This window comes from Sminthopsis crassicaudata, chromosome 5 (genome assembly GCF_048593235.1).
Source record: "Sminthopsis crassicaudata isolate SCR6 chromosome 5, ASM4859323v1, whole genome shotgun sequence".
Lineage (NCBI taxonomy): Eukaryota > Metazoa > Chordata > Mammalia > Dasyuromorphia > Dasyuridae > Sminthopsis > Sminthopsis crassicaudata.
In genome coordinates this window covers 311,083,898-311,214,960 of record NC_133621.1, presented here as the reverse complement: position 1 = coordinate 311,214,960, position 131,063 = coordinate 311,083,898, and the positions used below count along the sequence as shown (strand labels likewise).

Sequence of the window (131,063 nt, the reverse complement as noted above, 5' to 3'; positions counted from 1 at the left end):
AGGTAACCCTAGAGAACTTCTAAATTTAGTTCTCTATACCATTCATTTTTAAATTTTTGACAAAAATGCACTGGCTCCGGCAGACAGGTTTTATCACCCACCAGAAGGGCAGCTCCACTGTCCTTAGATAATTGGCAGGTGATGTGGAGAGACCCAGAAAATGGTGAATGGAAGGGACCAGATAAATTAACTGCCTGGGGGAGAGGGTTTGCTTATATTTCTTCAGATGGAGAAGGAATCAGATGGGTGCCAACGAGTTGTATTCGCCTTGTCCATCAGAGAGAGACAGAAAAAGAAAAAGACCTCAAAACAAAGGAGAAAATCTAAGAAACATCTGACACTGAAAAAGCATGGCTGATAAGAGGACTGTTAAAGAACTTTAAAACCAGCAGGAATCATTGGACTTCCTAACACAAGATGAGACTAATGGACAATGGACTTATGTTTATAAATTCTCAATTTATGATTATTTGATCATGTTATTTGTTATATACTTCTAGCATGTATTATGTTACTATGTTACTATGGGTTTATGTAATCTATATAATTATGTGTAATACCTCCCATATTGATGGATTTATGTTTCAAGGTCATGACCTTGAACAAGACATTACAATTGTAGATGGTAAGGATTTCAAAGAATTCATTACCATTGATGCCCACTGAAAAATGTCATTCAAACAGAAGCAAACATTATCCTAGAAAGGTGTGTGTGATAAGGGAATTGAAGGGGGGAGTAATAAGCTCCATCTGGAAATGTCTTTTGGAAAACCTTTATGATTGAAAAGTTTTTTGGTTTTTTTTTTTTTTTTTTTTTTTTTTGGTTTTTGTTTTTAAATCATGGGTACAATTTAGCAACCGGTATAAAGTTCCTACTGTGTTCAAGGAACTATATTTAGTGTTAGTGATACAGCGCTACACATGGCACAGGAAGTTCCTATTGTGTGTTAGGAATTGTGGTTAATGTTGGTGACATAGTATTGAGCATGGCCTAGATCCCACCCTCAAGGAAAGTACAATCTGAAAAATCAATATGTCATAGAAAAACACTCATGCTATGAACATGGGAATGGCCATAAAAAGGAATGATGCAGGGAAAAGGTCGAGGGAGAATTTGAGGTGCATAAAATCGCATTAAGCTCCTTTAACGAGGACTTCACAGAGGGAACAGCAAGCAGTTAAGCCTTGAAGGAAAGGAGGGATGAAAACAGAGTCTACTCCATGCACAGAGGAGGATATGTGCAAAGGCCCCAAATGGGAAGATGACAGAATAATCAGTAGTCTAGTCTGTCCAAAGAAGCAAGCATGAGAAATACAAATGCAGGGGACAAAACTGCAAAGGTATATTGGAAAACAAATCATGGTGGACCTTGGAAGTCAGGGTCAAGGGGTTAGATTGTCTTGGGTAAATAATGGAGACCAATGAGGCTTTCCATAGGAAAGGAATACCATTAAAATCATTGAATGTCAGAGTGGGAAGGGATTGTAGAAAACCCACTCTTGGCTTCCAAGCAAGAAAACCAAGCAGAGACTGGTTGTAGAAAGATGCAGCAGGACATAGAATAATAGAAAGAGCATTGGACATAGATAATCAGGAAAGCCTACAGCCTAATCTTACTTTGGATACTGCTCAGCTGTGGGATCCTAGGGAGACCATGACTTCTGAATCTCTAAGCAAAACTCTTTGACCTCCTGGGCCTATGTTCCTTAAGATGAAAAATTAGAATGTTGGGCTAGAAAATATCTAATATTCTTTTTATCTTCTTGCCTATCTTTGTTCTTCCCTCAGAGGTGAAGAACAATATTTCAAATTTCTTTGACATGTCCTGTCAAAGGTCCCTATTCCTAGGGAGATCATGACTTCTGAATCTTAGTTTCCTGACCTAAGGAAGGAGGTCAGCCTTCATAGCCTAAAGATAATTTCCAGCTCTAAATGTCTGATCTCAGTAAAACATGTTCCTAACTGGGCGGAGAGTAGACCAAGAAATAAATAGATAAGAGATTTGGGGATGAGTGATCTCTTCAGTAATGCCACTGATGATGTCAAAAACTAGTGAAACACTTGTTGTTGTAGATCAAGTAAGGTGTGGGGGAAGCCCTTATTAGAGGCAGTGGGTCCAGCAGAAAGAGCAGGGCCCTAAGGGTGACGAGCAGGATCCTAAGGGTGACAAGCAGGGTCCTAAGGATGATGAGCCTTGGGGTTGAATCCTGGCTCTGCTTTTGAGAAGAGACAAAACATATGATCAGAGCAGAGTAATACATAACAGCCATCATCACCCTCTTCTCTGAGGAACACTCAGTTTGTTGAGGGAGTGAGATTTCCTTGCTTTGGTATTAGTTGTGAATTAGATCCATTACTTTCCCGATAAAAACATCACATTTAGGGGCAGAGTCTCTTTAGACAGCCATTGATACAGGGATTTCCCTAATGGTCACTTTTGTTGGGGCTTCAGAGGAAAAGCAAAGGAAAGGGAATTAATGGAACATGCAATCATCAAAGTAAAAACGAAAATGGCCGGGAAAAAGTAGTGTTTGGTGATGAATCAAGTTGGTCTAGAACCATCAGGATACTTCATGAACAGTGGTAGGTACCTAGGTAGAAGCCGCCTGGACTGGGTTCTGTCTCCCATAATATTAATTATATCATTAACTGTGCCATCCATTTCCATTCCCCATGAGCATTTTATGTACATACATTAATTCTGCTCATTTCTAGGACCTGCCTTCAGGCTTAGCATGTGCAGAATGTCCATTACTTATATTGCCAAAAAAAGGGACACGGGTCCATCTAAAATAAACTTGACAAAGATATCCTAAAGTCACTCAGATAGACCCTGGCTAAAAGTGAATTCCAAGAGATGAATGGGTCCCCTCAAGCCCATCTTGGCCCAAGTTTTTATAGGCAGCACCCTACAACAGAAACTACAGAGAGCCAGAAGCCAATTGCCTAGGTTCTAAAGCCATTCTCCTAGGCAGAATGTGTTTCTCTGGGCCAGAAAACACAAAGGCTAATAGTTCAAAGAGGTGAATCATAGACCTTTAGAGCACAAAGGAGATAAGAGAAGTCACTCAGTCCAGTCTTTTATTTTGCAGAAGAAGAATCTAATGCTCACAAAAGGGAAGCAATTTGATCCAGATCATCTAGCTAAGTCATCACAGTAGTAGTAGTGGCTTCCAATCCAGGGTACTTACTGATATTCTATTTAGGAGAAAATCTTTAAGGTTCCTTCTAGGCTCAGGTCCTGAAGATAACCTTTCCTTATATCCCTAGGGGTTCATTATCAGCCCCCCCACTTTCCACCAATATATATGCACACACAATCTTGCTCCTAGACTCACTCACACCTGTGCCCTGCACATGCAAACACATACACACAGCGCATTATAACAGAATTTAGAATTTTAAAAAAATCCAAGTTTAACTATGCTACTTACTGGGTGAACATAACATTTCCTCATTTAGACAAAGAAGGGATTGACCTAGCTATGGGCTTATTTTCTCCCTTCCCTCCACCTCACCTGAACTCATTTGTGCAATATAAGCTCCTTGTGAAGCAGTTTAATTTTACCTTTATAGTCCCAGTACCTAAGACAGTATCTGGCATACAGTAGGTGCTCAATAATGCATGTATGCATATATTATCAAATGAACAGATGAAGGAGGGAGGTTGGGAATGAAAGAACCAAGCTAGGAAGAAGTCAGATGTTTTTCAATATTTATAGCTTTTAATAAGTATTTTTTTTTTTTTTGTTAATAGTTTTAATCACTGGTAAGAATTTGCCATGACCAACAGATATCTTTTTTACAATGATTTACAGGGTTAGAAAAAGTATTGAAAACCAGCCCCAGAGACAAAGAAGATTCTATAATAGTTTATGGGGTTAGGGAAAGTGTAAAAGATATAAGAAAATGTGAAATTAGACCAAACATTGGGGCATCATTTTCTGAGTTGCTGCTTGTTTTTCTTGGAGGACAGTTGCCCATATGTCTCCATATTGTGACTTGCAAGGTTCCTTTCCAGCCCCACACTTTGCTTAGACAAGACCCATGGGAGAATTTCATAAAAGTTGACACTGAAATGTCCTACGAGATTTAGCTCTGGTGGCAATATCCCCTCTCATTTTTAATCTAGACTTATGAGTCATTAAGAACGTGCATCTATCCCTGCAAAAAAGACTAAGTGATTTTGTCTTTCTTATTAAAATATTTTTCTTTCCTCTTTTTTTTTCCTCCCCTGAAAATGAAGAATTAGGGGCAGCTAGGTGGTGCAGCAGATAGAGCACCAGCCCTGAAGTCAGGAGGACCTGAGTTCAAATCTAGTCTCAGACACTTAACACTTCCTAGCTGTGTAACCTTGGGCAAGTCACTTACTTAACCCCAATTGCCTCAGGAAAAAAAAAATGAAGAATTAAAATCCTAATATTTTGGCATTTGAAAGGGAGGAGGGAGGGAAACGTGGCCTGAAAGGAGAAAATAACATCTCACAATTCCATTTCTGTGCCAATGATTGCAACATTAATATGAGGTGATACAAATTGAATTTATTCTCATTCTCATTACAACTATAGGATTACAACTTACTGTTCCTCCAGGCAGCACATCATGGGGATAAAAGCCATCAGAATATAAAGCCCAGTCTTGTGTGGATGTGTATTTTTTTCTTCTTCCCAGTGACACATCTATTTGCAAGTGTTACAGAAAAACAGCAGGGGTGGAGGATGAGGTGGGGCAAGTCTAGAAGTGAAACAAAATTAACATGGATTAGGAAATGGCATCCCAAACAGGGCTTTGAAGGATGAAGCCAAGAGGAAGAGAACATTTTAATAGGCATTTTAAACAGAAGTCTTATTAGAAATTACGTAAAAAATCATTAAATAGGCTCACCATGTCCTATGTACCCAGCGCAGGACAGAACTTTCACATCTACAGCATGGAATATTTCTAAATTCAATCACTCTTTACAGACTAAACGTTTGCTAAAGAGAATACAATTAATTTTAATAAAGAGAAATGTGAACTCAAATCACTAAAAATAATTTCATAAATATCATGTGACTTTGATTAGGCCATATAGTTATTTATGAGGACCTAAATAGCCAGATCTTTCTCTAGGTCATCATATGCTTGCTTACTGCATGATGGATCAATCAATATCTCCTCCCTCCCAAGACCTCAGCTTCCTTCTTTATAAAATGAGAGGCTTGAACTAGATACATCCTGACTCTCTTTCTGCAGTAAATATACAGAAAGAAAAGAAAAGAGAAAAACCTTTAGATAAAGTAATCATGTCTACATATTATTTTAAAGATCTTTAGGTCTTAATAAATCACATGGTTGTGAGCATATCAGAAACATACAACTAAAAACTCAATGAAATAATGTGTATTAGTGGACAGAGCAACGGGTATGGCATCTGGAAAAGAAGAGTTCTCAGGCTCTCACTAGCTGCTTTAAAATTTTAAAAAGCTTTTTATTTTTCAAAATATGCAAAAATAGTTTTCAACCTTCACCCTTGCAAAAGTCGTGTTCCAAATGTTTTTTCTTCTATCTCCATCTCCCACATCTACTAGATAGCAAGCAATACAATACAGGCTAAACATGTACAATTCTTCCAAACATATTTCCACATTTATCATGCTGCACAAGAAAAAAAAAAAGATCAAAAAGAAAACAATTAGAAAAGAAAGATGCAAGCAAACAACAACAAAAAAGGTGAAAATACTATGTTGTGATCCACATTTAGTCCCCATAGTCCTCTCTCTGGGTGTAGATGGCTCTCTCCATCACAAGTCTATTGGAATTGGCCTGAATCATTTTATTGTTGAAAAACGCCAATGCATCACAGCTGATCATCACATACTCTTGTTGCTGTGTACTACGTTTCTTGGTTCTATTAACTTCATTTAGCATCAATTCATATAAATCTCTTCAGGCCTCTCTGAAATCATCCTGCTGATCATTTTTTATAGAACAATAATATTCCTTAACATTCACATAACATAACTTATTCAGTCATTCCCCAACTGATGGGCATCCACTCATTTTCCAATTTCTAATCACTACAAAAAGGGCTGCCACAAATATTTTTGCACATGTGCATCTCTTTCCCTCTCAGATCTCTTTGGGACACAGACCCAGTAAAGACAGCTGGATCAAAGGGTATGCACAGTTTGATAGCCCTTTGGTCAAGTATCTGAAATAAGATTTGAAGTTGAATGACAAATATGAAAACTTGTTTAGAAGAATTACACATGTTTAACCTATATCAGATTACTTACCATGGTGGGGAGGTAAGGGAGGGAGAGAAAAATTTGGAATACAAAGTCTTCCAAAAGTGAATGTTGAAAACATAGTGAATGTTTTTGAAAAAATAAAATACTATTGAATGTTAAAGATTAGAATTGCCTTTCAGACTCTAGGTCCAGGGCTCTCTCCATTTTATTTGTTGTTGTTTGCTGTCATTGTTTGTCCTTGGTTCTCCAAGAGGACTAAGACATTAGGGCAGTGATACCATGACATTCAAGTGAAGTGGATTTAAGTGAGGGAGATTTGTGCAAGGTCACCTGCCTCTCTTTCCCTTCCAGAGCCATCTGGGTCCAGTGGTCAGATCTAGATGAGGATGACTGGAAATGGCCCTCGTCACAAGGGGAGACCTTGGTTTTCTAAGGCCAAGATCTTTAATATCTCACTTTGAAGCTGCACCTATCAGCAATTGAGGCTAGATATCAATGAGGAAAAGAATCTCCTCTTTCACCAAGTTAAAAAAAAAAAATCTAAATAAATGAATTTGAGAGTGGAAGACCCTCAGAATTTCTGGCCAAAGCAGAAATGATTGCTATTTACATTCGATCTGAGGCCCAAACAATGATCAAATGGGGCTTGGCCTGGGACCTATTGATGGCTAATCAATGAGAATCAGAGTGGTTTTGGTTTAAGGCATGGTCCTTAAGAAAGAAATCTAACTAGTAAACTCTTAAATATCTTGTGGATTTTCAGAGATCTAAAAGAGAGAAAGAAAGGGGGAAAGCAAAGCTTTTAAGAGCATTTGTAGGTGAGGTTTGATATGCAATATGAACAGAAGAGGAGGGAAAGAGAGAAAATCAGTTTCAGTTCAGTGGCTCTTTTGTACAACTAATTTGGTCAGCTGACATAACTTTCCTCTGTCTTTGTCCCCATAGGGAAATAAATTTCTATAGCTCGCTCATAGATCTTCCACCTGCAAAAATATTATGATTTGCTAAAGACTTCTATGATGGTTAGTATTTGCTAAAGACTTCTAGAAGACTAGACCAGATGCCTCCCAACCAGAACTTTTCTTCTCCTTTCTCTGAATCCAGGAATATCTGATCATGAGACTGCCATTTAAAAATCAGAATTGTTATTTCTAGTTTCCCTCTCAGTCTCCTCAGCCTGTTAATTGTAGTTAGACTCCCGGGCTCTGTCCTGGTCATCTCTCTTTGCTCCCTATTCTGTCTTCCTTAGTATTTTTATTGGCTCTACGCTTCAGTAATTTCTAGGCACTTGCTTCCCAGATCTTCATTTACAACTCAGTCTCTCCATAGCCATACTCTCGTCACCAACTATGTGATACATCTCGACCTGGATATCCTGTAGACATCTCAGAAGCAATATGTCCAAAAGGGAACACATTGTTTCTTTATAAACCCTCCTTCTTTCCAGATTTCTCTTGCAATTAAAAGCATCATAATTGTTGTCACCCAGTTTTCCACCCTCAGTATTCTCTTTTACTGCAAATCCTCATTCTGTTGGTAAATCTTGCCCTTTCTCTCACTATCTCTCTCATATTCCCCAGCTCTAGATTTATACTGACACCAATCAAGTTCAGGCACTTATCACCTCATATCTACACTATTACACTTCCCCTCTGGGTAGTCTGCTCATTCCAGATTATTCTTAACTCAGCTACCAAAGTGATTTTCGTAAAACTCATCTGAACACATCATCTCTTGCCCTGGTCAAACTCTAGCACCATTTTTTCTATTACCTTCAGTGCCAAAGTCCTATCTTTGGTGTTTAAGTTTTTCATAACCTTGTCCTTCCTTACCTTTCCAGTTTTCTTATACTTTGCTCCTTTCTACATGAATTCAGTCATCCTAGCCAGCTTTCCATCAAAGCCTCTCTCCCCTAAGTCTTTATACAGACAATTCCTCTGGGTTGAAATGTTCACTCACACAATCACATACTCACACACAATTTCACTTCCTTTCAGACTCAACTCACATCCCCTTTTAGTAGGGAGTCTTTCCCCAAATCTCCAATTACCTGATTCTTCCTCTTCAAGGCAGCCCCCACTGACTATATGCATAATCTACATACTAATTTACATTAATGTTGTCTCCCCTACCCACTTTTCTTAGACTGGGGGTCCCTGAGGGGCAGGGACTAATCCCACCTTTGTTTGTATCCCTCCAGTTTAAAAAAAAAATAAGATCTGTGGTAAGAAATGGGTGGGTAAGAAATGTTTCACTAATGTTGTCAGTGGTCAAAATATCTGTGAGGGAACAAGCAAGGTTGCTAGATGTTTGGCATCTTGATGTTTCTTTTAGACCTGATACCTCTTTAAAATTGCAAATGGCAACTGAGAAATAATAAAAGCCTTCTATAATGCTTTACCCTATTGCCCCAAGCACAGGGCTGACCATTTTACAATCCTTCTCTAGAATCTTAAGTGTCTCCCTATTGTAGCTCTAGGATACACATATTTAAAAAAAAAATTCCTCATGTTGACATTTAAAACCCACAACCATCTAGTTCCTCTCCATCATTCCAGACATTTTTCCATCACATTCTCTTCATCTATTCTTCATTTGAGCCAAATTGATATACTTGTCATTCCCTAAATTCTACACACTCCCCCCCCCCCAAAAAAAAAAAAACAATCAGACACCATTATATAGACTTTCCTTGATGATGGTCCCTTCTCAGTTGGATCTCCTTAATTCTTCCATGTATCATTTTCTGGGACACAAACCTAAATATCTTTGTTGATAAGGAAGAACATAGACTGAGAGTGAAATAGCCTATGATGATCCTGGGATAGGAAAAAGTAACACATTCATACCAGATTCACAGTTTCAGAGAATATGCTATAAACATAACAGAGCCTCTGTGTTACTCACCTGAGGATAGCCGAGTATACAGCAAGGATTCAAAGTCCTTATCTCTACATTTGTGAGAACTCGTCAGCCACCCCCTGCTTGAAGAACACCTCTGGAAGGGAATCTATTCCTCTTGAAGGGACTCATTTCATATTAGCAAGTTTTTAGACTTCCTTGAAGCCTGAACTTTTCTCTCTGTAGAGAGCTCTTCCAGTTGGCAATAATCTTAGGAGTGGGAGCTTAAATACCCAGTAAAAACCCAAATCACCTGGCTCTCACTCTTTGGGCAATAATGGTTTCAAGCTAAGCTTTACTTGCTCATAGTTTTGGGTTCGGATGACTCAGAATGAGTGTAAATAGTAAATGTTTCTGTTTTGGCCAGAAATCCTGAGGGCCTTCCAGATTGCTTCTTTTGATTCAAATGAGGCCATCTTTTGCCCCAATTCTTACCTAGCCTTAAACACCAAATGGGGGGCTGTCTCAGACAAACTGAGACTTGAAAAAGACCGTAGCTTCCAATAGCCAAGATTTCCCATTGCATCTGGAGCCTTCTACAGTTGTCCTGAACTATGTCTTGCCACTGGTGACTGAAGAGTGAAGCTGGTGACTTTAAACAGCCTTGCCTCACTTAAATCCAATTCACTTGCAAATCAATACATGACCCTACTCATGTTATTGGTCCTCTTCTAAAATGAAGAGCAAAAAAATAAACTGTGAAAGGGCAACCATTGTAAAAGTGGACTCCTGGGCAAATTGAGGCAGTTTTTCCCTCATTATTTAGTTTAATTAAGTGACTGTGCTTTGAAGTTATGTGGCAACAATTATTTTCTTTAACAACAATGGGACTCCAATTTCTTGAAGGCCTTGGAGTTTACACACTGCTGTGTCAGCAGTTGGAGTTGATAAGTTAATCATTATTAAAATTTCAAAGGAATTAAAGCATCTAGCATGGGAACCATCCTTCCCGTTGTTCCTTATAACTTCTTGGAAAATACAAATGTTTCAGGCAGAAAGTCCTTGAATTTAATTTTGAAAACTTTGTCCATTTTTTTTATCCTCTTGGGATATTTTAGAAAAATTGTGTGAATCTGAGTATCTAAGACTTTCCTTAAGTCAAATACAGTCTCAGATACTAAATAGCTGGGTGACTCTTAGCAAGTCACTTAACTTCATCTACTTCTGTCTCCCTAAAATGAGCTGGACCACTCCAATATGCCAAAAAAAAAAAAAAAAAAAAAAACCCAAAATAAAGTCATGAAGAGTCAGAAAAATTTTAAAAATAATAATAGACTTAGCCCAATGAAGCAGATATGAGGAGTTAACCTGGACAAAGTGATTATTCTCAATGGTGTAATGCCATAGAAACTGAGGCAAGATAAAGATTAGAGAGTTTTTAATATTTTATTTGGATTTATGAGAGGGAGAGATTGTGCTGGGGGCATGTTGCCCTCAGGGCTGAAGTTCAAGTGATTCAGCTGCAAATGTGAGTTCTCAATGATATATTTATCCTTGGCTCCTCTAAACAAAGGCAGGGGGTGGAGTCCAAACTCTGGTGGGAATTTCCAAGCAGGGACCATCAATCCGGTTTTGACAGGTTGGAGGGAAGGGGAGGGCCATACATTCTAACAAACTGGGAGTTAAGGAGGTGTCCAGCTTAGAGTCAGGAAGTCTGGGTTCCTCCTTATTTTGAGTTTACACATTGACAATTTATAACCTTAGAGTAAGTAGTTCTGAGTTTTATCAGTCTTAATGAACCTGGGGGAGGGGTGGTGGTGTTGTAACTAAGGGAATTGAGGCCGAACAAGTAGGGAAACTGAGCAGGACAATAAAAGGGAACTGTGGCACAACAATGGAACTCCAATTTCTTGAGGGTCATGGAGTTTACACATTGCTGTGTCATTACAAGTTGGAGTTAATAAGTTAATAATAATAGTAGCTATCATATAGCACATTACATTTGAGTTCATTACCTATGTAATCTCATTTAATCTTAACAACAATAGAAACAATCCCTCATGCCCACTCTTCTGGGAAATCTGAGAATCTTAAGAATTCTGAAAACTTGTTTGTGGTCACACAACTACTTCTAAACCTAGGGGCCTTAAACTACAGACCATTCTCTTGCCACTCCTAATTTCCCATGCTCCAATCACTCAGCTCTGTCACAGTAGAAACTTTTTATGGGGGAATTTTCTATTGCTCCCTCCCTTGCCCAGTCTCAGTGTGCAGAGACACACCACCTGTCTCTCTCATGGTATCACTGTGTTAGTGTGAGAATTTTTTAATCAACTATTTAACTGAGAGGTGATATTAGGATCACCTTGTATTTACTTCTTTGGACTTATTACAATGATTATACTATATTATATTGTTATTTCCGTTGTCATATGTGAAGGTCCGGGCTAGCTCCTCTGAAGGGCTCAGAATAAGTCCTTGCCCCAATTGGGCACCAATTTGTAAAGTCCTGTGGTCTCTCAATTATAATCCTTCTCTGGGAGAAGGATTCTTTTCTCTGTGAATCTTTTCCTCTGTGAGCAAGTTTCTTGAGAGGCTTCTGGAACCTTCCCCTCCAAAAGTATGGGATTGCTGGGCTTGGCGAATCCACGGGACGTCTTCTCTTTGACTCAATCCAGACTGCCGTCCCAACTCAATGTCCCAGTCTAGACTGCTCTTGACAATGTTGCCTTCTTTTATCTTCGAAGAGAATGGGCTTGGAGAACTCCTACAGCCAATGAACTTGGTCATTTTAAAGGTGTAAACTCCTTTTCAGAAGTCTAAAGGTGTAAACTCCTTTTAAAGGTTTGAACTAAAGGTGTGAATTCTGAGCTAGAGAATTGTTTAGACAACCTGAGTTAGCACCTTGTAATCCTGACAGTCATAAGCTTCTTGTGAGTAGTGATTATTGCATTCCTTCATTTGGTTTTAAGCACATAGTAGGTGCTTAAGGGTGTATTGACTGAATGGAATATGAGCCCACAATGCTCTGCACCTGAGGTCCAGTGAAGGATCCAAAGAAGATTGATTAGGTTTTGAAGATCCAAGTCTTAGAAAAGGTTGACAGAGCCCTTCCTCATTTGTTGCTTTTGGAATAGTGTGATGTTTGAAGTGGGTATTCCATAGACACAAGAAAGAGTTACAAAGCAGGCTCAAGGTCATGGAACAAAATCCTTGAATTTTGTGAAGCCAGAAATTATCTGAAGAAAAAGAGGAAGGTTTGTGTACAAAACTCTTCCAAAAAATCATACTGACCTCATTAGAAACATGCTAAAAGGATGGCCTTTAAAACTGGAAAGGTAATTAGGGACTGATAGGGACCAGACCTGTTTATTGTTCTTGGTGCTCAAGAATTCTTTTCCTGACTCTCTCCTATGGATTGACTTTCCCATAGTCTTTTCTTTATTTGCTTCTTGGAACTGCTCATTCCCTTCAAGATTTATTTCAGGAGCAATAACCTAAACAAAGCCCTCTCTTTGAATGTCCCAATTGACAGTCTCTCTCCTACCTGAAATTATTTTAATTCTATCACATTCAGATAAATGCAAATCCTTAAGGGTAGGTACATATCTTTTTAAGTTGTACTCACTGCACCTTAAATAGTTGCATGTAATAGTTGCTTCATACATGACTGTTTAGTAGAATTAGTGAATGCAATTTCCTCTATTTACAGAATAGAAACCTTAGGACTAAATATACTTTGAATGATGAATAATCTATTAGCCCATAGGGAAGGTGCCTTTAAGAAGAGTAAAGAACAAGGAAGGAGAATGTGTGTGGTCCCAGAAATGACGCGATAGCCAATTGAAAGGAGAGTAATCATGACAAAGCAAAGGATTAAACTGTATCATGAACTATTGGGCACAATTTCTAACAAACAATGTTGTTTCAGTCAGACTGTGTCACTCTGAAATGGTAGGGAAGGGTTATAAGGAAATACTATAGAGATTGATGAGAATATGGAAATCAGTCCTGGTATATTTCAGAAACCTTAATTCCATGAGAAATATAGATTGAAGAAGAAATAAATTGAGGAAGAAATAAAAATATGACCCACAAGTTAGAGAATAAAACTTTATTCTTATAAACAAGTAGGGAAAAGAATTAATCAAGAGAACAAAGCAAAGAGATTTCTTGGAGATGTGGGGGGAAGTATAGTAAAAAGAAGCTAATAAACAAAAGAAAATGGATGGGGGAAAGGAAAGGGAAGTTTGAATTAATTTAACCAAGAAGAAAGAAAAAAGATAAAAGAGATACCAAAAAACCTAAATAAATGGAAGAAAATTAAATGAATAATTAAAGAAAAATACCCAAATTTGGAACAGGATAGAGAAATGGCAGTAGAATATGGGAATAGAGGGGGTGGAAATAGAGCTTCACTAAAGCAGTTTAAGCAAACCAAGTGAAAGGGAAGAAAGAAAAGTACTGATCTAAAAAAAGGATTTGGAAAAAAAATAATTCTCTTAAAAATATTACAAAATAACTAGAGAAAAATATGTCTTTCATAACTTGTAGTGAAAATGGAAGAATTCAATAAAAAAATGATAGAATGGATATCCTATAATCAGTTATACAAGAAATGCATCAACATTGCACAAATAAGATTCTGGAATAAAATTTATTATGCAACAATGAATGAAAAGAAAAGCAGGAGTCTCATCACAATATAAGACAGAACAAAAATAAAAATTCACAATACTCACAGAAATATACAAGTACATTATGTTTAAAGAAAACTACAGATAATAAACCAAAAAAAAAATGCTAAAATGCATGTGCCCAACTGGTATAGTACCTAAATTCTTATAGGAAATGTTAGAATGCAAAAAGATATATTAACCAAATAATAATAGGAGACATTAACATTTTTCTCAGAATTGGAAATCAGTCCCTTGGACTAATTGGAATTTGTTTTCCACTGCCAACATCATCTTATCATTATTAGAAGAGAACCTTTTTCTTTTACCAGGGGTAATATGCCATGTTTGGTTTGGTTTCCCCCCCCCCAATTCATTTTTGTTCAAAGAGGTAACAGTGACATGTTCCCCAATTTGATTTTACCCAAATTCCTTCATGTTACTTGTATAAATATTTCTAAAACATCCTAAGTGCAAGCAGCAGGATCTTTATCTACCTAAAAGAAAAGGGAACTAGAAAAAATTGGGAAAATGTCTCTAGTGACAAATATGTAAAGTAATTACCTGAATTGGTAGTCCCAGCTACAATTCTGGTTGGGAGCTCATTGATAATGCTCTTAAATGAGTTGGAGCTAAACAAGAATAAGACTGGGGAGTAGCAGTGGGGTTGCAGTAAGCAGTGATCAGTCAAACAGTAGTAGTTGTTACTGCTTCAACAAGTTTCAACAAGTCACCAATTTTTTCCTCCAGGATAGCACAATTACATTAAAAGTCAACTTTTCTATGCTAATTATTTCACTACTTCATTACTTTCATTGCTAAGTGGGTATCTAAAATATAAAATTGAATCTTTTTTTTTTAAATTCAGGAATTTCAAACTCAATTCTGAAAAAGCTAATGGATTTAAAAGAATACAGAAAGCTCATAATAAAAGCGAAAACTAAAGTTATGAGAAAGATAGAGTCAAAGACTATTTGAAAACTTTAAAAAAAACCATATTTTTTAGTTTTCAATGTGTTTTAACTAATGATTGCCAGTTATATAGTTAATGGTGGGGCCAAATGTCTAATCAGTCCTCCCAAAGAACAATTTATTTAATTCTCAAGAAAGCTTTCTTATATCTGATTTATTCTCTTATTTCCAAGAATTACAACTGTACTGCTCTAAAAATAAATCTCCCTAAAGTAATTCATAGATTTTGTAATTAAAGATAATATTTCTAACATTTCACAACAAATGCAGTAAAGATTATACTTTCTAATAAATAATATTCAGGAAGTTTATCCAAACCTAAGAACAAATTTTACTTTAAAAACATTTCAATCATTTCAAATATATTGCAGATAATATATTACATGTTTATTTAGTTATCTGAAAATAACCTGTTGTTTCACAAATTGCAAATCACTTACAGCAGAACCTATTTAAATCATTTTGGGTACTTAGTCATAGCAATACTAAGATATTTAACTAGTTGTATTTTTTCATTTTTACTTCTGTTTTAGAAAACTATTATGAACAGCTGATGTGCAAATAATGTTTTAACTGTTAAAGACAATATTTTTGATTGTCTCTCTCTCTCTCTCTCTCTCACACACACACACACACACACACAGACACACACACAGACACACACACATCCTCCTAGTCCAAAATATCTAGAGATACTTGTCAATTAAAAATGGAAATGCTAAGAGAATAGGAATACTTAAGTGTTAAGCTGAAACAACTCAGGTTCAGAACTACATGTTAAACAATTAATAAAAAAAAATTAACTATATTAAATGTACACAATTCATATAAAATTACCAATACATATCATGAAGACTTTTAGAGTTACAAGAACTTCAGACTTCAGTACTACTCTAAAGTTTCAACTATTTCATTTCCTCGTAAAATTTTTTATTACATACAATATATTTGCAGACAATATTTAAATATACCTATCCAGTACAGTTACACTTGTAGTTAACTGTGCATTTCCTAATGGGAATGTAAATGCTTTACATATATGTTCTCCAGAATCTGAGAAGTCTATATTTCGGAGAATAATTGTTGCATCATTAAGTGAATGGTTTTTAAATAAGACTCTCCCCTGATAGGCCTCCTGAACAAAGAATCCATATTGAGGATAATGAACTGCCACAGTCTGTGAACTTTTGCCTTAAATCTTCTCCCAGGAAACCTGTATTATAGTTTCATTTACTTCAATTATACACTTCAATGAAACATTCTTCCCCCACACTGCTGTGACAAACGGTTCCACAATAATTGGTCCAGCTAGGGCACCTAAAAAAAAAAAAAAAAAGAAAAAGTAAAGTATTAGTATAGTAAAGTTGATTAAAACTGAAGTTATCTGTGAAATCCCAATTTAGATTTTTGTCTTCAAAAAATGAGAGAATTTTTAAATGAAGGCTCAAGTTCTAGTCCTGAATCCCTTGTTCTAGAAGTCTTGCCAGGATTAAAAACTCCTACCTATCTCAGCCCCTTCCTTTTTCTGTCCCATTTCTCTCTTACTTCACCCTTCATTACCTGTTACCAAAACATATTACACAAAGAAAAACGTTATTATAGAAAATTACATGCAAAAACATTAAAATTATGCTGCTTCAAATCAGACATCATAATAATATAATTTTACATCCTGACTTTTCATTGTCTCTAAATGCCCAGCACTTCACATAATGCCATATAATGTCTAGCAATACTTACTGAATTAAATATAACAATAACAATGCAAAAATATAATAAAATATCTTCAACAATGTGGATAGAGCAACAAGCTCAATCCAACCCATTCTCTTTTGAAGCATGGCAGCATAGGGTCATTATATATGGTTATGAACAATGACACAAAGCACAGGAGGAGGCAAAATAAAAGACAAAAGTTGGAATAAAGAGGTCATTGATCGAAGGGCAATGATGACATATCCTACCTAGTTGTCTTTTTTTTTTTTAATTTTCTCATCACAGATCCTTTGCTCGAATGTACCAGATAAAGATAAATAAGTCAGTGAGAAACTAACAAAGGCTCTTGATAGGGGAATGCTAAGGTAGACTTGTGTATTAAAAAGCTCATCTGCCAAGAGTGTTTACGATCAACTGGGAAGAGGAAAGATGAGAAAAGAAAGTAGTTAAGAGGTTATAACAGTTGTCTAAGTGAGAACTATATAATGAAGGCCTGATCTAGAATGGCAGCAGGAAGAATGGAAAAGAACTTAAGTTAAGAAATATCATAAAGGTAAAATTCATGGGACTTTGACAACTGTTTAGATGTATATCTTGAAGGAAAAAAGAAGCATTAACAACGCTTCTGAAATCAAAGCAGGTAGGGATATGTTTTAAAGAAGCTTAGGCTTAGATGTTTAATTTGAGATTCAAGAGGAACATCCCACATAAAAGTATTCAGGAAGCAGGTGAAAATGGGGGTCAAATAGCTTGGGAGTCATGTGAATAAAAATAACTGAAATTCTATGAGGAAAAGAGAAAGAACATAAAGAAGAGATGAAAACAGAAACCTAGATGGCTAGCATTCAAGCAAAGTCAATAAAAAAGGAGAGTGATGGGAGAGAATATTTATTTACATGAAGTGAGTAGAGCTATTTTACCACGATTCTAACTCAATGAAGGTAGGCTTTCATGTATCTGTTTCAGCAAAAACCTAATAGAATAATGATCACAGAATCCAATGAAACATCCAGGTGACATAACCAATAAGACAGGACATACACAGATGAAAGAAAATTGGAAAAATTATGGGGTACTATAAAGTTGATACAATATGAAGTAAGAAGAATGAGAAGCCTAATTTATAGGACATCACCTTAAAGAAAAGCAACTTTGAAAGACTTAAGAACTCTGATGAAGGCAATGATTAAGGATATTTTTAGAGGACTTCTGATGATAAAAAGCATGTTGTTACCTCCTTAACAAAGAGATGATGGATTCAATATGCCCAGAGGTATACTTTTTTGAATTCGACCACTGTGTAGAAATGTTTTTGTTTGAGTGCTAAAATGGTTTGTTGGTTTTTTCTCTTTCTGTTTTTTTTTTAAATTGGTATTAATATTAACTTGTATTATCGATAACAAAAAGGCCACTAAAATATATTAAAGTCATAGAAGAAAATAAGTAGAAACAAACAAAAAAAGCAAAACCATTTAAAAGCTATGTATGACATTTATTATACTTTTTTTCCAAAAGCAAAAAGTACAAAATAGAGATTGAGTTTTATATATAATATTCTTAATTCTGCTAAATGATCAAAAATGATCCCCCTTGAAAGTTTGAAAAGGTCCTTTTTAATCCTATGAGTAGCTAGTTTCTTACTGTATTATGTATGCAGGTAGGGTAATGCATAATTTAATTTATCTCTTAGTGTGATAGTCTCCTGTCCCGTCCCGCGGGACTCAGTCATTCGAGGGGTACCGAGGAGAACCCAGCCTGAAAAAGAAAGGGCGAGAAAGAAGAGGGAGACCAAGCAGATCTTGTCAAGGTCTCATTTATTGTTGGAAACAGCTCAAGTTTTATAGGGTAGAGCTAGGTGCAATACGTGAGGACAAAGTTGGGAGGGGAAAAGGGGGCAGGGGAGAGTAAAGGTATGTGCTACCTGCGAGAAAGGGTATGGGGGGGGGACTGCAGGAAGGAGCAGACATTCCAGGAGGAGGAGGGGGAAGGGCATCCTGTGGTTACAATTCTTATCTGAGTCTCTAGGGTCGTTAAGCCCTGAGACATCTCTGTGGTTAATATAATACCATGGCTATGTGTTCTGAAGTGTGGGGGTCGTTCCGCTTCTCTAGCCACCTGGTCGCCATCTATTGCTAGATGCAAAGTTTATGGTCTGGTAATTTTCCATGACTATAGTTCCTGTCACCGACAGTCTCCAAACTTTAAAAACTGCATACCCTTATTAGTTAAAAAAAATAACTATATAAGCCACTGTCTGCATTTACTCACTCATAAATTATATGCATGTACTATCATACTATTAGGTACATTATAACATTTCTTTGGTTTGAAAAAAATGAAAACAAGTTACTAGAACCAGGTAAATGTAGTGTCACACAAATTAAGGAAGAGAATATCGAGAAGGAAATGATCCAAAAGATCTGTTATCTCACCAGCTGTAGAGACCTTCTCAAGGAGTTTAGCTATAAAGTAAAAAAAATAGCAAGGATGGACACATCAAGTAAGGGCTTTCTGAGGGAAAGGGGGAAAGGTACATTGGCAAGTCATCAGGAAAACAGTGTATAATAAAAGACTGAAGATAAAAGGAGGGCATCCACTAGAAAAGATAAAATGGAATGGGACCATTTACGCATGTAGAGGGGGATTGATCTTGGCAAGAAGGGCCATCTTTTCATGTGAGACAAGGGTGATGGAGATGGTGGGGAAAGATATCGGAGTAATAAGATGATAAGAAAAAGGGAGCACTTGGTGAGTGACTTCAATTCTTTCTGTAAAATTATGAGGCAAGGTTTCTCAGATGACAGAGAGTGGAAAGAAGAGGAGTAGTGAGAGTTTTAATGAGGGATAAAAAAGGGTTGGAAAATCCACTGTGATTAGAGGTATAGTGAACAGGTTAGGATCGTTTAAAAGAATTGCACTATTGCAAGGAGGGTACACAGATTATATAAAGATTTATAACATAGATTTTTCAGTCAGCATGAAGTAGAAGTAGGCTGTGAAAATAATTCAAAACAAAACAAGATTAGTAATAGTATAGGGACAAGGGGACTCATAAGGAGAGGATATAATAAACATTCAAGGTACACAAAGATAATACTTTTTTGGACACCACTGTCTGACCAGGAGAAAGACAATTTGCTTATTGGTTTTCCCTTCTTTCAGATTTTTAAATTGGGAATCCACTGTTAGTATTTTTGATAATGAAAGAAAAAAAAGGCCACTAAACATTTTGTGTTGTCTTTGTTCACCTTAACTTCACACCATCCTCTTCTCTTCAGTCACTTTTCCCCTTAAATTATTTCTTATCTCCTTCTAGCTTGAATTATTCTGACAGAGTTCACCAAAAGGTTAATGTGGGGAAGGAGAGTATAGACAGTGAAAAGAGTGATGCCATAAGAAAGAACCAAGGTCTAGAGGGATTAGACATAACAATGAAGATGAACAGAGTAAAAGTTTGTCAAGTATAAGGAGGGTTGAATAACAGATTATAAAGGAATTTCAGAATTAATTAATACGTATTGGTGAAACCAAGATTAAGGGTATGATCATCTCTGGATTCAGTTTAAGTGAAGTAGAGGAAGTCACAGGAAATGGATAAATTAAAGAAGTACAAAGTCAAAGTGATGATCAATCTATCTATTGATCTATTGACCTACCTACCTATCTACTTACCTAGTAAAAATCTCCTGGTATTAAGACAGGAATTGTTTAAGAAAATAAAGACTGCAAGGCAGGTACTGATCTTAGTGAGAAAAGAGTAGAGGAGGGAAGAGAGAACACACACCTATCGTGGAATGATTTCACATCGATATTTCTGCATATCAAAATAATTTTCGAAAGAGAGCTGCTCATCAAGTCCATCCCTTCCTAATTCTTTTCTCCAGAAACTCCAAGATTTCCGGATGTATCAACAAATGCATCAGTATAAGCATATATGATTTTGGCTTCTCTGATTCATATTCAAAAGCAAAATATTCCAGTTTATTGTTCACCAACTTTTTCCTACCTATCTTTGCATCAGTCATCAAATATCAAAGATTATGTCAAATTAACTTGGATGATCCAACAACTATTTTAATGACCTAGTAAAAAATAACAACAAAATTCATATGGAAGAGCAAAAGGTCGAGAATTTCAAGGGAATTAATGAAAAAAAATCAAATGAAGCTGGCCTAGCTATACCTGATCTAAAACTATATTATAAAGCAGCAGTCACCAAAACTATTTGGTATTGGCTAAGAAATAGACTAGTTGATCACTGGAATAGGTTAGGTTCACAGGACAAAATAGTGAGTAACTATAGCAATCTAGTGTTTGACAAACCCAAAGATCCCATCTTTTGGGATAAGAATTCATTTTTAGACAACAACTGCTGGGAAAACTGGAAATTAGTATGGCAGAAATCAGGCATGGACCCACACTTAACAACACATACCAAGATAAGATTAAAATGGGTTCATGATTTAGTCATAAAGAACGAAATCATAAATAAATTAGAGGAACATAGGATAGATTGCCTCTCAGACTTGTGGAGGAAGGAATTTGTGACCAAAGGAGAACTAGAGATCATTATTGATCACAAAATAGACAATTTTGATTACCTCAACTTAAAAAGCTTTTGTACAAACAAAACTAATGCAAACAAATTAGAAGGGAAGTAACAAAGTGGTAAAACATTTTTACAGTTAAAGGTTCTGATAAAGGCCTCATTTCCAAAATATATAGAAAACTGACTGATTTATAAGAAATCAAGCCATTCTCCAATTGATAAATGGTCAAAGAATATGAACAGACAATTTTCAGATGATGAAACTTAAATTATTTCCACTTATATGAAAGAGTTTTCCAAATCACTATAGATCAGAGAAATTCAAATTAAGACAACTCTGAGATATCATTACATACCTATCAGATTGGCTAAGATGACAGCAAAAAATAATGATGAATGTTGGATGGGAAGTGGAAAAACTGGGACACTGCATTGTTGGTGGAGTTGAGAAAGAACCCAACCATTCTGGAGAGCAATCTGGAATTATGCCCAAAAAGTTATCAAACTGTGCATACCTTTTGATCCAGCAGTGTTACTACTGGGCTTATATCCCAAAGAGATACTAAAGAAGGGAAAGGGACCTGTGTGAGCCAAAATGTTTGTGGCAGCCCTTTTTTTTTTTTTTTTTCATATCTAATAGTTTTTATTTATCCAATATTTGCATGGGTAATTTTACAACATTGACAATTCCCAAACCATTTGTTCCAATTTTTCCCCTCCTCTCCCCCCCAGATGACAGGATGACCAATACATGTTGAATATGTTAGAGTATAAATTAAATACAATAGATGTATACATGACTAAACAGTTGTTTTGTTGAACAAAAAGAATCGCACTTTGAAATAGTGTACATTTAGCCTGTGAAGGAAATCCAAAATGCAGGTGGACAAAATTAGAGGGATTGGAAATTCTTTGTAGTGGTTTCATTTCCCAGAGTTCTTTTGCTGGGGTGTAGCTGGTTCAGTTCATTACTGCTCTATTAGAACTGATTTGGTTCATCTCATTGTTGAAGAGGGCCACATTCATCAGAATTGATAATCATACAGTATTGTTGTTGAAGTATATAATGATCTCCTGGTCCTGCTCATTTCACTCAGCATCAGTTCATGTAAGTCCTCCAGGCCGTTCTGAAATCATCCTATTGGTCATTTCTTACAGAACAATAATATTCAGCCAATCTCCAATTGATGGGCATCCACGTACTTTCAAGTTTCTGGCCACCACAAAGAGGGCTGTGGCAGCCCTTTTTGTAGTGGCTAGAAACTGGAAAGTGAATGGATGCCCATTAATTGGAGAAGGGTTGGGTAAATTACGGTATATGAATGTTATATAATATTATTGTTCTGTAAGAAATGACCAGCAGGATGAATACAGAAAGCCTTGGAGAGACTTACATCAACTGATGCTGAGTGAAATGAGCAGAAACAGGAGATCATCATACACTTCAACAACAATATTGTCTGAGGACGTATTCTGATGGAAGTGGATATCTTCAACAAAGAGAAGATCTAATTTAGTTCCAATTGATCAATGAGGGATAGAATCAGCCACACCCACAGAAGGAACACTGGGAAATGAGTGTAAACTGTTTACATTTTTGTTTTTCAACCCAGGTTATCTTTACCTTCTAAATCTAATTCTTCCTGTGCAACAAGAAATTCAGTTCTGCACACAATATATTATATGTAGGATATACTATAACATATTTAACATGTATGGGACTGCCTGCCATCTAGGGGAGAGGGTGGAGGGAAGGAGGGGAAAATTCAGAACAGAAGTGAGTGCAAGGGATAATGTTGTAAAAAATTACCCATGCATATTTACTGTCAAAAAAAGTTATAATTATAAAATTAATAAAATGAATAAAATAAAATAAACATAAAAAAAGAAATTGAGATGGACTTAACTTTAATTTTACTGTCAGGGAGTAGAACATCTCAATGAATACATGTAAAAGGCCACTGAAAATGTAACAGGATAGAATGAAAAGTCAAACCTGTTCCTTCAGTAAGCACAGATCTTAAATTTTTTCTGCAACCAATCACAGAAAATCAAAATTGGAAGGCATCCCAGAAACCCTATACTCTAACCCAGAGTTACAGATGAAATATTAAAGGAGCTTTTAAAGAAAGCATGTTCATTGCTCCAAATTAAAAATATAAATATATAAGAAAATGACCAATGTTGGAGAGTCTGTAAGGAATAGATACATTAATGTGCTATTGGATAGAACTTTTTTTAGGTGAGTCATAATGGAAATTACTTTGAAATTAAGCATAAAAAGTGACTAAATTATACATCCTTTTTTGACTAGCAATCTATAAACCAATATATACTGTTATATATCAGTATATATGCAATATATACTGTTAAAATAAAGAACCTAGTCTGCACTAAAGGGTTGAAGGGCCTGATATCTGATATTCTGAAAGGCTAAGGAACTCAGTATGCAGCCAAAAATAATTTACCCAGCCAAAATGAGTACTTTTTCCAGGGAAGAAGATGGACATTCAGTGAAATCCATAAATTTCATCTATTTCTGATGAAAAAAAAATGGAACTCAACAAAAAGTTTGATCTCCAAATACAGGACTCAAGAGAAACCTAAAAAGGTACAAATCTTGGGTATTATATTTATGACACAGACATGGTACTGATATCTAAACCAGTAGGTTGAAAACAGAGAAAGAAAATTATAGACCAATCTCCCTAATTGAGGTTAAAATCTGAAATAAAATATTAGGAAAAAGATAGAAAATCATTTTTAGGATAATACACTAGGACCAAGTAGGATTTATTTATACTAGGAATGCAGGGCTGGTTCAATATTAGAAACACCATTAGTATAATTGACCATATTAATAACCAAATTAACAAAAACCATATAATTATCTCAATAGATGCAGAAAAAGCATTTGATAAAATCCAACATCCGTTCCTACTAAAAATACTTGAGAGTATAGGAATAAATGGACTTTTCCTTAAAATAGTCAGGAGCACATAGTAAAAACCATCAGTAAGCATCATATGGAATGGGGATAAAATAGAACCATTCCCAGTAAGATCAGGAGTGAAACAAGTTTCCCACTATTACCTTTACTATTCAATACTGTATTAGATATGCTAGCTTTGGCAATAAGAGTGGAGAAAGAGATTAAAGGAATTAGAGTATGTAATGAGGAAGCCAAATTATCACTCTTTGCTGATAATATGATGGTATACTTAGAGAACCCCAGAGATTCTACTAAAAAGCTATTAGAAATGATCCACACCTTTAGCAAAGTTGCAAGACACAAAATAAACCCATGTAAGTCATCAGTATTCTCATAGATCACTTACAAAATCCAGCAGTTACAGTTATAAAGAGAAATTCCATTTAAAGTAACTACTGATAGTATAAAATATTTAGGAATCTATCTCCAAGGACTCTCCAAGGGGAAAATCAGGAAGTATATGAGCAAAATTACAAAACACTTTCCACACAAATAAAGTCAAATCTAACCAATTGGAAAAATATTAAATGCTCTTAGATAGGGCAAGCAAATATAATAAAGATGACAATACTACCTAATGTATTTATTTACCAGTATACCAATCAGACTCCCAAAAAACTATTTTAATGACCTACAAAGAAAAAAACAACAAAGTTCATGTGGAAAAACAAAACGTCAAGAATTTCAAGGGAATTAATGAAAAAAAAATCTAATGAAAGTAGCCTAGCTGTACCAGATCAAAAACTATATTATAAAGCAGCAGTCACCAAAACCATCTGGTATTGCCTAAGAAATAGACTAGTTGATCAATGGAATAGGTTAGATTCATAAGGCAAAATAGCCAATAACTACAGCAATCTACTGTTTGACAAACCCAAAGACCCCAGCTTTTGGGATAAGAATTCATTGTTTGACAAAAATTGCTGGAAAATTGAAAATGAGTATGGCAGAAACTAAGCATTGACCCACACTTAACACCATACACCAAGATAAGGTCAAAATGGGCTCATGACCAGGTATAAAGAAAGAGATTATAAATAAATTAGAGCATAGTTTACCTCTCCAACCTGTGGAAGACAAGGAAATTATGCCCAAAAAAGAAGTAGAGATCATTATTGATCACAAAATAGAAAATTTTGGTTATATGAAATTGAAAAGTTTTTATAAAAACAAAACTAATGCAGACAAGATTAGAAGGGAAGCAATAAATTGGGAAAACATTTTTACAGTCCAAGATTCTGACAAAGGCCTCATTTCCAAAATATATGGAGAATTGACTCTAATTTGTAAGAAATCAAGCCATTCTCAATTAATAATTGGTCAATGGATATGAACAGACAATTCTCAGACAAAGAAATTGAAACTATTTCTAGTCAATTGAAAAGATGCTTCAAGTCATTATTAATCAGAGAAATGCAAATTAAGCATCTCTGAGACACCATTACACACCTGGCTATAATGACAGGGAAAGATAATGCAGAATGTTGGAGGGGATCTGGTAAAACTGGGACACTGATACATGGTTGGTGGAATTGTGAATATATCCAGCCATTCTGGAGAGTGATTTGGAACTATGCTCAAAAAGTTATCAAACTGTGCATACCCTTTCATCCAGCAGAGATTTTAAATAAGGGAAAGGGACCTGTTTGTGCAAGAATGTTTGTGGCAGCCCTCTTTGTAGTTGCCAGAGACTGGAAACTGAATGGATGCCCATCAATTGAAAAATGGCTAAATAAATTGTGGTATGTGAATATTATGGAATATTATTGTTATTTTAAAAATGACCAGCAGGATGATTTCAGAAAGGCCTAGAGAGACTTACATCAACTGATGCCGAGTGAAATGAGCAGGACCAGGAGTTCATTATATATTTCAACAACAAAACTATATGATGATCAATTCTGATAGACAAAGCCCTCTTCAACAATGAGATGAACCAAATCAGTTCCAACAGAGAAGTAATGAATTGAACCAGCTACACCCCAGCGAAAGAACTCTGGGAGATAACTATGAACCACTACATAGAATTCCCAATCCCTCTATTTTTGTTCACCTGCATCTTGGATTTCCTTCACAGGCTAATTGTACACTCTTTCAAAGGCCGATTCTTTTTGTATAGCAAAATAATTGTATGGACACATATACATATATGGTATTTAACTTATACTTTAACATATTTAACATGTATTGGTTGAACTACCATCTGGGGGAAGGGATGGGCGGATGGAGGGGAAAAGTTGGAACAAAAGGTTTTGCAATTGTCAATGCTGAAAAATTACCCATGCATATATCTTGTAAATAAAAAGCTATTAAAAAAATTATCCTTGCATATGTTTTAAAAACAAAAGCTTAAATAAAAAAAAAAAGAATTGAAGAATTTAAGGATTTTCCATTTAGTGCCTATTTGGCTTTCTAATTTGTTGTTTTTCAAATCTTTTTAGATACACACCCAATTTATTGATTTGTTCTTTTTCCATTTTGTTGATATAAGAGTCTAGAGAAATAAATTATCCTCTAAATACTACTTTGGCTACATCCCATAAATTTTGGTATGTTGTCTCATTGTTGTCATTCCCTTTAATGAAACTATTGATTGTATCTTTGATTTCTTCTTTGATCCACTTAATCTTTAGATTTAGATTATACAGTTTTCAATTAATTCTTAACCTATCTTTCCACTGCCCTTTGTGGAGTGTAACTTTTTTTGGCTTTTTTTGATAACTTTTATGGATAACTGTAATATTTCTTCCTTACTTTGGCAAGGCATCTTATGAGTTCTTATTTTTTCTAACTTAACTGCTGTATTTGACACTGTTCATTTTCCTTTTTTTTTCTTTAATACTTTCTCCTTTTTGGGTTTTCATGACTATTCTTTGCTGGTTCTCCTACCACCTATTTGTTCTACTCCTTTACTCTCTAATCATTCATATCAGGCTTTCTTACTCTATTTGTGTCCTAAAGATCTAATTAGACTTGTTTCTATTCTTTCAACATACTATCTCTTAGTATTATCATCAGCTTTTATAGGTTTAATTATCTACTCTATGCAGGTGATTCCTTAATCTCCATGTCAAGTTTCAGTCTCCTCTAAGTCTTCCATCAATTATCAATTATTGGACTTTTCAACGTGGATGTCCTAGAGATATCTCAAATTGTATATGTTAATACATAAATGCTTTTTCAAGAAAGTACTCAAATGTATTCCACTTCCAATTTCCTTGTTTCTTTCAATGGTGTCAACTTCTATTCTTCCAAACAACGATGAGGTACAATGGATAAAATGCTAGACCTGACATAAAAAAAAAAAAAAAAAAAAAACTGAATTCAAACCCATCCTCAGACACCTTATTGAAGAATGGAAATAACAAAACAAGGTTGTCGTGTGGATCAAAGGATACAATATTTGGAAAGTGCTTAGCCCAGTTCTTCACAAATAGGAAGCCCTTGTTTTCTATCTCCTTCCATTTTGCAGAATTCATCACTTTTGCCATCATATTTGACCCTCCAGTCTCCTTCATAATACAGAACAATAGTAACAACGACAAACAATTATAATAATAATTCAAAAAATACTTTGAGATTTGCAAAATGCTTTACAAATATTTTTAAATGTTATCTTCACAATGACCTTGGAAGGTAAATGTTTGGTTGTCTGCATTTTTAAGAGTAGGGAAAATAAGGTAGAATGGGGTTAAATGCCTTGTCTACAGTTACACAGATCTGATGCTCTATCTACTGTGCTGATCTAGTAGCAAAATGGTGTCATTTGTATTACACCAACATCCCTCACATTTGATCCATTATTTATATTTATTCAGCTAACACCTTAATTCTAGCAATCATCATATTTCACCTGGACTATTTCAACCCTATTCTGTTTTGTCTCCTCTACTCATTTCTGTGCTATCCTCCAATTCATCTTCTATCCTTTTACTGAAATGATTTTTCTTAAGCATCATTCTGACCATGCAACCCTGATCCCCATTTCTGAATGGACTTAGACCCATCCTCTACCATGATCGTACAATTGTCCACTTCTACCTTTTGCATCACTATCCTTTTCTTTATAGGGTTTTCCTCCTCTCTTTCTACTCTTTTCTCCCTTTAGATTGTGAATTCCTTGACAGCAGAGAGTGTCCTTTCCCTTTCTTTGTATCCCCAATGCTTAGTATGGTGCCCAAAATATGGTAGGCAGTAAAAAAATTTAATAATGTCTAATATTTTTAGTTAAATTTATTGCTTGCATTTTTATTTAGACCTTAGATTTTATTGTCATAGGAAATTCGATTTATGGAAATTGCCACCTGTCCTGTAATTTATAATTTTAATAAATTGTTAGCTTTGAAATAGTGGGGAACTTAAATGACTTGCATAGAATCACACAGGCAGTACTATATCAGAGTCAGTAATTGAATCCAACCAGTCTACAAGGTCACACTGTTGCTTAAGAGTCAAGACTTTGAAACCTGCAAATCCTATCCTAATGAATTAATTGACTTACTTCCTAGAAATAATCACGAGAAATTTGTAACTACTTAAAGCAAAGGCTCTATTACCCTCTGACTAAAATAATATACCACAAAGTAGTTACTCTTGGCAGTGGGTAAGTTCACTTCTAACTAATAGCTTATTCTGCTTATTTGTGCATTGTGATTGCTGTTATTTCACATTATACTCTTACATTACTGAGCTCTTACCTGTTTTCCACAATTGTGATCATATTCATCTCTGTGTGAATGAGATAGCTTTTTAAAATAGCACTCTAGTTCCTGAAGTAATAGATTTTGAGTTCCTGAAGAGCCAGGACTGTCTTTCATCTCTCTTTATATCTCCAACATGTGGCCGTTCTCAGGTTGGATAGATTATGTAATGACAGGCGTACTAATACATTGCTGCTTGAATTAAAGAATAGGACAATCATTTTTAAAAGAAATATGGAATTAAGCAAATGAAGTAACTACAATATTCATATCCCTTGAACCACAATATCCCCTTTGAAGCTTCTTAGTATTCTGCTTGGCATATAGTAGGAACTTAAAATGCTTTTTGACTAATAGATTTGTTCACTTTAAACAGTGATGAGTCTTACCATTCTGTATATGATTTCTTAACCAACCAACCACTGCTAGAATTAGAAATTGTAAATGTAACTTTCAGGCCCCAGAGATGGGATCTTTTCTGTCTAATAGGGAAACCTGATGATTATGAGACAGATGAGAATTTAATTAGGAGGATTCAGAACTGGTTGAATGAATGTACTGAAAAAAATAATCACTACCGAGTCCATGGAGCACCTGCAGAAATCTAACCTCTGACATTTATTGTCGAAAACTTTAATCCATTATTTGGTTTGAACTGTAAGTGTCATTTGTGAAAAAAAAAATAGCAGTTAACATAAATCCAAGATCTTAATAGGCTAAAACAATGGATTATTATTATTTTTTTTTTTGAGGCTGGGGTTAAGTGACTTGCCAAGGGTCACACAGCTAGGAAGTGTTAAGTGTCTGAGATTAGATTTGAACCCGGGTTCTCCTGAATACAATGGATTATTTTTAATGAAATTACATCTCAAAGGAAAATTACACAAACACATGCACATATGTATATATGTCTGTGTGTATATACAGATATACATATATGTATATCTACAAATATACACATATATTTGGGTTTAAAAATTCAAGTTCATAACAGTATAGGACTAAGCCCATCGAATAGACTCTATAAAAAACTCTAATTTTTAGATTGTTTAATATTATTCAATAGAGTGACATGACAGCAAAAAGACTATTTCCATCTTTACTTTCCATTTTATTTCCCACTACAATACCATGGTCTAGGAACCTCTTCTCACAACATGAAATTAACCCTCCAATTCACACCTCTTCATTACCTTCTGCTACCCTTCTTATTGGAGGGCAACAGAGTAGAGAATCCCTCCTGAATCTGCACTGAAAGAGGGCATCCAAGCCACCCATATCTTCCTTTCCTACACTGATACACTGCTTTAGACATCTGTTATTCTTCTCCAATACTCCTACCTTAACTTTTTAATTTCCTTTTTGGGTTGTCTTGCCTCATCAGAATATAAATTTCTTGAGAGTATAAATGACCTCTTTTTTTTGGCATTTGTACCACCTGATGCTTAACACAGTGTCTGGTACATATCAGTCATTTAAGGTATATTGAGGAACTGACTATCCCTCATTGGCAAAATGAAGAAATTGGATTACCTGGACTCTGAAGTTTTTTTCCAAGTCTGCATAATCTCAAGATTAAACTGCATTAAGAATATTTCTATAGAAACAATAACCTGGGAAAACAGTTTTACAATCAAAGGTTCTGATAAAGGCCTCGTTTCCAAAATATATAGAGAATTGACTCTAATTTTTAAGAAATCGAATCATTCTCCAGTTGATAAATGGTCAAAGGATATGAACAATTTTCAGATTATGAAATTGAAACTATTTCTACTCATATAAAAGAGTGTTTCAAATCACTATTGATCAAAGAAATGCAAATGAAGACAACTCTGAGATACTACTACACATCTCTCAGATATCTTTGACAAAGAGAAAATGTAATTCAGTTCCAATTGATCAATGATGGACAGAATCAGCTACACTCAGAGAAGGAACACTGGGAAATGAGTGTAAACTGTTTACATTTGTTTTGCTTCCCAGGTTATTTTTACCTTCTGAATCCAATTCTTCCTGTACAAGAAGAGAATTGTTCGGTTCTGCACACGTATATTGTATCTAGATTATACTATAACATATTTAACATTTATAAGACTGCCTGCCATTTAGGGGAGAGGGTGGAGGGAGGGAAGGGAAAAGTCATACCAGAAATGTGTGTAAGGGACAATGTTGTAAAAAAAATTACCCATGTATATCTACTGTCAATAAAAAGTTATAATAAAAAATGTATTTGGAAAAATAAAATACTATTGAAAGTGAAAAAAAAAAAAAAAGGATACTTCCATAGTGAATTTGCATTGTGATGCAAAAGCAATCAATTGCCATGGGGATATTTTATAGAATTTTCAAAATAATAAAGGACACTGCTTTGGAAAAACACAAAAATAAAATACCAAAGGAAATGGTTAAAAGAGGTAAATATGAAAGTGGAATGGCACATCCAGACCTCAAAATCCTATCATAAAGCAGCAGTGTTCAAAACCTTCGGTTTTTGTTAAAAAAACAAAAACGAAAACAAAACAGATCAATGGAATAAACTAAAAAATAAAGTGGGTACCAATAGGTAAGTCTTTGATAAAGTGGAAAACATAAAATTAATTGAGCAAAAATAAATAAACAAAAACAAACAGTTGTAGAGAAAATTGCAAAATCATCTGGCAGAAATAAGTGTAGACCCACGTTCTAAAAAGATATGTGACCTTAATATAAATGATCAGAAAAATATAGATGACAAGCAGATCATATAATTCTCATAACTATGGATAGGAAAAGCATATTTAATCAAAGAAGAGAAGAGGTAATGACAAAGGATGAAATAGGAAGTGTGGATTACATGAAATTGGGAAAGCGTCTGCAGACAAAATAAATCTAGGATAAAAAAAGAAAGTGGTTAAATGAGGGGGGATCTTCATATTAAATTTGTCTAATACGGGTTTGTATCAAAATATGTAATATGTATTCATAATTTATCCATTTATACGCGTGTCTAAAACAAAAAGGCATTCCCTAAGAGATAAATGGTCAACACCAACAAATTAATAAAAAAAAAAAAAAAAAAACTACTTCAAATCACTAACAAGAGAAATGCATATCAAAAGAACCCCAGGTTCACATCACATCCTGCAAATTGGCAGAGATGACAAAAGCATGGGGCAGTTCTCAGCATTGGACAGATGATGGAATGACGGTCGCACTGATACATTGCTGCTGGAATTGAAGAACGGCAAGATCATTGGGAAAAACAACATGGAATGGGCAATGAAGTCACTGAAATGTTCCTATCTTTTGAACCAACAACTCATTTTCTGGACTTAAAGTCCCCAAAAAGCTATCGATGGGGGGGGGGGGGGGAATGGCCACAGATGCCTAAATATTTATTAGCGACAGTTTTTGTGCAAAGTGGAAACAAAGTAGATGCATTGTCCGCACACATTTTGGTGCGCAAATATCATTCCGCAGTAACAAAAATGAGCTGGCGATGAATACAAAGGATCCAAAGATTTATATGAATAACGGAGAATGGAATAAGGAGCCAAGAAAACGAGACCCAGCGACTATACCGATGTAAATAGAAAGCACCGGCAGATGCTAAAAACAATGAAAAAGTGAATCACCACAAAGCACCATTTGAAAGAAGAGATGCGAGAAGAGAACCCAATCCACAGGCATCACGCAGCGTATGCTGATTCGCCCTCTTTAAAAAAAAGCCACTGTTGGCTCCATAGGACGGCACTGCTTTTTGAGAGGGGAAGGAGACCTTTGGGTAATTGGGCCGAAGTAAACTAAAGACATGAAAAGACATGAGGAACCGTTTTTAAAAACGCTTAAGAGACACGGAGGAACTCAGTGCGGGCATGGAGACCAGACCAAGCAGGGGAGGAGGAGGACAGGGACTCGAAGCCCCCGCGGCCCCCCGAGGACACGCGGAACGCGGGACCACGACTCCGGAGCGGGGCGTGGGGGTCGGGAGCGGAAGCCCTCCCTGCGTCCCCGCAGCCGCCGCCACGGCCGCTTCAGGAGAAATTCAAGCTTCAGCTCCCGGGTGCTGGAGCTAGTTAGGCTAGTGCAGCTGGCTGAGGCCCGCCCGGAGATGCAGCGGTCAATGCTATGTGGCATTTCCCAGAGCGCACGGCTTCCCCGAGACAGAGACCCTACTCCAGCTCCTCGGCCGGGGCTTCCCCTAGCCTTCGCTTTCCGGCTCCCGGGTCCCTTCGAATTGGGGGCGCCTGCTTCTCTCCCCGGTCCGCCGTCCTCCCCGCCCGGAAGAGATTTTTGTAAATAGGAGAAGGAGATAATAGAAAATAGGGAAATGGGGCGGGGCGGGCAGGGGGAGGCCCCGCGGGAGCTCGGCCAATAGCAGAGAGACTGGCGCCGCGGGGAAGGGGAGGGGGAGCACGGCCACCTTATTTTTTGCTAGTTCCCTTTTTTCCTGGGAGCCTCCTGCCCCGGGGCTGGCGGAGTTTTTTCTTTCTCCAACCCGCCCTCTCCCGCGCTCCCCCCGCCCCCAGCCAAATTCCTGGCCCCTCTTCTACAAAACTCCGCCCCCGCCAATTGGGGAGCGGAGGTGGGAGATGGGGGGGAGCGGAGGTGGGAGATGGGGGGGGGGGAAGAAACGTCTCGAGCCAGGGAAGAAAAAGAAGGAGCAGGATTGTAGGACTGTGAAGAGGGGACCCGACGCCTCCCTTTCTCCCTTCTCTCTCCTTCCTCCGCCCCAGTACCAGTCGAACCCCTGAGGGGGCCCAGTCTCAGGATTCTAACCTAGAGACTCAGCCCCAGCGCTCCAGCAACGCCCCATGGAAAGCCATTCTCCTTCCTGTCTCCATATTTTGATCTCTTAAGGGATCTGTGCAGATACGTTTGGAGGCTGATGAAAGAGAATAAAAGTAACTAAAGCTCCAACCACTGAAAACGCTCGGATGATTAGCTCGGGTTTCCTGGAGTGTCAGAGGCTGCTTCTCTGGATACCTTTCAAGGGCGCACTCTCCGGGATGAGAAGATGCGTGAATATTCCTGAGGGAGAGGAGGAATATGCTTCCAAAGTCATCGGCACCGGAGGGCTCTCTCCCAGGGGTGGGCATTTTCCATCCATTTCTTTTCAATGCTTCTTAACAATTTGGTTTACACTTCCTGTCTGCTATGTAAACTTGCTGTAGTAACTCTAGAATGCTAAAGATTTCATTTATTTAGAAGCATTTCCTCTCCCTAAAGAATTCCAACTCACCATCGTATTAAAGAGGTCAATCATAAATGGCTTCATCTCTCCAATTAATTATTAAAAAAGAAATAAATCAGGGGATAAAACTATCATTGGGGACTGGGCGATTTTTGAAAGTGAGTGTGAGAAAAACATCTCTCGAAGGCAGAGTTTGCCCATTATGTCTTGAGTTCGAGCATGTTATTACCAATTAAGGGGTAGTTTGTCTCCATGTGTCTGGTTGTCTGCTCAATTGGGATGGGGGGGGGGTTTCTCCTCTACTTTGGTATGGAATTCTGCTTTGAAAATTTGCTCAGTGCTTAAGAAGTTGGCAGTTGGGGTCCTTCTGAAGAGGGAACCCCCAAACTCTGAAAATCCCAAATCTGAGCCGACCCCACCCAGATAACAAAGTTCAAACTTTGTGCTTTGGGCGGAGTCCCCTCACGGAGGCAGAATTGAAGGAGATTTTCAGAGTTTGGGGGTTCCCTCTTCAATTCCACCCAGCACTCAGCTTACCGTGATTCTAAAGAACACCCACGCTTTAGAGATCTGTTAGACGATTCACTGGGCAATGTGAGGCAGGGATAAATAGACGGTTAAATATGTTCAGATAGATCTGCCCCCCCCCCCGCCCCTCCCCCCCGCAAATGGTTTTAAGACTGAAGAAAAATGATGGACAAATTTGTTAGATTTTCAAAAGGTAACAAGAATGAGTAACTCGGAAGGATTTCAAGTTCATGTCCCACCTTTATAAAGGAGATACTTAGAAATGCTCTGTTCTGTTTCGACATCAACAATATGTAAATATTCTACCAGAAAAATACTTCAGAATTTATGAAGTTTCTTCCTAAATTTAATCAGGATTATTGCTTATAGGTATTAGGAGTAAATTACCCAACTCTAATCATTTCTCCCTGGTGCTGTGGTAGCCCACCACCCCACAGGGTTGGGTCTTATCTTTCATATATATATTTTTTTTCCTCCTACTTATAAGCCTCTTATCATAAGATTCCCTCCTGGAATGTCCTTCTCCCTCTCTGTCGAGGCAAATTCTTCCTTTTCAGACCTCCCCTTCTCTAACCTATTAAACTTGTTGAGACCCTGTCATTCGAATTCTATTGGTTACTCCTAGAAAAAAACAAACAAGCCAACCCCCAGAAAAAATACTGAAATAGCATTCAGAAGCCCTTAGTCTTGGACTTTATACTAAGTCCAGGTGTTTAATTCTCTTTCCTTAGTTTTCTCATTTGAAAAACTGATAGAATATTCTCTGTTCCTGCTCCCGAGAGAATTCCATGAGATTTTACACACACACACACACACACACACACACACACACACATGTATACAGCTAGCGAAATGCTTTGACATAGAAAATTAAGTATAATATAAAAGTATTATTGATGAGAAGTAGGATAAGGGGTGCCTAAATGAAATTAGGTTTAATTGAGGTCTAGTGGCAGGTTCGGGGAACAATCAAATAGAGCTCCCTGCAACCCCTTTGGATTTGGCGCAAGGATACAGAGTTAAATGAGGTCTAGCGGTGCAAGAGTACCCTGTAAAGGAATTTACAGACCCGGAAAAGCTAAATTGATTTTAAAAAAAGGCTTATTATGGGGTTTGGAAGTAAAGTCTAGCTAGTAAAGTTGAGAGTAGAGAGAAAAGGACACCAGAGCCAAAGCTCCAGTTGGGGTGGGGTCCCTTCTCTGAGGCAGAATCCAAGGAGGTTTTAAGAGTGTGGAGGTTTCCTCATCATTATGGTTATTGGTTGCATAGTTATTATTAGAATTATTATGATGATTATTATGGTCATTAGAACCAGAAGTCTTTAGAGTTAAACTGTTCCAGCTGCTTAATTTTACAGATTTGAACAAATGAGACTCACATAATAATTGTTCAAATTTCTTCCATCCCCTTAAAATATTCTTATCTCTAATATCTTTATGCTTACTGTTTGGGTAATAATGTATTTGTGAATATATCGATCAATATATTTATTGTCTTGATATTAAATAATAAGCTCCCTAACTGGGAAGGCTTATGCTCTTTGTATCCTTCAGTAGTAGTTCCCACAGACTTTAAAGGATGTTGTTAAATGAGTCTCTGAAATGACTATTGAACCCCTTTGGGAGTGTAATTAACTTGAAAAGAGGGACTTTTGTAACAGGTGGGAGAATCAATCTCAGTGAAGACTGCAAAATGTGCTTTGAAAAAGTGTCCTGCAGGCCCCTGACAAAGGATGTTTAGGGGCAGATGGTCACCCTAAAAGGAGATGGGAAAAGGGAGAACCAGGAGGGGCTTGGGGTAGGATCAGGAGCTTAGGAGGGAAGAATAAACAAACTTAAGCAGCTTCTAGAAATTCAGAAAATGCACTTTCCAGGCTTTCTTCCTACTGGAACTCAATAGGAAATATTCCAGCAAACCTGCTGGAGGAAAGACAAAGCCCCCTAGACTCGAAGGGCAGAGAAGCAGACAGTAAGGTGAAGAGGGCTACCTGATATGGCAGGGGCTCTACCTGGCCTCCACTCTGACCCCACTAACCAGAGTCCCTCATGGAGCCTTGTAGCTGACAACACTTCTCTCGAATGCTACAGTGTCATCTGCATTTACCCAGGCCTGTGGAGCATCCCTGCTGGTCAAGCAATCTGGCAGCTCCCGAAGCCTAGGAATGGCCAGCCCCCAGCACCGGGGCACCACAAAGCTCAACTGGACCCCAGCTGGCTTGTGGATTGTCATGAGATTCTGTGGTACAGGACATGATATGTTTGAGCTCAGGGGGATCACTGACCACAGAATGTCGGAATTCAGGAGGACTCCTGGTATCCCCTAATGCTTACTACCTACGGGGTTTGGGGAAAGGGACTTGATGTCCCTCAGTTTTCAAAACCTAATTTTACTGGTTTTCTCTCATATCTGGAACAATTTCCCTCCTTGTCCCTATTTCTTTGCTTCCTTCCAGGCTCAGCTAAAATTGTACCTTCCACAAAAAGCCTTTCCCAGTTCTCCTCTATATGCCTTTCTATTTGAGACTGTCATCCCTCAATCTTGCCTACATTTTGTTCTGACATAGTGGTTTGCATGTGATCTCTCCCATTTGGATTGTAAGCGTTTTGAGTGCAGGAGTTATTTTTTCATTCTTTCCTTGCATCCCTAGCACTTAGCATAGTGGTTGCTACACAGAAGGCACTTAACCAATGCTTCCTGGCTTGATTCATTGAAGTCTGTATTTGCAGACCAAAGGCTAAATGCATAAAATTATAGGTACTCAAAGGAGTGAGAGAGAATGATCACTAGAAAGGCACTAGGCTGGACTACATTGGAAGATTTCATGGGGGAAGCCCAAGCTGGCAGATTCTTTCAACACTAATCACTTTTACCCGATCATTCTTCTCCTGATCACAGAATATCTTACAGACTGACAATTGTAAGTGACCCAAAGGTCCATGACAAGAGGTTCGGTGATTATAAGATATGATCACAACATGTTACCATCAAGATATATGTGTATCAAGTGATAAGAGACATAACTGAAGGCATATATGATGGAAAATGGTAAAGGAGAGTAGCTTGAGATAGTGTTCTCCGTCTATTGCAGTTGGTCTTTATTTCTTTCTCTCTTTTTGTCTCCTATCTTTTTTCCTCCCTCTTCTTCTCCCTCCCCCTCTCTCCTTCAGCATTTCTCTTCCATCTCTGTTTCCATGCTTCTTGCCCTCCATTCTTCTCCTTCTCTCTCTTTATCTCCTATTTCTTTCCCTCTTCCCATGCCTCCTACTTCTCCCTCTCCATATCTTTCTGTCTCTCCCCTTCTCTTTCTTCCTCTAACTTCTATCTCTCTTCTTTCCATCTATGTATCTCTATCCCTTGTCTCTCTCCTTCTCTTTTCCCCTATCCTTCACCAAGTCTTTTATCCCTTCTCTTTCCCTCCATCCTCCTCTCTCTTCCCATCACTGCCTTTCTCATTCTCTCTATCTCTGTCTCTCTTTCTCCCTTACCTCTCTCCATGTCTTTCTTTTTCTCATATCTCTTTCCCTCCTCTCTCCCTCCCCCTCTCTCCTTCAGCATTTCTCTTCCATCTCTGTTTACATGCTCCTTGCCCTCCATTCTTCTCCTTCTCTCTCTTTATCTCCTATTTCTTTCCCTCTTCCCATGCCTCCCACTTCTCCCTCTCCATATCTTTCTGTCTCTCTCCTTCTCTTTTCTCCCTATCCTTCTCCCTGTCTTTCTTTTATCTCTTCTATCTCTTTCCCTCTATTATCTTTTCCCCTCTATTCTCCCCTTTCTTCACATCCCTCCCCTTCTCTCTCTCTCTCTTTCTCTACCTGTCTCTCTCCCTCCCTCGCCTCTCTCCTTCCATGTCTCTTTTCTCTCATATCTCTTTCCCTCCTCTCCCCATCCCCACACAAACACAAAGACTTCAGAGTTTTGCACAGTTCCTCTATGATGGATTGATTAACAGTCATGGATATAATCAGAAAAGGTATTGGTGGATGGTGATAAGTAGTAGTGAAGAAAGTACTTACTATAATAAGACCAGAAGTTCCTTGCACAATTTAAGCAAGAATAGGGAGGGAAAGAATTTGGTTTTATATACTCTTCAATTCCTCTATTAATTGTTTCATGTTTTTTAACTTTATTTTTCCAACCAGTCTGTGAAGTCTCTAAGGTCAGAGATTATACTTATATTTCCCTTCCCCTTATACTTCTTCATATCCAGGCCTGGAGCTGGGCATTGTTGGAGAATCAATTAATCATAGGATCTTTCAGAGCCTGCAGAAAGAAGTTCAGACTAGTATAAGACTGTGTGTGTGTGTGCGTGTATGTGTGTGTGTGTGTGTGTGTGTGTGTGTGTGTGTGTAAACTGACAAACAAATATATATGTCTGTATATCAGCCTTAGTAAGATAGAAAATGCAGAGATTGGTAAGTTCCACTTTTTCTTCTAATGTTCAACTACAAGTCCTGCGGCTTGTAATGATTTTGGGGAGAGTTGGTCAGTCTCAGGAACTCACTCTGCAGCAGTCTCCCATCGTTCTGTTCTCTCTGATTTGGAGGAATTCTCACCATCTCCATGTCACCAGGAGCCTTGGTTCTAGGGATCATTACCATGCCACGTTAGATAGTAAGAGAATACGGTAGTTGAGGTGAACTTTGGAAATTGTGTAGTCATGCAGTTCCATTTCCCAGAAAGCATTGTGGCCCAGAAAGGTCCTCGAGGTACATAAGGATTTCTTAGCACAGCTCTGTCTAAAACCTACTATATCCAGAGTCCTGATCAAGGTCTTTAAGAACTGAATGAATCTACAGTTTAAAGCAATTTGCAAACACAAGAAGCCTTCAATCCTCAGCATGAGAGGAGCTCTTAGTAATTAAGGAAGTTGCAGGGTTCTGAGATGAGCATGTTCATTGTTTTGAAATACCGAATCATAGAATCTCAGAGCTAGAAGAGACAGGAGAGGGCACAGATTCCTCCCTGAATGAGAATGACTTCTCTCTACAAGATTCCACAGAGTGGGTGAACCAGCCTCTAATTCCAATGAAAGGTAAACATTCCTATGCAAGAAAATACATGCTACCTTGGACAGCTCCGATTATTAGGAAGTTGTACTTATATGGGTAGATGTGCCTGTGTTTTATAACTCACCTAAATCTACCTGGATAACTACTTTCCACTGATCCCTCTTCTGCCCTACAGGGCCAAGGAGAACAAGGTTAATCCTCTTAAACATGATAGTCCTTCAAACACTTGAAGGCCACTCTCTCATTCCTCTTAAGCCTTCTCCTCTCATCCATTCTCATTTTTATCCAATATCCCACTCTAAAAGGAATTCTCCCATGTTCATCAATGGAGCAGATGTGTTCTCCAAAATTCTACTCATTGGAGAATTCAGACCATCTGAAAATTTTGCCATTCCTAAATATTGAAATGGGTTGCTAGATGGCACAGTGGACAGAGTGTCAGGCCTAGAGTCAAAAAGTCTCATCTTCCTGACTTCAAATATAACCTCACTTAATTTGTTTGCTTCAGTTTCCCATCTGTAAAATGACCTAAAGAAGGAAATGGAAAATTATTCCAATATTTTTTGATAAAAAATCCCAAATGGTGTCAAGGAGAGTTGGACATGACTTTAATGACTGTACAACAATAAAACATTGAAAACTCCTTTAATAAGAAGGGCATAGTGTCCAGGAGTATGAAAGTGATCATTATGCTGTCCTATGATTGCCAGGATTTTTGGGTTCAGTTATGAGTGCCACATAGAAGATAAGTCAATGATGATGGAGAAGGCCTTTGACGTCATGCTTTGTGAGGCTGGTTGTCTAGGATCGGCTATAGAAAAGGATGGTCAGAAGAAAGTGTTAGAATACAGAAGGGGAATAGGAAGGATGTCCAAGCCATTGAGTCTGAGCGCTTCATTTCACAGATGAAAAAGAGAGAAATCTGTTAATCAGCTGCAAAGCTTACAGACCATATGGAACAACTGTTTCCTAAATAAAAAAGTGAGACATTTGTGGTGTTATATATTTTTTTTCCTGTTATTTATGTAAGGAAATGTCCTTAACTGTGGATATTTGTCAAATTCATACAATATTTAAAATAATGAAAAACACATTCCTGGAGATTCTTTGAGGTATAGTGCTAATATTATGACACTAATTTTGCAGATGAAAAATTTGTGGTCCAGTGATGCTAAGCAATTGGTTATTATGATTATTTCTTTTTGCTTTCTGCTTGGTTCTAGAGAGTAGGCATTTTGTTAAGAGGTGAATTTGGGGATTAATATCAGGAATAACTTCCTAAAAATCTGAGGTCTCCTAAAATGAAATGGTATTGCCGAAGAAACAGCGTGTTCCCTCTCACTGAAGGCCAAAGGCCAAATGGCTATTTGCTGGGAATATTAGAGAAGGGATTTCTGCCTAACAATAGACTAAATAAAATGATCTCTGGTCTTTTCAGGTCTGAGATTCCATGACTTTTCTAAGGTCACATGAAAATGACAGTAGTGGCCCTAAACACAGGCCCCAGAGTAATTTTTTCATGATATCACTCTCTGTATATAGTATAGCCATAAAATTAGAGCTTAACTTCTAAGAGAAAAGCTATGGGAGTGAAAAAGAGAAGAATATTAATCATGGTATCATTAAGGAAGAAAGACAGGGCTTGAGAACCCAAATGGGCCTGGGATATGAAACAGAGGGAGGGAGAGGAAAAAAGGGAAAGAAGAAGAGACAGAGCAGAAAAGAGTACAAGAGACTAAAGGAAGGATGCTGGGAGGGAAAAGGAAGGAAGAGTCAGGGAGGGGTAAAAGGAAAGAGAGAAAAGGAAAGAGATAACATTTTGAGGGGAGGATGAAATGGATTGCATTGGGCCCAGTATTCAAAACTCCTCACTATCTGCATCATAGCTACCACTCAAATCTTCATATTTCTCACTTTTTATTTGCTCTCCATTTCAGTCTGACAAGACTAGCAGTTTTCTGAAGAAGGCATTTCCACTCTCCCCATTGTCTGTACTTTTGCAATACTTTGTCCCAAGTCTGGAGTTTGCACTTCTGCCTCACACCTTGCACACCTCAGATAGTGCTGTCTACACAAGATATTCCTTACTTTAGTCAATAGTATTCTCCTTTTTTGGGTACATATTTTGTATTTCTCCATTCATGTGTATGTGACATCTTGCTGGTAAAATATAAGCACCTTAATTTGAAGGGCTGTTTTATCTCTATCTCCATGGGAACAGTATGGGGTCATAGAAAGAGAACTGTCCTGGAAAACAGGATGTTCTGCCTTAGTTCAAACCCCCCCCCCCCCCGGATATTTATAGGGTGAATGACTTTACTTCTCTAAGAGAAAATTTTTCCAGTCTCTAAGTCAACGGTCCTCAAACTTTTTAAATAGGGAGCCAGTCGCTCAGACTGTGGGAGGGCCAGACTATAGTAAAAGCAAAAACTCATACTCTGTCTCCGCCCCTCAGCCCATTTGCCATAACCCAGTGGGCCACATAAATGTCCTCAGTAGGCCGTATATGGTCCACGGGTCGTAGTTTGAGAACCCCTGCTCTAAGTTGTAGAAAAGATGTTAAGTTTCATTGGTAGATTGGGTTCCCTTACCTGGCAACTCCTTATACCAAGAAAATTACAAGAGAAGTTCTTGCCCCTATCCTATACTCATGGCTTAGTATATAGCATCTTGATTATAATTAAATATTTAAGCAATGTCAGTTGAATTGAACTTTCTTGACATGGGTTTCACTTCCCTGGTCCTCAGTTCTCTTCCTGGCCATAGAGTGAGTCTCCTACGCAATGGCTTCCCAGGTAATCAATAATCAAATAGTAGAAAACAGTTCTACATCATGCTTTCTAATTACATGTTGGTAATGATAGGATAGGAGTAAAAGGTCTTCTTTGAAATTCCAGCCACACTTCCACTTTTCCTCCCAAATATGGACCCAACAACTGTTCTGAATCAAGCCATGTGTCATCTGCACTAATGGGGAGGAATGCTGAGTTCAGGAGTAAGTAAGTAAACTCAATTAAGAGAGTCGTATCCTGGGCGAGGCTCAAAACTTAGTAAATTTTATTAGCTAAGCAGTGAGTTCTGTGTCAGAGTAATTACACCTTTTATCCACTGTGAGCTCTCTCTTAGCATCTTCAGGCAACTTAATTTCCCACTTTAGCTAATTTAGAAGTAAAACCACAGAGGTTTAGAAAGGTTAGTTCCCAAAGAACCGACCCATGAATGTTTGGCTCAGCTTCGGGCACTGGAAGTACATCGTGGAGAAAAAGGAATTCATTAAGCTCCAATTATAGAGTGATGGATCATTGATAGCATATATACAGTTTGCTGGGAAAAAATAATCTCCTCTGAAAATCCAAGGGGCATCTTCTCCCTTATTTGTTTATGAGCTTCCTCTTGAACAATAATAATAAACTCATAAGTTTGAATGTGGAGGAGGCTATAATTAGTTATTCTTTGAACTCTTTGGGGAACTGAGGAAACCACTGATTGTAACCCCTTCACAAACCCCTCAGAAGTTGCTCCATTTTATAAAAAACTTTTGATTTTATGGAGCACCCTGTTTATGTTTTTCTGATGCAGTTATCTTTGAAGTCTACCATGGGAAGCTGACCCTAAGGGGTAGGTAATTTTTTGAGCTCTGGAAAGATCATGAGACTCTTAGTTCTCTTAACTACTGTCTATAGAAGGGGGAGATGGAACTAGATAATTCCCAAAGTCCTTTCACGAGGATCTTGTGATTTTTTTTCTTTTTTATTAATTTTTATAATTATAACATTTTCTTTGACAGTACATATGCATAGGTAAATTTTTTTTTAGAACATTATCCCTTGTACTCCCTTCTGTTCCGAGTTTTTCCCCTCCTTCCCTCCACCCCCTCCCCTAGATGGCAGGCATTCCCATACATATTAAATATCTTATAGTATATCCTAGGTACAATATATATGTGCAAAACCGAATTTTGTTGTTGTGGCTGTTGCAAAGGAAGGATTGTATTCGGAAGGTAAAAATAATCTGGGAAGAGAAACAAAACAAAACAAAAGAACAATGCTCACAGTTTACACTTGTTTTCCAGTGTTCCTTTTCTGGATGTAGCTACCTCTGTCCATCATTGATCAATTGGAATTGGATTAGCTCTTCTCTATGTTGAAAATTTCCACTTCCATCAGAATACATCTTCATACAGTATCACTGTTGAAGTGTATAATGATCCCCTAGTTCTGCTCGTTTCACTCAGCATTAGTTGATAAGTCTCTCCAGGCCTCTCTGTATTCCTCCTGTTAGTCATTTCTTATAGAACAATAATATTCCATAATATTTATATACCATAATTTACCCAACCATTCTCCAATTTATGGACATCCATTCATTTTCCAGCTTCTAGCCACTACAAAAAGGGCTGCCACAAACATTTTGGCACATACAGGTCCCTTTCCTTTCTTTAGTATTTCTTTGGGATATAAGCCCAGTAGTAGCACTGCTGGATCAAAGGGTATGCACAGTTTGATAACTTTTTGGGCATAGTTCCAGATTGCTCTCCAGAATGGTTGGATTCTTTCACCAACTCCACCAACAATGTATCAGTGTCCCAGTTTTCCCACATCCCCTCCAACATTCATCGTTATTTGTTCCTGTCATCTTAGCCAATCTGACAGGTGTGTAATGATATCTGAGAGTTGTCTTAATTTGCATTTCTCTGATCAATAGTGATTTGGAACACTCTTTCACATGAGTGGAAATAGTTTTAATTTCATCATCTGAAAATTGTTCATATCCTTTGACCATTTATCAATTGGAAAATGGCTTGATTTCTTATAAATTAAAGTCAATTCTCTGTATATTTTGGAGATGAGGCTTTCATCAGAAGGATCTTGTGATTTTTTATCTAGAAAGACTTCAGAGCACAGCTCAGTGATGAAGGTCATATATGTCAACCAAAGGACATTTTAAGGTGGGTTCAGGAAGAATGATCACCAGTTTGCTTGAATGTTTTGCCAAGTATGAAGAACTTGTTAAATATTTATTGTCTTCCAAGTACCAATACAAGTATAAGAATGAAACAATCCATACTCCAAAGGATCTTATATTCTAAAAATAATATGTGAATTTAAATAAGTATGAATGTACGTATATATGAATGTGTTTGTCCCTGGTGTATGTGTTGTTTTTGAGTCTTTTGAATCATATCTGACTCTTTGTGACACAATTTGGGGGTTTTCTTGGCTAAGCTATTGGAGTGATTTGCCATTTCCTTCTCTAGCTCATTTACAGATGAGAAATTGAGGCAAAATTAAGTGATTTCAAGATCACACAGTTAGGAAGTATCTGAAGTCAGACTTGAACTCAGGAAAATTAGTCTTCTTGATTGCGGGCTCGGCACTCTATTCCCTGTGCTGCTCAGTGCCCCATGTGTATGTACACATAGCTAAATAACAACTATAATAAAAATAAATGTATATAGATAGAAAAGGGTTAAATACAAAGTAGTTTGCCAGGCAGGACACTACTAAGCAAAGGGATCAAAATAACTTAATTTAAAAACAGAATTTGTAATTTGAAAGAGGACTAGAGGGAGAAGGGGGGAGAGAGGAAAGAGAAATGAGGAGGGGGAGGTAAGGAGAGAGAGGAAGAAAGAGTGTAGAGAGAAAGAATACACGAACACACAGCCAGAGACACAGAGAGACAGAGACAGAAGAGCCCCTTCTACCTTGGGCAATACCAGTCTTCAAATCCCTCTGGCCCACAATTTAGGAATCATTTGAGGTTCCTCACTCTTGTTTAACTCTTAACTCACCCCAAATATTCAATCTGCTACCAAGTCCTCCAGATTTTGCATCTATAACATTCCTTGACTATATCTACCTCTCTCCTCTGACTCTGATTCAGGTATTCATCACGTTACAAATGAACAGTTACAATAATCATCTGGTGGTCATTCTGCTTCAATTGTTTTTCTATTCCAATTCCTTTTCCATTCAATCAGTCAAATGATTTTCCTAAAGGACAGGTTGAATTATGTTGCTTCCCTCCTCAATAAACTTCAGTGGCTCCCTATTGTCTCCAGAAGCAAATAGAAAATGCTCTATTTGGCGTTAAAAATCCCTCAAAACCTAGCCCCTTCCTAGTTTTTCAATCTTCTGATAGTTTAGTTTTGGTCAGTAAGTTTGATACATACAGTTTGAAATGTCCAAAAAAAAAAAAGCATTTGGTAATACAGAACTGAGACTCAAAAGACAGACTGTGACTGGAGAGACAGCTTTGTGAGCAATTGATGAAGTCATAAAGAGAGACAGTACAGAAAGAGAAGAGGCTCCAAGGGCGGGTCATTGGTAATACACTCTTAGGAGTTGTGACAAGAAAGATAACATTGCTATTTCCAAATTATGTTGCCTGTATTTCAACCACATTCTTCATTACCTTCCTTCATTAACATCCTGGACTTTGCCTTTTGGATCCTAAGCTCTGGATAGGTGAGTTTTCTGCTTATTTCAGTCTATACAGGAACTTTCAAACTAAGTTTCAATATGTCTATTCTCTCCTCCTTCCTAATTCATTTTCTGAATCTTCTTTATTTTTTTTTCCCTTATGAGAAGATAATCTCCTTAAGGGCAAGGATATTCTTGCTTATATTTGTATTCTTGGAAATTAATACAGTGTATTTAGCATACAATAAGCGCAAAATAATTTATTTTTCATTCATTCATTCATTTTTTTTCATTCCTCTTTTCTTTCTGTCCTTTCTTTCTCATTTCCCTCCTTTCTTCTCTTTCTCCCTCTCTTCCTCTATTCCTTCCTTCCTTCCTTCCTTCCTTCCTTCCTTCCTTCCTTCCTTCCTTCCTTCCTTCCTTCCTTCCTTCCTTCCTTCCTTCCTTCCTTCCTTCCTTCCTTCCTTCCTTCCTTCCTTCCTTCTCTACTCCCTCCTTCCTGGTGAAACAGCAAAGGAGACCAACACAGAGAGACCAACAGAAACTAGCAAGAGGAGAATCAAGAGAGAATAATGTTTTAAAAACAAAAGAGAGAGAGAGTACTCAGGACAAGGGAATAATCAATATTATGAAATGCAGTAGTGAGGTCAAGACTCAGAGAATATTAACCAAAGACACTTTTATGAATATAGGTTGAGCTCTGAAGGAAGGGCAATAGTCAATATGAAAGGGAGTTAGATTGAAATTAATGAAACCTCGGATTCCTGGATTGACACATTTTTGGTTTTGTCATTTTCTTTGTTCTCCTAACGTGAGCTGCCTGAGGGCAGGGCCCATACTATACTCTGTACATATGCCAGCTGCCTATTAATCCATCTCTTAAAGTAACAAAAGAAGAACAATTCTATTTTTTTTTCCTTTGAGTAGTAGCTGGGATTAGCATTAATGGCTATGGATATTTGGTGTACTACAAAGTGGGATTTGAAAACACAATCTTCTTAGAGATGATCAAATCTCTGTTTCTTGTTAGGACTCTTTTGGCCTTAAGCTATCAAAGGAGTTCCCTTTACCAACCACCCAGTATTGAACATTCAGGCTGATAGCTGGCCCTTTGTAGTGGTATTCTCACTAAATGAGAAAAAATTATAGTTCTTCTAGAAAAATTTTAGAGAAAAAAATGATGTAGGATAAGTATCTACCAATTCTTTTTACTGTGCCATCACTGAAAAGTTTTCAAACAAATTGAGATATTCAGACTGTCATAATTGTTTGTTCTTACCAAGTTATTGTAAATTGCTCTGGCTCACTATTCTACATCAACTCATTCAAGTCTTGCCAGGCTTTTCTGAATCCACCCGTTCCTTATTACTTATGATATAATATTATTCCATTAATGTATGTACAATCCTTTATTCATTCACTCCCCAATTGTTGGGCACTCTCCTTTATTTTCTTTGCTACAACAAAATGTTTCATGATGATTTTTTTGCACATATGTGTCCTTTACATTGTTTGCCTCTTTGAAGTCTGTGGCAGGACTTCCAGAATTGCTTTGATTAGAATTTTTCTTATTATTAGAGACTTGGAATATTTTTGGGAAGATTATGGCTAATTTTATTTTCTTCTGAGAAATGATTGTTCATATCTTTTGACCATTTTGACCTGAGAATGATTCCCTTTTTTGTATTTTGTACATCTTGCATATTGAAATTTTATTTAAGAAATTTGAAGCAGATATTTTTTCTGCATCAGAATCCATTTCTAAGGAGGATTTGCTGTTGCCTTATAATCCCCCAGACTTAACACTATATTCCCAATAATACTGAAATGATTAAAATTTTTATAACCTGAAATTGGACTTACATGAGTCAGTGATCATGTCAGGATTATCCAAACAAGAAAACTGACCTGCTCAAAACGTACATTCTTTTCTTGTGACAATCTGAACTTTCAAATAGTCAGGAAGGTAATGAGAGACCCAGAATCTCTGCAGAACATTTAAGGATGAGACACAGTACATTAATAAGATCAAGTGATCCAAAGATATGACATGGACCAGTGGAATTGCTCTCAATAAAACTACCCTAAAATCCTTGATTTTATATATCTTAATGATTTTATACTCACCTATAGGTACATGTTTTATAGACACATATTTATATATAAACACATATCTATACATTAAAAAGTACAGAAATATATGTATACACACATGTATAAATTCTCCACAGATAGACAATAACATATATATATATATATACATATATATATATATATATATATATAGCATTAATTTGAAACATGTACTTTCTAGATGAAGTGAGAGTATAATAATGGCCCTAACTCCTTTTTGTCAAAGGGACTAAGAAGGCAGAAAATAGACTTAGGAGCCTGAGGAATGGACATTGAGAACTGGCCTTTTGGCCTTATGAAAGGAAAGAAAGGAATATCAATTATGTCATCATAGATTTTTAAAAATTTTCCTTACTACTGATATTCAATTTAAAACTCACATGAGCAACTGCCCCCTTGGGTCCTTCCTGGATGAGAATCAAGTCTGGGACAGAAGACAGCCAAAACTCATGAGAAGCCAACTTACCTTGGTCATCTTTATCCATCTTCCAGGCTGGGTGCAGGTCCAGCCTGACCTATTGATTAACAGATCACAGCCTTCTCCTTCTAAACAGGGAAGCATGTCACACCACTGCTTGGTTTTTTATGATTCATGCTGTGGAAGAGAAAACAAAGGTGTTGACTAATAAGCTTTTCCATGTTGATTTGTGGCTAATTTTTTTTTCACACCGACTTTCCAAGCAAAACAACAAAGTGATGTGGTGTCAAAATGGTGGAAAGTGGATAGGTCTTTGTCTGAACTCTTCCTGACTTTCCTCAGAATCAAAAGCAGGTTTGTCTTTGAATGAGTTTTGGAGTGACAGAATTCACAAATATTTGGAATGTAACAAACTTCCAGCAGAAGATATTTTGTAAGAATTTCAGGAAATGTTTGTTTTAATCATGCAGGGGGCAGAGGAAGCCCAGCATAGATACAGCACAGGGCAATCCAGGGCAGAGTGGCCTCCACACATCAGGCAAATCTCCTTGAAGTCACTTAACCAAAATACAGCAGCATTGGCTATTCTGTACTGGTTCAGAAGCCAATGGATCAGCAGACTAGCTGTGAGACTTCCAATGCAACTATAGAAGGCAAGTAGTGAGTCCCTGAACCCCAGCATAATAAGCGGGACTTGGCCACAGCAATGCCCACCCAGCACAAGAAGGAATCCTGCAGCACCAGCCTCAGTGCAGTTTGAAGCCACTGTCACCTTTAGAGGAAGCTTGAAACAATCTCCCCTTTTGCCCTAAGAGCATATCTTAACGTTTTAAAATGAGCAAAATAGCAAAAAGAGCTCTGATCATAGATAGCTTTTATGGAGATTGGAAAGAACAAATCTCAAACCCTGAGGACACTGAAAACAAAATGTCTCCAGATGAAGCCACAAAGGGTGATAAGAGTTGCTCTCCAACTCAAAAGGCTCTCTTGGAAGAATTCATAAAGGTTCTTAAAGAGAAATAGAAGAAAAATGGGAAAAGGAAATGAGAGATTTGGAAAAGGAAACAGAAACTTTTGAAGAGAATCACTCCTTTAAAAATAGATTTGGCAAAATGGAAAAAGAAAACAACCCCCTAAAAAAGAAAAATGGAGATAATAGTGCTCAATTCTCAAGGGTAAAGTTAAAGTCATATGATATTTGTATATTGTGCTGTAAACATTATAAATATATAATGCTATAGAAATATAGTATATTTATATGTCTATATAAATGACAGCAATGGTAATTGTTATTATCAGGAATAACACTAGCTAGCAACATTTACATTAATAATAATAATACAGTAGTAGAGCTGTATGACTTGACATGCCCCTCATTTTTCTAAACTTGCTTCCTCTTTTAAAAAATAGGGTCCATAATCCCCTTCTTCCCTTGCTCATGAGGCATGTGGATTGGGCAAATGAGAACTACGGTTTGTAAACTTCCCGAGGGCTGTTCATCTGCAAGGGGCTGGTCCTCAAAGAGACTAGGGTTGCTCTCTGTTCCCCATGGGCTGGGGTTGGATTGGTGGATGCACAATGCTTTTTCTGTTCACTCATCTCCTGGCTTCCGTCTCTCACCAGCTGTGCCCTCCCCCCGAGGCCATGTCCCCTTCCTGCTTAAAACACCCCGAGTCCCAGCCCAGAGTCTCAATACCTAGCAACAAAAGAGCCTTGTCAACCGCAGGGTTATAGCTTTAGTTCCCATCTGCTCCCTGGGGAAGTGTCTTTCCCATCCATTCCAGGGGTCAGGAAAGAGACCACTAGGGTGAAGAAGGGCTGGACCCATGAGTGATGGAGAAAGAGCAGCCTGGGAGCTTCTTGCTCAGCATCCACCTTCACAGGGCATATTGTCAATGCCTGGCACCTCATTGGCACAGTCTTAGTGCAGCAATCTTGCAGAGTCCTTGCTAATAATGGCCAGAAAGCACAGGGCCAGACATTTGGAGCTGGAGGTGACCTTAGAAAAATGTTCCTGGTGCCTTAAAGTCTCTTATATATAAATGAAGAAACTGAGGTTCAAAATAGGTAAGTTGCAAAGTCAAGAATTCAAACTTAGAGGCCCTGATGCTCCCATGAGCCTCCTGTCCCTGCTGTGGCCACTTAATGTACTAGACTGGGACATTCAGCTCTAGGCTTTTGCATATCCTGCTTGGCTTGACCACCCAGATAAGTGGCAACTGATTAGTGCTCTCTGTTATGGGCACCTCTCTGACAGTCACGAAAGCCTGTGGAATAATAAAATGATGGAGGAGGAGAGGGGAGATGGAAAAATGGGAATAGGTATTAAGCACATACTGTGTGCCAGGTACTGTTAAGTTATTTACAGTTATGATCTCTATTGTACACGGCAACAGCAATATTATATGATGATCAATTCTGATATATGCAGGTCTCTTCAATAATTCAGACCAGTTCTGATGGTCTTATGAACAAAAAAGCCATCTACATCCAGAGAGGACTTTATAGGAACAAAGATTTTAAATTGCAGGTGACCAAAGAGGTCGCTCCTTCACTTTACAGATCAGTGAATAAATGAATAAAGCAGGCTCACAAAGGTCAGATTGGTGCCATTAATCAGATTATACTGCCACTAAGTGGCAAGACCAGGATTGAAACTTCAGAGGTTTTTCTCCTTCATAACTTCATAATAACAGCTGAGTCCAGGACGGGGAGAACAGGTGGGAAAACGAAGAATCTTTGCCTGAGGGTTACAAGAATCCCCAGATAACTTCATCCCTATCCCCTATGAAAAAACACCCTGAAATCCTTCCTAGTGGTATTAGATTATGATGAAATGTGAGATCAGGTCTTGTGAAAACTCAGACTGATGTTCCAGTGCAGAGGCAAAATTCATTTCACAAATTCAGAAGGAAAGTAATGTTGATCTTGATTCACTTGGCAATTTTTTTTTATCTACTTGAAGTCTTACAGTTTGGAAGAGGGAGGGCCAGGAAACCTGAGCTCTCTGTCCACAGTGCTAATGGTTTCTAAGTTGTGCTTTGTTGTTTGGTCACTAGGCTAAAAAAAATTGACTAACATGGGTCTTGGAAGGGAGTTAGTTTATTGGTTTATTTTAAAATTTCTGGTTTAAAAGCTTGCAAATTTCATACAAATACAGTGATGGTGGAGGTTTGAAACAACCATTTGGGGAAGCAATTTCAAATTAAAGAAAATGACGAAATGTGCATTCCCTTTGACTTGAAAATCTCATTGCTAGGCATTGATCCTAAAGAAGTCATAGACAGAAAAAAGGGCCCATATTTATGAAAATATTCAGTTACTCAACATGCATTTATTTAATATTTTGATTTTTGCCAATTACATGTAAAACCATCTTTTTCATTTGTCATTAAACTTTGATTTCCATGAGAAATATGGAAATATGTTTCAAAGGATTGCACATATTTAATCTATAGCAGATTGCTTGCTGTCTTTGGGGAGAGGAAAAGATAAGGGAGGGAGAGAGAAAAATTTAAAACACAGCGTCTTACAAAAACGAACGTTAAAAACTATCTTTACATGTATATGTCAAAAGAAAATATTATTTAAAAAAATTGTTTTCTTCCTCACCTCCACTTTCCATTGAGAATCAACATGTATTTATTAAGTACTTGCTATGTGCTTACTCCTATCCTAAATAAAAAGGTACAGATAGGCTAAAACTGTCTCTGTCTTGGATAAAAATTAGATCCTCATCCATTGGGGAATCACTAAATAAATTGTGATATATGCATTCCTTTGTCTCAAGAAATAATGGATGTGATGAATTCAGAGAAGCATTAAGAGATATATCAGTTAATGTAATGCAAAGTTAGCAGAACTAGGAAAATGAAAGGCATAAAATCATATCCATGAGTATAGCACCCAAACACAGAAGTATGTATTATGATAATGGCCAAACTTGGGTTCAAAGGAAATATGAGAAAAGAAGCCACCTCTTCTCCCCCCCCCCCCCCCCCCGCCTTTGTTTGTTTTTGTTGTTTTGTTTTTTTGTTTTGTTTTGTTTTGTTTTTTTAGAGATAATGACTATGGGCATGCAACACTGAATGCACTGAATGATTCAGTTGATTGATGGATTAACTAAAGACACTACTTTTTTCCTTCTTTTTTATAAAAAGATGGATAGATGGGGGTGGGGATATTTTTTGGAAATGAAATGATATAAGAAAAAGATACTATGGGGAAATTGTTATATGTTCTATAGGCACCAGAAACAGCCAACATTTTGGAAACTTGGGCATGATGTTACTTTTTTTTTTTTTTTCAAGATAAGTTCTGTTATTTTAAGATTCCCTGAATGCTTGTAAAGAAGCTTACTGAGGGCTAAGAACTGTTCCCTATTTGCATGTAAATATACTAGGTGCTTTGAAAAGACACATTTCAGATATTGTGACTACTTAGGAAAAAAACACTGGACCTATAGAAAGAAGACCTAGATTCCAATAGTGACTCAGCTACTTAATGGTCATGTGATCCAGAACTGGAGTCAACTGTGGCAAAATCTTGAATGTTCTGGGACCTCAGTTATTCATTTATTAAAGGAGAGGGTTAGATGAGCTCTAAGCTTCTTAGATTGTAGGTCTTATTTCCATATATGGTTGTTTAACAATGTGGGAAGGGTCACAAAATTATATCAATAAATGTTTTTATTTTATATTTTATTTTATATAGCTGGGGTCATGTAAAAACTTCTCAGATGAAAAGGGTTCATAAGTAGAAAAAGTTTAAGAATCCCTGGACTACATGTTGGTTAGACTCACTGATGTTCAGTGTTCTAGAGTGAAAAGTTCTATCCATGACCAGCGTGTAATTCTATGTTCTCTACATCTGCATAAGATTCTGTTTGGCTCTAGATTGTATCCCATAGGACTATCTTTTTTTTTGTTGTTTTTTTTTTGCTGAGGCAATGGGATTAAGTGTCTTGCCCAGAGTCACACAGCTAGTAAGTGTCTGAGACCAGATTTGAACTCAGGTCCTACTGACTTCAGGGCTGGTGCTCTATCCATTGCGCCATCTAGCTGCCCCCAGGACTCTGTCTTTGATAAATGAATCTTGTCTATAGGGAAAAGGACTGGGTTAAGAGACAGGAGAGGTTCTTATTTCTTAGCTATGTGACCCCGTATAAGTCACTTTAACTTGTCCTGCAGACTTACTTTTCTGTAAAATGGGAATTCTTGTAGTATTTACCACTTAACTTTGTTTGCCTCAGTTTTCTCATCTGTAAATGAGCCAGAGAATAAATGGACAGATAAACCCAGAGTGTGTAAGAAAAAAGTTTATTTCAACTATATTAAAGTTTGTGGAGCCAATGAGATGAACAAAGACCTCTGTTTTCCCCATCTCCTTGTTTCTAGGTTCCCCCTTTCCACCCTCATGATGTGGTACTCTGTGCACTGGGTTGTGACATTTTCCTCTTCTGTAAAAGGAATGAGCTTTCATTATTCTGAAAGGCTCTTCCAGATCATGAGGCTGTGGTCCCCGTCTCTGATACAGTCACCCACTTCTCATCATATCTGCTGCTTGCTCATTCTTTTTCTTCCTTCTTTCTCTTCTATTTTTCTCTATTTCTTCTTTCTAGCTCTCATGTCTTTTTCCCCTTCAGCTTTTTTCTTTTCTCTCTCTCATCACTCATTTCTTCTTTCTTTTTTTATGCCTTCCCCTTCTCCCTTCCCTTCACTTCTTATTCTCCTATCACCTTAACCTCCCCCCTCTCCTCTCTGAATTCCCACAACTGTACATATTTCTTACCATTTAATGACAAATTAGATGGTCCCTGTGGTCTCCTCTAGCTCTCAATTTGTGATCCTATTATTCCTCCAGTCAATAATGATCCTTGGCAAGTGATTTTGGTTTTCATCCCTCTGTTCTCCAATATATACCAAGACTCTATGAATGCATCCTCCCATCCATGTCCACCACAATCTCTCTCACAGTAGCTGAAAAACCTTTTTCAGCTACATTATTGATAGCCCTCTCTGGTGTTAGACATTAACAAAAGATTTACAATTTATCCCTGATATGGCTGGATCATTAGAAATGGAGTAATCCTTTATAGATATCTGACAGGCCACCCTATCAAGAAAAGGCCATCTCCACATCCATGATTGCTCCAGATATCTAGAGTGATTTTAAGTCTTACAGGTGATTGTTTTCAGTAAAGATTTTTTTCAACATATATCATACTTCACATGTATAATGATTATTGTATTTCTAGCCTTCTCGATGCTTAAGAGAGGGAACAAAGGGTGAAAGAAAATCAAAAACTGAAAATATTAATTAAAAAAGAAAATTAAAATGTGTCATACACATGCCTGATTTCTGAAATTGGAGTCATTGGGTTATGGAGTCTTTAAGGTCACTACCAACTCTTTGATTGGACTCTCTTCTAGGCTAGGCTAGGCTGTAGTCTTCCATCCTGCTCTGGTCTGGTCTTGTCTGTTTCTACATGAATTTACACAAGTCTCTGGATCCTTCTTCAAAAAAGTAGGAGTTGGACTAAATAATCACAGAGGTCACTTTCAACTTCAAAATCTGAGATATACTGTATTCATTTCAAATCCATGGATTTGTCTTCTATTGAATTCAATTATAGTGAAATCCTAGCCTAGAAAATCACAGTTTTAATTAATGAGGCTAACAGACTTAAATTCTCTAAGGGGGGCAGGGAAGATGCTGGTCGGAATATGTATTGAGTTTGGGATATATTTACTCTTCTTGGGAAATTTTATGCTATGTAGGAAATTTGAAAACAACCATAATGAACCTGGAACTATGCATCTCCAGAATACATCTGAGGTTAACTATTTGACATTTCCATTATGCTTGTTTTGAAGTACTTCTGCATGTCCCCTTTGACACAAGAGCAATAAATTCTTCTCCATAGCATACTTGAATTTTGTGGATACTGCCTTTGTAAGTGACACATAAGTGTGCAGAGTGAACATGTATCTGAATTCAAATCCCAGTAATGACTTTCATTAGCCATTTAACATTGTGAGAATCTCATTGCCCCACTGAGTGCCACTTTATATATAAAATGGGGGATTTGGTTAACTTGCCAACTTCTCACTCTTATGTTTTTAGTAGATCATTGTGTGTTGTAATACAACACCTTGGAAACTTCTGCAGAACTTCCATAAATAATCTTTATTCTTAAAAGTTACCACAGTTCATATAGAATGAACACTCCTCTCCTTGTTTCAAAATATTCCTCCAGAACAGGAAAGATTGGGAGGTCCTCGTTGTCAACATGCACTCCTTGGATTCAGTTTCCTTAGAATCAAAGACTTGGAGGATTTCAAAGAACCTTAGAAAAGATAAGATGCTGTAATGGAAAGAATGCTAAACGAAGAATAAGAAGACCTGGCCCTTCAACAAATCCCTGCTTTGCTGCCTTGTTACCTGAAACAAGAAGTCCCTTTCTCTGACCTTTCCAACAAACTACTAAACAAGGAAGAAAAGAAAGAGTGACGTGGCTACAACTAATAACTCCCCCATTTTCTAACATTCAGATCCTGTAGAGAAAAAGTTGATGCTCACTATGGAGTTAATCCATTTCCTCCTCACTTGGTGTGCTATCTAGACTGAGAAAAAGAAGGACTGCACCTTATATAGCAGTTAAGGCTTGCAGAATGCTTTTCAAATGTGCTCAGGATCACCCAACTAGTAAATAAGGATGGATTTCATCTCAGGTATTCCTGAGTCCAGGACAAGTACTCTATTTATTATATCTCCTAGCTTCCCTGAAAGGTTAATGCCTGCTGCTAATTAGAACTGGGGTGGGGGTGAAGCACCAAAATATCTTCAGCTAAGGAATTGGAGAAAAGAATAACAGTACTTAAATCCTAATCACTATTAAAACCCTAATGATGCTTAGAGGTAACAGAGCATGAGAGAAGAGTTGGGGAAATACTATTTTTTAAAAGAGGGGGGAATATAAGGAAATGAACTGAAGAATGATTGGTGAAAATTTCCTCCAAAATTAAATCTGATACATGTGATCTCATGTACTGGAGACTTGAATTACAGGTGACATCTAAGCTATTTATTTGGAAGACCTTATCATGCCTCATTTTTTTTTTTAATTCCTAAAAATTTAATTAAAAATTGATGTTTAGAAAAGAGCTTTTAAAGAAAAAATGAAAGAAATTGGTATTTTCTTGTTACTAATAACCTCTTTGAGAGCATAAATCAAGCAAGAATATCACTGGATCAAAGACTAAGAAAAATTCTGTCAACTTTTATGACCTAAGTCCTCAATTCTTTTACAAAATTATCTTACCAATTTACAATTTTTCCACCAGTGAATTAATCTGTCTTTTGATAACCCAGCCAACACTGAACATGTTTTAGTCTTTTACCACCTTTGCTAATTTAATGGATATGAGTTCTGTGATTTGAATTTTGCTGAATATTAAGGATTTCAAACAAGTTTACAAGTGGTTGATGAGATTCTGTTTGTTTATAAAACTCTGTTTCTTTAGAAACTCTTAAGCTTTTGCTATTTCTTCACACTATCACTAAATCTCTAATTAGGAAGGGGCCTCAGAGATTATCTCACTCAAATTGTACCTTAACAAGAATCCCTTCTACATTATCCCTGGAAAATCATCACCCAGTATATCTCAGAAGACAGTCTAGGACAGGGACTCATCTCATTTTGGCGAGGAATAAACCTTGAGGTTGTCCTAACCCTGTTTTCCTTTCTGTTGAGATAAAATTTGTCATCTTATAACATAAAATTATTATATTTAGAAGTGAAAGAAATCTTTGAGGTTATCAAGTACCACCCTTCCCCCAACAATGGATGAGTTAACTAAAGACCTGGTAAACCAAGTCTTTACAAGTTTACATGTCTGGTAAATGTTGGTATGGATACTGCAATCCATATCTTCTAACTCTAAATTCACCACACTTACACCATGGCTAACTGTACCCCACTGTCAAAGTTCGGCCCTCTGGATCCAATTAGAACAAAAGTATGATTCTTCCTTTTCCAACCCATCCTACAAATATGGAGAAAGAAACGAGAGCAAGTAGTAGTCCGGATCTGGTCCTAACTTTGCATTTCTTTCCATCGTCTGAGCTTAGCACAATACTTGGCATGTTGTAATCCCTTAATAAATGCTTATTGACTGACAAGGAAGAACTTGCTACTGGAACAGAAATGTCATCAGTCTTGGGAAAAAGGAATGGCTCCCTTTGGAGTCTGGGATAAAGAAGGGGAGCAAGCCAGCATAATCAGTCATGGATGCCAAAAGTAGGAGTAATGGATTTCCCAAAATGCAGAGGAAGAACAGTTATTTTGGATTAAAAATCAGATAGTCAGAGTGATGGGATGTTCTTAAGAATGAAATTTAGAAGATACAAGGAAAAGCAATTATGATGGGTTATGGGCCAGAACTCTTGTACTTGAAAACAAGGATTCTTACAAGGTCTTAAGTCAGTGGAATTAATAAGACAATGGCTATCTAGTTTAGCATGGTGATTAATAGTTCTCTAGTTTAGTCCAGGTACTTAGTACTTAATACTAAGATTCACATCTATGATAATGTAATTAAAATAGAGCATATAAGCTGGGACAGACTCAGAGATAGATTCACTTCATCTCACAGCACCGTGGTGGCTGGCCTCCTGCACTTCCCCCACTGAGACCAAGGCTGGTCTGAAAGGCTCTCCACAAAGCTGCCCAGGCCCCAGAGAAGGAAACTAAATTGTGAAGGAAATAATAAAGTATTTGGACTTTAACACCTGGCTGTTCTTGTGGTGCTTACTGAACTGAAAGGAAGGCTGATGCAGAGATCTCCAGAAAACCAACCAAGAACATTACAATGAACATTAAAAGAAGGCAAATCTGTCCAAAGAATTCAGTGTGGCCACAATGGGAATGTAATAACATTCAACTTCAAGTTTAAGGATGCATATGAAAAGAAATAAATGAGTTTTTACCTGGAGAGAAATGAAACTTGTCCTGCTTGATTTTAGAGGCCAAAAATGGCAGCTTTCAGACTCTTGGGGGCAGAGCCAAGATGGTGGAGAGCAGACATGATTCTCTGTAACCTCCTCTGATCTTCTCTCAAGCCAACAGCAGAATAAGCCTCTGGACTGCTTTTGAAGTCAAGGAGTCCGGAAGTATTTGGAATACAACACATTTATAGAAGACACCTTGGAAGAACTTCAGGACAGGTGTCTTTCAATTGGGCAGGGGGACAATCTGCAAAACCCAGATCATATCACAGGGAGTGGGCAAGGAGCTAGGGCTGGGAGTCAGAGCATTGCAAACACCAGGAAATTTGTGAGCCTCTTAGGGTACTCTGCCCTAGTTGCAAGCAGGTGATTCTGTAGATTTGCTACTAAAGACAGATTGTAAATCACTGAGCCCCGGAAGAACGCTGGATCTAACTGCCATTACCCATCACCTGAAGTCAATCTGCAAAACTGCCCCCTTAAAAAATGAATAAAAAACAAAAAAGAATTCTCACCATAGGCAACTTTTATGGATAGAAAGAACAGACCTCAAATCCTAAAGTTCCTAAATGCAAAGCAACTCCAGAAGAAGCCCCAAAGAGAGACATGAGCTGATCCTCATTTCACAAGGCTTTCTTCAAAGATTCCATAAAGGATCTTAAAATAAAGTTAGAAGAAAAATTGGGAAATGAAATGAGATCATTGCAAGAAGGAATGGAAAAAATGGAAAAAGAATGCAATGAAGAAACAATTTAATTGGCTAATTGCAAAAGGAGCTAAAAAAAGTAAGTGAAGAAAATAATACACTAAAAATTAAATTTGAACAAATGGAAGAGAATGAGTTAAGACTTTGATACAATCCAACATCCATTCCTATTGTAAATACTAGTGAATATAGGAATAAATGGACTTTTCCTTAAAATAGTCAGTAGCATCTATTTAAACCCATCAGTAAGCATCATATGTAATGTGGATAAATTAGAACCATTCCCAATAAGACCATGGGTGAAACGGTTGCCCACTGTCACTATTACTCTTCAACATTGTATTAGAAATACTAGCTTTGGCAATAAGAGAAGAAAGAGAGATTAAATAAATTCAAGTAGGTAATAAGGAAACCAATTTATCACTCTCTGAAGATGATATGATGGTATATACTTAGGGAACCCTAGGTAATCCACTAAAAAACTATTAGAAATAACCCACAACTTTAACAAAATTGGAGGATACAAAATAAATTCACATAAATCATCAGCATATTTTTATATTATCATCAAAGTCCAAAACCAAAAGATACAAAGAGAAATTTCATTTAAAATAACTGTCAAATTATGATGGACTTGGCTTTCTTCAACAATGAGATGCAAACCAGTTCCAATTGTTCAGTAATGAAGAAAGCCATCTACACCCAGAGAAAAGACTATGGGAATTGAGTGTGGATCACAACATAGCATTTTCACTCTTTCTGTTATTTTTTCTTGGATTTTTGGTTTCCTTATCAGGTTTTTTTTTTCTTTCTAGATCTGATTTTTCTTGTGCAGCAAAAAAAAAACAAAAACAAAAACAAAACAAAACAAAAAAAACTATATAAATATGTATACATGTATTGGATTTAACATATCTTAACATATTTAGCATGTGTTGGACTTCCTGCCATCTAGGGAAGGGGGTGGAGAGAAGGAGGGGAAAATTTGGAACAGAAGGGTTTGCAAGGGTCAGTGTTGAAAAAAGTACCCATGCATATGTTTTGTAAATAAAAAGCTATAATAAAAAAGAAAATAAATCAAATAAAATAACTGTTAGTAGTATAAAATATTTAGGAATCTATTTATCAAGGGAAAGTCAGAAACTATATAAGCAAAACCACAAACACTTTCCACACAAAGTCAGATCTAAACAATTGGAAAAACATCAAGGGCTTGTAGAGTTGAGTGAATATAATAAAGATGACAATATTACCTAAACAAATCTATTTATTTAGTGCTATGACAAACTATTTTAATGACCTAGAAACAAATAACAAAATTCTTCTGGAAGAACAAAAGGTCAAGAATTTCAAGGGAATTAATGGGGAAAAAAGCAAATGAAGGTGGCCTCGCTGGACCAGATCTGAAATTATATTATAAAACAGGGGTCATCAAAACCATTTCGTACTGGCTAAGAAACAGAGTAGTTGATCAGTGGAATAGGTTAGGTTCACAGGACAAAATAGTCAATAACTATAGCAATCAAGTCTTTGACAAGCCCAAAGATCCCAGTTTTGGGGATAAGAATTCACTATTTGTCAAAAACTGCTGGAAAAATCGGAAACTAGAGTGGCAGAAACTAGGCATTGGCTCACATGTAACACAGTATACCAAGATAAGGTCAAAATGGGTTCATGATCAAGACATAAAGAATGATATTATAAACAAATTTGAAGAACATAGGATTGTTTACCTCTCAGACCTGTGGGGTAGGAAGGAATCTGTGACCAAAGAAGAATGGGAACTCATAATTTAACACCAAATGCATAACTTTGATTATATTAATTTAAAAAGGTTTTGTACAAACAAAACTAACACAGACAAGATTAGAAGACAAGCAATAAACTGGAAAAACATTTTTATACTCAAAGGTTCTGATAAAGGCCTCATTTCTAAAATACATAGAGAATAACTCAAATTTATAAGAATTCAAGCCATTCTCTAATTGATTAAATGGTCAAGAATATGAACAATTTTCAGATGAAGAAATTGAAACTATTTCTAGTCATATGAAAAGGTGCTCCAAATCACTATTGATCGGAGAAATGCAAAGTAAGACAACTCTGAGATATCACTACATACCTGTCAGATTGACTAAGATGAAAGGAAAATATAATGACTAATGTTGGAAGGGATGAGGGAAAACAAAGAAACTGATACATTGTTGGTGGAACTGTGAACAGATCCAACCATTCTGGAGAGCAATCTGGAATTATGCCCCCAAAGTTTTCAAACTGTGTATACCCTTTGATTGAACAGTGCTACTACTGGGCTTATATACCAAAGAAATGCTAAAGAAGGGAAAGGGTTAGGGAAAGGGTATGTGCCAAAATGTTTGTGGCAGCCCTTTTTGTGGAGGCTAAAAAGTGAAAAAAGAATGGATGCCCATCCATTGGAGAATGGTTGGGTAAATTGTGGTACATGAATGTTATGGAATATTATTGTTCTGTAAAAAATGACCAACAGGATGAATACAGAGAGGCTTGGAAAAACTTACATGAACTGATGCTGAGTAAAATAAGCAGAACCAGGAGATTATTATACACTTCAACATCAAAACTGTATTCTGATGGAAGTGGATATCTTCGACAAAGAGAAGATCCAATTCACTTCCAATTGATCAATGATGGACAGAATCAACTATATCCAGAGAAGAAACACTGGGAAATGAGTGTAAACTGTTTGCATTTTTGTTTTTCTTCCCAGGTTATTTTTACCTTCTGAATCCAATTCTTCCTGTGCAACAAGAAATTTGGTTCTGCACACATATATTGTATCTAGGATATACTATAACATATCTTAACATGTATAAGACTGCCTGCCATCTAGGGGAAGAGGTAGAGGGAGGAAGGGAAAAATCAGAACAGAAATAAGTGCAAGGGAAACTGATGTAAAAATTTTATACTGTCGAAAAAAACTTATAATTTAAAAAAGTAAATAAATAAATAAATTTTAAAAAGAAATAATTTCACCACCAAAAGAATTCAAAGAACACCACATTATTGAAGAGTTTGAGTTTATTTCCTAATGTTCTATGCTTATGGAATATAATTGTTCTCTAAGAAGTCATAAGCACAATGATTTCAGGAAGGCCTAAAGAGACTTACATGAACTGATTCTAAGTGAAATGAGCAGAACTAATAGATCATTGTACACAGCAACAACAAGATTATACGATGATCAATTCTGATGGATGTGGCTCTTTTCAATAACGAGATGCTTCAGACTAGTTCTAATGCTTTTGTGATGAAAAGAGCCATCTGTACCCAGAGAGGACTGTGAGAACTGAGTGTGGATTACAACATAGCATTTTCACTCTTTTTATTGTTGTTTGCTTGCATTTCATTTTCTTTCTTATTTTTTCCTTTTTGATCTGATTTTTCTTGTACAGCAAGATAATTGTATACATATGTATGCATATATTGGATTTAATGCATATTTTTACCATGTTTAACATATATTGAATTACTTGCTAGATAAGGGAGGGAGAGGAAATGGAGAGAAATTGGAACAGAAGGTTTTGCAAGAGGTAATGTTGGAAAATTATCCATGCTTAACTTTTGAAAATTAGAAAAGATTTAATAAAAAATATTTTATAGCAAAGTATTTGAAAAAAAGAAATTCACTTAATAGATAAATTTGCAGTCCAGATTTTTTTATCAAGAGGTAAAAAGCCTACTCACTTTAGTATGCTAGCTGATTGATGATATAATATCACACAAAGACATAAAAACTATTGCAAATAAGCATAATAAGAGATTGGATTTATATCTTCTTTTATTTGTGTGATGAAAATTTAGTCACATTCAATTAGAGTGTCATTATGTTGACCTCACCAGAAATATCCTTAAAGATCTAGTGAAAAATTCTAAATCAAGCTTTCTAAGTTTTCTTTGTAAGATTCTATTAAGAACAAGATTTTTCAAGGAGAATTTGAAAGCTAAAACATTTCTAAAACAAAGCTCAAAAGAAATACATACTGAGTGAAGAAAAAGCCTTAATTCATTCATTTTTACTATAATTATGGGTATCTAGCTTCTTATCTAGATTCTACATAAAACAAGTGATCTAATTTCATTCCATTTTCTCCAGCACAATGTCTCCTTTATCAGACTCATTTTTACACTAATTTTCAATTTCTTCCTATCTACTGGTTGCTTCTATGATACCTACGAATGTTGCCACAAATCCCTCATCCTTGAAAAACTATCTTTTGATCCAATGATCTCCCTTTCAAGTCTAAAATCCATACAAAGATCATATACAACAGTTGCCTATACTTATAATTTCTTTTAAACTCTCTACAGATTGGCTTCTCATTTCATCATTCAAGTGAAAGAACCCTCTCCAAAGTTATCAATTATTTAAGAAGTTTTTTTTTTTCTTAAATCCATATGCCTCTTGACCTCTCTACAGCTTTTGACAGTATCACTCCCTCCTCCTATTAGATATTTGTAACACTTCTCTCTTCTGATTGTCTACTTGCCACTCTGTCCCATATTTGACAAGACATCCACACTGAGGTTGAATTTCTATTAAACTACATTGCTTTTAATTATGTGAAATGATTTATGATTGCTCATTTGCCACAATTTCTTTTCTTTTTTCTTTTTTTTTCTTTTCTTTTTTCTTTTTTTTTCTTTTTTTTTCTTTTTCTTTTTCTTTTTTTTTTTTTTTTTTTGTTGTTGTTGCTGAGGCAACTGGGTTAAGTGACAGTCACTCCCAAGTCTTGTAACAAACAAGGTGGAAAACTATAAACATTTTCTCCATTCTTTATAGCCTGTTGAAACTAATTCCTAACGTATCCATTCAACAGTCCCTTCTCCAGCAGCTGCCATGGTCTTTCACAAACTGATGTATAAGCTTACAAAAGAATAAGACTCTATACTCAACTTTTATACTCTCTGTTGCTGAAGTTAAAATCTTGGTCTGGCATGACACAGCATTCTGGTGCCATAGTACTCAGCCAGAGAGTCGAGGAACTAAGTGCAACATTAAGGTGTTTAAGATGATATAAATGTATATATTGAATTTGCTTTAATATAAGGCTACTATGATAACAATGAGCTAGTAAGTTTTCTTCTTTTTTCTTTTTTTTAGACGCAAAGAACTGTTTTCACAAATCCTGGAAGTGAAAAGGAATTAAATCAAAATGTTCACTGATCTTGAAAAAATTTTCTGACATAACAATTTACTCAACAGAGAGAAAAACATGAAATATTTCTAGATTCAACTTTTCAAGAAAGATTTCAAGACTTATATGTGTAAATGAAGTATAAAACACTGAGAGATTTGAGACATGGAAAATTAGGGGAAAATAATAGCTCATTTACATAATACTTTAAAGTTTAGAAAGTACTTGCTTTGTAATAATCCTATAGGGTAAGAAAGTCAAGTATCATCTGAGGAAACAGACTCAGAAAAGTGAGGTGGATTGGTTGTATTCCCTCATTTGAACTTGTCTTTGGACTCCCAAGATCAGTATAATCTGCTATTCAAGGAGGACTTCATCGAGGAAATGTTATCTGAATCAGGCCTTTGAACAATAGCACTCCAAAAATAACTTGAGACATAAGTATCGGAGCAAAAGCATGGAAAGGTAGAAGATATTTAGGAAGTCTACTTTTATTAGAGGGTATGGTGTTCAATAAATTTGGAAAGATTAGGTTGGAATAAACTGTGCAAGATTTTAAAAGTTAGCCTTTATTATATATAAATACAAATATTATACTTATTACATGTGTTAGATAAATCTGGAAAATGAATTAAGACTAGAATATAGGGGCAGCTCCATGGCACAGTGGACAGAGCACCAGTTCTGAAGTCAGAAGGACCCGAGTTCAAATTTGACCTCAGCCTAAACTAATATATTTATTTAATGCTATACCAATCAGACTTCCAAGAAACTATTTTAATGACCTAGAAAAAATAACAAAATTCATATGGAAGAACAAAAGATCGAGAATTTCAAGGGAAGTAATGAAAAAAAAAAAAATCAAATGAAGCTGATCTAGCTGTACCTGATCAAGAATTATATTATAAAGCAGCAGTCACCAAAACCATTTGGCATTGGCTAAAAAATAGACTAGTTGATCAGTGGAATAGGTTAGGTTCACAGGGCAAGATAGTGAATAAAAATAGCACTCTATTGTTTGATAAACCCAAAGATCCCAACTTCTGGGATAAGAATTCATTATTTGACAAAAAATACTGGGAAAATTGGAAATTAGTATGGCAGAAACTAGGCATGGACTCACATTTAACATCACATACTAAGATAAGATCAAAATGGGTCCAAGATTTAGGCATAAAGAACGAGACCATAAATAAGAACATAGGATAGTTTACCTCTCAGACTTGTGGAGGAGGAAGGTATTTGTGACCAAAGGAGAACTGGAGATCATTGTTGATCACAAAATAGAAAATTTTGATTACATCAAATTAAAAAGCTTTTGTACAAACAAAACTAATGCAAACAAGATTAGAAGGGAAGTAACAAATTGGGAAAATATTTTTACAGTTAAAGGTTCTGATATAGGCCTCATCTCCAAAATATACAGAGAATTGACTCTAACTTATAAGAAATCAAGCCATTCTCCAATTGATAAATGGTCAAAGGATATGAACAGACAATTTTCAGATGATGAAATTGAAACTATTTCCACTCATATGAAAGAGTGTTCCAAATCACTATTGATCAGAGAAATGCAAATTAAGACAACTCTGAGATACCACAACACACCTGTCAGATTGGCTAAGATGAGAGGAACAAATGATGAATGTTGGAGGGGATGTGGAAAAACTGGGACACTGATGCATTGTTGGTGGAGTTGTGAAAGAATCCAGCCATTCTGGAGAGCAATTTGGAACTATGCCCAAAAAGTTATCAAACGTGCATACCCTTTGATCCAACAGTGCTACTAATGGGCTTATATCCCAAGGAAATACTAAAGAAGGAAAAGGAGCCTGTATGTGCCAAAATGTTTGTGGCAGCCCTTTTTGTAATGGCTAGAAACTGGAAAATGAAGCCCATCAATCGGAGAATGGTTGAGTGTGGAATACTGCGGGAGCGTGCAGAAGCAAGCGAAATAGCGTGTGAAACTCAGCAAGTGAGAGTGCAGAAGCAAGCGGGAGCACGTGAAAGCGAGTGAGATAGCGGGCGAAACTCAGAGTTTGAGCATGCAGAATCAAGAAGTAGGGCGCGGAAGTGAGCAAGATAGAGCACAGAAATCAGTATTTGAGCACTGAAGCAAGAGAGATAGTGTGTGAAACTCAGTGTTTGAGCATGTGGAAGCAAGCAGGAGCGCGAAAAAGCGAGTGAGATAGAGCCAAATAGCATTGAGTGTGCAGAAGGGAGCGAGATAGAGTGCAGAACTCAGTATTTGAGCGCGCAGAAGCAAGAGACATATCGCGCGAAACTCAGCAAGTGAGAGTGTGGAAGCGAACGGGAGCATGCGAAAGCAAGTGAGATAGCACACAAAACAGCATTTGAGTGCGCAGAATCAAGCAGTAGGGCACGGAAGTGAGCAAAATAGAGCACAGAAATCAGTATTTGAGCGTGTGGAAGCAAGAGAGATAGCATATGAAACTCAGCGTTCGAGCATGCAGAAGTGAGTGGGAGCACGCAAAAGCAAGCAAGATATCGCCAAATAGCATTTGAGTGTGCGGAAGGGATCGAGATAGAGCACGGAACTCAATATGTGAGCGTGTGTAAGCGAGAGACAGTGGACAAAACTCAGCATTTGAGCGTGCAGAAGCCAGCGGAAGCGTGCAAAAGCAAGCCAGATAGTGCGCAAAACTCAGCATTTGAGTGTGCAAAAGCAAGCGGGAGTGCGCAGAAGCATGCAAGATAGCGCGTGAATGTCAGGATTTGAGCACGTGGAAGCGAGCAGGAGTGCGCTGAAGCGTGCGAGATAGCGCGCAAAACAGCGTTTGTACTGCGGAAAACTATGGGAGCGTGCGGGAGCAAGTGAAATAGCGTGTGAAACTCAGCAAGTGAGAGTACAGAAGCAAGTGGGAGCATGCGAAAGCAAGCGAGATAGCACGCGAAACTCAGCTTTTGAGTGTGCGGAGTGCATGTGAAATAGTGTATGAAACTGCATTTGAGTGCACAATCCTGTGGGAGTGTGCAGAAGCAAGCGAGAATAGCGTGCAAAACTCAGTGTTTGAACACGCGGAAGCAAGCAGGAGCATGGGGAGGCATGCAAGATAGCACGCAAAACAGCGTTTGAGTGTGCAGAAGCAAGCAAGAGTGTGCAAAAGCCAGCCAAATAGCGCGCAAAACTCAGTGTTTGAGTGCGCAGAAACGTGCGAGATAGTGTGCAAAACTCAGCATATGAGCACACAGGAGTGTATGCAAGCGTTCAAGATAGCGTGCAAAACAGCATTTGAGCGTGCGGAAGTGAGCGGGAGCGCGCAGGAGTGAGAGAGATAACACGGAACTCAGTATTTGAGTGCGCAGAAGAGAGAGAGATAGTGCACGAAACTCAGCATTTCAGTGCACAGAGCAGGAGCGCATAAAAGCAAGCCAGATAGCATGTGAAACTCAGCGTTTGAGCGTGCGAGCTAGCATGCGAAATTCAGCGTTTGAGCACGTGGAATCAAGCGGGAGTGTGCAGATGTGAGCAAGAGAGCATGCGGAACTCAGCATTTGAGAGCGTGGAAGAGAGCAGGAGCACACCGAAGTGTGCGAGATAGCGTGCGAAACTCAGTATTTGAGCACGTGGAATAAAGTGGGAGTGCACAGAAGCGTGCAAGATAGCGTGCAAAACAACATTTGAGTGCATGGAAGCAAGTGGGAGTGCACAGAGGCGTGTGAGCATGCGAAACTCAGCGTTTGTGCAGAATAGAGCGGGAGTGTGCGGAAGCGTGCAAGATAGCACACAAAACTCAGAGTTTGAGTGCTCAGAATCGAGCGGAGTGCACGGAAGTGAGCGAGATAGCGTGCGGAACTCAGTATTTGAGAGCGTGGAAGTGAGCAGAAGTGTGCGGAAGTGCAAGATAGCACATGAAACTCAGAGTTTGAGCACAACACGGAATCGAGCGGGAGAGCGCGGAAGTGAGCAAGATAGCGCGCAGAACTCAGTCTTTGAGCGCACGGAAATGAGAGAGATAGCGAACAAAACAGCGTTTGAGTGCGTGGAATCAAGTGGGAGCGCGTGGAATCGAGTGGGAGCGTGTGGAATCGAGCGGGAGCGCATGGAGGCATGCGAGATAGTGCGCGAAACTCAGCATTTGAGTGCACAGAATACTGTGGGAGCATGCGGATGCAAGTGAAATAGAGCACAAAACTCAGCGAGTGAGAGTGCGGAAGCAAGCAGGAACATGCAGAGGCATGCGACATAGCACGTGAAACAGTGTTTGAGCACGTGGAATCGAGCGAGGGTGCACAGAATTTAGCGAGATAGCACAGGGAACTCAGTATTTGAGCGCATGGAAGCGAGAGACATAGCGAACAAAACAGCATTTCAGTGAGCCAGATTATGTGTGAAACTCAGCATTTGAGCGTGTGGAAGCGAGCGGGAGCGCGGGGAAGCAAGCGAAATAGAGCGTTTGAGTTTGCAGAGGTGTGCGAGATAGCGCGCAAAACTCAGCGTTTGAGCGCACGGAAGAGAGCAGGAGTGAGCGGAAGCGTGCAACATAGTGTGCGAAACAGCGTTTGAGCATATGGAATAATGCGGGAGCATGCGGAAGCAAGTGAAATAGAGCGTGAAACTCAGCATTTGAATTGTGAAAGTGAGCAGGAGCGTGCAGAAGTGTGCAAGATAGCATGCGAAACTCTACATTTGAATGTGTGGAAGCAAGCAGGAGGGCTTGGAGGTGTGTGAGATAGCGTGTGAAACTCAGCATTTGAGCGTGCGCAAGTCAGCGGGAGCTTGTAAAAGCAAGCCAGACAACATGTGGAACTCAGTATTTGAATGCGCGGAATACTGCGGCAGCACAGGGAAGCAAGCGAGATAGCACGCAAAACTCAGTGTTTGAGCGCTCGGAAGCAAGTGGGAGCTTGCAGAAGCGTTCGATATAGCGCGTGAAACAGCGTTTGAACGCGCAGAATCAAGCGGGAGCATGGGGAAGCGAGCGAGATAGCGTGCGAAACTCAGCGTTTCAGCGTGCAGAATCAAGCGGGAGTGCGCAGAAGTGAGTGAGATAGCGCGTGGAACTCAGTATTTGAGAGTGCGGAAGTGAGCAGGAGCATGCGGAAGCATGCAAGATAGCGTGTGAAACTCAACATTTGAGCGTGCGGTATCAAGCAGGAGTGTGCAGAATTTAGTGAGATAGCACAGAGAACTAAGTATTTGAGCACATGGAAGTGAGAGACATAGCGAACAAAACAGAGTTTCAGTGCGCAGAACCCAGCGGGAGTGTGTAAAAGCGAGCCAGATAGCGCATGAAACTCAGCGTTTGAGTGCGCGGAATTGAGCGGGAGTGTACAGAAGCGTGCGAGATAGTGTGCGAAAACCGGCATTTGAGCGCGTGGAATCCAACGGGAGTGAGCGGAAGTGAGCAAGATAGCGTGCGGAACTCAATCTTTGAGTGCATGGAAGCGAGAGAGACAGCGAACAAAACTTTGTGTTTGAGTGCGTGGAAGTGAGCAGGAGCGTGTAAAAGCGAATGAGATACCGCACAAAACTCAGCGTTTGAGCGCACAGAAGCGAGCGGGAGTGCGCGGAAGTGAGCGAGATAGTGCATGGAACTCAGTATTTGAATGCACAGAAGTGAGACAGTGAACAAAACTCAGCATTTGAGCGTGCAGAAGTCAGAGGGAGCGTGGAAAAGCGAGCCAGACAGAGTGTGGAACTCAGTATTTGAGTGCGCGGAAGCATTCAAAAATAGTGCACGAAACTCAGCGTTTGAACACGTGGAATCAAGCGGGAGTGCGTGGAAGTGTGCGAGATAGCACATGAAACTCAGCGTTTCAGTGCGCAGAAGTGAGGCGGAGCCAGAGTAAGCAAACGAAATAGAGCACGAAACTAAGCGAGTGAGAGTGCGGAAGCAAGTGGGAGTGCACACAAGCATGCAAGAGCACGCAAAACTCAGCATTTGAGGGCGCGGAAGCGAACGGGAGGGCACGGAAGAGTGCAATATAGCGTGTGAAACACAGCATTTGAGCGCGTGGAATCCAACAGGAGTGCGCAGAAGCATTCAAAAATAGTGCGCGAAACAGCGTCTGAACGCATGGAATCGAGCGGGAGTGCGTGGAAGCATGCGAGATAGCACATGAAACTCAGTATTTGAGCACGCAGAAGTGAGCAAGAGCGCTTGGAACCGTGCAAGATAGCACGTGAAACTCAGCATTTCAGCGCGCGGAAGTGAGCTGGAGCGCTTGGAACCGTGCAAGATAGCACGTGAAACTCAGCATTTCAGCGCGCGGAAGTGAGCTGGAGCCAGCGTAAGCAAGTGAAATAGAGCATGAAACTAAGCGAGTGAGAGTGCAGAAGCAAGTGGGAGTGCACGCAAGCATGCTAGAGCGCGTAAAACTCAGCATTTGAGGGCGCGGAAGCGAACGGGAGCATGCTGAAGCGTGTAAGATAGCACGTGAAACTCAATGTTTGAGCGTGTGGAAGCGCAAGGGAGGGCACGGAAGAGTGCAATATAGCGTGTGAAACTCAGTGTTTGAGTGCGCGGAAGTGAGCGGGAGTGCGCAGAAGTATGAGAGATAGCAAGCGAAACTCCGCGTTTGAGCATGCAGAAGTAAGCGGGAATATGTGTAGGCGTGAGAGATAGCACGTGAAACTCAGCGTTTGAGTGGGCGGAAGTGAGCGGGAGGGCGTTGAAGTGAGCGAGATAGTGCACGGAACTTAGTATTTGAGTGTGCAGAAGCGAAAGAGAGCAAATAAAACTCATCATTTGAGCACATGGAAGTCAGCGGGAGTGTGTAAAAGCGAGCCAGACAGCATGTGGAACTCAGTATTTGAGTGCGCGGAAGTGAGAGAGATAGTGAACAAAAACTCAGCATTTGCGCACGCGGAATACTGTGGGAGCATGTGGAAGCAAGCGAAATAGAGTGTGAAACTCAGCGTTTGAGCGCGCGGAAGCGTGCGAGATAGTGAGTGAAACTCCGTGTTTGAGCATGCCGAAGCAAGCAGGAATATGTGTAGGCATGTGAGACAGTGCACGAAACTCAGCTTTTGAGCGCATGGAGTCATGCGAGATAGCACACGAAACTCAGTGTTTGAGCACGCGGAATACTGCGGGAGCACGTGGAAGCAAGTGAAATAGAGCGCAAAAGTCAGCATTTGAGCACGTGGAAGCAAGCAGGAGTGCGCGGAAGCGTGCGAGATAGCGTGCGAAACTCAGCGTTTGAGCACGTGGAAGTGAGCAGGAGGGCATGGAAGCGTGCTAGATACTGCGCAAAACTCAGCATTTGAGTGCGCGGAATCGAGCGGGATCATGGGGAAGCATGTGTGATAGCATGCAAAACTCAGCATTTGAGCGCACAGAATCAAGCGGGACCGCGCAGAAGTTTGTCTAAATAGATATCTGTAAGTAAGGAGCCTTTCTTAGCCATCTTTCATCCTAATGCCTTTTTTCTGAGATTATCTCTAATACTTTTTGTTATATATCCTTTGTTATAATTGTTTACATGTTATAACTGCAGCCAGTGCCACTTCTCTCCCTCCTCACCATAAGACTCAAACTCCATCCATGTAAACAAACACATTTGCCTTTGTTTCCCTGGTGCTTAGCACATTGACACATAAGTAAGCACTATAGGCTTAATTGACCACACCAATATTCTCTCTTAGGAGTATATTGACTAAGAAACAGATGGCCCTTATATTCCAGTAAAGACTTTGTTTACCCACATCCCTCTTTGCTGCTGGTGAGACTGCAGCTGCTATATTATATCTCTGTATTCCCTTCCTTAGCATTTTTATTTACTTTCATAACTTCATATACCACCTCTAATCATTCTTAATCTCTCTTTAGAACTTTGCTGCTGCTGAGACTGCAGCTGCTATATTATCTCTCTGTATTCCCTTCCTTAGCATATTTACTTTCATAACTTCATATACCACCTCTAATCATTCTTAATCTCTCTTTAGAACTTTAAACCTGAAACTCCAACTGCTCCAATGATTATGTACAGGATCCCAGTGGCACCTCAAAACTCCCTCACTAAGATTATTCCCTATCACCCATAAACCTACTCTTAGTTCTGACCTGACCATATCTGATGGTATCACTGCTACATATCCAAGTCTCCCATGTTTATGACCTCAGGAGTTATATTTTACTCTCCTTTCACTTTCTTCACAATTAATTACCACGTCTTGAAAATTTTACCTAAACAAATCTTTTGCATCTGTTTTCACATTGGTATTTTCATTGCTAACAATCTAGTATAGGAGCCCTCAGCTAAACTACTGTAATATATTCCTAAAGAGTTTTCAAACTGCTTCAACCTATCCCTTCTGGTTCTGTCAGAATAATCTTTCTTACAGATGGATCCAATCATTCTATTCCTCTGCTGAAATCAAAACAAATCAACACAGATCCAATCTATCACTAGTCCACCTTAACATATCACACACTATCTCCCTTGCTGTATTTTATTCTTCTATACTCCACTTTGGAGTCCAAACTGGATTACATTTTACCAACATATTTATTATCTTCTATTTCTGTATATTTCTTTATGTTTTTCTCTATGCCTGGAATTTCTCTAAGGTCTTTTCCAGTTTTACAAGGATGACCTATCTTTTCTTTGCCTAGTTTCTCTATGTATTGCTCCCCATCCATTAAAACATGATTCAAACTCTACCTCTTCCAAGAAGTCTTTTGTGATTCCTTCAGCATTTTATAGCACTATAATGCAGTCATTAATCTGGTGGGAAGCATGATGAGGAATTAAGAATATTGTTTGGATCAGTGAAAAAATTAGTAATCAAGACTATAACCTAGTACCAAGACAAGAAATCTTTGCTCTTGAGCAACCTTTAATACTTTCTTTCAGAGCACTCAAAGAGCGGGGTAACTACAATTGTTAAAGGTAGCTGGGAATAAGATCTCACTTTGAATTTGTCTGAACAGAGAATGCAAACAATCTAGGTTGATTTTCCTTTCTGCATATTTTATCATTTGCTCATTTATGCATTAGGTGTCTTATAGATTGGGGAATTAAGAGTTGACCCATGAAGCCACATTTCTACTTCTGGCCTAGTAGTCTCTAAGATTAAACCAGGATTCATTAGCCTCCAGATGTTCATCAAAATAAAAGGAATAACAATTTTGTACATATTTTTTTGGGCCAAAGCATAGTTGGCATTTAAGTAGAATGGGAAGAGGTTGGAAACAGTATCAGCCCGGCTAGGCAGTAGTCTGGCTTAGAAAGACTCTGGCTGAGTCCAAAGGATCCGTTGGTTTCTGTGGGTCAAGACAAGGGCTCTAACTAAAAACCAAAGTATTGCTATTGGACTCTGGGCCTTTGTACTCTAGGGAATCAGAAAACAAAATGAATGTCTGAAAACCATATTGTCAGCTGAGGCAGACTAGAGCGATCAGGCCTAAGGTATCTTAGCAAACAGGTTTATAAATAAAATGTTTAGGAAGTTAATGACAATATCCCTAATGGAACAGAAACACAGAAGTAAAACCTCCCCCTATTTTTAGAATATTTGAGTGTGAGTTGCCCTGGTCATGGATGTGAAAGGATGAGTCACAAGCAATCTTGGATACCTTGAACCCGGCTGGAGCAGGACATGAAGAGTAAAGATTAAAGGGATGTTTTTGCAAAGGATCCTAGGTTTTATAGTTAGAAAGTATCTTGTATATCTAATTCAACCTTTTTATTTTGTAGATGAGGAAACTTTAGTAAAGAGAGAGTCAATGATTTGGCCAAAGGCCAGAGGAATGATAAAAATCAGAAACACAACTCATCATTCCTAAGCATACGTGAATTGGAACTAATGGTTTGAAGTTAACAAACTTTCAAGAACTATAAATGTTTCACATTTGTGGATGATACAGCATTTAGGCAGCTTGCCACTGTTGTGCCCTAAGTGTCTCAATTCATTTGAATCTGATACGAATTTTGTGAGCTATTTATCTCCAACACATAATCCGACCCATTGCCATGCACAATGTCCTTCTCCACAAAATTAATAAATATGGTCTTAAACACAGAAACAGATGGGAGATTTTAAAAACTGATGCATGATGGGAATGAAAAGGATCTATCCAAGCTATAACTCAAGTGTATATAAATTCCTAATAGACACATCTATTATGAGAGGACTCTGTCAAAATGTTTCTAATGTAGTATTAAAATATTGTTTATTTGGGGGCCTTTTGTAAAATTTTCACTTTAAAAAAAATTTGAGCTTCGGTTTATATCAGTTCTCAAGAACTTGAAAGAATAAACTACTTCCGGGGGACAAAAATCTTCAATTGTTGTTACCTCACAAATACCATGTAAATGTAGGCCTGCTCCAGAGCATCCAGCCTTTGGCAGTATTCATTTAAGGTGAAAAGAACATTAAAGGCTTTTTTTTAATTTAAATTTTTATTTTTTAAGGCACACTGAAAGGATGCACCAAAGTGTGATGTTGAATATAGTTGCACTAGAAAGAATAAATCAAGCAGAATTGTTTTTGATCCTATGTTTATATAAGATCATTAATATCTTAGCGATAAAATAATGTAAAAAAAAGGTTTAAAATGGATTGGACATTCTAGCAGGAAATTCTTTTAAGATAAAATGCATTTGGTGGTCAAATAGACATTTTAAAAGAACATAATATTTAGTTTCACATAACATTAAAATTGGATCTCTTTACATCTGAACTTTGTTTTATTTGTTAAATTCTTTTTTCTTATGAGATTTAAAAATGAGGGAATTTGGTAGATTTAAAATATTTTAACAGATACTGTGTTGTGGGTCTGCTTCCCTGCAGCTTCACTGGAAACTGAAAGTTTCTTACTGCGCGCTTCATGCTATCACCAGCCTTCGGACGTCTCTGGCCCCGCTCCGGAGACAGGAGCGGGGAATAAGCAAACAGAGAGCCAACATGTAGCAGAGATGTTCTTTATTGTCTGCTCCCCAAAATGTCTCCCCGAGCAGTTGCTGTTCCCTACTTTTATACAGAATCTTCTTGGACCCTCCCCGATTCCTCCCATCATGGGCGGGGCCAGCTCCTTTAGCAATGCCTAGCCGTTTTTCTCCTTATATGGCCAAGCAACTCATAGTTCCACGCATCTACTGACACGTAGCTCTATTAGTCGACCCGGAACCACATCCTGGAGATGACTGACATTAGGGCGGCTCCCTTCCGCACAGGGAAGATCGGTTCTAGGTCCCTTACAATTCCCCCTTTTTGTTTAATACGAGAGTAGTGGTTCAAAATTCAAGATCTTTCTTTTGTAGCTAACACAACTTGGGGTGACAAAGGCGAAGACAAAGCACCAAGAATGACAGTATCAAAAATATATATATAACAAACAGTGCATCAAGAGTGGTAGTATCAAAAAACAATATCAAAAGACCAAAAATATTTGGCATCAGACTCATTGACCAACGGTCAGTTACAATTGTATTCCCTTCTTTTATTTAAAGCATAGGACGCTTTCATTTCAATCAAATTTTTTTGAATTACAGCAAATACAACTCGGAATAACAAAGGGAGGATACAAAGCATCAATAATAACAGCAGGAAAGCAACAGCTCCTATAATTAGCCAATGCATGATATCATTGAAATTAACATTTTTCCACCAATTAATAAAATCATGTTCTTTTCGTTCCCAATCTTCTTCAAATGTTATAGTAGCATTTTGCATAGCTAACAATATTTTATCTAAAGTGGCAAGTTCAGAAGTAGCAATTGTCATAAAAGTAGCATTTTTCAGAATAATTTCAAGATCATTATACAGAGAAGAACTAAATGGAATAGGAGTTACACATAAAGGATAATATTTATAGTGACATTGCATTCTCATATATCTCAACATCAATGCCTGTTGATATACAACAATTTGCATTACATCAGATAACTGTGAGATTCTATTTAACATTATCCGATCCAAACTTTCTTGGTGCCTCCAAGCAGCATTGTTTTTTATCATAAATTGTTGTAGACTCACAGCTAAAAAAGCTACCTCCTGTTGAATTTGATATATTTGCATTTCCTCTATCACATTAAGAGCCAAATTAACCACTGATATAGCTGTATCAAAAGAACTGTCTCGTTTCATTCTAGTTAATTTTCTTATGTCTATAGACAAAGAAGGATTTTTACCAAAAATTATATAAGGGTTTGGCACATACATCTGTGCAGGTGCGGGGTACGGGAGGGCTTCCCTAGTTGACTCGTTCCGTATCGTCTGTATCTTGACAGTTCTTTATTAATTGTCTATGCCCAGGGAGGGAGCCACTCTTCTCTGGAGCATAAACATCTCTAGGAATGGCTAGTTCCTAGCATCTAGTGTCAAAAATATACAGAGTTCATGGAACGGTCAAGTTCCCATAATTTGGAAGCTCAGGCCTGTTAGATTTGAGTGAGCTTATAATTCTAATATGAAATTTTAAATTTCTTATTCATTTGGCCTTAAGATCACGAAAATAATAAGAGGACTGAGCTAGTGGGGTGAAATTAGAGTAAATTAATTTCATTTTCCAATACATAAGACAATTACATATACATAATGTAACTAGAAAGAGTAATAATAATACTATGGGTATAGCTAAACTATTAAAATAAATGGTAGCGCTACTTGATCTAAATAAGAAATCATACCAATGGTGGTTAGTATCCGATGTTACTAAATGAGAGGCCTCGATAAGTTGTCCTGCAGCTATAAGAGTCTGTATTTGATGTTCATTTAATGCGCGCTGATAAGACTCTAATAGTTTCTTCATAACTTAAGATCTGTTCATGATATCCATATATATGAAGTAAAGCAAAGTAATCAAGTAAAACAAAAGGTAACACATGAAATTAACACATAACAGCCCATATCTTAACTTGAAAATACACAATAGTTCCAGTACACCAAAAAAAAAGTACACATAGTATTTTCAGGTCATTGTTTTTTCCATGCTTCTGGTAAATTAAACATATAATCCCACATTGCAACAATCTCTGAGCATTTTCTTTTTGTATCTAGGTATACATATTTTGTAAAGAGCATTTGGTCCACTTAAATAATTTACTAATATTTCCAGTAAAACCCAAACTAGTAATAATACTATCATTCAAAATCTGTAGAAATTGGCCTTGATATTTTAATGTATTTTGGTGGAGTAGGATCGTCGTAGGCAACTATTGAGCATTTACAGTCAAAGCCTGAGAAACATCTTGTCCAGCACTGCGCAGTTGGCTGGCCAAGGTCTCAAGGTCTATTGAATTAACTATATCCAAACCAGTTCCAGCACCACCAAATAAAGTGTCATACCAGGTTCTTTTCTTTCTAACACAATTCATCAGAGGAGGAAAAGTTACATTATTGGTACAAGTTTTAGGAACTCTTATGATTGATGGAGGATGTTTTGTAGGAGGGAGAGGTGTCAGTAATAGATATTTTATCTAATAGTGAGGTTTCAATACCGCTATCAAGATTTTACTTGCACAGTTTATCAGTTGCTTTTCAATGTTTGTCTCAGCTTGTTCTCTGCATTCAGTTGGGAAGTCCACACCCTCAGAGTCCACTCTCTTTCCTATGTAGCACTGCTGTATCTGGATCTGGAACAGTCCTTTCCAGCTCAGGGTCAGCTTGTCCTCCTTCCATGTCCTAACCAGGACCCCGTCTCCAAGCTAGAACTCATGCACTGTTGAAACCCTAAGGGAGGAGTCTGAGCAATAAGCCTGTTTAGTTGTAAAGTTTTCAGATGTTAAAGTAAAGACATAACATATTTCTTTAAAAACAAATCCTTGGTTTCAAATATTGGATACAAGGAAGAATTTTGAATCCCTTTAAACCAGTTTGCTTTCTTCAACCAGAAACAGCTGAAGCTTCCTATTGCTGCTCTCCTCCTGCAAAAATACATCCTGTCTCACAATCATCTCTCCGTGACTACCTTTTCCAACAAGTTCCTTCTTTTCCCCACTGATTTCTTCTTGAAATCATTTGCTCCCACTAATTCTCTCCTCCCAATGCCTACTTGCTCAAACTTTCTCTGACATACTTTAAACACTTCCAAACCAATAACTCTTCTGACTAGATGCTTCATTTAAACTATTAATTGCTTTTGTAAATCAATCTCTCTTGTCCCTTTTCTTCGGGACCACTTGTGGACTTCTGCTTCTCGAGTGGAGTATCTGCCCTCTACTTACCCATCTTCTGGGTCTTCGGTCGTCACCGGCTTCCGAGGAAGAACTGGACACAGAGACGAGTTGCCAAGCACGAGAGGTGTTTATTTCTTAGCACCACTTTCTCTTCTGGCAACACGAGGGGAATAGTATTACCCCCTCCCATCTTCCCTGCTCCCAGCAGAGGCGTCTCTGTGAAGGCAGAAAATCTGCCAAGGCAGTCTCTCTACACTCGCGGAAGTCCCTCAGGTCCCTGTTCTTTAATCACCCCCCCTTTTTTTTTTTTTAAACTTTAAACTTCAAGATTCATAACCCATAATGATAACAAATTACCCAATGTTTCAGAAGCAAACCAAATAGTTTTTCTTTCTTTTTTTTTTGTTTTTTTTGTAGCAGAACTGTTTTTTTATTGTCTGCTCCCCAAAATGTCTCCCCGAGCAGTTGCTGTTCCCTACTTTTATACAGAATCTTCTTGGACCCTCCCCGATTCCTCCCATCATGGGCGGGGCCAGCTCCTTTAGCAATGCCTAGCCGTTTTTCTCCTTATATGGCCAAGCAACTCATAGTTCCACGCATCTACTGACACGTAGCTCTATTAGTCGACCCGGAACCACATCCTGGAGATGACTGACATTAGGGCGGCTCCCTTCCGCACAGGGAAGATCGGTTCTAGGTCCCTTACAATACTGAATGGCAGAGAAGAGTCAGGAAAATCCAGCTCAATTGTTTTTTACACACACAAATTATCTCTCTCCTCCCCCCCTCTCTCTCTTCCTCCGCTCTCCTCTTCCCTCCCTCCTCTCTGTCCTTTGACATTGCTACATCTCTGTGGTCACACAAGAGATTCCTCATTGTGTTCCCTGCTTCAAATCCATCCACCATTCAGCTATAAAAGTCATTGCTATCTATAGTACTCTAGTACATAGTACAGGTCTGACCTTATCATTTCGCAATCCCTCTCCCCAAGAACAATAAATTTAAGTGATGCTATGTTAGCATCCAAAGTTCTTTACAATCTAGCTTCTTTCTATCTTTCCAGTCTTCTTACATCTATAACTCCTTTCCACCAAGCCCATAGGTTCCTTTTAGAACTCACATATTTTTATAAATTACAAAACGATTTTACTTTTACAATATAAAAGGATAAACAGCTATTAACTTTCAGAAGAGCAGAGACAAAGCAATTGTGTTGGGGATTTCTCCAGGCTTTTGATGTGTGAGACAAGGCGAGGGTGAAGTAAAAGAATTTACTAAATTAAAAGTAAAAGTTCATTATAAGTCATGGAGAGATCTCAGTGGAGCAGAACTCTCTGATGGAATTAGAGTTCTGTCTGTTCTGCCCATCCTGCCCATTCTTCCCACCCTCGTATATATGATTTGAAGCAATACAGAGCTTTTGGATTTGAATAGGCTTCAGTAAGGCTATAGAAAGTTTGATTAATGATAGTTCAAATTATACAGAGCTTAAGTGGTTGTACTTAACATTAATTCAGTTCTATTGAAAGTTAAGTAGGGGTACTTAGCTTTAGTTCAGCTCTATAAAAAACTTGGGTAGTGTCAGCTGAACTCTAAAGAAAGGTAAATTAATGGTACTTAACAGAGGTGGGGTTAGCTGACTTCTAGGTCATGAGGTTAAAGTCAAAATAACTTTTTTTAGGGTCTCCGAGCTCAGTTTCCCTCCTCTATTGGACACCTTAGACAAAGTTAGAGTTGTCATTTAGACAGAAAGAAGCAATTCAAATATCATGGAAGCACAGTCAAGATGAGACATCAGCTTCCATTTTAAAGAAGGGATGAAGGAAAATACACAGTAAGTCTCATCTTCCTGAGTTCAAATCTAAACTAGCAAATGTTTACTAGTTGTAAGACTCTATGCAAGGCACTTAACCCCATTTGCCTCAGTTTCCTTAAATGTAAAATGTGCTGGAAAAGGAATAGCAAATCACAATAGCACCTTTGCTAAGAAATCTCCAAATGGGATCAAGTAAATATTAACCATAACTGAATAACAAGATGACAACAGATAATAACATAATTTTTTATAATACACAGGGAACTAAATTGAGTTTATAACAATTGATAAATGGTCAAAGGATGTTTATACTCATCTAAATCATTGATTAAAGGCATCCAAATTATGAGGCAGCCAGTTTGTACAGTGGAGCACCAGTCCTAAAGTCAGAAGGACCTGAGTTCAAATCTAGCCTCAGACACTCAAAAGTTCCAGCTGTGTGACCCTGGGCAAGTCACTTAACCTTAATGCCTCAGAAAAACAAAAAGACATGCAAATTAAAGCAACTCTGAAGTACCAATTCACACTTAACAAAAATAACAAATGCAAGAGAGGATGAGGGAAAATAGATATACTATTGATATACTATTGTTGGTGGAGTTGTGAAATAGTCTATCTTTGGACTTTCATGGAAGATTTTCTGACATTAATTAACAGACAATTTAAATACACATTAATGTTGATGCACTTCTCCTGAGATCTCTAGGAGAGTTGAGACAATATGGTGGGGATTATAAATCTTTCCAGGAAGTTGAAAATGCTACCCTCTTCTCAAGATTTCTTTCTGAGGGCCTCCTAACTGGTGAATCAGAACAAAAAAATCAAACAGTGATTTGTCCCAAGGGGAAAAAAAAGGGAAGGGAAGCATGGAAGACAAAGCAAATGTTATTCTGAGTACTTAGCACTAAAGTCTCTAGCTAGTCCACTCATTTGTTTATTCTTCATTATCTTTGTCTTTTGTTTTGAATGGACATAGACAAATATTCTGAAAGCTACCAGGATTGCAGGAATAGGAAGCATCACCCCATCTCCTGCCCAAAGATATCAATTATATAGCAGCTAGTGAGGAGGTATGAGACTCATTCATTAGCACATTATTTTATTGCAGGATTTCTTTATTAACTGACTCAATTTAGCAGTGTACTCCAATAGAACTCCAAGTAGGAAATCCAAATAGCCACTAAACAGTCCAATTGGTTGCCCCAAAATCCAATGACTAAGTTTCAACCATCCTCTTCCTACTATTGAGCTTAATTTTATTTTGGTTTTATACAGAGTATTGCCAAACTTGGGAATTTCACTTCTGAGCCCATATTAACTTAGAAGAAGCAAATTAGAAGAGTAAAGCAGAATCCTTCTATTTTGTTTTGCTTTGGTTATTAGAGGCTTTCTTGCTTTCATGAGTACATAATAATATTTGGATAGGATTTTTTAAATTTTAACTTTTACACTGAAAAAAGAACATTCTTATATACCAAGAGAATGCAAAAAGAGGATTACCATGAATTTTAATTTCATTTTTGTTCAGTCATTTCAGTCATGTTCAATTCTTCATTATGCCATTTGGGGTTTCCTTTGCAGAAACACTGGAGTGTTTTTAGCCTTCTCTAATTTATCATCCAGATGAAGAAACTGAGGCAAATGGTGAAATGACCTGCCCAGGAACACACAGCCAGTAAACTGGATTTAAATTTAGGAAGATGAGTCTTCCTGACTCCAGCATCTGTACTCTATCCACTGCACCACCTAGCATGTCACTTTTTTTCATTCTATAATAATTTCCATAATTGCTTTACAAAACGATTCTGCTTCTCTGTGCTTCCTTCCAAACTTTTTTCTACATTTATCCCTTCTACATTGTGACTTTCCCCATCATTGTTTAGATATATTGTGGGTGAGTATAAGAATGTAAATGGGAATTTTTTTTTTTTTTTTCCTGAGGCTGGTATTAACAGACTTGCCCAGGGTCACACAGCTAGGAAGTGTTAAGTGTCTGAGACCAGATTTGAACTCGGATCCTTCTGAATTCAATGCTGGTGCTCTATCTACTGCGCCACCTAGCTGCCCCTAGTAAATGAAAATTTTAGCAGAGTTTTATGGAAATTACAGATGACATATAAAAGCCAGCAGATGACAGAGTCTATACTTACCCCAAATTTTCCAATAAGATAAACATAATATAAAGAAAAAGAAAAGAATCAAACTCCTCTGATACAAAGGGAGGACCAAAAAATTTACTCAAGTTTTCCAGATTGCAGGAACACTGCCCTACCCTGTAATGTAGAAGGAATAACTATATTTTTTCCTATGCATTAACAAAGATATTACAATAGTCCTCCTATTTGTGTTTCCATAAATACTGTTACTTCCCCCATTTGCTTTCTATAACTTATTTTTTACTCTTGAAAAAACTGAAAGAGGGGGAGAAAAAGTTTTGTAATAAGCCAAGTCAAGCAAAATGAATCTGATGAGGGGTAAACTGAGGTCTAAACAGAGATGGGTCAGTTCCTTTTCTCTCTCTCCTTCCTTCCTCAAAGTAACCAAGGGTGGGTTCGGCAGCAAAGGAATTTGCTACTCAATGCTGTATGGAAACATAGTCTTTATTGATTAGAATGGGAACACCAGAGAGCCGGTGGGCAAAATGGCTGCATGGTACAAGGCCCATTTTGCAAAGAGCAGATCCCCGAGTTCTCTCTTTTATACAAGAGCACAATCATTCAGATGCAGTGATGTAAGGAGATTCCTGAAAGTTATGTAAATAAGATAAGGATTCTCTTGTTATCTTTTGGGGACAGAGAGAAGTCTCTTCCCAAAAAGGAATTTCCTGATGCCATTTGGTCTGTCTGAGCAGATTAGGATGGGGGCTGTGAAACCCCGGCCAGCTCAGATAGCCCAAACTAGTTTGACCAGATCTTGTATCAAAGGTCCAAGTCCCAAAGGAAGTTGGAGATCAAACAAGGAATATCAAGGGGCTACAACTCTCAACAGAATCCATCCAATTAGCAAAAGACACTGCTGATGATTTGTAGAAATTTGTCGCACATGATAGACCTTTACCCTTACAAGTCTAGAATCAAAAGTATGGAAAAAATTAGCATCCTGCTGTGGGTGTTCTTGTCTAATTTAATATGTTCACAATTCCTATAACATAGGCTAGATAGTATCTAGAGAGAGATATACTTCCATAGAGAACAAAAGAACAGCAATAGATTCTGCTTTGTCTGCAACTCACTGAGGAAATCTGGGCCAAATCACATTATTCTTCTGAGGGATCAAGTTCTCCAGAGGGGAGCAAGGGTCATTAAAAGACACTTGCAAGCTGTGGCATTTTATATTATGTTTCCTAAGACCCTGTTCTCAGACTCCTTCCCCACTTCTGACATTCCCTGTTCTAAGCCCCCTCCCTCTCTGACATCCCCTGTTCTAAGCTCCCTCCCACTCCTGACACCACCTGTTTTAAGCCTTCCTCCCAAGTCTGACCTCCCCTGTCCTAAGCTCCTTCCCAGCTCTGACACCCCCTTTTCTAAGCCCCCTCTCTTCTTTGACATTCCCTGTCCTAAGTCCCCTTCCATCCTGCTTTATCCACCCCTTTATCCACCTGCTGTTCCCCCCACCTCCAGCTTTAATCTTTTCTTCTAATGCCTTTCTTAGTGTTCACATTTCCTATTTCCACTATGTTCTCTCTAAATGCATTTATAGTTTCAGAAATAGCCAAAGAGACACACTTAAGATAGTAGCCTCAATTCCAATCCCACATTCTGCTTCTCATCTGCTGTGTGACCTCTGGAGAATGTATTAGCCTTTCTGAGCCTGCTTGTTCCCTCTCCAGCTCTTTTTCTGTCTTAAGAAGATTCAGGCGTCCCAGAGTACAGGCTGGAATTTGGCTTTAGAAACCACTACAAGTAAATGCATGCTGAATGACCTTTATGCAAGGGTCTTTGAAGGAGATCCTCACACCCTGTGCACAATCTCCATTTCTGAACGGGAAAGGGGACTTGTGCTGCAGTGAAGATCATTCCACTAAGTGTCAGCATCCTTTGGGAGTTTCAACAGCCTGGTTCTCTCAGTATTTGTCATGTGGCCAAGAAATCAAAGGACCCAGAGCAGAGCCCTATCTATGATACAGATGCCACTTAAGAGCCAGCTATGTTGCTCTTAGCTCAAGCAACCTCTGAGCCTCCTGGGCTTCAGACTGGCCTGCATCACAGTGGGATACTCTTCCAATTTACCTTTAATCTCACCTAGGTTGTAGAGGGCCAGGCTTCTGCAGAGAGGTCAATGCACAAGAGAAGCTGCCTTGTGGCTGTCAGGAATTACCATTTCTAGCCTGTAAAGGATTAGCACTGAGCTCTTCAGGAGTGAACATGGGCAGGAAACTCATGGTTCTCTGTTCCCTTCCTAGATAACCGAGTTGGGGGCAGGAATAAAAAGGAAGTCTCATGAACTCAACTCCTGAAAGCTGCACATCAATCAAGCATTTATTAATCACTTATTGTATACTAGGTACTCTAGGGTATTCTTGGGTTACAAAGACAAAAATAAACCACTAATTATCCATAAAGAGTTCATATTCTTTTGGGGAAATTCATTGATCACACACAGAAATGGGGAAATCAGGAAAGATGTCTTCAAGGACATAGCTATTGAGCTTGAGCTAAAAGGAAGCCACAATTTCAAGGAGAAATTAGGGGAGGAAGGAGAACATCCCAATCTCTACAAAAGCATGGAGATGGGAATTTAAATGTTAGATACAAGATGCTTTATGTGAAGCATTGAGTAAGTCATGAGGAATCATGGATACTTAGGCTGGGGCTGGATGAGTATAAAATAGTCTGTAACAATTTTTTTTAAAGTCTATAAAGAAGTATTACAAGGCATTTACCACCAATTGTCACCTTTTCTGTTTATACAGCCTAAGACTAAGGAAGGCCTAGTATCTATCAAAGAAAAGGTTGTGCTAGGCAAAGCTTTCACAGAGTTTTTGATCTTGGAATTCCTTTACACTCTTAAAAATGTTAAAGATCCACCCCAAGACCTTTAGTTTACATAGCTTTCTCAATCAGGATTTACCATCCTAGAAATTAAATGTTTTAGTATTTATTATTATAGAAATAGATCCAAAGAAATCCACAGACACAGAGTGAGAACTGCAGGATTAGATAAACATTGACGCTCTATCTAGGTTTCATCCCAAGCCAATGTAAAAGTCCTTTTTTTGGCAGAGAAAGGAGTTTAGAACTGGACCCTTAGCATGGCATTGGCTGAATTCCCAAGAGATTGGGCAAACACTAATTGGCACTTTTTCTTCAGGATGTCCCTTCCAGCTGCAATATTCTATGATCCAAACCATTTACAGATAAGACCTTAACAGAGCCAGGAAGAGTGTTTTTTTGTTTGTTTGTTTGTTTGTTTTTCTCATTTCACAAATGAGGAAACACTAGTCAAGACTGATGAGGCTTAGATTTGGGACCAAAATGAAATTAGGGTTTCTGGTGGTCAAGGAGTTTAAATGAGATCTAGTGGCAGGTTCAGGGGGGTTCAGGGAATCAAATGGAGGGGTTTGTCTCTCCTGCAATCTCTTAGATTTGACACAAGGGTAGGGAGTTTTTGAACTCCCTTCTGGCAGCCCAAACGCTCTCTATAGAGGAATTTACAAACCCGAAAACTTAGATTGATAAAAGAGTTTTATTATGGGGATTGAAAGTAAGGTTAAAGTCTGGTTAGGGAAATAGATGAGAGTAAAGAGAGGATGGCGCTGGAAAGAGTATTTCAGTGGACAGCAGCTCCTCGGGATGCCAACCATGGTATAGCTGGCATGTTTGGAACCCCTGCAAAGAGAGGATTTTAGTTTGACTCTTTTTATTATGAGAGATTTAGCTAAAGGGGACACGTGGGTGGAGTCCCAAAGTTGGCTTCTGGCTGGGTTTCAGCTAGGGCTAGAATTTGAATTGAATTCAATGAGTTTCAGGACTGAGCTGACCCCACCCAGATAACAAGTTGAAACTGGGTGTCCTTTGGTGAGGGGTCTTTCACTGAGGAAGAGTTGAAGGAAATTTTCTCCTTTAAGGATTTTCAGAGTTTTGGGGTTCCCTCTTCAAGATCAGAGATCAGAGAGGGGACAAGCCCAAAGTCACACAGAGCTGGGACCCCACATCTGGCCTCCCACCCAGCTTCCTCTGCCTATTATCCATTGTTAGCTTAGAATGTCTGTAAGTTGTCACAGGCATAATAATTTATATCCCAAATTGAATTTAAATATTCATATAATCTTAACAGAAGAATTGATATTCTATGAACTTAGTAATTAACTGAGAAAATGGTTTCAGTGGGTCCCTCAATTTAGAAAAGGTAAAGAATCAGTTTCTGGCCACTCTTCCAAAGTCATAGGAAGTTGGGATGTTTGAAGACTTTCCTCTCATTTGTCAGGAAAAGCCCAGAAGGGAACTTAACTTCTCCAAGGTCCCTCAATGAATCAGTGTCAGCATGCAAGTTATATTCCAACTCTCTTGACTCCATGTTGAGTATTACATGTATCATACTGCTCAGCTTTTAATAGATTTGAAAAATCTATTAGCAAAACTCATTAATAAGTTCCATATGGAGAAAAGACAAGAATAAAAATTAAGAGAAGAGAGACACTTGTGAGCTGGATTCCAATATTAAACTAATTGTGAGCAAACTTATTCAAGTATGGAATTCCTTGCTGAATGGATAAAAGACTGGTCCCTCATCTCTGGGTCAAGGGGCCTCAGGCTTATAGGAAAATGTTGCTTAAACTAAATTAAGGGAAGTGTTATTTTCACACTGGACTCCATCCCCCGGTTCATGAGACCCTAGACTTTCCGAGAAGTGTGTGTCTAACAAAGTCACAACATTGCAAAACATGCTGACACTCTCATCCAGACACTTCCCCATTGTAAACGAGAAAATGTGTAACCCCAAGGCTGTACCCAGATGTGGCAAACAGGCTTAAAAGTGTACTTCACTAAAGGATCGGGGCTGATCTCTACCAGCCTGTCTAGTGGGATCAGTCGCTGGCCCGCTCATTTATTAGATTTAATAATCTGGTCAGAGCTGTCTATCTTGTGTCTGTCCATTTCATTGGAGGTTCCACAGAGATAAGCCTTTGGCTCATTCTGACAGCCAGTTCCTCTCCCTGGAGGGCAAAAGAGGTTATGGATGGGGGTGGCCACCGAGAAATGTTCCTCAGCCCCAGTTTCCAGAAATCTCTTTCTGCCAACCAGGCAATTGAGACCCAAATTTTTGAATTCGGTTCAAAATTGGCACAGAGAATCCTGAAATCCAGTTCTGGTTAATAAGAGGGGCCCCTGCAGCTGCCTGACTATCCTGCAGCCACCTGGTCTGGTGAGTACTCCTGAAACAAGTGGCTAAGTTGGAGGCAACATCAAAGCCCTTGTTGATCTCCACAGGACGCTGTGTGATGGTACGGTCTAATCTGGTTCCCTGGTAATATGTGTAACGTGTTCTGTCTGTGTGTGATTAGTCTGTCTGTTCTGTTGGTTGTGGTTCTTGCCCTGTGTGTCCTGTAGGATTGATTGTCTGTTGGTTGAAGAGCCCTGTTAAAGATTTAAGAAAAGGTGAAAATAGAGCTCTGCATGTATCTCTGTGTGTGTTTGTTTGCTTTGCATTTTGTTCTGTGTTAAAAATTAGCAAGCTTGTAAGAGATAAGAATTCAGCCTCTGTGTTGCAGGCTTAGAAAATATCAGGCTGAATTGTTTGAAGTGAAGTAATTCTTTCAAGAGTGGCTCAGGCAAGGAAAGAAGTTTGAAAAAAAAAAAAAAACTTTCTCTGTCTCTGGTTAACTGCAGTAGTCTTGTGGGGAAAAGGGAAGACAAGGGAGAGAAAGGAAGAAATAAAAACATAGATTGAAAGGGATTTGAAAGTTTGGAAAGTTAGAAAATAAAAAAACTATCGAAGAGCAGTGTGCTAACATTTAAAGAAAAGAAATTTGAAAGGAATATCTAGGCATTATCTGTGAAGACAGAGAAATGCACTAAACGGGCTTGGAAGTTTAGAGAAGCTCCCTTTGGATTCTGGGAGGGAAAAATGTTCAAGGTGAAACAAAACTTCTCTGGGTGGGGGGGGGTCCTGGAAAAAGCCCCTAGTCTGTTTTGCTGATTTAAAAGCTTTGGTAAGTTTTAAGAACAATGATTAGGAAATTTGGGAATTGGTTATTTGAAAATTTGCTTGTGATCTTAAACTTTTTAACCTGTTGTACTAATTTGTAAGTAAATGGAACTTGGCCATTTTAAACTTACAGGAAAGTTTTTTTTTTTCCTTAAAACAGTTTTCAGAGCCTGCTAGAGTAGAGGGTAATAAAACATTATCTGATTGAAACTCAGGAAGGGAAAAAAAAAAAAGAGGAATTTTGGTTTGATTCAGTTTATTTCTTTATCTTAAAAGTTTTGAAAAGAACTGGAAAGAACGCAGGTGATTTATGAAGGATTGATTTGTAGGAACAATTAAAGGTTTGCATGATATTAGGAAGTAAGAGAAAGGTTTTGGCAGCAAAAAGAAGAAGTGGGGAAGAGAGCAACTCACCCACCCCCCACTGCTTCCTGCTACTTTAGAAAGTAGTTTACTGGTTTGGTTTGGTTTTTCCTGTCTGTGATATTGGCTAAGGGAAGAATAATATACTTAAGAAAGAGCAGATCCATTTCTGTGTGCTCAAGAGTATAGTCATTTAAACAGAAGGAATATGGCTCATCTTAAAAAAAAAAAAAAAAAAAAAAAGGAAAAAAAGAGCAACAATAAGCCAACAACAGGAAAAGAGAGCATGAAACATCAACTGTGCACCTAAGTGACTTGTCAGTTACTCTATGGTGACAACCAGCATGAAGTAATGGAAAGAACAGTCACTTGGAAGCTAGGAGACCAAGACTTTAAATGCTAGCTACATGACCTTAGCTAAATTGTTTATGCCCCTGAACCTCGTTTTCCTCCTCTGTAAAATGGGAATTAAATCAGAGGATCTCTAAGTTTGCTGCTAACTCTGGACATTCTATGAATTGATGTATTATGTATCCTAATTTTAAACCTTTATGGCCTAAAGGGTAGACTACTGGGTGTGGAGTTAGCATGACTTAAGTTCAAGTCTGACACAGTAGCTAAGTGATCTTAGTCAAGTAATTTAATCTCTTATATGTTAGAGGAAATCTCCAGGATTTCTCTACTAAATCATCTTGGTGAAAGGTTTTTCCACATGGGCCACATTCCATATCTTGACACCATAATACTATAGGATTCAGGCATGACACATATACAGATAATCTTAAAACAATATTAAACTAAATTCACCAGCAGATTTGGGAAGGTCATAGGTATCATTGAAATTGGACTTTAACTATAGGATGTTAAGAATTTTGTAGATAAAGTAAAGTGGAGTAGAGAAAGTATTCTGAGGTTGGGGAACATAAAAGAGTGAAGTCAAGAAAGTGTGGGATTTTTATTAGTGATGTTCAGCTGTCAACTCTGACAAAAGTTCCAAGTATAGGACTTCTCCTATACTTGTGTAGGCAGACTATGAGATAAGAGTAGAAAGGTAGGGTGGTAGTAGGTAGAAAAATGCCTTAAAAGCCAAGAAAAGGAGTTTGAGCTCCACTGATGATTATTGACCAGAGACATAAGACCACATCTACAAATAATTACATGAATAATAGGTCTAATCCTGGGCCGTTTTGTAATACAACTTCTACTAGGGAGCCCACTGATTTTTCTAAATGGGTGATGAGACTCTCTAGAGTCCTAATGTCTGCATCCACTTGGGAGCTAAGAAGGCAAATGTAGGGCCGGAGAAACTGAGGCAAAATAGAGTTAGAGAGCTCCCAACATTCTATTAATTAGAGAGTTTGATTGACTGAGTCTCTGAATGACTGGTGATACAGAGCTGCCTATTACTAGGATAGTGTGATGGTTTTGTAATTCTAAATTCTAGAATATAGAAATAAATGTTGGCATTGGCAAAAGTTAAAAAAAAAAAAAACTGAATGTTGATGTAGGAGAATTGAAGGAAGGCTTTGAGGGTTCCAGTCTGTATGATTGAAAGAACACTGAGGGGAAAAATAAGGAAAAGCTAATAAGATTTAGTAACCAGTATGATGGCAGAAGTGAAATTTTAAAAGGTAATTAATCTTAACTGAGATTTCTGATATGGAAAACTGAGTGGAGTATCATTGACATAAATCATGAAAACAAAAGAGAAAAATTGGGGGACAGGGAAAAGGCAAGTGTATTCACACCTTTTAACATTGTGATGTTTTTTCTTCCTATATATTGAGATAATCTATATGGCTTTCATTTTTTTAATATTCGTGTAATATTTCAACATATTAAGATGGGATTTGGGTCAATTCCATTTTTTTTAACTAACATAAAAGTTAAGAATATTTTTATACAAATAACTTTACTTTTCCTTTTTGTGTTAAGTCCTTGGAATAAATATATAATGAGACATGAAATTACTGAATCATAGGACATGGATGTGTGTAGTTCTATATTGTAGCCAGGTGATAGAGTAGATAGAGCCCAGGGCCTGGAGTCAGGAAGCCATGAATAAAAGTCTGCTTTCAGATTTACCTTACTGAGAAGCTTTGTCCCCTCATACCTGATGGACTGAACTTTGGGAATGGTTGATGATTGACTATTAGACTTTGACTGGGTCATCAGTTACTGTGTGTTTACAATCTGGGATTTGTTAAATCTGTGTAACTAATGATGTTATGTTTGAGGGATTTTTAGAAAACACTACTGTACTAGTCTGTTATGTATAGGGATTTTGATTCACTCTTGGGATTTTTATGTGAAATGGTCATTTGGTAATTCCTTTCCATAAAAAAAAAAAAAAAAAAAAAAAAAAAAAGGGAGAATGAAATAGAACATTGGGGAAACTGGTATATTTTTGCCTTAGGCACTTCTACCCCACCCCCTAAATTACTAGTTCAGATGCTTTAGTTTTGGAACCCCTTATTCTGTCAGAATTGCCCTGGCGGACTCAGTTCTTGGGATTATTTTTTTTTTTTTTAAGAAACAACCAGAAACCAGACACCTGTCTTAGAACTGGCAGTCTCTCTGATCTGTTTTTCCAGTCCTGTAACCCTAGTTCTTTAGTATTTCAGTGATCTCAGAGGAACTTTTAGTTAGATATCAGGCCTCTAAAAGTTTGGGGTTTGCCTGCCTTGATGGTCTAACTGTGCATAATCTGCTCTGCAATCTGATTCTTTCTGCAGCTTTCTCTGTTCCTCTCAGCGGGGACAGGTGAAGCTACGGGTTGCCCCTCTGAATGGACCTTGAGCCCTGCTGCTCTGTAAGCAGAGACTGAGTTAAGTGCACAAATGACTGCAGAACACCTAACTCACAGTGAACTGTCCATCTCAAACTGGATTCTCTGGCTGAGATGGTGGCCCAACTGCAGAGGACCTGACAGGCTTGCAACAAGAGAGCCTTTGTACAGCTATTAACTCTGGGGTTATCAGGGACAGACTTGTCCTTGCATTTTTTTCTTTTTTAGTTTTATTTTGGTTTATTCAGGAGAAAAAGAGTGTGTGGAATGTTGTGCCACAGTCCTCTTTAATTATCCTGACTCAGTTTCCCTAATTGGTTCTGCCTCAGTTTCCCTAAATTGAGCTGACTCAGTTTCCTTAACTGTTATACTTTGAGAATTGTCCTGCCTCAGTTTCCCTGAATTGTTCTGCCTCAGTCTCCTTAACTGTTCTGCCTCATTCCCCTTAGATGCAAACCTCCCCTCTGGTTCCTTGAAGACTGAGGTTCCACTTGCTCTAAGATGTGAGATTCCAGATAAGGAGGAGTTCAGACTTCCTGGCTTCTATCAGAATGTGTCAGAACCAGATTGATAGTCTGTTCCCACTCTCAATGTTCTGACCCTGCCCCTGCCTTGGTCTACCCCTATAGCTGAGCCATGTGTGTATACATGTCATTGAGAACTCAGATTCATCACTGGGTACTTTGAGATGAGAGTCCTGTCCAGTCAATCAAACTCTCTAATTAATAGAATGTTGGGAGCTCTCTAACTCTATCTTGCCTCAGTTTCTCCGGCCCTACATTTGCCTTCTTAGCTCCTAAGTGGATGAAGACATTAGGACTCTAGAGAGTCTCATCACCCATTTAGAAAAATCAGTGGTCCCTAGTAGAAGTTGTATTACAAAACGGCCCAGGATTAGACCTATTATTCATGAAGCAGGGAGGTTTGTGTATGGCCCTAGGAGAATCTTGTTGTTTCTATGGAAATCGCTCAGGTGTAATTAGGGAGTCTCTGGCTTCCCTGTGAAAGGGGTTAGATGACCGTGAAGCTGTTCTCAAGGCTTCACTGCCTTGGTACCAATCGCTCCATAGCTGGTCCCCTTGGCTGACCACTCTCCTCTTGGGAACTGTGGGGCTTGTCCTTCTGTTCCTGCTCCTTCTCCTCATAGCCCCCTGGGTTATTAAGTGCCTTGTCACCTATGTCCAGGACTGTATACAGGCCTTCAAGTTATTTATCCTGCAGATGACCTGTTCCCCTGTGGCCTTGGATGAGTCACAAGTCTGACCACAGAAATGGGGGAGTGAAATGGACAAAAGACTAGTCCCCTCATCTCTGGGTCAAGGGGCCTCAGGCTTATAGGAAAATGTTGCTTAAACTAAATTAAGGGAAGTGATATGTTCAGACTGGACCCCATCCCCCGGTTCATGAGACCCTAGACTTTCCGAGAAGTAGGTGTCTAACAGAGTCACAACATTGCAAAACATGGCAACACTCTTGTCCAGACACTTCCCCATTATAAACGAGAAACTGTGTAACCCCAAGGCTGTACCCGGATGTGGCAAACGGGCTTAAAAGTGTACCTCACTAAAGGTTCAGGGCTGATCTCTACCAGACTGTCTAGTGGGGTCAGTCACTGGCCAGCTAATAAATGATGCTTTAAATTTAATAATTTGGTCAGAGCTGTCTATCTCATGTCTGTCCATTTCATTACTAAACATCCTAAATCCTTGCTGTCTTAGAGAGCGGGGTAAGGGAGGGAGGAAGAAAAAAGTGGAGCTCAAAAACTTACAAAATAAATGTTAAAACTATCTTTCCATGTAATTGGAAAAAAATAAACATTTTATTTTTCCATCATCAAGCATTTATTTTTCTCCTCCCTCCCTTCACCCTCACTGGGAAGAGAAGAAGGGCAGGGAGGGAGAGAGGGGAGGAACAAAGGAAGGCTGGAAGGAAGCTCATGAAATCACAACCAATCACTTTCAACTGACAGAACTGTGTTTTAAAAAAAGAAATCATGGGGATCATGTAATAAATAGGATTTTCCCAATTGGCTGCAAAACTTATGTTTAAGTTCAACCTGGAGGCCAGAATCTGGAGTTTCACACTGGAGTCTCAGGAATGTGATTTCTTTGTTCAAGAACAGAGTGGAGTTATAGCATACACACACACACACACACACACACACACACACACACACACACATGCACACATACTCACACACATACACATACACACACATGTATTCACATGGATACACATACACGTGCCAAACTATACTCTCTCTATAAGTGTGTATGTGTGTATATAATACACACACACACACACACCCCTATAACAAACTATATTATTGTGTGTGTGTCTGTATATAAACAAGAGGATATCTTTGTATAAAGAATGGATACTTACATATATGTGGAAAAGGTGAAGAACTTACAGATAAAGCACATATTGATCCAAGAGCTAAATTAGTTGAAGCCTTAAAGGCCTCAGTTTCCACTTCTCCAGAATCAGGTGATTTTAGATAAGGCCTGGACTACATTCCATTGTCCAAAGAAGGATACCTGGTGAGGAAGCTATACATTGCTTTATGTCCTGCATCCCACTGACCAAATAGGGGAATAGAGACTTAAGTGACCAATCACAACATATAGAGGGTGGGATTTTGGGGGTTCTTTGTCTGAAATGTATAAAAACGGTGAACATGTTCAAGGGAGTGGCTCTCTTGCTGTGAACTTCAGCTCCTAGACTAGAAGAGATGTCTTTAATCCTGTATACTTATGCAAAAGGTTAATGAGCTTCTGCTCAAAAACGCTAGCTGGGTGATTTGGAGCAACTCTCAAGTGCTCTGGACCACAATTTCCTCATGTAGAGAACAAGGAAACTCATGCTTGAAGTCCCGACATAACTCCCAGGGAATGTTATAAAGCCAAAATGAGATAGCGGATACAAAGTACTCACTTATTAATAATCAGAAAGTACTTTGTAACTATAAGTTCTTACTGCGGCTATAAAGGAGAGTGCTACAAATCAGATGTTGTACAAGGTAGAACATTGTATTTGAATTCTATTCAATTTCTCGTCTGCTGGTCTTTCCTAGAACTGAACAGGTGAAGCTTATATACCAACAGCTAACATAACTGCTATCAATTGGAATAATAAAAATAAATGAATGAATGAAAAAAAAAGTAAAGAAACAAAAAAAAATTTTGAACCTCATGGCTCAATAACATAAAAAGTTAGTGAGAGCCTGGTGATTCAGAATTTGTAAAAAATAGGATTAGGATTTAGCTGGTTGTTTGGCCTTCTCCAAGAGCACCACAACATCAGGGAGATGAGCCAAGACATGCAAGTGAATTTGATGTAAGTCAAGGCAGACTCTGCAAGGTCCAGTCTCATTTTCTCTTCCAGAGCTACTGAGTTCAGTGGCAAAATATAGAGCAGGACAAATGGATTTGGACATGGAGGCAATGGAGACCTTGGCCTCTTTAAGCTACAGTTTTTCCCAGTTCTCAGTCTGAGTGAGGCAATGCCATTCAGTGATTAAAGCAAGGTAAGAAGTGAGGCAAAGAATGAATTCCTTTATCTGATCAAAAAGAAAACAAAACAATGACAAAAACAAAAACACAGTTTTTGAGCTTATCTAAACATGTTTCTTAATGATCTCCTCAACTTCTCTCTATCCTGGAACAAAGAAATATCATCCCTTGAGACCAAAGGGGATTCTGGACTAGAGGTTCAACTAACAAATAAATTTTCTGGCCAATTGGGGAGATCCTACTTATTACATGAGCCTCAAGATTTCTTTTCTTCAAAGACAGTTCTTACTTGGTGACAACTGATTTCATGAACCTCCCTGCAGCCCTCCTTTCTTCCCTACTCCCCCTCCTTCTCTGCCCTTCTCTTCCCAGTTAGGGTAAGAGGGAAGGGGAGAAAGACAATAAGTGTTTGATGACCAAAATTTTGCTTTTACTTAATAATTTTTTTCCAGTTACATGTAAATATAGTTTTTCACATTTATTTTTTGTAAGGTTTTGAGTTTCAATTTTTCCTTCTCTCCTTTACTTCCCTCTCTCTTGACAGCTGGACCAAGAAGGCCTGAGGAGCTGCTCTCCAGGTCAGGGAGGCGAAAGCAGGGATGTGAAAGTTGTGGTTAAAAAGGCTTCTAGGAGTTACCTTGAAGTAAATGCTCAGTTTGTGGGAGAAAGACTAGATTTGGAATACTTTATCAGTTGTTTTTTTTTAAACTGAGGCAATTGGGGTTAACGGACTTAGCCAGGATCACACAGCTAGGAAGTATTAAGTGTCTGAGGCCTGATCTGAACTCAGGTCCTCTTGACTTCAAAGTTGTGCTCTATGCATTGAACCACCTAGCCCCCTCTAGCAGATATTTCTTGGCAGCAGTGTCCAGGGCTCTTCCTGCTCACCACTCCTACTTTAGCCAGACTCACCTGTCATATCCTAAATGGGTAATACCACGTGCTAGATGGCAAAACCTACAGGACACCATAGGATTGTCAAGATCAGGTCACCCCGAGGTTCTGCAATCCAGGCAGGTGGTCCTGCTCCCAAACTCCTAAACCTCTCCAGGCAGAGAAGCCACTTGTCTTGGTCTGCTTCATAGAGCAGTAGCTTATGTAAAGGAAACAGCCAGTGCCCCCTATCATTATTTCTATCCCCATTCTCCTCACACTCCCAAAGTAATCCTTAGAAGAAAAATTACCCCTGTGAAAAAAGCAAACATTTAACTACAACTAATGGTCTTAGTAGCAGGTTTTACGGTCTCTATCATTGTAGACCCTTACAGGGGATCCATTAGATTTAGAAGAAACTCAAGTTTCACTCTGTATCCAGGGGCATAATCAGCAACATGAGTCCAGGCCCTGGGTGTGATTGGAGGAAAGGGTTCAAGCATCCTAGGGGAGTGACAGGGTGGGGCTCTTGGGACCAGGAAGACCCTCCCAGACTGGGCTGTCCAGAAATAGGAAGTCTGAGCTGGGATCACTCTGCTTTCCCTCCTCCACTGTCTTCTCTGCTGAGGAAACTGTTGGGAGTTTTGGTCTGTCCCCCTTTTTTCAGAGCTCTTTAGGTCGTTCCCTGTTTTTTCCTACCAGTCCCTCCAGGCTCTCTTCACCTTGGGAGCTCAGATCTCTCTGCATTTGCTCCTAGGAGCTCGGGTCTCCCCTTTTTGCCCTTGGGAGCTCAGCTCTCTCCTCTTTTCCCCTTGGTACATGAGATCTCTCTCCCTTTCCCCTGGCAAACTCAGGACTCTCCTCTTTTTTTCCCCTTGCACCTGAGATCTCTCGGCATAAACCTGTGCTTGCAGCTGCAGGTAGGTCTGAGCCAGCATGCTCCATATTTCTGGACTTACACTGCCTTTGGGTCTCCTCTTTTGACCTTGGGGTACATGACCTCCAGGTCTACCAGGAGCAAATCTTTCTACCAAGGCTGCCTGTAGGATGAGCACTCCAAGCCTTACCTTTTTCCAAACTCCGAATCACTTCCCAAACTTGCCCAGATTTCCCATTGGGTCACACTTTCCCAGACTTCAGACTGTCCATAATTTCAGCCTTCTGATCAGGACACAGCTATCCCATCTCCCCATCCCATCTCTTCATTAGAAAATCTGCTGTCCTGCCTTACTCCAAGTCTGAGCTCTACCACAAGGTTCCAGCATTCCTCCCCAACTCCTTGGTAATCTCAGTGCAGTCTTCCTACTTTCCTAAACTCAGATGTCCTGTTCTCCAAACTTCCTGCTTCCCTGGCCCCTCTTCCCTCTGAGCCCTCAGAGTTGAATGCTAGACTGAATTTTGTCTCCCAGGTCTACCTTGGTCATTTCCCGGGGTTCCATTCCTGAACCCTCCCCATTGTCCACCTCCCCAGTTTTCCTCCCTCTTCCCCAAAGCAGCCGTCTATTGTCCAGAACAATGTGTGTGTTATTTGGGTGGAGGGGAGGCAGGAAGGTAGAGGAACACTGGGGGAAAAGAGCTCTGACTCAGGAGTCATGGAGGCTGACAGGTCTCTCATCTGGGATCCCAAACCTAGTACCTCTATGTTCTCAGTAGAACGATGGAGAGAGGAGGGAGAAAAGAAATAAAAAGGAGAGCAGTTTTCAGACAACCTCCCTTTCCAATCCTGACCCTCTTGGCACTGTTCTTTATTATACAGTCTCTCCACCAGGGCCAGGGCCTTTGTAATTCCTGGAGGACCTCACAGTCCACCAGGAATCCCTGTAGGCTTGCCTCCTGAAGAGAAAAGGAGGGGAAAGTCCTCTCCTCCTCTGGGATGCTTCTCCCTCTCCAGCTTCTTCTGGCCATCTAGGACTGGCCCAAGAATTGGGTCAAAGGGAAACAGAAAAACTGGGGTGAAATTAGAACAATTTTACTGTCGGGGCCCCAAACAGCATTCTCCCAGGCCATGAAATCAAAGGCAGGCAGCCTGGAACCAGGATGAGGGAAGCTGGGCTTTTCTATGCAGAGATAAAGAAGGGAGGGACTCCGCTGGGGCCTTCTGGCTTTCTCTGGGTTTTCAGAGAGACTTAAAATTAAAGCCCCCCCCATGGTTAGCTGTAACCTTTGTTAGGAAGAGCTTTGGCTGTTGTCACTTTTCCGGGCTCCTCAAAGGTGGGAGCAGCAGGACTGAGAGAAAGACCAGGGACCAAAGGGATGACTTGAGAAAAATGAGTCACTCTGGATGTTTGCTACCTCCACAGGGAGCCTGGAGCCAGAGGGAATGGACCCTGGGAGCCTCAGACCTCCTCAGGTGAGTGCAATCCATCCTCAGAAGTGACCAATAGCAGCAGTCACAGCCATTTTCCTAGACATGGAAGATGGGCTGTGGAGCTGTCACAGTCTGATGTATGGGTCGTTTCTGTACGAAAACAAGGGAACCCAGTAGTAACACTGCCTTGCCCAACTGCATCCTTGGACCCTTGGCATCTTGGGACCCGACAGACAGGTACACACAAACTCAATCACACAGAGACATAGTTATACTCACATAGTTATACACACACGCACATCTCCCACTTCACCACTTTTTTCTAATGTTCCTCCTCATTACAAGGGACTGACAAGGTCCGCCATTTCATCATGAATCTCCATTCCAGAGGGAGCTCTCCTTGGGCCTGCCCAGTACCCCTCCCCAAGCAAAGTCTCTCCCCCCTCCTCTTGGTTTCCTCTGCCATGTTCTCCTGAAGCTCCTTCAAGCAGAGTTTGTTCTGTTCAGGTCAGGAGCCCAGCCTGGAAGCTTCCCCAGCCCTTCTCCTGATCATCAGAGCAGAAACTATCCCTTTGGGCTGCTCCTGTTCTCTAGCCTCAGGTCTCCCTGAAAACCCTTTGACCATTCCTTGGCTCCTGCCAATAAGCACTGAAAAGGGCCTTGGGTCCAAACTCAGCAGTCCTAGTACCCAGAGCTCTGGGCCATTCTGCTGCTCTGGTGCTTGTAAGACCCACGCTGGCACAGGGACCAATCTCTCCTGCCTAAAAAGAGGCTTCTGGGATTCTAGCCCTTACCTCTTTCATTCCTGGGTCCCAAAGTATTATACCAACTGTTTCTTTTGCTGGTTTAACTTAAGCTTTCCCTATGCTGGGAAGTGGCAGAGATCCTGAGAACAACTGGGAGAGAAAGAAGGATGAAGAGTCCCATTAGTTTATTATGGCACTGCAGGTTCTTGGATATTATGATTTCTCTAGGTTGCAGCAGGGTCTGGGTTGACCTGGAAGAATATAATGGATAGAACTGACTCCAGTTAATTCACTGGAAAGTAAACTGCATTTCTCCCTTCATCTGCCTGTGTCCTGGGAATTCTTCCTTCCTTTGACTAAATGACTGAGGCTCAGTTGTCCTTTGTTTTTAGAGAAGTCAAGTCTCAGACCCTCCTTGCCAGAGACATTTCCTAGCCCTCCTTTCTCTCCACCCTCTTCCCCTCTTTCAAGTCTATGCCTAAGATCATCCAGACATAACAAAATCCCTCCCCGCTTTACTCTGCTTTGATTTCCACTGTGAGCCCTAATAGGAATCAGAAGGAACACATATCCTCTCACTATTGTTGTATATAACTGGTTCTTCCTTTTATTTTGAGTCCCTGAAAGTAGTTCATTATGGATTATATTTTGTATTCTCCTCACAGATCTCAACTTAGAAAGTTTTCTATATTTGTGGTCTTTTCCTTAGGAATGCTGGGAAGGACTTTCATTAAAGTTGCTTTTCCCCTGAAAGCATTCCATTTGATTTTGCTTCTTAATTTGCTCTTGTCCATAAGGTCAGGTCCTTTGCCTTCTGTCATATTCCGTTCCAAGTTCTCTGCTCCTTAATGAAAGCTGCTGCCATATTGTGTCTGGTCCTAATGGTGGCTCCTTGGTACTTGAATTGTACTAGATTTTCTTTCTGGAGGCTTGCAGGATTTTTCTCATTGACTTGGCAGCTCTGCATTTTGGTAATGGTTTTCTGGGAATTTTCCTTTGGACATCTCTTTCAGGAAGCTGGTGTTGTTTGAGATAGATGCAGAAAGAAATCTGAGAATTTTTCTCTTGGCCATCAGGAGCTCTATTCACATGAAAGCATACAGACTAGTCATGGGAGAGGCTACCAGGGCTGTCAAAGGAGGGTGCCCATTTGACCTTTGCTATTTGTTATTTCTGTGACTGGATTTTATGCTCTCTTTTACATTCGATCATACTAGCTAAGGGTTTCTCACTTTTTTAATCATTTCAAAGAAGCCATTTTTATGTTGGTCATTTTTTTTTATATCCAATTTATCTCTTCATCTATTTCCCCTCTAATTTTAATATGTCATTATTTGTACTTATTTTCAATTTTTCATTTATTTTTTCTAATTTTTTTCAATGCATATTCAGGTGAACATCTTTTTTTATATTCTTAATGTGTGAAGGTATGACTATTCTTTCCCCCATCCCTCACGTCCAAGGCCGGCTTCAGCTGCACCCTAGAAATGTTGGGATATGGTTTAATTAATCATTTTCATTTTCCTTTACAAATTTATCATTTCTAAGATCTGTTCTCTGACTCAAGGAAATCTCCTTTTAGCTTTGTATTTTTTGTTGGTCATCTTTGAACCAATTTTCTTTCTTATTTCTTTAGGTAATAAGAGAGTATAATGATTATTTCTGCCTTTTTTCATGTAGGTAGAGGATCTGTGTCTTTCAATGGTTACATTTTGTAAAATACCATGTGTTGAAAAGAAATATGCATATTCCCCTGTTGTCCCATTTAGAAGATGCCATAAGTCTTTTATTTCAAGTTTCTCTAGACATTTGTTCATCCCTTCTACTTTATCTCATTCTGCATTTCTTCTTCCCCCTTTTCCTTAGTTCTCTTGTAGATTCTCCTCCCACTCTTGTGCTTCAATTGATCCTATTCATGAGTTTTCCACTTTTGTCCATTTTTGTTCCCCTTTCTAATAAGTATTTCTCTCCCTTTATTCATTGTCCACCTTCCTTGGCTGTTTTCCCTAGATTCTCCTTCTCTGTCCAATAGCTCCTCTGCTCACAGGGTCTTTTTTCCTTGACACTTCATGCAGTTAAATGCTCCAAAGTACCCATTTGGGGCTGTATTGTAGAAGCTTTCTACCACTGCTTGTAGACCAACCGCACAGATGCCTTCTTTTCTAAACTCTGTTATCTAGAAGTGAAATCATAGAATAAAGGAAAGAAACTGTGAAATGCTCCTTACACAAAAACCAAAACAAGCAATTCCTAGGTCAATGTAAACCTGTAAAATTCACAAAGGCCATTCTCTTTGGTAAAAGGTGGTTTCTTTAGAAAAAAGAGGTTATAGATAAAAGGAAGAGCTAAAATAAACACAGAGAATGGGAAATAGGAAACGGGGTTTAGAGAGTAATAGGGTTAGCAAGGAAGAGTTCATTAAGGGAATATGCGCTGTGACCCTAAGATCCCGTTACTTATGAGTTGCATAATAAGTCACTTCTCAGCTTTATTTCAACAATCCAAAATTCAATCAGTCTCTTAATAACCATAGGTTCAAGAATTGACTCTGACTCTCAGAAGGCCCATGATGTTTGGGCAAATTCTTTCCCTGTGTTTCAGTTGGAGGGGGTTGGACTCTTTCCTTCTGAAGGATCTTTAAGCACCACATCTTCTGACTTTTGATGCTGCAGGAGGTTGTGACATTCAAGGATGTGGCTGTGGACTTCACTCAGGAGGAGTGGGGGCTCTTGGATCCCTCTCAGAAGGAGCTGTTCAAGGAGGTCATGGTGGAGAATGCCTGGAACCTGCTCTCCTTGGGTAAGGGCACCTCCCTGATAATTGCAAGTCTACAATCAAAGGAAATATCTTCATTGCCCAGTATGAAGGCTTTGAGGTGGGGGAAGAGAAGGCAAAGAGCTGGTCTTGTATTGTGTAACAGGACCCGGGGATGTCCTTTGTTGTTCCTAAAGCTCCCTCTTACTCATTCCCAGATAAAGGATTAAATCAGGGGAAGCATCTCAAACATGGAACTAATCTTAGAGGTTAGCCTCTACCTGGACATGAATTTTGTCTGCTAAAGCTCTGAAAACTGCTCAGCTTTTCCTTTTCCTTTCAACTCCTTCCTTTTTCACATGGGTCCTGTATTTGGAATATTATTCTTTTTTAGCAAGTGTCAGTTTGTAGCCAAAGCACCTGGCTGTCCCTCATATGGGAAGTTTTACCTTAATCCTCCTTTGGATTGCCTTCATATTCCAGCACAAGGGGTGGGAAAGGAATGAAAGAGTATAAGCATATATTTCTACCTGCTGTTTGCCAGAGGCTATGCCATATGCTTTCTTTACAAACCATAACAATACTGTTTAAGAACAACTTCCAGCAAATAAGTTATTTTGATAATTCTAAGTACCTAACATATCAAGAAAAACGCTGTTTGTATCCAGAGGGAGAAACTCATAAATAGAAACATGGATAGCCTAATTTTACATTTCTATCAATTGCAGCCATCTCTAGGCTGGGCACACACAAATGGAAGGAAAAATTTTACTTGATAATTTCCTTTTCTATTTGAAAGGAATAGCAAGTTGTGTGTTGTAGATTTACAGTTTGATTTGCAATCATCTATTTATTATACTATGATACTGAAATGCTTGTTTCTAAGTTAAAAATACAACAAAATATTATGTCACTTTAACCTCATCTTAACATTTCAAGTCAGGTAATATTATTATCCCCATTTCAAAGTTGAGGAAACAGGAAAACAAACAGAATTTAATTGACTTGCCCAGAGATACACCGTTAGTAATCCAGGTTTGGGATCAGAAGTTTTTTTCCAGAAGGGAGCTTGACAGGACAGGACATGGAAGGAAGGGCCTTTGTCTCATTCTCAGAGGAAGCTGTATAAATAGTGGGCACATCCTATCTTAGATGATTTGCTTTACAACCCCAGTGTCTGAGTATTGATTGATATGTCTGAACATCAGGGGCTGAATTGCAGCTTGGAGCAGCTCTGGATCCTTATCTTTTCCCTAAGGAGAACAAAGTGACCAATTTATCTCCATATTCATCTCTTACTGATTTCCATGCCCAGGACTTCCAGTTCCCAGAGAAGAGATGAGCTCTTATTTTGAGCAAAGGGAAGCACTGCGGATGCTGGACCAAGAAGGCCTGAGGAGCTGCTCTCCAGGTGAGTGAGGTGAAAGGAGGGATATGAGAACTGTGGTTACAAGAGGCTTCTGGGAGTGACCGAAAAAAATGCTGAGTTTAGGACAGAAAGGCCAGACTTAGAATTCTGTATTGGATATTACTTAGCAGCAGTGTCTGGGGCTAGTCAGTGAATCTGGCTGTGCGCTCTATAAAATGAATGGGCTGCTCTCCATGACCTTGTAGGTCCCTTCCAATGCTCATCTGTCATCATGTAAGAAGCCCTGGTTTGGGATTTGGAGCAATGGAGCTCTCCTGAAACTGCCCAAAGGGAATAGGTTTGAGACTTGAGCCATTTCTTAGAGCTTTTTCTTGTCAGTAAACAACTAAGGGCCTGCTACATGGTAGCCTGGGCTAAACATCAGCAACACAAAGAGATGTGAGGGACATCCCCTGCTCTCGTGAAGATCACAGAGTGGTGGGGCAGACCATACACCAGCAACTGTGGAGAGAACCACTATGCACCAGATAAACTCAATAATTTAGTGGCCCACTGCATCATTAATTGGTGAGGATCATAATGGTTTAAAAAGGGGAGTAGAACTGGGTAGGAAAGAGCCAAAATGAAATAAAACAGATAGCTTTTATACCGCCCTATGTATCATGTTCTACATTGTCTTATTTCATTCTCATAAGAACCAGAAGATTTAATTGTTATAATTATGCCCATTTTACAGATAAAGAAACTGAATCTAAAGGAGGTCATATAACTTTACTTGTAAAGTTCTCAGGTGGGATTAAAACCTGGGGCTTCCTGATTCAAGGCCCTATCCACATTCTATCCACTGTAATTATATTCTGATTTTGAAACAGATATGATGAACATGGTCTTACATGTATGATGTAGAAAAAAAAAAGAATTGGACAAGCTCCTGTGGAGACATGGAAATTCATTTTTTTTAAACACTAGCCAGTCAAAAGCCATTGCTAATTACTGTTATTATATATATATATATATATATATATATATATATATATATATTTGAGTATGAATGTCCAACCTTCCTTAAATGCTAGGAACAATCTGATGTCAAGTTGAGAAACCAGAAAAATCTGTTGCATTTAGAACCAGCCAGAGTTTGATGGACTTAGGACACTGTGCTCTACATAATTAACTGATGATCACAATAGATTGAAATAACTGCACAAAGTCTTGTAAAGGTGGAAATTTGCCCATCTGTGTAGTCCCAGAGCACAGCTACCTTTATAACCAAATCAGACATTTATTCACTTAAGGTGCCACAAAGTCATTTTAGGGTCAGATCCCTTATCTTTATCTCAATTGTTCAAGGGCTTGGTGAACTTTTAATAGGGAACGATTGCAATAATGCAGCCCACACTACCCTTCCATATCTCAGGATGATGAACTCAATTTTCTGTTTGAGACATTTTCAGATGTGGATAATTTCATGCATTTTTAAAACCTTGTGCTTCTCAGGATATGCAGGGAGTACATGATGATAATTTTTAAAAAATAAGTGATAGCGATCTCAAAAAAATAATGGGCCAGAATAAAATCACTTCTACCTCAGGCAAATACAAATAAACAATTGTGTTATCTTTTTGAATATGATCTCAAAAAAGTAATAGGAACCCCCAACCAAAAATTAAACTCGAAATACAAAAATTAAAAGGAGAAATCAATAAAATCGAAAGTAAAAAAACTATTGAATTAATAAATAAAACCAAGAGTTGGTTTTATGAAAAAGCCAATAAAATAGATAAACCTTTGGTAAATTTGATCAAAAAAAAGAAAGAGGAAAATCAAATTGATAGTCTTACAAATGAAAAGGGGGATCTTTCCACCAATGAAGAGGAAATTAGAGAAATAATAAGGAGTTACTTTGCCCAACTTTATGCCAATAAATTTGATAACTTAAGTGAAATGGATGACTTTCTCCAAAAATATAGGCTCCCTAGATTAACAGAGGAGGAGATAAATTGCTTAAATAGTCCCATTTCAGAAAAAGAAATAGAACAAGCTATTAATCAACTCCCCAGGAAAAAATCCCCAGGGCCAGATGGATTCACATGTGAATTCTACCAAACATTTAAAGAACAATTAGCCCCAATGTTATATAAATTATTTGAAAAAATAGGGGATGAAGGAGTCCTACCAAACTCCTTTTATGACACAGACATGGTACTGATACCTAAACCTGGTAGATCGAAAACTGAGAAAGAAAATTATAGACCAATCTCCTTAATGAATATTGATGCTAAAATCTTAAATAAGATATTAGCAAAAAGACTTCAGAAAATCATCTCCAAGATAATACACTATGATCAAGTAGGATTTATTCCAGGAATGCAGGGCTGGTTTAATATTAGGAAAACTATTAATATAATTGACCATATTAATAATCAAATTAATAAGAACCATATGATCATCTCAATAGATGCAGAAAAAGCATTTGACAAAATCCAACATCCATTCCTACTAAAAACTCTTGAGAGTATAGGAATAAATGGATTATTCCTTAGAATAATCAGGAGTATATATTTAAGACCGTCAGTAAGCATAATATGCAATAGAAATAAACTGCAACCTTTCCCAGTAAGATCAGGAGTGAAACAAGGTTGCCCACTATCACCATTACTATTCAATATAGTACTAGAAACGCTAGCCTCGGCAATAAGAGCCGAGAAAGAGATTCAAGGAATTAGAGTAGGAAAAGAGGAAATTAAACTATCACTTTTTGCAGATGACATGATGGTATACTTAGAGAACCCCAAAGACTCTGCTAAAAAGCTACTAGAAATAATTCAAAATTTCAGCAAAGTGGCAGGATACAAAATAAATCCACATAAATCCTCGGCATTTTTATATATCACTAACAAAATGCAACAGCAAGAGATACAAAGTGAAATTCCATTCCAAACAAATGTTGAGAGTATAAAATATTTGGGAATCCATCTACCAAAGAAAAGTCAGGAATTATATGAGAAAAATTACAAAACACTTGCCACAAAAATAAAATCAGATTTAAATAATTGGAAAGACATTCAGTGCTCTTGGATAGGCCGAGCGAATATAATAAAGATGACAATACTCCCCAAACTAATCTATTTATTTAGTGCTATACCAATCAGACTCCCAAGAAACTATTTTAATGACCTAGAAAAAATAACAACAAAATTCATATGGAAGAATAAAAGGTCGAGAATTGCAAGGGAACTAATGAAAAAAAACTCAGAGGAAGGTGGTCTAAGTGTACCTGATCTAAAGCTATATTATATAGCAGCAGTCACCAGAACCATTTGGTATTGGCTACGAAATAGACCGGTAGATCAGTGGAACAGATTAGATACAAAGGACAAAAAAGGGTACATCTATAGCAATCTAATCTTTGACAAACCCAAAGATTCCAACATTAGGGATAAAAATTCATTATTCGGAAAAAACTGTTGGGAAAACTGGAAATTAGTATGGCAGAAATTAGATATGGATCCACACTTAACACCATATACCAAGATAAGATCAAAATGGGTCCATGATTTAGGCATAAAGAGGGAGATAATAAATAGATTAGAGGAACAGAGGATAATCAACCTCTCAGACTTGTGGAGGAGGAAGGAATTTATGACCAGAGGAGAACTAGAGATCATTATTGATCACAAAATAGAAGATTTTGATTACATCAAACTAAAAAGTTTCTGTACAAATAATACTAATGCAAACAAGATTAGAAGGGAAGTAACAAATTGGGAAAATATTTTTAAAAACAAAGGTTCTGACAAAGGTCTCATTTCCAAAATATATAGAGAACTGACCATAATTTATAAGAAACCGAACCATTCTCCAATTGATAAATGGTCAAAGGATATGAACAGACAATTCTCAGAGGAAGAAATTGAAACTATATCCACTCACATGAAAGAGTGTTCCAAATCACTACTGATCAGAGAAATGCAAATTAAGACCACTCTGAGATACCACTACACACCTGTCAGATTGGCTAAGATGACAGGAACAAATAATGACAAATGTTGGAGGGGATGTGGGGAAATTGGGACACTAATACATTGCTGGTGGAGTTGTGAAAGAATTCAGCCATTCTGGAGAGCAATCTGGAATTATGCCCAAAAAGTTATCAAACTGTGCATACCCTTTGACCCAGCAGCGCTACTACTGGGATTATATCCCAAAGAAATACTAAAGAGCGGAAAGAGACATATATGTGCCAAAATGTTTGTGGCAGCTCTTTTTGTTGTAGCTAGAAACTGGAAGATGAATGGATGTCCATCAGTTGGAGAATGGTTGGGTAAATTGTGGTATATGAAGGTTATGGAATATTATTGCTCGGTAAGAAATGACCAGCAGGAGGAATATAGAGAGGCCTGGAGAGACTTAAATCAACTGTTGCTGAGTGAAATGAGCAGAACCAGAAGATCACTGTACACCTCAACAACAATACTGTATGGGGATGTATTCTGATGGAAGTGGAAATCTTCAACATAAAGAAGATCCAACTCACTTCCAGTTGATCAATGATGGACAGGGGTAGCTGCACCCAGAGAAGAAACACTGGGAGGGGAATGAAAATTGTTAGCACTAATATCTGTCTGCCCAGGTTGCATGTACCTTCGGATTCTAATGTTTATTGTGCAACAAGAAAATGATATTCGCACACATGTATTGTACCTAGATTATATTGTAACACATGTAAAATGTATGGTATTGCCTGTCATCGGGGGGAGGGAATAGAGGGAGGGGGGGGGGAATTTGGAAAAATGAATACAAGGGATAATATTATAAAATATATATATATATATATAATAAAAAAAATAAATATAAAAAAAATAATTAAAAAAAAAAGTAATAGGAAAAAAATAGAATTAAAAGAGATCAGCATGGAAATTTGTTATACTTACAAGCAGGAGAGATCATGAAACAATTTGAGTATTTCCTATATATGCACCAGATGTCATGTCTGTGAAAAAGAAGCAAAGCACAGTTAATGAAAGAGAAAGGGGAAAATTGAGAGTGGAGATGATTGTCACATAATTTAAGCAGAGCATGTCCATTCACAGGGTATAAATTCTAGTCTCAGCTGCTAGGATTTGGCCCTAGTCACTCAGCCATTCTGAGCTGGTGACCTGAGTTGTGTACCTAAGGAGAATGAAGGCACTCTTTGTGTTGTCACAGGTTATAATGATGTTCCATTGTAATTGTGCATGAAACTCTTTAGAAATTAGATCATGTTTGGCATGTGAACTTAATGGGACTTAAAATGATTGGTTCTGCCCATTTTAGATTTTTTTTCTTTGCCTAGGAAAAGAGAAAATGACTGAGTTTCTCTTCTGCTTATGAAGGGAAGGGAATATAAATATATCTGAGTGTGTGTGTGTGTGTGTGTGTGTGTGTGTGTGTGTGTGTGTCTGGATCATGACTATATTTACTTTATTATTTGCTTTTTTCTTTTGTGGAAAAGGTTTTATAAAAAAGGAAAATCTTATTGAACAATCGAGAATCCACACAGGAGAGAAACCTAATGAATGTAATCAGGGTGGAAAGGCTTTCATAAATAGAGCATTTCTTAATTTACATCACAGAACCCACACTGGAGAGAAGCCTTATGAATGTAACCAATGTGGAAAAGCTTTTAGAAGGAAAGGAAAGCTTGTTATACATCAGAGAATCCACACTGGTGAGAAACCTTATGAATGTAACCAGTGTGGAAAGGCTTTTAGAAGGAAGGAAAAACTTATTATACATCAGAGAATCCACACTGGTGAGAAACCTTATGAATGTAACCAATGTGGAAAAGGTTTTAGAAGCAAGCTAGGTTTTATTGGACATCAGAGAATCCACACTGGAGAGAAACCTTATGAATGTAACCAATGTGGAAAAGCTTTTAGAAGGAAGGAAAAACTTATTATACATCAGAGAATCCACACTGGTGAGAAACCTTATGAATGTAACCAGTGTGGAAAGACTTTTGGAGAGAAGAAAGGTCTTACTATACATCAGAGAATCCACACTGGAGAGAAACCTTATGAATGTAACCAGTGTGGAAAGGCTTTTAGACAAAAGGGAGATCTTACTGTACATCAGAGAATCCACACTGGAGAGAAACCTTATGAATGTAACCATTGTGGAAAGACTTTTGGAGAGAAGAAAGGTCTTACTAGACATCAGAGAATCCATACTAGAGAGAAACCTTATGAATGTAACCAATGTGGAAAGGCCTTTAGAAGCAAAATAGGTTTTATTGGACATCAGAGAATCCACACTGGAGAGAAACCTTATGAATGTAACCAGTGCGGAAAGTCATTTGGAAGCAAGAAAAGTCTTACTAGACATCAGATAATGCATACTGGAGAGAAACCTTATGAATGTAACCATTGTGGAAAGACTTTTGGAGACAAGAAAGGTCTTACTAGACATCAGAGAATCCACACTGGAGAGAAACCTTATGAATGTAACCAATGTGGAAAGGCCTTTAGAAGTAAGATAGGTTTTATTGGACATCAGAGAATCCACACTGGAGAGAAACCTTTTGAATGTAACCACTGTGGAAAGGGTTTTAGAAGTAAGGATTGTTTTATTGAACATCAGAGAATCCACACTGGTGATAAGTCTTATGAATGTAACCAATGTGGAAAGGCTTTTAGAAGCAAAAGAGGTCTTAATGGACATCAATTGATGCACACTGAAGAGAAACCTTATGAATGTAACCAATGTGGTAAGTCATTTGGAAGTAAAGTAAATCTTACTATACATCAGAGAATCCACACTGGAGAGAAACCTTTTGAATGTAACCAGTGTGAAAAGGCTTTTAGACAAAAGGGAGATCTTACTATACATCAGAGAATCCACACTGGAGAGAAGCCTTATGAATGCAACCAATGTGGAAAGGGTTTTAGAAGCAAGGGAGGTCTTACTGGACATCAGAGAATCCACACTAGAGAGAAGCCTTATGAATGTAAACAATGTGGAAAGGCTTTTAGAAAAAAGGGAAATCTTACTGTACATCAGAGAATCCACACTGGAGAGAAGCCTTATGAATGTGACCAGTGTGGAAAGTGTTTTAGAAGCAAGGGAGGTCTTACTGGACATCAGTTGATGCACACTGAAGAGAAGTCTTAGGAATGTAACCTATGTGGAAAAAGTTTTATAAATAAAGGTTTTATTTTACATCAGAGAATCCACTCTGGAGAGAAGCCTTATGAGTGTAACTTTTGTGGAAAGGCTTTTAGACATAAATCTAATCTTATTGACCATGAGCATACCCACACTTAAGAGAAACTTTGTAATGAATGTTAGAAAGCTTTTGCAAATAGAGGATTACTTATTAGGTGTCAAATCACCCAAACTGAACAAAACCTCAATGTAACCAATGTGGAAAGGCTTTGGGGAAAACCTAGGACATTAATATATTGTTGGTGGAATTGTGAATGGATCCAACTATTCTGTCCAGCAATATGGAACTATGTTCAAAGGGCAATTAAAAGGTGCATAGCCTTAGAAGTAGTAATGTTTCTACTGGGCTTATTTGACAAAGAGATCCTAAAGGAGGGAAAGGGACCCACATGTGCAGGAATTTTTCTGCATCCCTGTTAGTAGTGGCAAGAAACTGGAACCTGAGTAGATGCCTAGCAGCTGGGAAATACTGAATACATTATAGCACATTAATATTTTGGAATACTATTGCTACATAAGGAATGATTAGCAGGCTGATTTCAAAGATGCCTGAAGAGACCTACGTGAACTGATGCAAAGTGAAGTGAGCAGAACCAGGAGATCATCATACATGGCAACAGCAAGATTATACAATGATCAATTTTGATGTTCATAGCTCTTTTGAACAATGACATGATTCAGGCCAGTTCCAATGATCTTGTGATGAAAAGAGCCATATACACTGAGAGAGGACTGTGGGAACTGAGTGTGGATAACATCATAGCATTTTCACTCTTTGTACATCTAACAAGTTGCAGGGAATAGCCCAAAAACACTGGTGAGGGAGGTTTCCCAGGGCTGCTGTCACCTCCTGTGAGATGGGTCCCAGCTTCTCCAAGCACAATGTATCCAAGTCTTTGAAGCCAGCTTCCTCTCCCAGGTGTTCCCCTTCAAACCTGACAGCTGCCCATGGTACCAAATATGCTTTGGGGATGGTCTGTACACTTTCCTGGTGGGTGGCAGAGTTTCCCTCCTAGTGCCACAGGCTCTGGGCTAGCAAAAATCCTCTTAGAAAAAAAAGTATTTCAGACCCACATGGGCCAAAATGCAGCAGCTCTTTGTGGGGTTGTAAAGAATTGAAAAATAAATGTGTCTGTCTATTGGAGAATGGCTAGAGAAGTTGAGGTACATGAAAGCAATGGAATATTATTATTCTGTGAAAATGATGAAAGACCAAGTTTTGGAAAGGCCTGGAGTTACATGACCTGATGCTGACACAAACAAGCAGAACCAGAAGTACATTTTACACAGTACTAGTCAGAATGCATGATGATCAACTACAAAAACCTTGGTCCTTCTCAAAGTTTCAGGGATTCAAAGCATTCCCAATAGATTTTCCATAGAAAATGCCATCTGATCCACACAAAGAACTAAGGAGACTGAATGTAAATCAACACGTGCTGTGTTCTCTACTTATTCCTTTTTTTTTCTTTTTTTTAATCTCTTCAATGATTTTACACTTTAGCTGTGATTTTTCTCTCCCCAGAACATTCATAAAGCAATGTATATTAAGAATAAATAGATTTACTAAGGGAAAAAAAGAGAAAGATCATTAAATTAAGTAGGGTTCTTAAAGAAATACATAATAGATGTACCCATTTTACAAGAGCTTCATTATCAAGGGTGCTTTCACCCTGGTCAATCACTCAGCACCAACATTGTGCCTTTCACCCCCCAGTCACCAAGGATGGGAAAAAGTTAATGGAATACTTATCCCCCTTATTACATTCATGGAAGAGCTAGATAGGAAGATCTCCTTAGGAGATAATGTCAGGATCCCTCCTACAGAACTCTATTGTGATAATGTCCATAGACATTATCAGAGACTTATCAACTTGTCTCTCAGTCCTATTCTTTCAGAATCTCAACTGAGCATCAGCTACTGAGTATCAGTCCTGTGATTGGGTCTGCGGGAATCTCTGAAAGCTCCTTGGAGCCATGGTGGGAAGGTCCCTTTGAAGTCCTTCTCACCACTCTCCCTTCAGCCAGACTCAAGGTTGTGTACTTGTGTTTCTGCCTGTCACATCCTAAATGGGCAATACCACCTGCTAGGTGGCAGAACCTACAGGACACCATTGGATTTGTAAGGTCAGGTCACCAGGAGTTTCTGCAATCCAGGTAGGTAGTCCTGCTCCCAAAGTACTGAACCTCTCCAGACTGAGAAGTCAGCTGTCCTTGTCTGTTACATAGAGCAGTAGCTTATGTAAGGGAAGCAGCCAGTGCCCCCTATCATTATTTCTATCCCTTTTCTCCTCACACTCCTAAAATAATCCTTATGAGAAAAATTACCCATGTGAAAAAGGTGCACATTAAACCAGAACAAATGGTCTTATTAATAGGTTTTAAGGACTCTAGCATTGCATACCCTTAATTGCAGGGTCCATGGCTCTCAGGGATCTCTACAGAAACTCAAGTTTCCCTCTATATCTAAGGTATAATCATCAACATGCGCCCTCACCTTGGATCACTACATCTCATACATTGTAATTGAAGCTTTATTTTAATTCTATATTTAGAGCTCCTGTGGCCACAGATGTGTCTGAATACAACTCTATAGCACTGGAAAAACCCCCTCAAACATGGGCCATTCAGGATTCTGTAATGTTCTCTTTTCTAAAATATAATTTTCTCTGGGAGCAGATTTCTTGGAGTGTTTCTGGAGGCAGCCTTCGTTTCACTTCAGTTCAGTTTCATTAATCACCTCAAATGCAACCAGGAGTTAAAGTCCAGATCCTTTATTTAATGGTCTTAGTAGCAGGTTTTATGGTCCCTAACATTGCAGGCCCTTACTTGGAGAGTCCATGACGTTCAGCGGTCTATCTAGAAACTGTTTCACTCTGTATCCAGGGCATGATCAGCAACATGTGTCTTGATCTTGGATCACTAAGTCTCATGCATTGTAATTGCAGCTTTATTTTAATGCTATATTCAGAGCTCCTGTGTTCATAGACGTCCTTGAATAGAACTCTATAGTGCTGAAAAAGCCCCCTTAAACATGGGCCATGCAGAAGCCTGTCCCAACAAATCAGACATCAGACCCCAAATTTTTGTGCACAATTGCAAAGGCATCTATTTGATTTCTAGGATGATGTGGGAATCCCCAAAGGCTTCTTGTTCCATAGCACTGCCAGAGGTAAACACCCATACCTGGAGGTGCTACATGTTCTGAGTTGCACTTTCTCTGTCTGGGATTCACCCTCTACTCTCCATATCTTTGTTGTGGAATTGCCTCCTTCATCAGGACTGTCCTTATGTGGTTCTATATCAAAGCCTTCCTCCCTTCTAGGAAGATCTCTCTGATTCTGTCTACACCATGTTCAACTTGTCCCCATTTCTAGGAAATCACTTTGCTGAAGTTCCTCTCTGGTTAAAGCTGTCCCTCCATCAGCAAAGGAGGCTGACTTCCCTGACTATTGTAGCCTTGTTGTCATCAGCTGTATTCCTGACTCAGACCATAGCCACCTTTGGCTCGCTTTGCCCCTCTGTCAGAAACATCTTGCTAGAACTAGCCATGGGCCTGAAGCATCCACAGAAGTTTGCCACAAACTACCAAACACACATTTATTCTCTTGACTTCACAGTATTACAAAACCATAGGGTGCTGGTGACCCTAACAGGAGAGAGAGGGAGATACTGTATCATCACTGAAGAGAAATATCGTTTCTTTGTCAACCGCTACCCTCAAAGCTAAAATAAGAGCTTAGTGCTCAAAATATGAAAGCAGAAGACTTATGGAAGAGAGGTCAGGATTTCCTGAGGAATGTCTCCCCCTTACCTTGCTCTAATTTACTCTCCTGGTTGCCTGAAAATGTTGGCCATATTCCCCATTCTGCTCTCTTGGTTTGATGTTTCTCTTCTTTATCTGCTTTGCCATCTTCCTTGGCATTCACTTTATAACTCACTTATTTTACATAAAATCCCAATCCTGTCTCAAATCCACGTTCCTCATCAATCTTCAGGGTCATTCCAACCTTTTGATCAGAAGGAGAAGATAAAGAAATATTATTATGATGATCTGTTTATTTTTTTTTATTTTAAATACTTTTTATTTTCAAAACCATGGTTAATAAGCTGTAGTATATGAAAGTAATGCAATATTGTTCTATGGGAAATGGTCAGAAGGCTGATGTCAGGGAGGCCTGGAGAAACTTACATGAACTGATGTTAAGTCAGTGAGTAGAACCATGAGAAAGGTACAGAGCAAATACAGGATTATGGGACCATCAACTGTGACAGACGTGGCTTTTTTAATATTGTAAAACAAAGCTCTTTTGGTATTCTTTAACTATGTCATCATTTTACCAATCACAACATCTCATGACGTTTAATAATTGATATCAATATTTCCCTTTACACCGAAATGTTTTCTGCTCTTTTTATCACCAGATTGCAGTGTACCTTCCACTGGGAACGAGTTTCTAAATCCCACATGAAACCACCTGATTTAAACATTGGTGTGTACTCACAGAAGGAAAACCTGGAAGATGAAAGAAGCCTTATCACTCACACTCTGGCCACTCAAGCCTCCCTGCTGTTCAGGGTTGAGCACAAAGCATTTCAATTCCAAGAACTTGTTTTTAATGAATTGTTCTTGGAAATCACTGAACTCCATGAAGGATCAGCTCAAGCACCACCTCCATAAAATCTTTCTTCATTTTCCCTAAGGGTCAGCGGCCCTCCCTTCCCTCACTTCAGATTCTAGAAAGTTTGCAGACTCATTAGCTCAGTCTGGGAAAACCATGAGACTCCAGGGAAGAAGCCAAAATCAGCCAGCTTTGCTGAGCCTTCCTTGGGCTTTCTAGCAAGTCAGTGATACGACTGTATCTCTCTAGACCCCCAGGTTTCAGCCCCTAAACTGCCACAACATCAACAAGAACCCAGGGAGAGTTGGGCAACGAGGTAGGGGCAGGTTGGACCTGCCTGTGTTCAGTGACTCCTCCTCTCCCCAAGGTCTCTCAGTGACAACACCTGTGGCTTTCTTACAGGAGCCAGAGTCCCCATCCCCCCACTGCATGAATCAGTCACAACTAGGGAAACCCTAAATGTATTGTAGCTGGTCACTAGACAAGGGCCTGTGGAAAATGGGATTCAGCTGACCTGCTGAGGGGGGCGCTATTACCTTTGACTGGCCCATCCTCAATCTGTCACTCTCATGTTGCTGGCTTGGCCAGTGAGGGAGTAGCATGTACTTTCTTTTTTTTTTTTTCTGTGGCTGGGGTTAAGTGAATTGCCCAGGGTCACACAGCTAGGAAGTGTTAAGTGTCTGAGACCAGATTTGAACTCCAGTCCTCCTGAATTCAAGGCTGGTGCTCTATCCACTGCGCCACCTAGCTGCCCCTCTGGGGGGATGTCCACAGGGAGCAAGCAGGTTACTGCCCCTGAAGGGCAGGCCTAGTGGGAAGCTGACATATAATCAGCAGGAGGCCTGGCAGGCAGCTATTAGTGCCCAGCTCCTGGGTAAGGGCAGCTGTTGTCTATTAAGAACTGCCTTGCTTCTAAAAGCCTTTCCACACTGATTACATACATAAGATTTCTCTCCAGTAAATTGCTTAAATAGTCCCATTTCAGAAAAAGAAATAGAATAAGCTATTAACCAACTCCCCAAGAAAAAATCCCCAGGACCAGATGGATTTACATGTGAATTCTACCAAACATTTAAAGAACAATTAGCCCCAATGTTATATAATGTATCTGGAAAAAAAAGGGAATGTAGGAGTCCTACCAAACTTCTTTTATGACACAGACATGGTACTGATACCTAAACCAGGTAGGTTGAAAACTGAGAAAGAAAACTATAGACCTATCTCCTTAATGAATATTGATGCTAAAATATTAAATAAAATATTAGCAAAAAAAACTTCAGAAAATCACCCCCAGAATAATACACTATGATCCAGTAGGATTTATACCAGGAATGCAGGGCTGGTTTAATAATAGGAAAACTATTAGTGTAATTGACCATATTAATAATCAAATTAACAAAAACCATATGATCATCTCAATAGATGCAGAAAAAAGCATTTGATAAAATACAACATCCATTCCTACTAAAAACACTTGAGAGCATAGGAATAAATGCACTATTCCTTAAAATAATAAGGAGCACATATTTAAAACTATCAGTAAGCATCATATGTAATGGGGATAAAATGGAATCTTTCCCAGTAAGATTAAGAGTGAAACAAGGTTGCTCACTATCACTATTATTATTCAATATTGTATTAAAAATGCTAGCCTCGGCAATAAGAGTCAAGAAAGAGATTAAAGAATTAGAGTAGGTATTGAGGAAATCAAACTATCACTCTTTGCAGATGATATGATGGTATAATTAGAGAACCCCAGAGATTCTAATAAAAAGTTATTAGAAATAATTCACAACTTTAGCAAAGTTGCTGGATACAAAATAACTCCACATACCTCAGCATTTTTAGACATCACCAACAAAATCCAACAGTAAGAGATACAAAGAGAAATTCCATTCAAAACAACTATCAAGAGTATAAAATATTTGCTAATCCATCTACCAAAGAAAAGCCAGGAATTATATGTGTAAAATTACAAAACACTTGCCTCAAAAATAAAGTTAGATTTAAATAATTGGAAAGACATTAAGTGTTCTTGGATAGGCTGAGTGATTTTAACAATAAAGATGACAATACTCCCTAAAATAATCTATTTATTTAGTGCTATACCAATCAGACTCCCAAGAAACTATTTTAATGACCTAGAAAAAATAACAACAAAATTCATCTGGAAGAAAAAAAAAGTCGAGAAGTTCAAGGGAATTAATGAAAAAAAAATCAAATGAAGGTGGCCTAGCTGTACCTGATCTAAAACTACATTTATAAAGCAGCAGTCACCAAAACCATTTGGTATTGGCTAAGAAATAGACTAGTTGATCAATGGAACAGGTTAGATTCACAGGACAAAATAAGGAACAACTATAGCAATCTAGTGTTTGACAAACCCAAAGATCGCAACTTTTGGGATAAGAATTCATTATTTGACAAAAACTGTTGGGAAAACTGGAAATTAGTATGGCAGAAATTAGATATGGACCCACACCTAACACCATATACAAAGAAAAGATCAAAATGAGTCCGTTATTTAGGCATAAAGAATGAGGATTAGAGGAACATAGGATAGTTTACCTCTCAGACTTGTGAAGGAGGAAGGAATTTGTGAGCAAAGGAGAACTAGAGATCATTGTTGATCACAAAATAGAAAATTTTGATTATACCAAATTAAAAAGCTTTTGTACAAACAAAACTAATGCAAACAAGATTAGAAGGGAAGTAAGAATTTGGGAAAATATTTTTTAGTTAAAGGTTCTGATAAAGGCCTCATTTCCAAAATATGTAGAGAACTGATTCTTATAAGAAATCAAGCCATTTTCTAGTTGATAAATGGTCAAAGGATATGAACAGACAATTTTCAGATGATGAAATTGAAACTATTTCCACTCATATGAAAGAGTGTTCCAAATCACTATTGATCAGAGAAATGCAAATTAAGACAATTCTGAGATACCACTACACACCTGTCAGATTGGCTAAGATGACAGGAACAAATAATGATGAATGTTAGAGGGGATGTAGGAAAGCTGGGACACTGGTGCATTGTTGGTGGAGTTGTGAAAGAATCCAACCATTCTGGAGAGCAATCTGGAATTATGCCCAAAAAGTTATCAAACTGTGCATACCCTTTGATCCAGCCATACTACTACTGGGCTTATATCCTAAAGAAGGGAAAGGGACCTGTATGTGTCAAAATGTTTGTGGCAGTTCTTTTTGTAGTGTCTAGAAACTGGAAAATGAATGGATGCCCATCAATTGGAGAATGGTTGGATAAATTATGGTATATGAATGTTATGGAATATTATTGTTCTGTAAGAAATGACCAGCAGGAAGAATACAGAGAGGCTTGGAGAGACTTACATGAACTGATGCTGAGTGAAATAAACAGAACCAGGATCATTATTCACTTCAACAACGATACTGTATCAGGATGTATTCTGATGGAAGTGGATATTTTCAACATAGAGAAGATCTAATTCAGCTCCACTTGATCAATGATGGACAGAATGGGAATTGAGTATAAACTGTTTGCACTATTTTCTTTCTACTCAGGTTACTTTTACCTTATGAATCCAATTCTTACCTTGCAACAAGAAATTCGGTTTTACACACATATATTGTATCTAGGGTATACTGTAACACATTTAACAAGTATGGGATTGCCTTTCATCTAGGGAAGGGGGTAGAGGGGGGGAATTCGGAAAAGAAGTGAGTTCAAGGGATAATGTTTTAAAAAATTACCCATGCATATGTAGTGTCAAAAAATTATTATAATTATAAAATTTTTAAAAATCATATGACCTGACTACTGGGGAAAAAAAGTGATGGACAATAGGCATAAAATGAATGAAATATTTTCAGATATATATATATATATATATATATAAAAGAAAGAAAAGAAAAATTATGTTATTGAGATGGAATTAAAAAAAAAAAAAAAAAAGCCTTTCATACAGGAAAAAAAAAATGGATCCCAGGAAATCCAAAGGAGCGTGGGCTAGGATTCTAGGTTTGCAAGTTTGCTTGTACATCTGAGACATTTAGAGAAAGAGCAAAAATTCACAGTCACTTTAAGACTATAGATATTCAGCTACAAAAATACATGAATTCATTATGAGTTCACTTACAAAATATGTTGTTTTTCCTTTTGAGCACACCTGGGCTATAAACACCATCCTTGTTTATAATGTTTGTTCTCCCATGTGGTCCCAAGCATTCATTTGGTGTCAGGCACAGTGCTAGAGACGAGCGATAAAAGACCTAAACTAAAAAGTTCCTTCTTCAGGGAATTTCCATTCCTGTGTAATGGGTATCATATTGTTTGTCTTCTTAATGGATGAGGGAGGAGAAGAGATGAGGGAGATAATTTGGCATACATAAGTTAAAAAAAAATGTAAAAAAGATTGGATGGATGAACAACTATTTTTTAAAAAATAACTTATATTGCACAGGGCGAACCTTTCCCTGGGAAGGCTACTCTACAAAAGGTTTTCACAAATGCCAGAGGCCATTTAAAGCACTTGAGGTATGATTAGCAGTGATATGCTCGTAAATGTTTAAATGACTCTCCAAATGAAAAAAAAAAAAAAAAAAAAAAGTACGTTTGTGTGGTTTGCCAATTTCCAAGGTGCAACAAGCAACTTCCACGGGCTTTCCTGTAGAACTGGAAATGTGTTGACCTATTCTACTGGATGATAAATTGTCAACATGGAGAACAGTACAAAAATATTTCCCTGAAATCTCAAGAGCCCCCTTAGAACCCTTGAGGGTATCTTGTAGTTGGAACCAGGTTTATCATTGAAATTAAGTGTTAAGATACTATCTCCAGAGCATGGGCTCAATTCCAAGATTAGGCCCTTTGCCTTCAGGCACTGAAGTGGAAATCTCAAGGCTGAGCTGGGAAGCAAGTCCTAGCAGTCTGAATGGAAAGCTCTTTTCTCTGAATCCTACTGTCTCTGATACTGTGCAGAGGTATAGAAGAGTAGCAGACAGCCTAGTAGTCCTAGAGTCAGGACAGCCTGGATTCAAATCCTACCCTGATATTTCTTCAGTGACTGACATTTAATTCCTCAATGTGGCAGTTGATGACTCTCAACCTCAGTTTTCTAACTATATAAACTGGGAATAAGAACACCTGTTAAAACCACCTCACAGGGAATGAGATACCATCTATTGCTACTTAAATCACATGGAAAACTCCTCTTCTATAAGAAAAGACAAGGGGGAAGCTAGATGGCTCAGTGGATAGAGCACCAGCCCTGAAGTCAGGAGGACCTGAATTCAAATCTAGCCTCAGACACTTAATACTTTCTAGCTGTGTGACCCTGGGTAAGTCATTAAACACCATTGCCTCAGGGGAAAAAAAGGAACTAAAGAATAAGAAATGACAAGAGGAGTGGTTTCCAGAAATACCTGGGGAAACTTACATAATCTGATATTAAAGTCCAGTGGGCAGAATCAGGACATAATATAAAAAAACAGCAATCCTTGTACCACAATCAATTGAGAGGGAGAAAGACTTAGCTTATGCCATGATCCAAGTCAGGTAATTTCCATCTTCTGCAAGAAGTCTGATCACAAACTTTCAGCACCAGAGGTTAGATGACCCCAAGTATCTAATCCAGGATAACAGTGACAGAATAATAATCCCATCGACATTATATGCTTGGCAAACTGTCATCTCTGCTCCAATTAAAAAATCTCTAGGCAGGGGAATCTCACAATTTCTCCAAGTTCCACCTTAGCCTATCTCTGATTGTTAGAAAGATTTTCCAAACTGGTCCTTGAGTTTCTGTGTGGTGATGAATGAGTCATCTGACTTTTGTGGAGATAGTTTCTTCAACATTAGAATGAGAAGAGAGGAGGTGACATGGAAGGGTAGGAGTTGTCACTGAGCCTCTTGCCCAAAGCAATGGCTTCTCTCCCCAGCAGTCAAGACCCCCTCAGCTGACTCCTCCTGGGAACTGAGGACTACTAATTGCTAGAACCTGAGCGACCTTGAAGCCCTCCGGAGCTGCCTTCAATTCTTCTCCTCAAGCTCCGGCTTCAAGTTTTTTACTCTATCATTTCTTCTTCCTAATTCTCAAACATTAGAGGACAGCCTCTGAATATTAATGGAATCATGTTTTTTCCACATATTCACAAGTTCTCCAACTTTTGCTATTCAATCAATCATCCTTTTACAAGCATACTGCAGTCCTGAAATGTTTATGTGATTTCTTTTCTTTTGAAGTTTTACCCAAAGTTAGAGTTACTTACAATTGAACTGAAAAACAGATCATGCTGGTCGCTGGGAAGCTTCCCCATGAGCATCCATCAGTTTTGTACCTTAACACAGTGTTCCTATACACTCGTTTATCTAGTTTTTAATAAATGAAAGCTCTTTCCCTGCCTACTCAAAATGTGAAATTATTCCCAAACAAGGGAGGTATCCTCTTATATCATTCACAAAGAGAATGGTACTTTTAAAATCATATACTACAAGGATTTTTTTTTTGGTCTAAATCATTTATTTGAAAGCTGTTTAAATATTTATATGTATATTAGTGGCATATTTTAAAATAAGGTCCTTTGGTTCCTCTTTAGGATCAATCATCACTTTTAACAGTCACAACATCTTACAGCATTTTATAATACACTCCAGTCTTCTCCTTCACATAGAAATGATTTCTGCTCTTTTCATCCCCAGATTGCAGTACATCTTCATTCAGAATGCTGAATGAGTTTCTAAATATCACAGGAAATCACCTGAGTCAGACTTCTGGTCTGTATCCACAGAAGCAGAACCAGGAAGGTGGAATGACTGAGCATCGTCCCCCACACTGGGCTCACCCAAGACTTCCTACTGTTCATGCTTTAGGATAGAGAAGTTACAGCTTCAAGAACTCATTTTTTAAATGAATTCTCCATGGAAACCATTAAGGAAGGGTCGGCTCAAGAACCACCTGTATCAATACCTTTCTGGATTTTCCCTGGGTATAGTGGCCCTCTCTCCCTGTCACCACAGACTCCAGAAAGTTTCTAGACATCAGTAGCTCAGTACAAGAAAACATGGGAGCCACAGCCAGAAAATAAAGTAAGCCAACTTTACTGAGTCTTCCTCTGGCTTTCTAGAAAGTCAAACAGACAACTGTATTCCTTACACAGCACAAACAACCCTGACTGATTCTCCCATGCTCTGGGTGAGCTCACCTGGGGAGGAGTGGAAGCCCTGGAGAAGGATGTAAGCTCGCCCATCTCTCTGGGCCCTTTAGTTCCTAAGCTGCAAAGACAGCCCCCACAAGCAGGGAAGCCTTGGGCAGCGAGGTCAGGCAGATTGGACCTGCCCAGGTTCAGTGACTCCTCCTCTCTCCAAAGTCTCTTAGCTGCAACACCTGGGGTTTCCTGCAAGATACAGAATCACCGCCCTTCTCTCCCCCCACCTTGTAAGTGGCTGTAGCAGCCACATAGGGAACTTAGGGAGTCTGGCCTCCACTCCCCGACCTCTGCCATTGCAGCAGCTGGGCACCCGCCCTAGCCCTGCCCATTTGAGACTAAACATGATGCCTTCACCTCTATATCTTCACATTTTTAATTTGCAAACCTCTCTGTGGCTCCAATCATACTCACACTGCCCACTCCTGGCGCCTGTACTGATTCCACAAGAAATGGAACAGATGCTGACTGTACCTGAGATAACCTGTTAGAGATACTCCCATGTGTCCACATCTTAAAGGAGCAGGGAAGGGCAATGGTCAGGGAACAAGTGATCTACCCACTGGTTTGGTCCCGGTTTCCCTGAGAAGCAAGAGACAAGAGGCCCAAGCCATGCTGCTGTCAACCCCCCAAAGAACTTTGGGAATCTTTTCTCATTTCCCCACTGCCCACATCTGATGTAGAGAAGAAAAAAATATTTATTTTTTAAAATTTCTCTTCTACACTTCAACAATGATACTGTACGAGGATGTATGCTGATGGAAGTGGATTTCTTCAACATAGAGAAGAGCTAATCCAATTCCAATTGATTAATGATGGACAGAACCAGCTACATCCAGAAAAGGACTGGGAAATGAATGTAAACTGTTATTTTTACCTTCTGAATCCAATTCTTCCTGTGCAACAAAAAATTCGGTTCTACACACATATATTGTATCTAAATTATACTGTAATATATTTAACATATATAAGACTGCTTGCCATCTGGGGGAGGGGGTTGGGGGAGGAAGGGAAAAAATCTGAATAGAAGTAAGTGCAAGGGATAATGTTGTAAAAAAATTACCCATGCATATGTACTGTCAAAAAATGTTATAATTATAAAATAAAATAAAAAATTAAAAAAAAATTTCTCTTCTACCCATTTCTCTTTTTAATTGAATAAATTCTTTCTCTACATTAGTTGCTTCCAGACTCCCCCCCCCCCCCAACTGCAATACCATTGAGAGGACCAGAAAGGAAAAAAATGGATTTGACATAGGTAGCAGAGGAAAAGAAAATCCCATATCATCCTCACTAGGATGCTGTCTTTTCCTCTCCTAGAAGCCTCTGGCCTCCAAGTTATTCAGCATCCTCAACTCCCACAGTGGCCTGCACAGGAAATGATCTTTCACCCTTCCACCTAATTCATCCTCTGTAATAGAATTCTTGCTTACAAGACTGGGCAGTGATTATTCTCAGGCTTGTAAAAGAGCATGTTGGAAGATCCTAACAAGCCGGTGACTTCTCAGAAATGAAACTTAACTCTGCACTAGAAATTGAAGGCAAAAAGCATACAACAGGCATAGTTACCATTACTTATGAGCATAAGAACTGTAAAATCAGTTTGTTAGCTAACAGCACCAAACAAGCCAATGCTCAGTTCACATATAGAAAGCAACATTCAATATTCCTAACTTCAAGTTAGGAATTTAGCTGATCTTGACAAACTCATGATTTCTGGCCAGAAAGGGAAAGTTAAGGCAGGTGAGTACAAAATGATACTCCGGTATGGTCCAAGTGTTGTGACAAGTTTCCTTAGTCTTTTCCTCTGTAGCCCTACAAAGTAAGAGTGTGAATTCATTTGATAATCAAAAATGACTTAGAATTACTGGGGTTTTGTTGAATTATAATAATAAAGTCACAAGGGTAGAAAGAAAAAAAATTAAGTTTTTAAGTCACATTTTATTGTTTTTCCCCAATTGCAAATTAAAACAAAAGGAAGCGCGCAAGATAGCGTGTGAAACTCAGCATTTGAGCGCACAGAAGCTAGCGGGAGCTTGTGGAAGCGAGCGAGATAGCGTATGAAACTCAGCGTTTGAACGCACAGAAGCAAGTGAGATGGCGTGCGAAACTCAGCATTTGAGCGCATGGAAGCGAGAGAAATAGTGTGCAAAACTCAGTGTTTGAGTGTGCAAACGCGAGCGGGAGTATGGAAGCGCGCAGGAGCACGCAAGCGAACAAGATAGTGCACAAAACTCAGCGTTTGAGAGCATAGAAGCATGTGGAAGCAAGCGGGAGCCGGCGGAAACAAGCAAGATAGTGCATGAAACTCAGCATTTGAGCACGTGGAAGCGAATGAGATGGCATGCAAAACTCAGCGCTTGAGCACACGGAAGCGAGAGAGATAGTGCACAAAATTCAGCATTTAAGAGCGCAAATGTGAGTGGGAGCGTGCAGAAGCGCATGGGAGCGTGCAAGCGAGCAAGATAGCGCGTGAAACTCAACATTTGAGCTCACAGAAACGAGCTGGAGCGCGTGAAACTCAGCGTTTGAGTGCGTGAAAGCAAGCAGGAGCATGTGGAAGCGCATGAGACAGCGCACAAAACTTAGCATTTGAGCGCGCAGAAGTGTGCGAGAGCGAACGGAAGTGAGCAAGATTTCACATGAAACTCAGGGTTTGGAGCGTGCAGAAGCGAGTGAGATAGCATGCGAAAATCAGCATTTGAGCGTGAGGAAGTGAGCAAGAGAGCATGAAAAACTCAGTGTTTGCATGCATAGAAGCGAGTGAAACAGTGCGCGAAACTCAGCATTTGAGCGTGTGGAAGTGAGTGGGAGCACGCAGAAGCGTGTGAGATAGCGCAAGCGGGAGCATGCAAGAGAGCAAGATAGTGTGTGAAACTCAGCATTTGAGTGCACAGAAGCGAGCGGGAGCGCGCAGAAGTGAGTGAGATAGCGCGGGAAACTCAGCGTTTGAGTGTGCTGAAGCAATCTACATTGCACGCAAAACGGCATTTGAATGCGTGGAAGCAAGCGGCAGCGCACGGAAGCGAGCAAGATAGCACCCAAATCTCAGCGTTTGAGCGTGTGGGAGCACGTGGAAGCGAGATAGCGTGTGAAAGTCTGTGTTTGAGCACGTGGAAATGCGCAAGTTAGCGCACGAAACTCAGCATTTGAGCACGTGGAAGCAAGTGGGAGCGCGTGCAAGCACGCAATATAGCACGTGAAACTCAGCGTCTGAGCACGTGGCAACGAACGGGAGTGCATGGAAGCGAGTGAGATAGCATGTGAAAGTTAGCGTTTGAGTGCGTGGAAGCGAGTGAGATAGCGTGTGAAACTCATCGTTTGGCCGTGCAAAAGCAAGTGAGATAGTGCACAAAACACAGCATTTGAGTGCGCAAAAGCAAGTGGGAGCCTGCGGAAGCGAGAGGGGCAGTGCACAAAAGGGTGCAGAAGCGAGCAGGGAAGCACACGGAAGGATGCGGAAGCGAGTGGGGAAGTGCGCAGAAGTGAGCAGGGGAGCGCTCAGAAGGGCATGGAAGCGAGCAAAGGAGTGAGTAAGGAAGCGAGAAAGGAAGCACAAGGAAGCGAGCACAGAAGTGCACAGAAGGGCGTGGAAGCGAGTAAAGGAGTGAGTGAGGAAGCGAGCGTGGCAGTGCGTGGAAGGATGCATAAGGGAGCAGGAGAGTGTTTGGAAAAGAGAGGATGCGCATGGAAGGGAATGCCGAAGGGAGTGCAGAAGGGCGTGGAAGCGAGTAAAGGAGTGAGTGAGAAAGCGAGCAAGGAAGCATGTGGAAGGGCGCGGAAGCGAGCAGGGGAGCACACAGAAATGAGCGGGAAGTGCGTGAAAGTGAGTGGGGAAGCATGCAAAAGGGTGCTGAAGCGAGTGGGGAAGCATGGGGAAGCGGGGGAGTGCACGGAAACGAGAACAGAAGCATGCAGAAGGGCGTGGAAGCGAGTCTGGGAGCGAGCAAGGAAGAGAGGAAGAAATCTCATTTTAAGACTTTTTCTACATATGCCTTGGTACTACCACTAAGTCAATGTGGCTGACTTTTTTCTACAATATTGAGCACAACATGTACTGATAGGTTCAAAAAAAGCTTCTGCATTTTGGTTACACCTCCCCTTAACTCAATGGTATTCTTTTGGTCCAATTGGTCAGGAGCTATTCTTTTCTTTCTGCAATTTTCCAGTAGAGATAAATCAATAGTAAGCTGAACCGTCAGACATTCTGCTTATTGGTCTGGATTCTTGGGGATGAGATGCTTCCCCAATCTCCTCTACTCTGGGAAACAAGCCAAAATAATTCATGGCATCTTGGCAGCCTGCCTCTCCCTCGTTCTGTTCCCTTAGTATGTCATTAAAAAGCACTTTGAAAAAAATAAAATACATGCAAAGTGTTATTATCATTATTGTTACTGTTATTATTATTATCCTCCAGGCAGGGAGGAGGGGACAATCACCACCAAAACATGCGATCACCACTGACTGTGAAGCTGATCCTTCTGGATGATGACACACCATTGAATGAGACCTGAAAAAAGGGAAAGAGAGAAGGGCAGAAAGGGGATCAGGGACTTCAATCACCTATTAACCAGGGAAGAAGCGGGGAGTGAGGAGATGGATGGTTAGGGTAATGGAGCCAAGGTCAGCCCAAGAAAAAGCACCAGGGGACTGTCCTCCAGAAAACTTTTTTGGACTAATGAGAACAGTTGGTAATTTCCCCTAGGCTTATCCTGTCCAACCATGCAAGTAATTGTAGTGACTCTAAGAACAATGACCTCTAAATGTATGTACCATTTTCTTATATACAACATATCTTATCTTATAGAAGCATTCAAACTATGTATTCTCTCCCTGTTTATATGAGACTAATTGAATTATAAATGAAATGTATTAGGTTGCTGGTGAGAGCATACTAAGTAGCCCTCTCAGTAATCCCCAGTAATAACTACAAGATTTAATAAAATCTCCATTGTACCAACTGAATGATGCTCTCCATTTCTGTGTGTTCAAACTGACACAAGATGTTCAAAATGACCTTTGTCTATTATTCCATACTATCCCCTACTACTATCAACAAAATAAAGCCAGACCCAGAAAAGATTTTTTTTTACCTGAAAGAGACTTTACTAATCACCTAGTCTGTTATTTTCCGATAAAGTCACTGAACTCCAGATAAGTAAAAATAGTTCCCCACCTCCTAAACATATACATACATCCCTTGTACCAAAAAGGTAATAGAATACTACTGTGTAGCCTGTGAATACTGATTATATAAGCTTCTGATATGTAAGGATCTACATTTGGGAGTAACAACTTTTGTGTATGTTCAAGTAGTTTTAAGCAGGATATTTTTGTATTTGTGATCCAGGGTGGTTACCTGTAGTCTCACAGGAGTCAGAAGATTGGCGATGATCAGAGGTCTTTTGCTCAGGGATGGAATCACTCAGGGAAGACAGGTTACTTAACTTAGAGAAATGAGAGAGAGAGGAAAGAGAGGGGAGGGGAAGAAAAGGCAAAGGAGAAAAGGGAAAGAGTAGAGAGAAGAAGAAAAAGAAGAAAGAAGAAAAAGGGAGAGAGGAAATCAAAAAGATAACAGGAGAAAGAAGAGAGAGATAACCTGAGGAAACCTAAGCTGACAATGCCTAAGGGAGATGCCCATTCAGAAAGGGTAAAACAAGATTAACCATCCCACCCAAAACCCTGCTCAACCCAGGGAGAATAAAGGAGATACATCAATATCTGTGACAACATAGCTCTCCAGAATCCTAGAGTAGTGGAACTGGCATGATGCCTCTAAAACCCAACAGATTAAAAAAACAGTCACAGTCCCTCCCAACATTAGGAGGAAGTAAATGTCAACAAAGAGAAAAAGATGAGGGCTCACACACTGTAGAGTCTTACCAGGTTCTAATAGGGCTGATGAAACAGAATGAAGCAGCAAAGAGAATGAATGTGGGGAAAAGACAGGGAAAAACAAACAGCTCATTAGTTTTGTGAAATAGTTTTACAAAGGGAACTGATTGGATTTCAAATGTTTTCCCATTTTTATGGGACTCTATTTTATGGGGGGGAAAGAAGGGAGAGAGAAAAGGAGAGAGAGGAAAAGAAAGAGAAATGATGAGAAATTTTTACTTATTAATAATTTCTCTATTATCTCATACCACCATCATTTCTGCTATTAATAACATTTTAAAATATCCTACACACATATGTATGCGAATAGATGGTAGAAAGATAGGTACATAATAGAAATAGGTAGACAGCAGGTATATATATATACATATATATATATATATATATACACATGTATATATGTACATGAAAATTTGGTAGAGAGAGATACAAGGATGACAGACAATTAGGTAGGTAGGTAGACAGATACACAGAGGACAGATGTTAGAAAAAGTAGATAAGTAGAAGTAATAAATAGAAAGATAGAAAATTAGGCAAGATAGATGGAATATATAGATATGATAGAAAATTAGGTAAAATAGATGGCATTAGATAGATAGATCATATAGACACATATGGATACTGCTTTATTTTTGTATACAAAGTTTTAGGTTTGGAAAGTTAGTGCTAAAATTGGACAAGAGATCAAGCATAGTTCCATCACTTTATAGGGCAGAAAACTCAGGCAATGTGGTAGAGAAGAAAAATGCTCTTATCTCAACTAGAATACATTTTCTGCTCTCCTTTATCTCTTAGAATCTCTGGCATTTTTTAAAGCCCAACTAGAGCAACACTTCCTAAGCTGCATTTCATGATGCCCCTCCCTGCATTTTACTTTCTCCTCTCCCTACTCAGGTACTAGTTTCTTTCCTAAGAAATTGCACTTTACTTAGTTTACATATGTACCTGTATGTATACAGGTGGCCCCACCTGCTAAAATATAAGGGCCTTGATAAAAGGGCCTTTTGGGGGTTATTTATTTGTTTTGTTTTTTTCATTTTGATCTTTATGTTTCTGGTATCTAGAACATAATTCTTAAAAAGAATAACTAATAAATATTAGTTAGATAGCTAATATCTGTGCAATAGATAAAGCACCATGCCTAAAGTCAGGAAGACCTGAATACAAATCTGGCCTCAGACATTTACCAATTTTGTGATCCTAGGCAAGGCACTTCTCCCTGTTTTCCTTAGTTCCTCATCTGTAAAATGAGTTAGAGAAGGACATAGTAGACCACTGCTATCTTTGCCAAGAAAACCTCAAATGGAGTCATGGAGAATCAGACATGACTGAGCAACAATGAAAAAATATTGATTGGTTGATTATATGCTCACATGGGACTTGGTATATTCCTACATAAAATAGGGGAATTGAGCCAGATGTTCTCAAAAATACTTTCTGGTCTTAAATCCTATGAGCACATAAAACTTTGGTTAATTTGATTTAAAAAATAAAAAGGAAAGAAGAAAACCAACCTACCAGTATTGAAAATTTAAAAAAAAAAAAAAAAAAAAAGTATGGTTTCTTCACCAATGAAGAGTAAATTACAGCAGTAATTAGGAATTATTTTACTCAACTGTATGCCAGTAAAACTAAGTGAAATTGTTTAATATTTGTAAAAATATAAATTGTCCATATTAGCAGAAGAGGAAATAAAATATTTAAATACCTAAATGTTTTGTTGTGATCAAAGTATTTATGTTTTTTTCTTTTTTAATAATATTTTATTTTTTCAATTTCATGTACAAATAATTTTCAACATTCATTTTTTCTAAGATTTTGATTTCCAAATTTTTCCTTCTTTCCCTTATCCACCCTTCCCCAAGATAACAATCAACATAAAATAAGTTATACATAAACATATTTCCATTATTCATGTTGTGAAAGAAAAATCAGAAGAAAAGAGAAAAATTGAGAATGAAAAAGCAAACAAAATTTCAAAAGGTGAAAATAATATACTTCTATCCATATTTAGTCTCCATAGTTTTCTCTCTGAATGCAGGTGATATTTTCCATCCCAAATCTATTGGAATTGTCCTTGTATCATTGTATTTCTGAGAAGAGATAAATCTATCATAGATGATCATCACATAATTTTGCTGAATAACCACAGTTTAGATAAAAAGAAATTGAACAAGCCATTAATGAACTTTCTAAGAAAAAAATCTCCAGAGCCAGATGAATTCGCATGCAAATTTTACCAAAAAATTAAAGGACAATTAATTCTAAAACTATATAAACCATTTGGGAAAAAAAGAGGAATTATAGCAAATTCCTTTTATGACACAAATGTGGTACTGATACCTAAACCAGGAAGAACCAAAACAGAGAAAGAAAATTATAGACAAATTTCTTTAATGGATGTTGATGCAAAATTTAAAATAAAATATTAGCAAGTAGATTATAGCATGTTATCACCAAGATGCTACACTATGACTAAATGGGATTTTAATAGGAATGAAAAGCTGATTCAATATTGAGAATACAATTAGCATCATTGACTTTGCCAATAACAAACTCAATAGAAATCATATGATTATCTCAATAAATGCAGAAAAATATTTTGCCAAAATATACTACCCATTCCTATCAAAAACACTAAAGAGTAGAGGAAATAAATGGAGCATTTATGAAAATAGTATCTATCTAAAACCATGCGCAAGCATTATCTGTAATGAGGATAAATTAGAAGCCTTTCCAATAAGAGCAGGGATAATTGGAAACTGATTCAGTTGGAGAATGGTTAAATAGGTTGTGGTCTGTGGAGGATAATTGAACATGTTATATTGTGTGAATATAATGTACTATAAGAAAAGATAAGCAATCACACAGCAAAGGCTTGTATAAATTGATGACGAGTGAAGTGCCCAGAAGCAGGAAAACATTGTACACCGTGATAGCAATGATATGTAAAGATCAATTACGATTGACTTAGGTCTTCTCAGCAATACAATGATCCAAGAAAATTCCAGAACACTATGATGGAAAATCCTATCCACATCTAGAAGAAGAACCGTGGATTCTGAATGTAGATTTTAGCATACTCTTTTCACCTCTTTTTGGTTCTCTGTGTGTGTTTTTGTTCTGTTCCATC

At 38.5% G+C, this 131,063-nt stretch overlaps 2 protein-coding genes and 2 long non-coding RNA genes across 6 annotated transcripts; 2 read left to right on the top strand and 2 right to left on the bottom strand.

Moving 5' to 3' along the window:
• Positions 1 to 40,096: 40,096 nt before the first annotated feature.
• Positions 40,097 to 114,401, bottom strand: LOC141545107 (uncharacterized). The gene is made up of 4 exons (XR_012482888.1): positions 114,040 to 114,401; positions 107,954 to 108,012; positions 48,412 to 48,540; positions 40,097 to 40,201 (listed from the first exon to the last, which is right to left on the bottom strand). It is a non-coding gene; the product is annotated as an uncharacterized LOC141545107 (long non-coding RNA).
• On the bottom strand, positions 75,642 to 78,735 carry LOC141545105 (uncharacterized). 2 transcript variants are annotated; one of them, XR_012482886.1, is made up of 2 exons: positions 78,388 to 78,735; positions 75,642 to 77,906 (listed from the first exon to the last, which is right to left on the bottom strand). It is a non-coding gene; the product is annotated as an uncharacterized LOC141545105 (long non-coding RNA). The 2 variants fall into 2 exon arrangements; XR_012482887.1 differs by having other exon boundaries at positions 75,642 to 77,893.
• On the top strand, positions 87,126 to 115,454 carry LOC141545106 (zinc finger protein 8-like). Of its 2 annotated transcripts, XM_074272076.1 has the most exons (6): positions 87,126 to 87,520; positions 95,514 to 95,547; positions 98,143 to 98,192; positions 101,569 to 101,695; positions 102,966 to 103,061; positions 114,651 to 115,454. In XM_074272076.1, the coding sequence occupies exons 3-6, from the start codon at positions 98,163 to 98,165 to the stop codon at positions 114,695 to 114,697; spliced, it is 300 nt and encodes a 99-aa protein (XP_074128177.1). In that variant the 5' UTR covers positions 87,126 to 87,520; positions 95,514 to 95,547; positions 98,143 to 98,162; the 3' UTR covers positions 114,698 to 115,454. The 2 variants fall into 2 exon arrangements, with proteins under 2 accessions (XP_074128177.1, XP_074128175.1); XM_074272074.1 differs by lacking the exon at positions 95,514 to 95,547.
• On the top strand, positions 108,468 to 110,555 carry LOC141542730 (uncharacterized). The gene has a single exon (XM_074267304.1). The coding sequence runs from the start codon at positions 108,468 to 108,470 to the stop codon at positions 110,169 to 110,171; it is 1,704 nt and encodes a 567-aa protein (XP_074123405.1). The 3' UTR covers positions 110,172 to 110,555.
• Positions 115,455 to 131,063: the final 15,609 nt, after the last annotated feature.

What these genes read in the sequence shown, in the direction of transcription:
- LOC141545106 (XM_074272074.1), top strand. Translation starts at nt 98,163, where the DNA reads ATGGACCCTGGGAGCCTCAGACCTCCTCAG. An exon ending in GGAGCCTCAGACCTCCTCAG is followed by an intron (nt 98,193 to 101,568) that starts GTGAGTGCAATC and finishes TTGATGCTGCAG; the next exon opens with GAGGTTGTGACATTCAAGGA. An exon ending in CCTGAGGAGCTGCTCTCCAG is followed by an intron (nt 103,062 to 114,650) that starts GTGAGTGAGGTG and finishes TTTTATCACCAG; the next exon opens with ATTGCAGTGTACCTTCCACT.
- LOC141542730 (XM_074267304.1), top strand. Translation starts at nt 108,468, where the DNA reads ATGACTATATTTACTTTATTATTTGCTTTTTTCTTTTGTGGAAAAGGT.